The following is a 104,068-nucleotide window of genomic DNA, read 5'->3' as shown; positions in this document are numbered from 1 at the left end:
AGTACTATAAAGTATTTTTAGATGGATTAATAAATCGGTACTTTTTTTTTTTTTTTTTTTTTTTTTGCGGTACGCGGGCCTCTCACTGTTGTGGCCTCTCCCGTTGCGGAGCACAGGCTCGGACGCACAGGCCCAGCGGCCACGGCTCACAGGCCCAGCCGCTCCGCAGCATGTGGGATCTTCCCGGACCAGGGCACGAACCCGTGTCCCCTGCATCGGCAGGCGGAGTCTCAACCACTGCGCCACCAGGGAAGCCCTAAATCGGTACTTCTAAGTGATCTTGTTAGAGGTAAGCAAAAAGAAAAAAACTACACTAAAGACAACCCATCATTTATGAAATCCTTATTTATTTTATATATGTCTATACAATTTTTTTTAAAAAATCTACCTACTTTATAGGGATTTCCATATTTTAAATGGAAAAGTTACAGGGTCATGAAGATGGTAAAACTCTATATTGGTAAAAATAAACAAAATAAACCCCCTACACGTGTATATATGTATGAAGAAGGGTGCAAAAAAGGTTTATTACTCTTGTTCATCTCGGGTGGAAAGATGCTTTGATTTATACATTTTGGTACACGATTCAGCATGAGAAATGTTTATTCCTTATGATTCCTGCGTCAGTATCATCCGTATCACCTGGGTGACTGTTAGAAATGCATATTCTCAGGCCTCACCATAGACCCACAGGATCAGAATCTAAATTTTAACAATACCCGAGTGTTTCACGTGCACTTCAAGTTTGAGAAATACCGCTTAGGTATTCACCACGCCGTAAGGCGTGAGATTACTCAGCTAGCTGCCTTCTTTTTCATTAACTTACATTTCTTTTGACTTGTAATGCTCAGTATAGTCGCTTTAGCACTAGTCACTGCTTCTGTTGTCATCCCTTGATGCCACTACGAAAATCAGAGTAACCTACAAGACCGTTTTGAAGTGAGGTAGCCAAAACCAAAGCAAACCATGGCCATTGCTTCTCCCGAGAACAAGCTATTTCATAAAATTCGTTATGATTTTCTTCCATCAGTGTGTTACAATGTATATCAACTCTGTGTTACAATGTATATCAACTTTGGACCGCTGTCTCACAGGAGATACTGAAAAAGAATTTAACAGCTTCCAGACTAGTGGTTAACATGGAAAATGTAACATCTCCATGTAAGCCAATAGTTTCAGGGAAAAAACCAAACACATTTAAGTAGGGCAAGGGGTAGACAGCTAGAGGTGAAACAGTGAGAGGCAATGTCGGGGGGAATTGTCCACCACAGGGATGGGAACACATGGGCACAGTGTAAAGAGGCAGTAGGCAGAAAACGAGGGGCAGACTGAGTGGTGTAGGGTGGCTGAAAACCACGTAAGGACTAGACAGGCCTCGGGGGTGAACAGCACAGGCCCAGAGGGGCAGGATGACAGAACATTGGGGTGAGACAGGAGAGGGAGACGAGTGTGTCCGGGTGCTGCACATAAGTAATGGGAAAGGAGTCACATTGGAAAGACCAGGTCCACCAGGAACGTGGCACAAGAACAGGCCCATACGGGCAGAACTGGTCATAACCTAGATGTTTAACCAGGAACATACCAACAGTCTGGAGGCACCGTGGATGTGCCATAAGAAACCTACCTTGTCTCAAAGAGCCTCAACTCTTTGACCCTCAGTGATGAATGGTGACTCAGATACTTCAGCCACCTGCAGCCCAGATGGAATGGTGCTCTAAGAACCAACATTTCAGTCCTTAAGTACTGCATTCACAGAATGCAAATGAAGTTGGAAGTAATAAAGCATAACGGCCTTCCTAAAACAGAAAAAAAAAAGCTCTCTGTGGAAACAACTTTCCTGAATCTTCTTATGTTAATACGGAGCTGATCCTAAAGTTACTGAGAAACAAAATTAATCTTTATAGGAATGAGCAAGGGCAGTGTTCTAGAAAACACCTCTGGAAAATCAAAAATAACCTGGGACTTGGTCACTCTTGATTTTCAGACACAGTTATCCCTCGGTATCGTCGGAGGGTATCATCCTGGAACCCCAGGAGCTGCCACGGATACCAAAATCCAAGGATGCTCAAGCGCCATAGTTGGCCCTTCCTATCCATGTTTCCGCAGGCACAGACTCAACCAGCCATGGACAGTAAGTGGACAGTGGTCCACTTACATATAGATTTATTGAAAACAATCTACGTGTAAGTGAACCTGTGCAATTCAAACCCATGTTCAAGGCTCAACTGTAGTTGGGATTTATCACTAAGGTCTATTCAGTGAGGTTTCTCCTTCACATGTCTACTCCATAATGACACAAATGAAACTTTTGTCAGTAAAAACTTATACTTTGTGCTTGGAGTATGTTGTCAGCCTCAGATGTGTAAAGGTCTTACATACATTACCCTTACCTCAGTTATTTTTACATGCCGTTTGCTTTCCAGAATAGGTCCAGCAAAACTGCTAACCAAAGGGAATCATAGTGGTTCCTAGACCAACTTTGCTTTGCAGTTGTACCAAGGAACCAGCATAGATTCTCTAGAAAACAAGATATCTGACCAAAGACAGTAATTATAAGTTTTGAGGATCAAATCTCTTAATTCAGTAAGCTGCATGGGAGGCAAGATACTCCTTTTCCTTTTAATAAAAGGTTCAAATATGTTTAATTTTTTTATTTTAAAAATAAAATTAATTCATAAAGTGCAAGGACAAACTATTTCTGTCCAGTTCTCTATATCCATCTTCAACAAGCTGCTGGAAACAGAAAAGAGAAATAAAAATTAGGAATACATAATGGTTAACTTCAAATTATTCTATTGTTTAGTTAAACTATGAACAAGAAGATCTGGTGTTATAGATAAGAAAACTGAGACCCTGTAAATTTGCAGAGCTCTGATGAAAAAGCCAGGACTAGACTCAAGGTTCCTGACTTTCAAGCCATTGCCAGCCTGCCAAGGACCTAAGAATTTAGACTGGAGATGACAAAACATGAATGCAAAGATGTACTATGGCGCTACCAAGGATATTTTAAAAAATAAATTGATGTGGGGAGGGGGGAAGGGTGTGGCAGGAACACCTCCACGGTCCTTTTTTTCATTTTCTATTCTTTCCAGTATTTTCCATTTTGAAGCTTAATGTTGCCAAGGTGCAACGACTTCGCACGCGGTTAAGACAGTCCCGTTAAACACACGCAGTGAACTGAACTACGATACCAAAATGTGAGTTATTAGGGAAAACAGAACTTCTTCCTCTTTCTGGTGCCTGGGGGTACAAGTCACCTCCTGTGGGCTCTCCAAAGACCCTCCTGTCCCAAGATATCCGGCCGTCCGCGAAGTCTCCCCTTAGAGCGCCGCTGTAAGTACTGCTCACCGACTCCGGCAAGAGCCCGGCACTGCGGGCGGAGAGAGTGAGGCGAGCCTGGCTTCGGCTGGAGCTCCGCGCCGGAGAGGCGAGGTGGCCGCGCGGTGGCCGGCGGGGACCGACAGCGCGGGGATCTCAGGCCAGGTCCAGCTTCTTCTGCGTCGCCGCCAGCTTGTCTTGCAGCCTCTTCTTTTTCCAGTCCAGGTAGCGCCGCCGCAGCCGGTTTGCCTGCCAGCCCACGAGCACTCCGGAGGCGAAGGCCACCAGCACGGACAGCTGCAAAGTCCTCTCGGACACGTTCGCCATCGCGGCTCCCAGGCTTCCAGCGCGGCCTACGGCGCGGCGGCCGGGTCAAAAGGCGCAGCGCGTTTCGGGGCGGGGCGCGGGCCGTGAGAGCCCGGCGCGCCCTGCCGCGCAGCTCTTGCAATTTAAAGATTCGTCGATCTCGCCTGCTGATGAAGACTTGCCCCGCCCTTGGATAGCCCCACAGTTACGTCCTCTGAACCCCTACCGTACTTACTGTTTGGCATTCATCAGATGTTGCCTTGATTTATTATTATTAGCTAACCACGGTGGTGCGTCTTTCCAACCTCATGGTCAGCTCAACCTCTTTGTATTTTCTCTCAGCAGCAGAATGCGAGCCAAATATGTGACTTTAAATTTTCTGGGAACCCATTTAAAAAAATGCAAACAGATGAAATTATTGTTAATAACGTATTTTACTTAGCTTAATATACATAAAGGATGTTATCTTTTCAACATGTAATCAGAAAAGCTATTAATGAGATCTTTTATTCTTTTTTTATACTAAGACTTTGAAATCTGGTGTAGATGTTATAATTAACAGCACATCTCAATTTGAACACTAAATTTTCGGTGGAGAGACTTGATCAGTTTCTAGAATTCACAAAAGTTAGTTGAAAAATTAGATTCACGCACCCACATTGTTTCAAACACATGTAAAAAATTCTCCAATATCTGAGTTGAGTATCTTTTTTAAAATAAATAAATTTATTTATTTATGGCCGCTTTGGGTCTTCATTGCTGCGTGCGGGCTTTCTCTAGTGAGCAGGGGCTACTCTTTGTTGTGGTGTGTGAGCTGCTCATTTCAGTGGCTTCTCTTGTTGGGGAGCATGGGCTCTAGGCACGCGGGCTTCAATAGTTGTGGCACGCGGGCTCCAGAGCGCAGGCTCAGTAGTTGTGGCACATGGGCTTAGTTGCTCCACGGCATGTGGGATCTTCCTGGACCAGGGATCAAACCTGTGTCCCCTGCATTGGCAGGCAGATTCATAGCCACTGTGTCACCAGGGAAGTCCGAGTATTGGTTTTTAAACTAAATTTTATTAAGTTGTTTTTAAAAATTCAGAAATCAGTTCTTCAGTCACACTACTCACATAAGGGGCTAGTGGCTACCATATTGGACAGCAAGGTCTAGAGAGCCATTCTATTCCACAACTAACACTGGGTCAGAGTTGTGGGGATAGAGGGAAAACAAATTCTAATGATGAAATTCATTCTGGTGGACAGACCCTAAGGTAACCCCCAACAATTTCCACTCCTGAAGTTCATGTCTTAACTCCTTCTCCTAGAGTATGGGCTGATCTGTGATTTGCTGGGAGGTCACTCCTTATGTGATATAAAACTTCTTAACAGGCTGAAGACTCCCGTTGTGGGCTTGATGAGGTAAGCAAACATGTTGGAGAAGCTTATATAGTAAAGAAATATGGGTAGCCTCTAGGAACAGCAGCACGCCTCCAACCAACAGCCAGCAAAAAGCTAGAGCCCTCAGTCCTACAACCACAAGGAAATTAACTTTGCCTGTAACATGAATAGGCTTGGAAGCAGATTCTTCCCCAGTGCAGCCTCCAGATGAGATTACAGCTTGGCGGATGCTTTGATTGTAGCCTTGTGAGACCCTAACAGAGGACCCATGTGCCTGGACCCCTAACCCATGGAAAGTTGAGATTATAAATGTGTGTTGTGGTAATTTGTTACACAGCAATAGAAAACAGATACAGTCACGAAAGGGAGACCAGCACGTGGAGCCTGAACTCTTTTAGAGCACGGGCCTGACCTAGCCTCTCTATAGATATCAGCAATTGGACTTTCATACTTGAGATGAAACCTATCTTACTAGGGTGATGATAAAGACAGTATCAGGTCCAATGTGAATTCAAGTCTGCCATACCTAATGATCATTTACTTAGCAAATATTTCTTGAATGTTGCAGTAGGTATTGGGAATGTAGAGGTGAATATGGCACAACAGCTGCCCTCAGACGGCTTAGTGCAGAGTGAAAGAGATGGAAAAAAATAATTATGACACACTCTGATGAATTGGAATATACAGTTAAGTATGTAGCTTAGCCTTTAAAAAAGAAAAAAAACCATCAGAAACCTTCTCTTTCTTTCATATTCCGTTCAACCTATTAGTCAATCCTGTAGGTTCTAGTGGAAGAAATCTTCACATATCGAGGTACAGGGAAGTCATTCTGGCTTATACGTGACGCGGCTTGAACTTTCTGCTAACTAAAACAGCCTGTCTTATGGCCTGCCAAACATACATTGTACATCTGCATTAACCATTAAAGAAATTGCCCACCATCTAGTAATACAAAGGGATAAGTAGCAACCCACTGCAGTTGCCCACCTAGCGTACCCCCTGAGGGAAATTCAGGAAAAAAAAATGGATGGGTCATTCTGTGATTTGAATAGATGGCCCTTAGGTAGTTAAAATGCATACCTCAGCAAGAATTTCAATGACCCCAGATTTTTGCATCTTCTCTTACATAGAAAGGCACTAAAATCATTAAGTTGTGATACGTGTTCTTTGTGATTGGCAGTAACCTTGTACCAAGATGTATGCTTGACTACGTGTATTTCCTAGCCAAAAAAAAAATCATGTATATATACTCCTCCCCTACCCCTTCAGAGCAGTCCCTCAGAGCTACTGAGAGGCTGTTTCCCAGGTTATAGTACTCAGTTTGGCTCAAATAAAACTCTCTTCTATTCTTATTATAGATTGTTTATTGATTATTTGCATCAACATTTCTACTTTCAAAATATGACCAGAATTAAACTTCTTCTCACCTTACTGCTACCTCTGCACCCAAGCTACCATCATCTCTTACCTGAGATACTGCAATAGCCCCTATCAGGTTTCTGTGCTTCCATATCTGTCCACGACATTCTATTCTCAATACAGCAGCCAGAGTGAGCCTTTGAAATCAGAAGGTGGACCATGCAACGCCTCTGCTCCAACTCTGCAGTGCCCAAAGCCCCTGCATGGTCAGCTCTCCTCTACCTCTTACATCTCACTGGCCTGCTCACTGTTTCATTTGTTTTTCGGCTCATTGTTTTTTTTTTTTAAGATTTTTTTTTCGATGTGGACCATTTTTAAAGTTTTTATTGAATTTGTTACATTATTGTTTCTGTTTTATGTTTTTGGTGTTTTGGCCGCGACGCTTTTGGGATCTTAGCTCCCCGACCAGAGATCGAACCGGCAGCCCCTGCATTGGAAGGTGAAGTCTCAACCACTGGACCGCCAGGGAAGTCCCTGCTCATTGTTTCTTGAGCTCACAAGGTTCGGTGCTACCTAAGAACATTTGCGTGTGCAGTTCCCCTGGCTGGCATACTCTTCCCCCAGGTACCTGCATGACTAACTCCTTCACCTCCTTTTTTGATTCTCCTCTCTGAACTTCTGTTTCCTTAACTCTAAAGTGGGGATGGTAACCAATACCTGTTATGGGCCTAATCGTGTCCCCCCCATACCAAATTCATGTGCTGAAGTCCTAACACCCCAGCACCTCAAAACGTGGCCCTATGTGGAGTTACGGTTTTCACAAAGGTAATTAAGTTAAAATGAGGTCATTAGGGTGAATATTTGTCAAGCATCTGATACAGTGTCTGGAAAATAAAAGGTTTCCAATAAGTATTTGTTGAATGGAAATTTCTGGAAGTGGTGTGGAATGGTTTCCATCAATACCTTGCAAGTAACCACTGGTGTCCTTATAAGAAAGGGAAGCTTGGACATGGACATGCACAGAGGGAAACCTATATGAAGACACACGGAGAAGAAGACATCCATCTACAAGCCAAAGGGAGAGGCCTCCGAAGAAACCAACCTGCCAACACCTTGAGCTTGAACTTCTAGCTTCCAGGACTGTGAGAAAACAGATTTCTGTTGTTTAAGCCCCTCAGTCTGTAGCACTTTGTTACGGCCACCCTAGCAAACCAATACAGTACCTCAAAGGGTTGTAATAGGGTGTGCTTTGTGTTAACTGGCCTCTAAAGGTTGTGCTTTCTAAATCGGATTCCTTCTCACCCTGCGGAGGTGTGTTGTCCCCACCAGCAGAGACGCTGCCAGGAACAGGCGTTTTCAGACATAAGGACCAGAGTTGTAATTTTTTCCATTACAGAAAATATTTTTTTCATGAAACAGACAAAATTGCTGATTAAATTCCATCCCACATCCCTGTTGATCTTACCATGTGTGAACACATAAAAGTAAGATAGAAATACAGTGAAAAATGAAACCTTATAGAAAAGTATAAAATAAGAGGAAAAAGTCCCTCTCCCTTCATGTTTCTACCCCTTGTTGTTTCAGCTGTGTGCTCGAAGGTAAACGCTGATTATCCTTCCAGGAAAATATTTTATTTATTTACCAGAAAATATAGGTATGTGCATCCTTTAAAAAATGTATACGAAAGACATCAAACTCCATGCAGGGTACTACTACCATGTACTATGTTGCAGATTTTTTCCTGTCAGCCATACAGATCTACCACATTCTGTCTCCTGAGTCCTATAATATAGCTCACATAATTCTCAGTGCAAAGGTTAGACAGTTCTAAGGATGGAAGTACCAAAAAGCAGCCTCTTCCCAAGGCCCTCAGTGACCTGGATACTTGCATCTCTCTGCTCCGCCGTCCTCAGAATCATCCTTACCCAAGGCTGCTGCAAGATCATTGCCAGGGGCCATTAGGAATACATGTCTTTTGGGTTTTTACATTTATAGGAGAAGGGGAGGGGAGAGAGAAAAAGAAACCTTTCTTCTTAAGTCCATTGCTTCTTTTCAGTCAGGTTGAGCTACCTTAAGTCGCATACTCTCCTTGGTAACTGTTGCCAGGAAAACACCCCGTTTGGATTCGCCTAAACCAGGCAGAATTATCCTCTAGTGAGAGATGGGTGGAGGCCTGGCCTGATTCTGGGTTCCTGGGTAGGAAGGATGTAGATAGAAGGTCAAGGTCAGCAGCGTCTGCAGGGTGGGATGTAATCTCATTTGCACAGAGCTGCATACATGCGTGTTAAAGTGTGAGCAGGTAGAGAGATGTGGAGAAGGATGCTCACCTAAACTCACTGACCACGATTATCTTTGATTAGCTGTTTCTACTCTTTACAATGCACACATTTACACTGCATCAAAGAAAAGCCATTTGAAAAGACCCCACTGTGAAACAACCATTCCGTAAGTCACGACTTTGGATAGAAATAGAATCACTGTCTTTTCTCAAGAACACGCAGAGAGCTTTAGGGTAATCCACACAATAAACAGTTATAAGAAGTAATTATTTCAGACACCCTGTAGACATGGGTCACTGGCTACAAGCTCGTATGAACTCTGCTTTTGGATTTCATGTACCTACCACGTGCTTGCTCTGTGCTAGGAGCTGGGGATTCAAAGATGAAGGTTTCCTGCCTCACCTCTGCCAGGTGCTTGTGGCCCAGTGGAGCAGGACAGCATATATAAATAGAGGAACTGAGGTACCATGTGGTTGTTTTCATGAAGAGTGTGGGGCCACAGAGAGGAAGTGATCCACTGGCTGGGAGAAGTTGAGGAAGGGCCTCCCAGAGGGTGTGATGTTGGAATTGAGAGGGAACAACCAGAGGAGGTGGATGGTGGCAAATGCAATGCCTGGCATGCCTACTAAGGAACTGGGGCCGCCTGACCTTCTCGTTGTAGGCCAGCCTCACTGCAAGAACTTGAATCTGGCATTGAAAGGCCAGTGTCCTGTATTCATTTTCTCTTGCCGTGTAACCAAGTGCCACAAATTTAGGGGCTTAAACGAACATCCATTTAGCTCTGAGTCTATGCTCTGAGTCTCAAACCGCTGAAATAAAGGCACTGTGTTCTCTTCTGGAGGCTCTGGGAAGAATTCCCTTCCAGGCTCATTCAAATTGATGACAGATTCAGTTTGATAGCAGATTCAGTTCCTTGTAGTCCCCCCCCCCCCTCACCGTCTTCAAGGCAGTAGCATTCCCACTAAGCACACTGAGTCCTTCCCGGAGTTTCATCTCTCACCACCCCTTCTGCCTTCCTCTTCTGCTTTTTTAAATTTTATTTTATTTATTTATTTATGGCTGTGTTGCGTCTTCGTCTCTGTGCGAGGGCTTTCTCTAGTTGTGGCAAGCAGGGGCCACTCTTCATCGCGGTGCATGGGCCTCTCACTATCGCGGCCTCTCTTGTTGCAGAGCACAGGCTCCAGATGCACAGGCTCAGTAGTTGTGGCTTACTGGCCCAGTCGCTCCGTGGCATGTAGGGATCTTCCCAGACCAGGGCTCAAACCCGTGTCCCCTGCATTGGCAGGCGGACTCACAACCACTGCGCCACCAGGGAAAGCCTTCCTCATCTGCTTTTAAGGGCTCATGTGATTTCACTGGGTCAATTTAGATCATCCAGGATAATCACTCTTTTAAGGTCAACTGATTAGTAACCTGAATTACAGCTGTAAAGTCTCTGTAGAGGAATAAAGTAGCAGATTCACAATCCTGGGGGTTAGGATGTGGAATTGTTTTTGGGGGGCGGCAGGGGAGATAATTCTGCCTGCCACAGTGCTGGACCTGGACCTTGACATCCAACAGAACAAAGCACAGGGTTCTAATGAACCCAGAGGGACACCATGCCTCCTGTTCGGTGACCAGGGCCAGTCCCGCCCTGCCTGGCCTCTTCGTCCTCTGGGAGGTGTCAGTGAAGCTCGTTGGTACAGGAGCTGAGGACCACCTGCCCTCCAGGCCAAAGCCCATCTGAGAACTGGCTTGCAAGTATTTATTATCATTATTTTAAATTCATGACCAACAGTAATAAAAATCAGGAACATCCTCATGAAAATCTAGATTTCTGCTTTCTTTCAAAAATTCAGCAGCTCTGTAACCCCAAGTTCCTGTCCAGGCTGGGACTGGGGGAAGGGAGGAGGGTTTGCAAGCCCCTCCCCGGAGGCATCTGCCCCAGGTGTATTCACTCTGGGTCCACACCCAGCTCTCCAGGGGGTTCTATTAGGACTGGGAGGAAACCATCATTTACTGGGCACCTGCCAGTGGCAGCCACTAAATATATTAACTCATTTAATTCTCGAAACAACCCTGGGAGGAAGGTCTTGTTCCTATTTTATTGATACAGAAACCCGGGCTCAGTGACACGCCCGGGGCACACGGCTGGGACCCTTTGCCAGCTTGGCCTCTAACCCCCTGCGCCTCGGGCACCCCGGATCCGCGTCCCGCCCCCGACCCCGGCTGGACCAAGTCCCCGCCCCCGGCTCCAGCAAGAACCCGGAGGCCGGGCGGGAAGGGCCCAGAGCCCGGGACCCGCCGCGCCCGCCCCGAGTCCTCGGTCCGCGGGGCCCCACCGCGGTCACGTGAAGGGCCGAGCGGAGCGCGCCGAGCCCGGGCCTGCTGCAGCCCGAGGGCAGAGTCCGCTGCCCGCGGCCCCGACGCTCCCCCATTCCCGCTCCGCGCGCCGCCGCCGCGATGCCCGGGGCCCACCGAGCCGCTGGGCTGCATCGCCCACACCCGTCGTCCCCCGAGGAGCCGCCGGCCCAGGAGGTAAGGGCACCCGGAGGGCTGGTGGCCGCGCGCCGACGGCAGAGTACCCCGGCTCCGCGCCCACCGTCCCCGGGACTCCTGGGTGGAGAGCGACCCCGGGCCCAGCCAGCGCCGGCTGGGGGAACGAGGGGCCCGGGGCGGGGATGCGGGTGCGGAGTCCCTCCGCCCCCGGGCTTCCTCAGTTCTCTGGGTCCTCCCGGTCCTCTGGGCGCTCCGGGTGCGGGTAGCGCACCGCCGCTGGAGCGCAGAGGCGCCCTGCCCCAGGCCGCAACCCCGCACGTTAGGGTCGTTACGGGAGCTGTCAAGCCTGCACCCAGAGGCCCGCCCGGAGCCGCCTCCCCCGGACGGGGGCCAAGCCGGAATCGGGGCCCGGGCTGCGTGTTGGGGGTCTTGTCCCCGTGTGGCGCGCCTCCGGGTCTGGGTGGCCCGTACCCGCCGCACGGCGCTCCATGGCGGCAGGAAAACAAGCGAGGGTCTCGCTGCAGGGAAACGCCCGGGAAGAAGGCTGCAGAATGTGGCGCTGGGAGAGAAGATGCAGCCCTGGCTCTTCCGATCCCTGCGGGCCAAGCAGATGCGCTGCACAAGTCGCTCAGCTCTGCCTTCCCTCTGACAGCCTGAGCTTTGGAAGGCTTGGGGTTTTCAAGAGGCCTTCTTGGGTTGTTCCCTTTCGCTGAATAAGAACTCAGAGAGTGGAGAGGGAGGCAAGGCTCCAATGGAAAGAGCCTCGGCTCTGTTTCAGGAAATTTTAGCTGTGAATTGCAAGACGCTGAAAGCCTCTGGTTTCCCCCTCTGTAAAGTGGCGATGATAAATCACTCCCATCTCGGAGGAGTCTCGAAGACCGTGTCCCTCAGGCCCAGGACACGGTGCCTGGCACACGTAGGCTTTTCATGTGTGCTGCATTTCCTTTGGTTGTGCCAGTGGGTGGGAGCTGAAGGGTGTTTTAGCTCTGTCTTCCTCTCCTTGAGTGGCCCCTTCAGCTCTGGGCTGCTGTGCCAGTATGGCCCCTGCAGCCTGCTCCGGACGGTCTGCAGGGCAGGTGGGGTGTAAAAGCCCTGCCCCGGTCATTGCTGCCTGGCCTGCTGGCATCCCAAAGGGACTTGGCCACTTCCAACAGGTGGATTCTACCATGTCCCTGTCCCTTAAGGGAAAAAGCAGGGCAGAGCAGTTCAAGGAGAGAAGGGAAAGGATTCTTGGTCCCCACCTCTGACCCAACCCAGGTCTTGCTCCCCTCATTCTGCAAAATGATGGAACTGACAGTGATCACCCATCTTGTATGGCAAGAAAATCTTTTTTAGCTTGAGACTGTCCATCTCTCTCTGTGTGTGTACTTAATGCTTCTTTCTCAAAATAAGAGAAGAATGTAAAAAACGAATAATTTGAGACCTCAAGAAATGCGAGGTCTGAAAACAGCCCAGAGTCCAGGCTGAGTCCTGTGTGAGGCGTTGGCTTAATGCATGCCTGCAAGGGCCAGCTATTTATATCTCAGTATCTTTCAAAGACCTCCCCCAGGGGAGCAGGCATAACAGGTGAAGAGCCTGGTACCAACGGGTAGTTCTCAGCAGAACAGTGATAATTGAGTCACTAAACTGAAGCTCTGACCTCAGACACTGGGTAGCCAGTATGACCTGGTTAACCTTTTTAAAAGTTAGTTTGGGGTCACTTCATAAGAAACTGCCTAGTCACCTGAAATGCATTTCCACCCTCTCCTTTCAAGCAGTTTTTTTAGCACCCTTTTCTGCCTGGAGTTTCTTTCGGCTGCTACTAAGATGGACACCCATTCTGGTACTTTGACCAACACTTTCAGCTTTGAAAAAGAAATAATCCAAGGCTAGTGATTCTTAGCCTTACTGTTGGTCAGAATTACCTGCTTTTAGAAATGTAGCTACCCTGAGATTCTGATTTAATCGGTCTGGGTGTGGACCAGGCAACAGCAATTTTAAAGCTACCAAGGATTGAAAGTGCAGCCAGGGCTGAGAGCCGGTGTCCTGTGCTGTTGCTTTGTGACTATATGTGATCACCTCTTGATACTTCCTGTGCTTCTTTTTGAATGTTCTTATCCTTAAACCTGTTCATCCGACTCTTAGATCACCCTGTTTTGGGGCTCTTGGGACTGTGTGACGCACATGGCCAAGATGTGTGAGTGCAGCTGTTCCAGACCATCTAGCCCCAGATGACCATAGAGGCCAGCCAAGTTGGCCTGGACCAGAACGACTTCCCGGCTGACCCACAGAATTAGGGAAAATAATACGCGTTTGCTCAGGAGACTGAGTATCAGGGTGCATTGCAAAAACTTACTGCAGTACAAGCCAGCATGGCCAGATGTTGTGATCTTTTGAAGAGAAACCAGAAGTTCACACTTTTGTGTCTGCTCCAGTTTTTAAAAAATTTGACTCAGTAGCCAGCATCCAGAAAGCACTCTCTGGGCCAAAGAAAACACATGTTCAGGCTGCCCTTGGCCGGGAGGTTGTCGCTTTCTGCACAGAGGGACATGAGGTGCTTATACCCGCACCGAGTGGCGCCCTATTTTCTCACGCTTCCTGCCTCAGCTGCCGTGCCCAGCTTACCCTCAGCCATTTCTTTGTGTGGAATGCTCACCATATACTTCACAAGCTTCCCTTGGCCGTCTTCCCATATGGAAATGGAAGCTGCTGGTATGGGCAGTCCTCGTGGAGAGAGTGAAATTTGAGATGGGTCCCCATGCATGGAAATGGAAAGGATGTTCCTGGTTTTAGGCGAGCAAGGGATCAGGTGTGGGAGTGGGATAGTCAGTCCACCAATCTGGGCCAGAGAAGGGGGTTCCTGCAGGGAAAGTGAGGGATCCAAGACAGGGGAGATTGTGAGGCCCCTAAGTGCTAAGCCAGGGGGTTGACATCTGATTCCGTGGGCACTCCAGGCAAAGAGAAGTCTCCTGAAGCTTTCGAATGGGGGTGCATGGGAAAGCAATAACCTACTGTATTCTGGACATCAGAGTGTCCATAACCTATGGGAGGAAAGAGGGAGGCAGAGACAGACAGACAGACAGAAGGTATAGTGCTTGTAATGACACAGGGAAAAACTGAGACAGGGAAGAGTTTTTTTACTTGAAATTTATGGTAACTTCTCTTTACCTTATGTTAATTTTCTTCTATATCTAAGCGAGTCATATTGGCTTTTTGCAAAGCACTTCTATCAACAACTTCAGCTTTGTCAAGGTTCCTGTTGCCTGATTTAAAGGTATCCTACACTTCATTGCTGTCCGCCAGAGCTTCTGGAATCCATTTTTCCCTCCCTCTAAAATCCCTCTCACCCAGAGGGATTTAAGTTATTCACCTTCCTCAGACTGAAGGCATACAGAGTGGGGAGGGTGGGAGGAGAAAACACAAACATCTTAAGTACGTTTTTAAGTCTTGGGGAGCGGAAAAGAAATGTCACGGCCCTGAGAAAAGGAGAGAAAGAAAATCAGGAGAAGTCAAGTATTGTCAGGGTGCCAAGAAAATACAAAACCTATGAGAAGCAGTTGTAAAATGGCCATACTTAGACCAGCGATGTTTCAATCTTGACTGCACGTTGGAATCACCCGGGAACTTTAAAAATTCAATCCTGGGTCCCACCTCCCAGAGATTCTGATGCAACTGGTCTGGGCAACAGGATCTTTACAAGCAAAACGTCTGAAGGTGATTGTATTCTGCCTCAGAGGTGAGATCTACTGTCCAGGGGGTCAGCAGGGCCTCCCCTAGAGTGGGGCTGCTGTTTTGAAGTACGAAGCCACTTATCCGCTGCATCTGGGGAAACGCCTGATATCCGGTCTTTGCCATTTGCATGGTAGACGTGGGCAGTGGTTCTCATGTAAACTTGAAAAGTATGTGCAGTTTGGGAACGGCATGTCTAACATAAGCCACATTCTTGGGGTGGATGAAAAAAATTCATTTTATGGGAAGATACAAATGGCCTTAATACAAGTGAGAATGCTCATTTACCATAAGTTTGCCTGTTGAGAGTACTTCTTCCCAAGCAAAAATGGGTAGGAGACTTAGAAGTTGTACACAAATGGGATGGAGGGAGGGAAGACAAGAAGAACCAGAAGTTAGAGCAGATGAGATCTTAAAAGGAGACAGACTGTCAGAAACGTAATAGCAGTTAAGAATGGGAACACTTTGAAACGTTACTGTAAAGGTAAATGAGCTATTGTGAAAGTGTCAGCGTATTTAAACATGACAGGCATAAGTTCAGCCGGCAAGCGGGCAATTGGATGGGGTGCCGTGGTGCTTGTAGATTCAATGCCGGGAGTCTGGGTGGGGTCTGAGGGAGGTAACCCCCAGGGCCCGGCTGGCTGAGGAATTGCTGGAGAGCATGTTTTTCCTGTTCGTGTTTGTGGACAAACTGTTTTGCTGGGTCTGTTATACCCATCTTTGGGGGTAGATATTAGTACCATCATATTTTTTTTGCTTGTTTTTTTTGTTTTCTGGCCGCACTGTGCGGCTTATGGGATCTTAGTTCCCCGACCAGTGATCGAACCCGTGTGCCCTCGGCAGTGAAAGCAGGAGTCCTAACCGCTGGACCGCCAGGGAATTCCCTCGTCATCTTTTAAAATTGGGAACAGTAGTGCCTTTGAGACATTTTGCTTTAAATATTCCTTTTAAAAAACTTTGATATCAGAATTCTTTGCTGTCCCAGTATGATCTTTTTGAGGCTTAATGAAACTTTCTTAAAATTAACACGTGTTCATTAAAAAAAGAAATCAACTCTTGCTGATGCTAGGCATTTTATACCTAAAATAGATTTCTAAGCATGTCCTGGGGAACTCTGGTGTTCCTCAATGTTCAAGGTGTTCCATGGAAAAATAATCGATATTAGATTTTCTACTATATTTCTAAAATATTTTTGTAAATATGTAAAAGAAAATGTGTGATAAGTGTTCAGCACATTTACATGATGCTTCTTTGGTTTTAATAACCTGCCCTTAAGAATTGCCCTGAGAATGCACATGAACCAGAGGGTGATGGGTTCTTACAGCAGTTAATTCACCTGAGGGGTTATTGTTCCACATCAGTTTGTAATCCAAACCGTTATCTTTTTTGGAGGGCAATTTTTAAAGCTTTATTAAGCTATAATTGATACGTACTAAACCACACATTTAAAGTCTATAGTTTGATGAGCCTTGGTGTATAAATACACTTGTGATATTAACACGACATTCAAGGTGATGAATGTATCCATCACCCCCAAAAGTTTCTTCATGCCTCATCTCTCTGTCCCAAGTGCCCCATCCCCAGGCAACGGATCTGGTTTCTGGAACTATAGATTGGTTTGCATTTTCTAGAATTTTATATAGATAGACTCATATAGTAGGTACTCTTTTTGAGGGGGAGGGGTTGGCCTCTTTCACTCAGCACAATTATTTTGAGATTCATCCGTTTTGTTATGTTTATCAGTAATTCATTCCTTTTAATTCCTGAGTAATATTCCCTGGTACAGATATATCACATTTTGTTTATCCATTCACCTGTTTGTAGAGCATTATGGTCGTTTCCAGTATTTGGCTATTAAGCTGCTATGAACATTTGTATACCAGTGCAACTTTGGAATGGCATGTCTAACATAAGCTGCATTCTTGGGCTGGATGTAAAAGTCTTTGTGTGGACGTATGCTTTCTTTCTCTTTGGTAAATACTTAGGAGTGGAATGGCCAAGAAAGCACCAAACTGTTTTCCAAAGTAAATGCACTGTTTTCCAGCCCTACCAACAAGAGTTTTAGTTGCTCCACAACCTTGTCAACACTTGGTGTGGTCAGTGTTTATTTTTAGCCATTCCAGTGGGTATGTAGTAGTATCTCATTGTGGCTTAAATTTGCTTTTTCCTAATGACTAAAGATGTTGAGCACCTTTTCATGTGCTTATTTACTATCCTTATATCTTCTTTGGTGAAATGTCTATTAAAAAGACATAATAACGAATGTTTGTGTTTTTAATGCAATAGAACTTATTTTTTAAAGTGTTGCAATATGAAATAAATTTAGGAAACACAGTTCTACTATGTGTACAAATATCTACTATGTGTGTTTGATATGGAAATTAAATATAAAATTTGGAATCTTTTGACCTCTCTGAATACTTCATGCATTTTCAAAATTAACTTTCTTGACCAGTAGGAGATTTCCATACCAGTCCAGGCAGGAAGATGTCCTCTATTTTGAGGAGGTAACTCCAGTAATCAGTTGGATAATCAGGTTGTGTTTACTTCTGAAGTACATAAGGAGGTCTAAATAGCTAGTCTGTTTGTATGTATTCTTTATCTAATTTATATAGAATCTGAAGTGTGAGCCATCACCAACGGGGCTTAGCTGTACAGGTCATGGACAAATTAAACTAAATCTCAAGATGCCCCTTTGGTTGATTGGATGTTATCAACCATTTAAAATCATATTAATGTTCGCGAAAAGTAGGAAAACATGTATATTCATGTGCTTTTTTTTTTTTTTTTTTTTTTTTGCGGTATGTGGGCCTCTCACTGTTGTGGCCTCTCCCGTTGCGGAGCACAGGCTCCGGATGCGCAGGCTCAGTGGCCATGGCTCACGGGCCCAGCCGCTCCACGGCATGTGGGATCCTCCCGGACCGCGGCACGAACCCGTGTCCCCTACATCAGCAGGCGGACTCTCAACCACTGCGCCACCAGGGAAGCCCTCGTGCTATTTTGAAGCATATAAAATGCGTAACTTTGAGGTAGACAATTTGGTCGTACCTATCAAAATAGAAAATGACATACCTTCCATCCACAAGTTATACTGTATCCTACAGAAACACTCCTATGGTATAAAAGTACGTGTGTGTAATAAATATTAAAATATTCAATATAATTGTGTTCAAAATATATTGAAAAAGGGAAACTACCTAAAAGAAGAGGCATTTGTTAAAAAGGATGGGTTCGATCTATAAGTATTGTCATGAAAAAAAAGTCCAGAATATATTGAGTGAAAAAATAAGCTTTGTGTCATATGAAAACAATTTTATTCTTTTGAAATTATGTGTATGTATAGAATGAGGTCATACCTTGAGAAGGAGTTAAGTTCAAAAATTGTCAAGAAAGGCAATAATTTACTTGTCAAAATTAAATTTGAAAATCCCTCTAACCAACTATCAAGTAACCTAAATATAATTTTATGTTTATATATATGTGTGTGTATGTGTATATATATATATATATATATTTGTGTACATAACCCTATATATGTATGTATAAATACACCATTTAAGTACGTGTATATATCCTGTTCAGTGCTTTCTTGTTTTCGTTTCCTCCTCTGAGAACCTACATTTAAATTCAGGAAAGTTAAGCATGCCTGTGCCTCAGCCCCACTGCAGGACTCTCATTGCTCAGGAAAACATCTGGAGGTGAACATACAGTACCATTAATGCTGGTTCTGTCTGGCGAGAGTGGGGACCAGGGGAGAGGTGAAGAGGAGTTTCCTTTTATACTCAATAAATACTTATCAACGAAAAAGCAAAGTATCTTTTCCGACTCTGACTGTTGTTCTCCCCTTACTTTCTCCCAATGAGGACCTTCTCCTGGCAGCTGCCTATGTTTCTGACGCTCAGTACAACAGAAACGTTCCATTTGAAACATCTCCTCAGGCTGTCAGGTAATTAAAGTGTTAAACTATCCCCTAGAATCACCTCTCCTTTAGTGCTTCATATGCTTGAAGTTGAACCCAAACTGAAGGCATTGTTTCCACAAATATTTTGAGAAGTATATAGGGTATGGCACACAGAGTTGGGTAAATCCTATCCTTTTTTTTTTTTTTTAGTTCTAATGGCATGGTACCTCACAGGTAGGGAAGCATTCAACAGATATACTAAGAACAGATAAATGAGTAAATAACACCCAGGACAGGAGATAAAGCATCCAAATTAAAAACATGTCATCATCTTTCCCTCCTAGATATAGTTGTCCACTTAGAGGCGCCTAAATGAAAAGAAGACTTGTCCTTTTCCTTTCTGTTGCCTTTTGATGCGACTTACACGTTTGTTCTTTTCATGGGAATTCCGCTTTTTCTCCCTAACCCCCTAGGGGTTGAACTAAAACCAAAGATATGGCTTAAGATAAGAAAAAAAAAAAATTCTTATCATCAGGACTAAGTGTCAGTGCCTGAAAGGCCGCAGTGAATACCTCACGCCTGGATGCTGGGGGACTGTCGCCCTGATGGGAAGAGACCCATGTGACCGCACGATCTCTCTGAGTCCACCATGCCCTGATAGGCTGACGCACATTAGAAATCGGTTGGGCCCCTGTGGCATGTAATAACAGGTCACTCTAATGCGGGTTTGTTCTGCATCAGTCCTCTAAAAGTACATCCTAGGGTCACCACCTCCCCACGGGGAGGGTGCCGATCCTAGCTGGAGACTGTTAAGAGAATGTGCTTTGAGATATGATCATATCCCTGATTTTTTCTGTTAGCGTTTTATAGTGTGCGCTCAATTGAATGCTACCCCTCACTCTCTAGAATTGAAAGGAAAGGTGGCCAGAGAGGGGACTTTGTGTTTTACCTCCCACTACGCTTCTTCTGATGGGATTTGGGGGTGCTGTTTAACTCCTGCTCGTTGTTTATAACCTTCTTTAATTCTTCTCTGCTCCAGACTTTACCATTTCTATAACCACTGGACAATGCGGGCGGCCACCTACTTCTTCATTTGGGGGGACCTCGCTCTTGCCCTCTTTGAGGAACCGGCCCTGTTCCCGCTGCCTTTCTTGGTAAGCATTCAGCACAGAATGGCTAACCAGACTTTGTGAGAGATGAGTTGGGTCCCATGCCTCTTCCTTTTTTTCCCCTCAAATTTCAATAAGTATGGATTTGGTTTTATTTTTCTTGCTAGGGGGGTTGGAAGAATTCTGCTTACTCGCTGAGCTGATGCTTTCATCGGTAGGCATTGGCAAGGGAGTGGCAGTTTTTTTTTGTTTTTTTTTTTTTTTTTTTTTGTGGTACGCGGGCCTCTCACTGCTGTGGCCTCTCCCGTTGCGGAGCACAGGCTCCGGACGCGCAGGCTCAGCGGCCATGGCTCATGGGCCCAGCCGCTCCGCGGCATGTGGGATCTTCCCGGACCAGGGCACGAACCCGCGTCCCCTGCATCGGCAGGCGGACTCTCAACCACTGCGCCACCAGGGAAGCCCCGGGAGTGGCAGTTTTTGGTCTTCTGTGCCTACAGGGGCAAACTGGACAGACAAACGATGTTTTAAAAGCGTATTTATCTAACGCCGGGTAGACAATGTCATAATATAGTGTAATATATGACTTGTACTTGCCACATTTCCAGCTTTTTTCATAGTCATAAATCATTATTTACAGGTGCTTTTAAGTAATACATGAAATTACCCAGCTACTCCAGATGAGTCTAAGTAATAAGTTGATGACCTGCTCACATTAATTCTTGACACAGCTCTTGCCTCTCAGAGTAGTCGTGTCAGAGACTGTATGACTTGCAGAGCCTAAAATATTACCGTCTGGTCCTTTGACAGAATTCCTTGACCTCTTGCCTTAAAGAACAGCCTTTTATTATCTCCCATGATTCTGCAGGTGACTGGGCTCAACCGGGCAGATTTTCATGTTGGCTAGGGTGGTAGATGTCTGGCTGGCAGCTGGGAGCTCACCTGGCTGGAGCTGTGCTCCCCTCCACATGGCCACTCCGCATGGCCTGGGCTTCTCCCAGTGGGTGGGTGGGGTCCAAGAAAGAGCATCCCAGGGAGCAAGCACCATCCACCTCCTCACACACCACACTTGCTGATGTCCCAAAGCCAAAGCCCATCACATGCCCGAGCCCTGAGTCAACAGGGGAGGACACTGCACGAGGGGGTGAAAACCAGAAGCGTGGTTCTTTGGGGGCTCAGAGTTGGCGGTCTTCCACACATCCGTTTGATGAAGATGTCCCGATTAATGAAGTCTCTGGGTAGAAAACTTTTAGCCCAGTGACTTTTGAAACAAGCACCAAGTCTGCAGAAGCAGAGCTGTGCATTCACAAACCTGGACAGGGTCGGTCCCCCTTACCCCCCTGCCCTCCCCATGGCACTGGCCGGGGTGAGCGGTCCACAGGGTCTCTTCTCAGCCCATTGCCTCCCTCTGAGTCCTCACCTTTCCGTTTGTTATTGGTCACATGCAGCGTGGGCTTGGCTGCCTGAGTTCCAGAGTGTTCCTTCAGCCAGCGTTTGTACTTCAAGCCTCTAAAATCCAATGTATTATGGCGGGGGCGGGGGGGGGGGGGGGGGGAGCTTTGGCCAGATTCAGCATTACCAAGAAAATCTTATCTTGAGCAAGGGTGTCCTGGGATTGCCCCAGGCCCTTTTGCAAGCCTGGCCTTGACAGGGAGTCTTTATAGCCCCTGAAAGGTGAACAGGCTGAGAGCTAGAAAGTTTGAAGGAACTGCAGCCCATATCGGAGCCCAGGCCTCATGAGGGCTGGGGTGGGGATGGGGGAATTGTGCCACCTGCTGCTTTCAGGGCCCAGCCCCAGCCCCTTCCTCCTGTCCCTTAGGAAGTTCATTCCCTCCATCCTCAGCCCAGACCTTTCCATCTTCCTCGCCTGGGCCAAACCGTCCCTTTCCCCATCTTGTCCTACTTTGCCATACTCCTCTCCCCATGAGTGGAGGAAAATGCCCTTGTTCGGGAGGATTTTCTGTCTCCTGGCAATCGCAGGCAAAGCGTGGGCCGCACACACAGCCTGCAAATCTAGCTGCCTGCGGGGAGTTTGGAATTGATGCCCTGAAGCCCACGGAGGAGATGGTCAGGACTTTGCAGTGGGCCCAGGGGCCTCCGTTCTCTCCTCTAACCAACCACAACACAGGCAGTGGCACAGCAGTGGCAGCGATGTCTAAGGAACGACCTGGCATTTCGAAACACATCTTTGGAGCGTTATTATTAGAGAAACTGAACTTCTAGGTGTCTTTTCTGAGCATGAATGTGGGGAATTTGAGAGCATAGTGGTTGCCCCTGCTTCTGCCATCCCTGACCGCCCCCCCTCATTTTCTGAGGAAATGCCTTCTGGGGTTCCTCTGCCTGCTGATTCAGACCCCACCCCAAGGAAGCCTCTGCCAGCTGGGTCATGGGATTTGTGGTTCAAGGGCAGGTTTCCTCTCAAGAAAAAAGAACCATTCCAACCAGCAAGGAATTTTGCTGCAACTTTCAGTAAAATTAAAGGACGTTGCTAATTCTCACAGGGTGGTGTCAGGGGGATCGGAGGTCGGAGTGGTAAGAGAGAATTAAGCCATGCCTCTGAGTGGCAGGGCGCTGGCTCCCTCTGTCTCTTCTGTCACAGGCTACCTCGATAGCAGAAGTACTCTGTCTGACTGCATTCTCTGGGAGACTTGTACACTTTGCGAAAGTCACTCCTCAGATGGTTTTCTGGAAGGATACGAAAAACATCTGCATCGTGGTAACCATAGTGGTGAGTGTTCATGACAGTGCCTTTGAGAGTTTGTGGTCAAAGGTAGAAACTATGAAGAGAAAACTATGAAGAGAAACTCAGTAGGTTTGGGGTGGTTCAAGAAACAATGACAGGGCTTCCCTGGAGGTGCAGTGGTTAAGAATCCGCCTGCCAATGCAGGGGAGACGGGTTCGAGCCCTGGTCTGGGAAGATCCCACATGCCACGGAGCAACTAAGCCTGCGAGCCACAACTACTGAGCCCGCGTGCCACAACTACTGAAGCCCGCGTGCCTAGAGCCCATGCTCTGCAACAAGAGAAGCCACCGTAGTGAGAAGCCCGCGCACCACAACCAAGAGTAGCCCCCGCTTGCCGCATCTAGAGAAAGCTCGCGCACAGCAACAAAGACCCAATGCAGCCAAAAATAAATTAAATAAATTAAAAAAAAAAAGAAATAATGACAATGTTTGTATAGCAAACACCATCAGCACAACTGCCAGCAGATCACAATGACTGAAGCACAAATTAGGCAAAACGTGACAGTGTGACTATTTAACATATCAAGAGCACTTCCAAATTAAAGAAAAAAGAGACAGAAACTGCGATAAAAAATGTGCTCAAAATGAGTGAAAGCATCTCATAAAAGAAGACATAAATAATTGCATATATGAAAATTTTTTTTTTTTTTTTTTTGCAGTACGTGGGCCTCTCACTGCTGTGGCCTCTCCCGTTGCGGAGCACAGGCTCCAGACGCGCAGGCTCAGCGGCCACGGCTCACGGGCCCAGCCGCTCCACGGCACGTGGGATCTTCCCAGACTGGGGCACAAACCTGCGTCCCCTGCATCGGCAGGCGGACTCTCCACCACTGCGCCACCAGGGAAGCCCAGGAAAAAATGTTTAACTTTAAGAACTACATATGAAAGCAGCAATAAAATACCATGTGTTTGCCTATAAAACAATGTTACCAAGATTGACAACAGAACCCGGCACACTCTACTCGAGGGAGGAATAAGCGGTCTTTCTGGAAGGCTGGTTGGCAGTTCTTTTCGAAAAGCCTTAGGTGTGCATGTGCTTGCTCCCAGATTTCCAATCCTGGGACTTGGTCTTTAGGAAAAAAAGGATGTGTTCAAAGATTTAGCCACAAGATGGTCATGGCTGAGTTGTTCATAGTATTGAAAAATTGGAAACAACTGGATTTCCTGACAATAGGAAATAAATAAAACCTGGTACATCCACAATCTGTTAAAATGGCCTTAAATGCACCTACGTGTCTATTCTCAAGGAGACATGCTTATGGTCCATTAAGCCAAAAGAGCAGGTTACAGTACAGTTGGAGCACATCTTTGTTAAAAGAAAAGAGGAAGGAGTGTTAGAGATCCATAGAAAAATCTAGAAGGACATATGCTAAGACGTTATGCCAAGTGAGGCAGGGGTAATGTGCTCTGAAATGCTGCTGTGATGAGAGAGGGGCCCGGGCAGTGATTAGCTGAGGGTACTTTATAATTAGCATCTCAGCACAGCAGGCAGCCAGCCCGAACCACAGTTCTTCCCAGTTAACCCCCCTCAGAGTCCTCGTCTCTGCTCTTTCTACTTGATGTTCTTTCCCTGGAGGGCCATCCATTCTCAGAGCTTCCATGAACAGTTGGTGGGTAGGGGTCCCCAGGCTGTAGCTGATACTGGTTTCCCCTCTGAGTTTCTTCACTCTGTGGCCACCTGCTTCCTGTTTCCCCATCAGTGTTTCAACTCAAACTCAAAGGGACCAAACCCACCCTTTTCATCCCACGACTCCCATAGCTGTTTTTCACTGGTCTGTGGTGCTTTATCTCCCATCACTCACTCCAAGTCCTCCTTGTCAAGATTCGCTCCGTTCTCTCTCATCCCCGTCTTCCCCAAACCCCCTCAGGATGCCTCTGGCACCGTTTCCCCCTCTCCCCACTGGGACCATTGCCGTGGTCTGATGTGGCCACGCGTTATCTCTCTGCTGCACGCCATTCTGTCCTCACAGTGTGGTCCAGAGCCCTGTCTCTCCTTTCAGGAACTGCCATACTCACCTCAACCTCAGATCCCTGATACATGCATTTGAGATGCCACTGCTGGGTTAATTCTCAGAAGCACACCGCAGATCACGACCCTCCCTTGCTCAAAAAAACTCTGTGAGCCCCACAGACTGTTGAGCCCTCCGACCCACCCATCCTGCAAACGTGCCTCACGCGGTCCCCTCCACTCCAGCCGCTGGAGCTGCCTGCTGCCCTGCATGCTCTTCCTCCGTGTGCAGTGTCTCTTGGGCCTAGAATGTCCACTGTCTTTTCTCGCCCTTTCTCTCTTTTTTTTTTCGACTTCCCTTCACACGTCTGCTGAATGCCGAGAATACACAGAGTATCTGTCTGGTCTTATTTTTTAGAAATAGCTTCACTTTCTATTATTAAAAAAACCAATGCAAGAACACTCAATCTGGGATGAGACCTGTGACAACAGCTTGGATTCAGTCCAGAAAACAGTGTTACCTGACACAGGAAGGTGGAGGATGAGATGGGTGGGAAAACTGTAAAAAAAAAAAAAAAAAAAAAGTGAGGGGAGAGGTTATTTTTGGAAGAAAGAGAAATCCAAACAATAGAGTATATAAAATAGAAAAAGGCACCCCTGCTCTTCGTCCAGGGGAGCGGGTACCTCTTTTGTGGCCCTTTTTGCTACACGGCCCCCTCCTAGGACAGGGTCGGAGGTCCCTCCGCACCTCCGAAGACGCCCAGCGTGCAGCCTAGAAGATGATGGGCTCACACGCGCGTTTCAAGCCCGAGTCCTAAGGCCGGTCAGCGTGCTCCCTGCTTCAGATCATTCAGCGACTTCCCATATCCCATCAGAAAAAAGCCCAAGTCCTCGTCGTGGCTGAAGCTCGTGTCCCTCCCCACCCCCAGGTCTCCTTCCTCCCTGTGCTGCTCGGTTGCCCCTCCCCGTATGTCCTCAGCCCCTTGCCTCACCTAGGTTTTCTCCAGAGCAGGTCCCGCCACCTGCCAGAGAGCATACTTAACATCAATGCTGCTCTTTCCTGCTGGAGGACTCACCCCTCGAGGGCAGGCACTCTCTAGCTAGCTCTTTGCTCTCTCTCTGGAGCTAGAACAATACCCTGCACGTAAGAGGCGCTCCGTAAAGGTGTATGGAGTGAACTGGATGAGGAGACACGGGTGCCCTGTCTAGATCTGTCCTGCATCTGTTACCAGGATGGGTCTCACTCCTTTGCCTCCATCACCCTTATTTGAAAGACTTTCTGGATTCCCCAGGCCCTGGGAATAAGACTTAGCTTTTTAGCCTGGCCCTCAAAGCCACCTGCCCTCGGTCTGGGGTCTGGTCACTTTCTGCTCTCTTCTGCCCCCACCCCCAGGACCCTCTGCTTCCCGAGAGTCCCTTTACTGTCTGCCTGCCATGGCTCTTGACTTCTCTGAGTTTTATCCTTTTAAAGTTTCTTCTTTGCTTTAAGATTACGTCAGGGACTGCCTTCTCCAGGAAGCCCCCTCAGATACCATAACCCTTGGTGATCTGTCCATCCATGCTGGCCTGGGACAGTCACCCTGGTTCCCTCCAGTGGGTACGCAGTGCAACAGCCAGCACCAGCATCTTTCTGTGTTTCTGTCCTTTCTCTCCCCTGCGCTGGCTCTCTCTCAATCCTCTATGCCTTGACACCAAAGGGACTGAGCTAACACTTTTGATGACAGTAGATTATTCTTTTTTAACTTATATTTTTCTAAACTGCACTGGGTCCTTCTTCTTTTGCCTGTCCTCAGGATCAGAAACTGACCTTAATAAGGAATGATAAAAGTTTTCTGTAGTCTAGATATTTCTACCCCATTGCTAGGCTAGAAAACCTATCTCATATGCAGAATTGAAGAGAAGTTAACGTCAAGTACAATATAGTGTGGGTGCATGTAGGTAACGATGTGTGGGTAACTGCTGGGGCTCTGACACCAGACTACCTGGGTTCCAGTCCCAGGTCTGCCCCCCGTTTTGGCTGTGTGTCCGGGGCCACGTGATCTCCCTCACTGTGCCTCAAGCATTTCCAGCCAGGAATGGTGCCCACTTTAGGGGTGTGGTGAGATAAACGGAATAATCTATGGAAAGCTTATTAGAGGACATGGCACATAGTAAAGTCTCAAACGACAGCTGCTACTAACGTTCTATTATGAAACCAGATTATGCTGTTCGTGAAATGTGCCTTTTTCCATGACGTATCGTGACCGTCCTTCTGGGTCAGTGAACATGCATCCACACGGTCACTTCCTCTGTCCTCTGGCAGCACCAACACCTCTGTCCCGTGTCTCTCACAGCTGACCTTGATTGATCTGATTACCTATGGGTCCCTGGAGGCTGTTAACATCCACGGAGTTCGATGGTCAAGGGCCTTGAGGCCAGTCTTCCTAATTAATTTCCCTGAAAGTCGTCAGGTAAGGATATGATTTAGGATACCAAAGGGCGTGTTTTTTAAACTTATTTTTTACTGAAGTATAGTTGAATTACAATGTTGTGTTAATTACTGCTGTACAGCAAAGTGACTCAGTTATACACATATATATACACATTCTTTTTCATATTATTTTCCATTGTGGTTTATCCCAGGATATTGAATATAGTTCCCTGTGCTATACGGTAGGACCCTGTGGTTTATCCATTCTCGATATACCCGTTTGCATCTGCTAGGGGTGGGTGTGGTTTTTGTTTTTGCAGAAAATTAGCTGATTGCCCGTAAACGAAATGAGATGTTGTCTTCACAGATCCGAAGGGCTTTTCGAAGCATCCGGAACACTCTGCCTGATATCCTCTACGTCTTCCTCTTGTTCATCTTCAGCATGTTGGTATTCTCCCTCATGGCCTTGAAGCTTTTCGGGGATAGGTGAGCAGGCTGCTCTGCAAGTTTCTGCCTGAGAATTCTCCCACGACTGAGTTCAGCCCGTGCGTGGCAGAATCGGTCACTAGATGCTATCTTCCTCGTTCAGGCACTCCAGGAGGGTTCTCGAAAGGGGAAAAGTGTGTCGGAAACTGCAGCTTCATTTATGTCTGTGGGTTTTTTTCACTCTGTGTTGCTGGTTCCTTTTTAGGGGTCTCAAAACAGTGGAAGGATCGCCCTACTTCACCAACATCCTGGACATAGCATTTGAGCTCTACGTGCTGGTCACTACCGCAAACAGCCCCGATGTCATGTACGTGAGCCCCCAATTCATGTTCACGGGCATCTGTTACCGTAACAGGATTCACTTTCTTAAAAGCAGCTGTAAGAAAAAAAAAAAGTGATTTTCTGTTTATTCATATTCATTGTAAAATGTTTGTGTACTATTTTTTTTCTTTTTTTTTTTTTGGCCACACTGGAGCATGCAGGATCTTAGTTCCCTGGGGTTCCCTGACCAGGGATCGAACCCATGCCCCCTGCAGTGGAAGCACGGAGTCTTAACCACTGGACCGCCAGGGAAATCCCTTGTAAAGTTTTTTTTGTTTTGTTTTTTTTGTGGTACGCGAGCCTCTCACCGTTGTGGCCTCTCCCGTTGCGGAGCACAGGCTCCGGACGCGCAGGCTCAGTGGCCATGGCTCACCGGCGCAGCCGCTCCGCGGCATGTGAGATCTTCTCGGACCAGTGCACGAACCCGCGTCCCCTGCATCGGCAGGCGGACTCCCAACCACTGCGCCACCAGGGAAGCACCCCCTTGTAAAGTTTTTGAAGAGTGCAAAGTGTTGGCACTAACGATAGCCTACCCACTTTATTGAAAACTAAATTTAGATGAATGTTTTAAAAAATGAAAGCAACAGGAGACATCTCTGGAGATACAACTTAAATATTTGAGCCCACTTTCTATTCTGGAATCTTCTTTGAGTCTTGAGTTGAAACGCCTAAGCCATTTTTGTAAAAGAATCATGGCTTGTTCTCCTAAGCATTGAGGTGGTTTTCTGGCTAAATGAAACAGGAAAGAAAATTCTCCACGCATGTGGACATTATTTAGGAGAAAAACATTACGTTTTTTTTCCCCCTAATGTCCTGTATATTATGGATTTGCCTTGTTCATGGAGGTAAGATTATTTACCAGTGCTACCCTGAGTAGGTAGCTCTTGGGGTTCTAGAGTGTAGATAGAATTCTAACTGCAAATGTCAACCCCATCTCCTCCCATACTGCACTGCGGGAGAGGGGCGGGCTTTCTGTTGTCTAGTTGTGTGTAGGATCATCACGTCAACTTGTTCTGGGTTCCTGCTCATTCTTGGGCCTGGCTCTGGCAAAAAGTGAGCAAGGTGAAGTTCCTGGCCCTCCTTGTGTTTTCTTGGATCTTCCCCATAAACATTAGGCTGCCCCCCTCAACATCCCTTCCTGCACAAAATCGAGTTTCCATTAAAGGTGGCGTGAACATGCATCCCCATTTATGCCTTTTGTCCCGGCACCATTATTAACGGTGCGCCTTTCATTCTCATTGTCCCAACGTGGACAGAAAATTATCTGCTCCCCAGCAAGGCAGTCTGGTGTCCCTGAAGAGCCTTGAGTATAACTCCAGGCCATAGTTCAGATTCTTTTTGTAATTCTGGGCAAGTGACTCTCCTTCTGGGCTTTGACTTTCTCATTGTGAAGGGAGGGATGGGGGGATCTCCAAGGTCCTGCCTGCTTTGAAAGTTGACACCTCTCTAAGGCAATAAGAATTTCAGAAGGCAGTCTGGAGCGAGCTCTTTAGCACTGACGATGGTTATGGCTTTGAGGCCCCATAGCACAGTTTGGGGGAGAGTTAGAGTGAGAGAATGTTTTCCTGTGCCTCGAGCATGTGAATTGTCCATGTGGGATGTCACCTACGGTCAGCCTTCTATGCACTGTGGACCCAGGGCACGGGAAACCATGAAAGATAATTATTTCCTTCTAGGATGCCTGCCTATGAGTTCAATTGGTGGTATTCTCTGTACTTTATAACCTACATCATCATCAACACCTACATCTTCATGTCCGTCTTTCTGGCCGTCGTCTACAACAATTATAGGAAGCACTTAAAGGTAACATGCATGAACCGGGGGTCAGGGTGCCTGGCTGGGTGCAGTAGCAGGGAGGCTGGCAAATGCATTTGCTAAATATTTGAATGTGTCCATTTACCTTTGGCTTTGGTGAATTTGAAGGCTCGTTTGGTGCCTTGCTGTCCTCTGCTGGGCCAGGCGGTTCTTTGCCAGTCTGCAATGGGTCTGATGGTGTGTCCCAGCCTCACGTGCAGGAGGAGGTCCTGGCTTTGCTCCTCGCTTTTATTTATTTTTTTAAATTTTTACTGGAGTATAGTTGATTTACAACTTTGTGTTACTTTCTGCTGTACAGCAAAGTGAATCAGTTATACATATACATATATCCACTCTTTTTTAGATTCTTTTCCTACATAGGTCATTATAGAGTATTGAGTAGAGTTCCCTGTGCTATACAGTAGGTTCTTATTGGTTATCTATTTTATATATAGTAGTGTGTATATGTCAATCCCAATCTCCCAATTTATCCCTTCCCCCCTTCCCCCCAGTACCCATAAGATTATTTTCTTCATCTGTAACTTTATTTCTGTTTTATAAATAAGTTCATTTGTACCCTTTTTTTAACATTCCACATATAAGTGATATCATACAATATTTGTCCTGCTCTTTCTGACTTACTTCACTCAGTAGGACAATCTCTAGGTCCATCCATGTTGCTGCAAATGGCATTATTTAGTTCTTTTTTATGGCCGAGTAACATTCCCTTGTATATATGGACCACATCTTCTTTATCCATTCTTCCTCACTCTTAATGCATCTGATAGTTCATGGCTCCTGGAAATGTTTTGTGTATCATTGGGATTGGGGATATTCTCCGAGCTCCTTTCCCCACCTCTAACAGAAGCAAAAATACCTTAAAGCCCATAGTTTCTGCCCTGGTGCCTTCTTCTGTGATTAATGTCTGGAGAATTGCTGGAGGTGTTGCACAAGCAGAGGCTTCTGAGGGCTTGGGGCGCAGCGTGCTTTATTTCTGGAATCTGCCAGGATACCTGGGTCATCTCACCTGCGGGCCCCACTGTCACCCACCTGAGCACGCCTCTCATTGGCTGTTTTCTAGGATTGTAAAACTAATTGCACAGAGATACATTTCATCCAAGGGTCATTTTCTTTAAGGGAAGACATAGCCTTTTGAGTTAGATCCTTTTGGTTCTGTTATGAATTTTTCTTTGCTTAGGGATGTTCCCACCAGGGGGCAAGTAGAAAGCCTGGGAGAACTTAAATGTTCGCAGCTAAGGAGAAGTGGGTGGTAGGCTGAGTCTGAGATTCGGCCAACCTCCCTTTGAAGGTGTCTGGCCTGTCCAGGCTCTGAGAAGTCTGTGCATTGTGGGCACCTCAGCTGCTCCCGACCCCAAGGCCAGGCCTCCCAGTAACCCTCCTCCTCTGACTCCCTCCTCCTGAGCAGGAAGAGGCATTCCCAGAGGGTCTGGTGCGCTGGACACAACTGTGGCTCCCCCTCCCCCAAGAAGTGTTTCTTTTAGTTAACACTTCTCGAAAATTAATTTTCTGCCACATGGATCAGTCAGCAAGCGTATCTTAAATGTGTTTTTTGTGCCCAACACCAAAGTTCTGAGGAGTCAACGGCGATGAAGACACAGCTGTACCATTAAGAATGTGAGGTCTGTAAATAACAAATGCTGGAGGGTGTGGAGAAAAGGGAGCCCTCCTACACTGCTGCTGGGAATGTAAACTGGTGCAGCCACTATGGAAAACAGTATGAAGGTTCCATAAAAAACTAAAAATAGAGTTACCATACGACCCGGCAATCCCTCTCCTGGGCATATACTCAGAGAAAACTCTAATTCAAAAGGACACATGTACCCCATGATCATAGCAGCACTATTTACAATAGCCAAGACATGGAAGCCACCTAAATGTCCATCAACAGATGAATGGGTAAAGACGATGTGGTACATATGTACAATGGAATACCACTCAGCCATAAAAGAGAATGAAATAATGTCATTTTAGCGACGTGGATGGACCTAGAGATGATCGTACTAAGTGAAGTAAGCCAGACAGAGAAAGACAAATATCATATGATATCGCTTATATGTGGAATCTAAAATGTGTTACAGGGCTTCCCTGGTGGCGCAGTGGTTGAACATCCGCCTGCCGATGCAGGGGACGCGGGTTTGTGCCCCGGTCCGGGAAGATCCCACATGCCGCGGGGCGGCTGGGCCCGTGAGCCGTGGCCACTGAGCCTGCGCGTCTGGAGCCTGTGCTCCGCAACGGGAGAGGCCACAGCAATGAGAGGCCCGCGTACTGCAAAAAAAAAAAAAAAAAAAAGTGATACAAATGAACTTACATACAAAACAGAAACAGACTCTCAGACATAGAAAACAAACTTATGATTACTGAAGGAGAAAGGGGGACAGGGATCAATTAGGAGTTTGATATTAGCAGATACAAACTACTATATAAAATAGATAAACGACAAGGTCCTGCTGTATGGCACGGAGGACTTTATTAAATATCTTGTAATAAACTATAATGGAAAAGAATATATATATATATGTAAAACTGAATCACTTTGCTGTACACCTGAAACTAGCACAACATTGTAAGTCAACTCTACTTCAATTTAAAAAAAGAATTTAAGGTCTAGCCATGTAATCAGCTTAAAGGGAGCAGTAGGGGTGGGCATCGACGTGGCCGATTGTAACATGAGGGGGGTTCTCCTTGTCTGGAAGACTCCCTGTGCACAGTCAAGCCGGATGGCAGCTCCTGGCAAACCCTCGCTGACCCTCCTGCCCTGGACCTCTTCCTTCTGACCACTTCTAGCCTCGTTTCACGTCCCTGCATTTCTTCCCCCTCCGCCTCTCTTTCTTGATTGACTTAATGGTAGATCTGTCTTCTCCCTCTCCTGCATCTCCCTGTCTCTCAGCAGCAAACCTGATTTCCTTCTTTTCTGGAATCTTCCTTCCTCCTGGGCAGCACGGAGTTTGGACCTGTCTGCCTCCTGGTGCTCTGTTTCTCACCACACAGGTTATCCTTCCTGGGTTCCCTCATTTGCACTTGGTAAGCTGAGTCCTGTTTCTGCAGGTGGGGGTTAGCTACCCATCCCTGGAGCAGGGGAGGGATTTGGTACCTTGTGAATCAGCAGAACCATGGTGACATCTCTTTGCAATTTCCTCCTGTAGCGTGAATTCCTGAGTCACTCTTACAAGATAGGCTGTTGTAAACCCAGGAGTGGGGGCTTTTAGGACTTTTTGTCAAGCATGGTGAGGCCTTTACACTTGGGTATCTCCTGCTCATCCAGAAGAATGCACATGGTCCCCAGGACACACTCAGATGAACTTTTCCATTGCCTTGAAATGTTTAAGGTGGAAAATCAAGACTTTCTTGAATCTTCCTCTTAAAAAAACACACTTCTGTTTTTTCAAGAATGAGATTCGCACACTGGCATACCTGAAGCGTCACAAAATGATAGAGGCTTTCAACATTTTGAAAGTCAAGGTGGGCACAGAGTTTGTGGTGAAGGAGGCCCAGTGGAGGCAGCTGGCCAAGATCGTGGCGCCAGACATCAGCAGTTCCCACCTGGAGCTCCTTTTGAGGATCTCCGACGAGGGACAGAAGGGTTATGTGGGTAAGAAGCCTTGGCCGCTGAAATTCCTCTTCCCCGTGCATCAAAAAGTGGGGTGGGGGGGCTCCTAAAAGTGATGGGATGCTTGTTCATTTTCTTAAGTTTGCAACTGAGAATGTATATTGGCATTCCCCGCTGGTAGTGTCACAGTGGAATTAGGTTCCTGACGCTGTGTTCTGACAGGGGTGTCGTGGTGTGTGTTGTCAGCATGTGAGGAGGCTTCCAGAAGCCCTTCACCTTGTAACACGCTCATCCCCCTCCCAGGATTCTGCTTTAGGGAGCTCATCTAAAATATGGAAAAGGGCTGTATAAATAAACGTCTAAATTGCGTTTGGCATTTGAAAAGTTGAAAGTCACCTAACTATTCATGTATTAGTGGTTGATAGTTATTATCAATAATGTTTCATATTGGTGGCATGCTTGCCACGCATGAGACACTGTCACGATCGTTGTGTGTATGTGATCTTCCCCAGACTCACCGAGGTGTAGGTCTTGTTATCCTCATCTGTCATTATGGAAACTGAGACTCAAAGAGATTTGGTCGGTTACCCAGAGCCACACAGCTGCAGTGTGGTACAGGCCATCTGACTCCAAGGCCCCTGCTTTTTATCATTACTCTGAGCTGCCCCAGATTCTGAGGGTCACTTAACGGGAAATTTTGGTGACATTAAAAATGACTGTGAAGATGAGGTAACAGTGGGGAAAGATGTGAGATGACTAAAATACACCCCAAACTGTAGGGCACACACATTTCTCTAGTTTCAAGAGAAGTCTAGATGGAAACACACCCAAATGGAGTGGGAGGTCTGAGAGAATGTAAATGTACGTGAGACGAAGACTCTCAAACTAGTCCAGCAGAGACACGGGCTTTTTAGGACTCGGTGCCTGTGTGAGAAGAAGGAAATGACAGTGATTGTCTGGAACTTACATGAGTGTCCAGGGAAAAGAGAACTGTGTGGTAAGACACTGTTAAATGGGTGATGCCAACATCTTCCAATGAGGGTTTTGGATCCAAGATGGAAGGTCAGCAGGGTTTGACAGGTGCCTTCCATTGAGCCCTGGGCATGTCCCTTCAGCCGCCCAGCTCAATGGCTCAGGATCCAGGTTTCTCAGACCCTGAAGAGATGGCTTTGGTGCCCCCATTAGGGATTGGTGGTGATGCACTGTGAGATCCTCATGTCAGGGTTAGGGTTCTGCTAACGGTGGGGGAAGGGCAGCTGGGCAACCCTTGAGCACCGTGCTTCCCAAGCTCTTTGGGAAGTGCAGTGAAGCTTTTAAATTGCTAGCCTGTCATGCAGCTGTACACTTGGGTAAAATACAACAAAAATGAATAACTATAAAAATGAAATCAAAAAAACATGTAAAACGCAAGTCCCAATTTTTCATTATTAGGGTCAACAGACATGAAATGATCCTGTCAATTGTTCTATATGTTTCTAAATTTTCAGGGCTGATCTCATGGGGGTGAGTCGGGGAGCATGAGGACAGGACCAGCCGTGGCCCAGGGACCACACTCCTCCTCCAGGGAGGAGCGCTGCTCTAGGACTTGGAGGAGAGGTCGGGACCTGGGCCCCCTTGGATCTCCCACTCCAAGAACTGGGGTGGGATGGTGGCCCATGTCGGTCCAGGATTCCTAGACCTCAGCCCCTCTGTTTTTGAGAATTCTCTTTTGATCATTTAATACCTCTGCTGCTTCTAGAGAATTGAGACTCTGAAGATGTTGATGAAGCTTTAGGGCTTTATAAACTCTCTGCGATTCCTCCTGTAGCATGAACTCCTGGGTTGCTCTTACAAGATGAGCTGTTGCAAACGCAGGAGCAGGGGCTTTTAGGAGTCTTTGTCGGTCTTGGTGAGGGCTTCATACTTGGGTATCTGCTGCTGATCCAGAAAAGATACACATGGTCCCCAGGACACACTCAGATGAACAGTGTTTCTTTGTTTATAAGGTCAGTCTAACTATTGACACTTGGGTGTCATGAAGAACAAACATATTAACACGTGGGGACATAGCATCTTAATTTCTTTGGAAACTTCTTTGGTAATTTCCTTGTGTCTTTAGGTAAATACAAGTTATTGACTATTTATCTCAATATGCATTAGGCCAATGCCCCGAACTCAATTAGTAATTTTAGAAAATATGTTTAAGAAATCATGGGTAGTTGATTCCCTGTTGACACCAAGGATTTGTCAGAGAAGCGTGAAACTCTGGACACTGTATCCATATAGCTTAAGCGAGTTACCCTATAGGGCCTTTTGGTTTACAGTATCATGTGATTTACACAAGTCAGTTGATAAAGATATGAGTTTTTAAATCACAACACAGTTTGAATCATGCCGCTTGGTTCCGGCCTATGTTTAGGTTTAAAGACACCTAAATGTTAGCTGAGATCATGATACCAATTGACCCATAAGATAAGGGGGGGGGATGTTAGAAGTTCCAACCATTTTAGCCTCTTTAGAAAACAAAGTTTGCATGAACTAAAACTCTATATTTGTACTTTGTATTTACATTGGATAAAATCAGGAAGAAGATGCGAAGCCACATTTTAAACCCTAAATCACAAAACAATTTATTAGTTTTCCTTTCCTGGGAGCATTAAATACATTTGAATTCAAATTTTAAATTATTTTAATTTGATTTATAAAGTAATTTTAGAACATTTTAATTTTTGGTCAGAAGTCCTTAGATTTTAAGTGTGTAACCAGATCTTTAAAATGTATCCTTTTTACCAAAAAAAAAAAAAAAAAGCTTGTTTTTTCCCCCTAATGGCCTTTTTACAACTACTAATTGCGGGTCTATTGCTAATTTGCATATCTTAAATTTTTTTTTTAATTAGGTAAAGACACTAAGAACATTAAATGAAGTTAGAATTCCCTGGTTCCCATCTGATTTTCTTAAGAAATTAGAATATAGAAATACTGTTTAAATGAATATTTGGTTGTTTTACATATTTTATACTTGTGGGGGCCAGACTTTATAAACTGATTTGTTAGTTCAAGTTTTTATCTGGAAGGCACCTGTGTCAAGGAGAAAATCATTTTAAGACCTAGTTTCTTTAGCATTTTAATACGTTTGTGCAAGCCGAGAGTCTGTCAGAGACTTTGTTAAAAGAAAAAAGGTGATCGTTAAGCTTGAAATTCCTTTTTTCCTCCACCCTAGTGAGGCTTTTTGTTTGTTATGTTTGTTTGGTTTATCTATTTTTTTTTTTTTTAGGGGATAGCACATTTAAAGCATAAAGAAGTTTTCCTTGATTTCTTATTCCGGGAGGACCTTTAAGTCTCCATTCAGAATTTAAGGAATGCATAGTGTTCACTTTAAAATAATTCATTTAACAATTCATTGAGAAATCGTTGCTTGTATCGGTTTGCTTGGGCTGCCATAACAAAGTCTCACACACTGGGGGGCTTAGACAACAGAAATCTATTTTCTCACAATTCTGGAGGCAGGAAGTGCAGGATCAAGGTGTTGTCTGGCAGTCCTGTGTCCTTGGCTCCTAAATGATTGTGTTCTGTGTCTTCACACCATCTTCCTTCCTTGCGTGTCTGTGTACAAATCTCCTCTTCTTATGAGGGCACCAGTCATACAGGATTAGGGCCCACCTAATGACCTCCTTTTAGTCTAATTATCTCTTCAGAGGCTCCATCTCCAAAATACAGGCACACTTAGAGGTGCTGGGGGTTAAGCCTTCAACATATGAAATTTCTGGGAACACAGGCCAGCCCGTAACTCCTGTTTTAGGGGTTCTGTCCTTAGACTGTTGCCTTCTCTAGAGCTTTCTTCTATGGTTTACTGTCCCCCCCACACCCCTATACTACTCATCTTCGAAAGTCATATTTATATTATTAGTTTATCAAAATCTCAAACTTTAACATTTACGCCAAATGCACAGAACCGCCATGGTTCTGGTTCAGCTGCTGCCCTTTCCCCTTCACACGATGCGACTCCACCTGGTCTGAGGCTGCAAAGCCACAGCAGGACAACAGTGACAAACCTCACCTGTGCGGTACTCTTACTTTCTAATGCCCTGGGGACATTGAGCCAAAGTAGCTCTTGACCTTCTGAGCAGGTGAAAGGGGGCAAAGGAGGTCAGCAGATGCCCTTGAGACACACCCATGACCTTGGCTGCCATTGGCTGGCTCGTGACTGGAGTCCACAGGTCTGCGTCCCCCGCCCTGAGCCCTGCTCAGTTTTGCCACCTGGGTCGTCATCCTATTTGTAAATTAAATGAGCCCAGGACTCATCTAGTTTGAAAAAAGGAATCCATCCGAGTCACAGATGTGGCAAGAGGGTGCCGTGAACTCATGGCTTAGCAGACTTCCCCAGTATTTTACCTTTTACAGAATAGCGATGTCAATTTAAATACCGTTACCAGGGCAAACACATCTCTAGGGAAGACAGCCAATCAGATTTGTTGGCTTTTAGGGATCACAGGTTATCTTTTATAGGAGATAGCGGTCATTTCTGATGTCTGGGTGTCCAAAGACTCCTTTGTTTAACCAACACTTTCAAAGACAGTTTTAATAACAGAAAGCCAAATGGAATTTCATGCTTCACGACAGTCTCCCCTCAGTACAGGCAGGGAGATCGCTAGTTCTGTGAACATGCTTGCTTTCCCCCTTGATCGGCAGTTATGGGCAGGTGTGGTTTCCAAGACTAAGCACTGGGATTCTATTAGTGCCAAAAGTGTTAAAGACTTAAATCTAGTGTTAAACTGAGAAACATGAAACTTACAGATGTGGAAAGAAAAGGGTTGCATAGAATTATTAACAAAGAATATGGAGAATAATATGTCTACAGCATATTAGGGTTGGTACACAATGGTTCACAGGCTAAATGTGGCCACTGCCTCTTTTTCTAAAGTTTTACTGGAATACAGCCATGCTTATTCATTTGTGTATTGTTTATGGCTGCTTTCATGCTATAATGGCAGAATTGAATAGTTGAAATGGAGACCATATTGTCCACAAAACCTAACTCTCTGGCCCTTACATTAAAAGTTTGCTGACCCCTGATCTCCAACATAAAGTACCAGATGGGTACAAATTCTTTCTTGACACAAAATCACCATACTTTTGATTCTCTTTGTCCTTTCTTGTTCTATAGAATCTTCTGGATGAAAAGATGTGAGCCCTGTGATAGTGATGGATTCTCCGTTGGTTGAGGTTACTTGATGGCTGAAGTTTTGGCTGGATTCTTGTCAGTAGGACCCCCCAAACCCTATTTGTGGTTGTCACATCAGTGTCTCCCTACCTTCTGAGGGTGGAGCTCACGTAGCCCAGGTCCTGGATCCAAGTTATCACATCATCTAATTCTCTAAGGCTGCCCTTCCCCCTCAGCGGGTGCTACATGTCTTGGCTATTAAGACATGTCTGTGCATTTTGCTTCTAACTCTAAAGACCCAGGAACTAAGATATCCTAAGACATATAAGAGTGTTTTTCATCCAACTTGATGGGCTCATGTTCTTTCATGTTCTTAGGACCATCTGACTCTTGAGGAAAATAGCAACGTGAATGTTTAATGTCACTCAGGGTTTTGTCTGATTCAGGCTCCTTACTCAGATGAGGGCACACTTCTGACGAGGCTGAGGCTTTCTCTTTGCCTGGGTGTCTGTTGATGGCAGTTCCCCATCATCTTTCTTGCATAAACCACTCTGGTGGCACCTGTAGAACCACGATTCATTGTTTACTTCTGAAAACTCGAAATGGAGACCTACTCATTTCCAGGCCTCTAAATGAGAAGCATTCTAGGATTGAAAAACTCCACCCTGGGACTTCCCTGGTGGCGCAGTAGTTAAGAATCTGCCTGCCAATGCAGGGGACACGGGTTCGATCCCTGGTCCGGGAAGATCCCACATGCCTTGGAGCAATTAAGCCCGTGCACCGCAACTACTGAGCCTGCGCTCTAGAGCCCGCGAGCCACAACTACTGAGCCCACGAGCCATAGCTACTGAAGCTCGCGCACCTAGAGCCTGTGCTCCGCGACAAGAGAAGCCACCACAATAAGCCCGTGCACCGCAACGAAGCGTAGCACCTGCTCTCTGCAACTAGAGAAAGCCCACGCAGCAACGAAGACCCAAGGCAGCCAAAAATAAATAAATAAATTTAAAAAACAACTGCCTTCAGAAAAAAAAATGCCCAAAAAAACTCCACCCCAGTCTTTAACAGCTGTCTCAGCTATACCTGATTTGTACCTGCAACTTATTGCACACATTTCTTTAAAGTTTGCAAAGCATTCAACTTGGTTTTCAAAGGAGCAGTAACACTCTGTGTACAACCTGATTTCATCCATTGATGTGATCGATATTTCTCTGAGCTGTATGTAACAGGAGGTTCACGCATAAACAGATTTGAGAACCAGCCTAGTGGATGCGTGGTCAGCATCGTGGTGAGGGAGAGGCGCATGGGGTGATGGGGAATAGCCTGCCGGCTCCGGGCATTCAGCAGATCAAGAGCATCACCTCCGCAGTTGGGTGGGTCCAGGCTGTCAAGAAAGTGCCCACTGCACTTTGGCCCGGGGTGATGGGCCAACTTGTATGGAGGCTGTTGTTTTGAGTGAGTCCTTGAGAAGGGGCAGAGAGGGAGGGTAGGCAGAGAAGAACACAGGGTCTCAAGGGGAAGGGTATGGATTATGCCTACCTTGGAGGCTTCGTGAGAAGGAAGAGGAGGTTGGGTTGAGCCTGGAAAGCTAGGTCAGGCAGACACTGAAAGCAGTGATGGCTGAGTGAGGTGGAAGGCAGGGAGTGAGGCAGTGGTGTCTGTGAGCTGGCGAAGTCACATGCTTGGGTTGGCTGCCTTGGGCTGGCTCAGGGTCTGAGTGAGGACAAGCGGGAGGCTGTGCCACTCACTGTCCCCTCGGCCTTGGGCCTTCATCCTTTGAGGCTTCATATCTTCACCTGTGAAACGCAGATCCAAGAGTCTGTGCTGGCTTTGTTTCACCCGTTGAACCCTAGTGTCACAGCAGCCATGTATTTGGGGGTCCTTTTTTCATTGCAGACAAAATGAACTTTCTACGCTTGGCTGACCTCCTCAACATCCAGGTGGTCACCATCAACATCAAGAGACACCCGCTGGAAGCCTGGATGCCTCGGGTATACCAGTCGTCCCCAAGCCTCTTGGTTCAGAAGACGGTTCGGCACAGGCAAGTGAGACGGGGCCGGTTTTCTCCCAAATTGCTTTGAAAATAGAGGAATCTGTCAATGCTGTCTGGACTGCATGTGTTTCATCACTGAAGCTGTAAACCATTCCCCTGCTCACTGCTTCTGGTTTCTTGGGAAGGCATGGAAATGGTTCTGCTATGTTTAACCTTAGCCAGAGGACAGGTTTCTAGATTATGCTTCCTTCTTCGGTGTTTTTTGTTTTTTAATGCTCAAGGGCCACAGACTGGCTGTGCTTTCTGAGCCAGGGAAGCTGACCACTCTCTGATTTCAGGAAGTTCCTGCCCCATCAGAGTCATTAGGAAGTTGATGTCAAATATGGCATTTTGTTAAGTATCTGGTAAGTAGATGTGAGTTAGAGTTACTGGAATGACCGTTAAGAATGCCAGTTAGGGCTTCCCTGGGGGCGCAGTGGTTGAGAGTCCGCCTGCCGATGCAGGGGACACGGGTTCGTGCCCCGGCCTGGGAAGATCCCACATGCCACGGAGCAGCTGGGCCCGTGAGCCATGGCCGCTGAGGCTGTGCGTCTGTAGCCTGTGCTCTGCAACGGGAGAGGCCACGGCAGTGAGGGGCCCGTGTACCGCCAAAAAAAAAAGAAGAATGCCAATTAATTCTTTTATTCCCAAGTAGATGGACTCCAGAAGAGTCCTTTATCCTGGTTGGAGAGTTTATTTTTACTATGTGTGGCCTGGAACACCCCTATCAGCAGAGGCTCCCCTCTTGCCTTCTTTGAATTTAATGTTTCATAAAAGTGAATGGTTCACTTGGGAGATTGGGATTGACATGTACACACTGATGTGTATAAAATGGATGACTAATAAGAACCTGCTGAATAAAAAAATAAATAAAATAACATTCAAAAATTAAAAAAAAAATGTGAATGATATAGAAGTCCTTGAAAGTAGCCCAGCCTATGATGTACGTAAACATCCCTTTTAGCTCCCATATTGTATATTTACGAAGGCCCTTTATGTAGAGGCTCCTTTCCATTCATCTCAATATTGAACTACTGGTGTGTTTCACACAGTGGATGTCTGTGTAACCACATGTGGCATCCAGGGCTGAGACCTAGAGTCTGCAGCTTCCCCAGGACAATAGGGTAGGAGCCCCCGCTCCCCTGCTTCCCATGGTCACGCCCAGGGTTCACTCAGGATTCTCTGGAGCACAGAGCACAGATGCCTGTGAGGGGCAGCCTGCTCTGTAATTAAGAAGTTGAGTCAGAGCCCAACTGTCATATTTTTTTCACCCCTTTTCACCCCAGACTTGGTGAGAAAGTGGGGCACGCCAGTCCCCTGGAAGACTTGTGTGCAATAGGAGTAAAGAGTTTTTCAGAAGCTTTCTGAGTTAAGGATGTTAATTTTCCAGGGTCAAGTAGTCAAGGTGTAATGGTCCTGGGCTAAGCCCTAAACCTTCTCCTTGCCCCCTGATTCTACCCAGCTTTTCATCTGATCCAGGTACCGTGCCCAAAAGGCGAACCTGGGTAAACTAGGCCTCTGTTCTTCCCCCTCACTCTGTCTTCATTTTCTCCTTGGTGGGAAAGGCTATACCAGTGTACCAGTGTCAGTGAGAGGCAGGTGAATTTCAGAGCCCTAACCATGGTGGAACCTTTCCTTCCATGTTGAGTGAGTATGTGTGTGTGTGTGTGTGTGTGTGTGTGTGTGTGTGTGTTGGTGGGATGGGGGGTGGTGAGTATCTCATATTCATCACACTGACAGGAAACACAGTAGTTCCTGCAGGGCTCTGAACCTGCTTTTTTTTTTTTTTTTTTTTTACTGAAATGTATGGTAACAGAATCTTCTTTTTTCCCTCCTGGCAGGATTTTTGTCTGGGTTTATGATGTCATCATTCTAATAAATGCCATATTCATTGCTTTGGATGAGAAAAACCCCTTAATTTCCTACGCAGAATGGCTTTTCCTTTCTCTCTATATTATTGAAATTCTCCTGAAATTGTACACGTACGAACCCAGAGCCTATTTTGGAAGGAAGCAGTTCTGGAACTGGTGAGTCTGTGTTTTGGGGAGGAGGCCGTGGGTGAAGAGAGGGGCTTTCTGTCACACTTTGGGGAATAAAGTTGTGGAGTGTTTCAAGCTCCATCTGCCTAGTTTTGAGACTTCTTTTTTTTTTTTTATAAATTTATTTATTTATTTTTGGCTGTGTTGGGTCTTCGTTGCTGCACGTGGGCTTTCTCTAGCTGTGGCAAGCGGGGGCTACTCTTCGTTGCAGTGCGTGGGCTTCTCATTGCAGTGGCTTCCCTTGTTGCGGAGCACGGGCTCTAGACATGCAGGCTTCAGTAGTTGTGGCACGTGGGCTCAGTAGTTGTGGCTCGTGAGCTCTAGAGCGCAGGCTCAGTAGTTGTGGCGCACAGGCTCAGTTACTCCGCGGCATGTGGGATCTTCCCGGACCAGGGCTCGAACCCGTGTCCCCTGCATTGGCAGGTGGATTCTTAACCACTGCGCCACCAGGGAAGCCCAAGGCTTCTTATAATGAAATCTTGAGGGCAGGGGAACATCTGGTTGTCAAAGCTGTCATTTAGGATGTCAGTTTGAATGACTGGCTAAAATTAGAATCACAGATCACGGCATCTTGAATTTGGAAAGGATCTTAGAATGTTGCACCCAATGAGACAATTCCTTCCATGGTTGCCCGGCCCACTCCCTACTCTTGTTATTGGAAAACTTGGCCTGCGTGGCTGGACGATGAGGACCCTTAGCAAGTTCTTTCCCGGGCTGGATGTTTCTCCTGTGACCTTCTCTGCTCCAGGCTCTGTACCTCCTGGTCTTAAACCATCACCCACATGCTGCAAACCATCTTGAGTACCACTGAATGTCAGCCATCACGGGTAGTGCACAGTTTAGCAGGGTTGGATCTCTGTGGTCACTGCTCCCAGTGCCAAGAAACTCACTCAGGTGTGCGTGTGGCCAGCTGACCAGTGTTATCCAAGGCAGTGGCGCCGTTGTGAGAAAAGTCACGGCATGATGAATTTCCCCTTTAATTAAAAAGTTGCAGGGAATTCCCTGGCACTTCAGCAGTTAGGACTCTGTGCTTTCACTGTCAGGTGTGTGGGTTCAATCCCTGGTAGGGGAACTAAGATCCCCCAAGCCGCATGGCATGGCCAGATAAATAAAAATAAATAAATAAAGTTGCAATGCATTTAGTAAGATGAATACCGAGAAAGATTACACTATGTATTCTGAAAATGTGTCAAAGTATTCTTGCAAGTATATAGTTATGTTGGAAGACAGAGTGATATGAATTAGCTGATTCCTACAAATTTCCTTCGATGGTTCATTGGAACAGCCAGTAAATGATCAAACACAGTGTTTCTTGCTTTGTACCTGCTGTCCTAAAAGTTATGGAAATCAATTTGATGGCTGGATCGTTGCTTTGCATAAGAGATTGGATTCAGAGTTTTCTCGGGATTCACTGTATCCCGAGCTTGACAGGCCTTTTCCGTGACTCCTCACTGACGTTGCTTCTCCACCAAATCTTAGGTTTGATACGCTGATCATCATTGCAGCCCTGGTGGCCACTGTGGCCAACACCACCATTCAGTCAGGTCAGTGTCACCGGCTCTCAGCTTCCCCGCCTCCCGGGAGCGGGTGTTCAATCAGTAAACTTTGTAGAACATCCATGGTGTACCATTAGGGTGTTTGGGGCGAGGCAGTGGGGACACAGGAGAATTAGTAAAACTATTCCGCTTTCTGGAGAGGGACGGTAGCTTTGTCTGTGTCTGGTTATATGGTAGAGATTTCATTTGTAGGTATCACCACACCAAACACTCAGCTGGTCACCTCTCCAAACTGCCCTTGATCTCAGGGCTCATCCTTGACCCTCTGCCCGTGTTGGCCCCCAACCCAGGGTCCAGCTGTAGCAGGAACTCTTCATCAGCCTCCACTCACCACCCTCTCCTTTCTACCCTCCTCTGGCTCCTCTACATGTGCCGCCACTGCCCTGCACACTCCTTCCTGTAGATGGCAGAGGGGATTATTAGAGATAGAGAAGCTTCTTAACATGACTATGAAATGAATGCTGGGGGGAGGAACGGCTTGCTGAAATGCGTCCTGTAGAGCGGGATCCACAGTCAGTTCTTGATTATGGTCTGAAGCCTGTTCCTACACTCACGCTTCTTAGTTTTAGGGCTGGAGGGGATGCTCACCTTGGTGCTGATTTGCGGGGGGAGTTACTGGTTGAAGGCAGTCCTCACTTCCTCATGGCTCAGAGCCATCACCCTGTTCTTGAAGTGAAGTGCATAGTTCCCCAGGACCCACAGAGTCTCAGACCTCACTGCATAAAAGGGACAAGCCAGAGGCGCTCCGAAACCGGAATGTTAGATGGTTGTGTTCTTTTTCCAGCGAGAAAATACAACAGTCAGCAGATACTGGATATTGTCTTGATTTTGAGAATACTCCGGCTCTTACGGATCATTGTCAGCGTTCAGAGGTAAAGATGAAGCCATGGGAAACAGCTGCACCTGGGCAGTTCCCTATATTCGGGCTTGACAGAAACCACCCTGCCTGGGAACTAACTATAAACACACCCAGCTGTGAACCCAGGATATAACCTGTATAGAGGACCTGGGTTCTCTGGGGGCGGTGGGGAGGGGCAGGGAGCTTGAGAAGGTGGTCAAGAGCCCCGAAGTGCAGCTCTCTGAGGGCAGGGATTCTGTCCGTCACTTTCAACCCTGCGACGTGGTCCCTCAACTGTGCCTGCAGCCTGGTGACTGGACAGTGGTCATGATGGCAGCTAATGCTAACGGAGTGTGCTAACCATTGTCTTGTTAAATCCCTCCAACAACCCTTGATGTAGGGGCTTTAATGATCTTTAGTTCCTGGGTGATGACAATGAAGCTCAGAGAGGTTAAGTAGTTCCCCCAGTGGTGCACAGCTAGAAAGAGGCAGAACTAGGATGCAAACCTAGGAGTCTGATCCCTAAACCCAGAAAAACCCACCCTGTTTTGGATAGGCCAGGTTCCTTTCAAGGAGTGTGTGGGGTGCCTCCATCTGAGGACTGGCATGTTCCCCCACAAAATAAGTAGGGGAGCAGGCCGGGTCAGCTAAGTCTCCAGGTCAGCTTTAATACAGGCTGAATTTTTTTTTTTTTTTTTTTGGTACACGGGCCTCTCACTGTTGTGGCCTCTCCCGTTGCGGAGCACAGGCTCCGGACGCGCAGGCTCAGCGGCCATGGCTCACGGGCCCAGCCGCTCCGCCGCATGTGGGATCCTCCCCGGACCGGGGCACGAACCCGTGTCCCCTGCATCGGCAGGCGGACTCTCCACCACTGCGCCAGCAGGGAAGCCCCAGGCTGAACTTTCGATGAAGAAAAAGGTTGGGGGAAGAAAGCAGATGAGGGTGGATGGTTTTTCAGCCTCAATACCCGCCTGTGTCCTGCTAGTGAAACTCTGTGATTACCTTTCTTACGTTTTTAAAAACGGTCTTGCTTTCTTTTGCTTCAGGGGAAACTCAAGTTAACTCCCCCCTCAGTTCAGTAGATGGACTGATGCTGACAAAATTGTAAAGGCAGATTCCTGACAGCATTTACAGCACAGATCCAGGACTGGGGGGAGGGGCATTAAACCAAACATGCTAGTGTGGTGTCAGTTTTACTTACATCTTCCCTTTGCCTTGTGTCCGAAACTTTGTTTTATCCCAGATTCCGGGTGATCGTGACCACCTTAATTAACATCGGCCCCACGATGCTGACGTTTGGCGGTCTGGTCTTGGTGAGTGTTCTGTTCCTGTTCTATGTGAAGCAAGCGATAAGATGTTCATTCTTAACAGGTCTCTGTGAGCCTTATTTTAAGTGAGGGAAAGAAAGGGAGATGAAGTCAATGAGATTCAAGGGGTTTCTAGGAGCTATTTTTAGAAATATCAAGTGTGTAGAAACATGGGGCATATAGCCGTCCAGGTACACTGGCTGCTGTAATAAACCCAACCTCAGTGGGTTAATCTCGTCAAAGTGTGTTCCTTACCCACGGTCCAGGGGGGTATTCCTAGCCAACAGGTGGGTCTCAGGGGTGTAGGCTCCTTCCAGAGCATGGCTCTGCCGCCCTGGCCTCAGATCCTTCTTTGTTCTGCTCAGAAGAAAGCCCACCTGCTCCTCCAGAAGCCCAGTGGTAAGAACGTAGCCACGCAAGGCTGTGAGGGGACTGGGCCCCCCACCGAGGAGTGATTCCATGCTATGGATGAGGAAGCTTGAATATCTGCTACAGGGTACTTATTTTCTATTCTGTTAAAGTGGTAAAAAAAACAAAACAAAACAATTCAATTAGTACAGAAGAATGAAAGATGGACTGCAGGTCACGCATTCTCACCCACCACGTGCCTCTTTCCCAGAGGCAACAATTATTAAGAGTTTCTCGTTACGCTTCCTAAACATTTCCATCCATACAACAGGCATGTCATTTCCAGATGTATGTGTATCCAGTTTATTGTTGTGTCAAATGGGATCATCTGTACCAAACATTGCACAACTTTTTTCTATCCAATGTCTTCCCAATGTCTTTGTCACATGTCCTGGAGGACACATGCACCCATGTGAGTTCTGCTCTGATGAAAAGTGTCCCACTGAGGGACCACTAGAGATTTCACTTCTTTGCCATCACAGATGATGGGGTGAAGCCCATCTTGTGTGTGTCTTTGCTTTCGTGAGTGTTTCTGTTGGGTACATTCCTAGCAGTGGGACTGCTAGGTCACAAGGTAAATATGTCCACAGTTTGGATCAGTGGTGGCGAATTGCCTTCCAAAAGATGTGCTCCCTGTGTATTCCAAATGCCAGTGTGTGCGGCATCTGTTTCTCTGCACCCCTCACAGCTGGGTTTATTAAACATTTCCATACTCTCCAATCTGATGGGTGAGAAGATGGCACTGTGTCCCTTTGATGTGCATTTCTTTAGTTATTCCAGAGGCTGAGTGTGTTTTCCATGTTCTTTGGGCCACTTATGCTTATTTTTTTTTTATAAGCAGCTTAATTCATATCCTTGGTCCATTTTTCTATTAGTTGTATTTTTTTTTTTTTTTTTTTTTTTTTTTTTTTTTTTTTTTTTTTTTTTATGCGTTACGCGGGCCTCTCACTGTTGTGGCCTCTCCCGTTGCGGAGGACAGGCTCCGGACGCGCAGGCTCAGCGGCCATGGCTCACGGGCCCAGCCGCTCCGCGGCATGTGGGATCTTCCCAGACCGGGGCACGAACCCGTGTCCCCTGCATCGGCAGGCGGACTCTCAACCACTGCGCCACCAGGGAAGCCCTGTATTTTTTTTATATGATTTGAAGGGGCGTTTTGCCGATCAGGGAAATAAGCCCTTGGTATGTTGTATACAGAGTAGTTATTTTTCCTCATCCATCACTTGTTTGTTTTTGTTTTTCCTAAATAAAGGCTTTCTGTTGTATTTTTTCGGCTGTCTGAAAGTTTAAATTAATTACGTTGATGTTTTATTTTACAGTTTTATATCATGCTTATAAGGCTTTTCTCTACTTGATTTTTTTTCTAGCTCCTTTATAGTTTGGTTTTTACATTTAACTCTTTGACACCTTTGGAATTTATTTTGATATAAGAAACGAGGTAAACGGGACTTCCCTGGTAGTCCAGTGGTTAAGACTCCACGCTTCCACTGCGGGGGGCACGGGTTTGATCCCTGGTCGGGGCACTAAGATCCTATATGCCACGTGGCACGGCCAAAAAATTCCAAAAAAAACAAAAAACAACAAAACAAATGAGATAAAGATCCAAATTTATTCTTTTTTTCTCTAGAGGCCTAACTATTGATATTATTTATGGAGTATTTAACCCACTAACTTGCTAACAGCATCATTTTGTCTTTGTAAACTGAGACCACAGCAGAGGTCAAGGTGTGGTCCAGCTGGCCGTGCCCCCGTCCCTGAACAGCCCAGTGGCCAGTGGGCTGACCCATCCCACCCTGTTCCTGAGGCTGCTGGAACTTGTGGCCGTGGGGAAAGCCATCCCCAGAATGAGGGTCGCAGCCCTTTCTGCCGGCCGTTGTCGCAGGCTGACCCGTGTCTGCGTCCTCCTGCCTCCCCTCATCCCACCTGCCCACTTGTGCCTGGTGCCGCCCGCCCTAGGTGGTCTACTACGTGTTTGCCATCGTCGGGATGGAAGTGTTCCACGGCAAAGTGCACTTCTTTGACCCCAGTTCCACCAGTCCTGATGCCCTGGTGTGTGGGAACCCAGCCCTAAAAGACTCAGCGTTTGCCCGAAGCAGGTACTGCAGGAACAACTTCAATGACCTGGCTGCTTCTCTCATCCTGCTGACAGAGCTCACCGTGGTTAACCAGTGGCACGATATCCTTTCCGAGGAGGTGGGTGTGGCGGGGGATGCTGAGAGCACCTTCCGGGAGGATTAGGTCTCGGCTCCTTGAACGCTTGTTTCCTTAGCTTCCCACTCCTCGCAGATGGCTTTGCCCTCGTGACTCACCAGGCGTCAAAGCTGTATTTCATCGGCTTCCACGTAGTGGTCGTCATCCTCATTGTTAAGTGAGTTTGCTCCTGCCGGGTGGGCCGTTCCAGATCCCCCCCCCTCAGATCTACAGCTGCTCGCACCTCCCTCCTCCCTGGCGCCACCCTTGAGTACATTGTGGGTGGGTCCCATCTCCCCTGCTAGATGCTAAGGCACCAGAAGGGAGGCATCTTACTTTTGTTCACGTCTGTGTTCTTCAGTGTCAGCCAGCCATGCACGTCAGTATATAGTATACATCTCATAGCCTCGCCAATTGTTTGGGTCAGAAGGGCTCTGGGGTCCTGGCCGGTCTCCCTACCCTTCCCCGGTGGGATAAATCACCTTTAGAACGTCCTTGTGAATTGTGTCCACCCTTTGCTGAAATCTGCACAACTCCTGGGACTCATTAGAACCTATACGAGTGAATTTCCTTGTCATCCAGCTCCGGTCCTCGCCTGTCCTTGCACAGGTAGAATGGAAATGTGCTTACTGGTTAATTTTCTTCATTGGTTCCAGTTCTGTCCTGACTTCTCTTCCGGGGAGAACTCAGGCACCGTTTGAAAGCTGCTATGACATCTCACCGTTCCAGAGGGCTTTCCTTCCTGCTTATCGATCTCTGATTCTAGCTCCCCTGTTCCTTGTGGGACCTGAATTTGAGTCCCTTTATCCCTGTTTTTCTTCCCCCCCCCACCCAGAAATGTTTTCTGGTTGTCGTATCCCTCTTAGAGCCCGGGGCCCACAATTCTTGGGGTGACAGCCCAGGCCCGGGCCTTCCTTGTCACATCAGAGCTGCTTTGGCCACCATCCTGTTGATTTTGGCTCAAGAACGTCCCAGCAGAGGAAGGGGAGGGGAGGAACTGCTCAGGGCTGCTTGTCCTGCACCGTCTGAATGGAATATGTAGTGGGAACGAGAGAGGAATGCTTCTGAGTGATTCTTAGAGAGGTTTCCAGAATGCTGGGATAGGCCGAGGCAATGTGAAAAGCTGTAGGGGTTTTTCAGCTCTTCCCCCCAAAGCATGCGAGTATGGTGACAGCCCTGGGCTGAGGTCAGAAGTGGTGAAGGAACTGGGATTCCCTACTCACAAGTCGCAGGTCAGTGTGCGTGTACGTCATGTGTATATACTGACAAAGTGTGATGCCTTGGGTCCGAGACAAAGATAGTTTATTCCTCATGGCAGAAGCTGCCGCCAGAGCGATACTTGGGGCAGCTCCCTGAGCCCTAATCCCCACTGCACCAGGAGGTGAGGGCCAGTTGGATGGGCTGCATTGCAGGAGGGGAACTCCAAAATGAGGAAAAGGGAAAGACCTTATTTTTACTCTCGAACGTAAGCAAGTCTCCGGGGAGGGCAAAATGAAGTCTTTGCTACCCTAGTGGTCGCTGGGGAGGAGACAGTAAGTAACAGTAAGCTTTACTATTGTGGAGCATATCTGGAGACACACATATCGTGTGGACCAAAAAGTTCGTTTGGGTTTTTCTATGTCACGGACCACCCGAGCGAACTTTTGGGCCAGCCCAATAGATCCCTAAATTGGCTGTCAGTGCCTTTGCTCAGAGGACCTAGACTGTGCAATAACACGAGATATTCATGGAGAATTTTCTACCACCAATTATGTGGCCTAAGCTTCCCCTTAAAATCAACTGTATTTTCGAGCTCACTTTGGTAGCACATACACTAAAACTGTACAGAGAAGATTAATGTGGCCCCTGTACAAGGATGACATGCAAATTGGTGAGGCATTCCATATTTTCGCAATGTAGGGGGAGGGGATTAAGAGGTACAAACTGTTAGGTATAAAATAAGCTGCAAGGATATATGGCACAGCACTGGGAATATAACCAATATTTTACAATAACTATAAATGGAGTAAACCTTTAAAAATTGTGAATCGGAACCCCACCCCCTCTATTTTCTTCTTAATAGTCACTGTTTAAAAACGATGTAGAGGAAGAATGATTTTCCGCATGAAAGAAAGTTGTGCCTGATGCTTGAGAGACATTTTGTTGTTTCTTCCCCATGTTGTGTTTTCTTTGCAAAGATGGGCGGCCTTTTTATTTGGGCTTGAACACTCTTTGGAGCCGTGATTTCCCATCACCTAGACCATGGCTGACTCGATGTAAAACCCTCTGCCTTTTACTTTTTCTCAGTATTTTCATAGCGTTCATCTTGGAAGCGTTTTTTGTGGCATATTCGTTAGAAAAAAGTGAAGTGGAAACTGCCATTGAGAAGAAGATACAAGAGCTTGGAGTTGGGGTCCAAGAGTGAGTAGCATTTCCCGACGCGGCTCATGGACTTTGGAAGCAGGATGTTCATGGCGGGGTGGGTCCTGATCACATTTAACCCCCGAGACCCCATGGCAGCCAGCCTGGTCCTGGGTGCCAGTTCTCAGGGACCCTCGCTGGCTACATGGGTGACATGGGGCCATGGCTGGGAGGACAGAGGGGAACTCAGCTGAGGGACCCGGCTGTGTTCACACCATCTCTTCCTCCCCAAAGGGAAGAAGTGCAGGATGGGAAGCTCATTGACAATGTGGACGCCAAGGACAGTGGCTTCAGTGGGGACGATGGAGACAACAAAAGGAGGGCCTTGAAAGGACTGTACTTTAGAATTGCATCAAAAAGTAAGTTTTAACCCAACTTGAAACTTCCTCCAATCCATCCTCCTCACAGCAGTCAGTGAGATGTTTCCAGGGTGCAAATCCGACCTTCAGGGGCTTCCCGTGTCTCAAGGGCACCTGCCGTGGCCTCTAGGGGCCACATGCATGGTTCCCTCAATACCTCAGCCCGTCTTCCTTCCCCCAGGACCCCCCACGCCTCTGCCCTTTAGCCCTGCTGTCCCTTTAGTTCTTTGGCTCCCCTGCTCCATCCTGCCACAGGGCCTTTGCACATGCTGCTTTCTCCCCTTACTCTCACCTCACCTTGCAAAATCAAGGCTCTTCCTCCTGCAGGTCTCTGCTCAGGCAACATTTCCTCAGGGAAGCCCTCTGGGATCCCTGAGAAGTCAGGTGCTCCTGTGCACCCCCCCCACCCCCCCACCCCCGCCCCCCAGCTCTCCTTCCCTGCCTTTCAGCACCTGTCAGCTGTACATTGATCACTGAGTGACTGTCTGGTCACCGTCTGTCTTCCCTGCAGACTCGAAGCTCCACATGTGCGGGGCCATGTCTTTTTTGTTCTCCATTGTGTTCCCAAGGGCCTCACCATGTGCCCGGGACATGCGGGCCTTAATAACTGTTTAAGTACTTTATTAATTCTCAGTGAATTAACGACTGACTGAGTAAACCCAAACCTGTCTGAATTTCAGCTGGGCCTTTGGTGGGGACACCGTATGGTACACTTAGACACAGCACAGGAGAGATGGTGTGTGTGTGTGTGTGTGTGTGTGTGTGTGTGTGTGTGTGTGTGTGTTGGGGGGGGGTGTGCCACCCCAGAGGCGGCCATCCTCCCCCATCCTTCAAGGAGGACCTTCTCCTTGGTCTCCAGAGCCTGCGGGGTCTGGGGAGCTCAGTGGGGTGGGCTCAGAGACCCTCCTTCAGGAAAGCCGAGCTCTGCGGGGCTGGGTGCTTCCCTCCGACCCACACGGGCAGGTCCCATGTGCCCCTCTCCTTCCTCCCAGGGTACAAGACCGTGGATGCTTTGCTGCAGCAGATGTTTGAGTCTGAAATAGCTCCAGAGGATGAAGGCCCTTCCTTGGAGGAGATTCTGAACTTCTCACCCAGTGACGTACATCCCAAGAATCCCAGTTTTGAAAACAGTGCCTGACGCTGGGCCTGTAAGGGCCACAGGCATCCACAACTGGAAACCAAGGTAAGCTGTCCTCACTGTTTGCAGATGCTACCTAGAGGTTACCTTCCCAGCCCAGGTTCTCTTCTGTGTTCTGATAAGACTGTGAATTGGCCTCCCCTGCCCTGAGTGGTCAGCTCTGTGTGCTCTCCTGAGGTCATGCTTAGGGCTGACCATAGAGGTGAGGAAAGGAAAATCTACAAGGAGACTGTGGAGAGCACTTACAAGTGTTTGTGCGTGTGTAAATCCTCTCAGTGGGTGTATAAAAGCTTTCATTTATTTTTATATGATATTTTGCTACTTTATTAAGTGAATACTGTGCTACAGTGTTACTTAAATGAATTTAAAATATCTTAATATGCTAAAGGAACATGTTCTAGTACGGTAGCTTTTGATGCAGTGTTTATTCGAAATGAAGACAAATATGAATGTGAAGATCAAATTCTGTCACAATTGCTTCTTTTTTGGGGGAGGCTCTCAAAGTTTCTTCTGTTTTATGTTTTGAATTTTTGGCCGTGAGTCATGTGGGATCTTAGCTCCCCGAGCAGGGATCGAACCCACACCCCCTGCCTTGGAAGTGCGGAGTCTTAACCACTGGACCACCTGGGAAGTCCCTCAAAGTTTCTTTAATTAAATTACAAGTATAGCAAGATGTTGAGTAAGTTGCTCCCTGAGGTCACTTTCCCCAGCTGGAAATCTCTCAGTACAGCGACCTACTCCTGGGAAATTAAAGGCATTTATTTCATTTTATTCTATTTTATTTAAAACATTTCATTGTGGTAAAATATACAACATAAAATTTACTACTGTAACTATTTCTAAGTGTACATTTCAGTAGTTTTACGTACAGTCACATTTTAGGTACATTCAACAGACCTCCAGGGCTTTTCATCACCCCAGATGAAGCTCTGTACCATTCAACAGTAACTCCCTAACCCCGCTTCCTTCCAGCTCCTGGCGGCCACCATTCTACTTTCTGTCTGTGAATTTGGCTACTCCTGATCACAGCTGCATTGTGAGCAAGTGAATCCTTTCCAGAGTTGTCAGGGTAGGTAGGACTCCTCCGTCTTCTGCACCTCATCGCAGGCCCTACCCTGAGCAGGGGAATCGGGGGTGGGAACCAAGTCTTCCTGACCTGAGGGCTCTGAGTGCAGTGAGGCCGTCACATGTCATGTCATGTGTCACATGTCAGCGTGGCAACCGAACCTGGCCTGGGAGGGCCCTTCCCTTGGTCTGAGGGCGACCCCTGGTGTCGAAGCAAAGCAAACGCTTCAGGGCTGGGACTCTGGGGCCAGGCTGGTTTCATGCCTGACTCCCCACCTCTGGGCCCTACTTCCTCACCTGGCACCTCCCTCCCAATATCGTGTGGACTGGGGAGGAGGAGGGTGGGGTGGGGGGATGCTGACCGGGCTGTTCCAGATGGTGCTTCCTGGTTTGAAACCTGGAAGGCTGGTGTTTGACGTCAGGGTTTGGGATTCCATTACCACCATGATTCCCAGGAGGTGGGAGCCTTGCTGACCCGTCTCATGGGATTTGTGGAGTCCTGCCATCCGTCCAGACCTCTCTTATTTCTTTGTGTATTTAACATTTATCATTATATAAAGAATTAGGTTAAATATGCTGAGTGACAACTTAATGTTTTTAATTTGAAAATATGGGCATTTTAAAATTAGAAACCATGCGGTCACTGTAAAACATTCAATACAGAAATATAGTAAAAAGTCAAAAGTTGCTCTTTATTATTCCTTCTCCTCACCCCTTCCCCTCTCATTCTTCCACTCACAACCTGACACCCCCTTTCCGGTGGGAACTGCTGAGTTTGTTGTTTTTCCTTCTGGAACTAAATGGATATCATGCATATTAATATATAATCTTTTTTTAATCATAAGTGGGATGTCATGACATTTATCATATATAGCTCAAGAACTTGCTTCTTTCACTTACTAGTAATTGTTTCATATTGAGATATATAGAGACAGATATAGACACACACACACACACACAGTGCTGTCAAGTGTTCCATACCATTGATGTTTCTTGATATGGAAGAATTCACATATTCATGGACCTGTATGTTGTTCCACGTGTTCAGTGTTAAACGACAGTGGAGGAAACTTTGTTGTGTAATTTTTTCTCAAGTGTGAGCCCTTCAGTAGGAAAGTCTCGGGGTCAGACTCTTGGGGACCGGTTACCACTGTCCTGCAGCAGCCCCCGTGGCCACCAGGGGGCGCCAGCACCTCAGCCGCTGCACACAGTCCAAGGGAGGGGACAAGGGGCAGGAGTTGTGGCAGCATTGCCACTTTTCTCCAGGTCTTTCTTCTGCCTTTTAGGGGACTAGTCACCCCGACATTTTGGCCCATGGGCTCCCAGCTGGACACTTCATTCCTCAGTCTCCCTGGCAGGGGGATGGGGCAACATGATTGTGTCTGCCCCGTGGGCTGTGAGCCCAACTGGGGTCCACACCTCGCAGGTCTTGCCCGTGGGAACGATGTCCACCTCTGCTGGGATATGACAGCAATCAAAACATCCTGGAAGCCTTCTGTTGAGGACAGCAGGGTCGGGGCCAGTAAAGGATCGCCCATCCCAGCCTGTAACGTGAGATCAAAATCACTTGTGTCTTCTCTAAGCTGCCCTGTGTGGGTTGTTGCCGGAGCTTAGCCTGCCTGCAGCCTGACCGATGCAGAAACGGGTTCATCTGAGCCGCTCGGAGTGGAACCAACGGGACAGATGGACTCAGTGGAGGGATGAGGTAAAAGGAGGGCCAGGGACACTGACTCCCGGGACCAGTGGCCGGGAAGCAGCTTCGCAGGTGTGTTTGCATACCGTGCTGTTGCCCACACATCTCGGAGCGTTATTTCTGATAGGCCCGGACCACACTTTTGGTGTCTCAGGTGCGTCTCATGAAAAAATACATTTTAGAACCGTTGCCTTAGACACAGATATAATCCAGGGTGAGAAGGCACTGGTAACAGGAGTCTCCGAGTCTCCGGAGTAACCAGCCTTGTTCTTAGCTGGGACTTAGCAGGTGGAGCGGGGCTGCCGAGAATGAATGGGAAAGGCCTTGGCCCGAGGAGGTATTAAATCAGAACCCAGGCTGAATCTAGCTGGTGTTTGGGCACTTAGGATGAGCTGGGCCCTTGCGCAGCTCTGTCCCTGGGGCAACTCCAGTCTCCTTAGTGGGTGAGCTGGATGTTTCTTTGCCTTCCGACTCTGATGTCTGTGGCATCGGTCTCGGTGACCCTGTAGATGCAGAGCTCATTTCCTTGCGCAGATGAACTGGGTGTTTGTGTGTATAATTTATAATGAAATGAAGATGATCACTGTAGTTTGTACCAGGAAATGGACCAAAAAACCCACCTACTTTACTGAAGTGCTTAAAGCAACTTCTTTCATTTGGGTGGAGCCTTCCTCCCTGGGGACAAGGCTGTTGCTTAGGAAATCTGACTGTGAAGTTTATGTAAGCAGAGCCCCTGGCATAGACTGGACACCAGATGGGCAGCAGCAGTGCTGAGATGACGCTGGTCAGGTTGAAGTTGTTGGTGTGAATGGCACAGAAGGTATCTTGGGTGCGATAGGAGCTGAAGATCCAGTAACAGCAAACGGGCTGGCAGGGACGCAGGATATGTTGACAGGGGCTGGAAGCCGAGGCCAAGTGTCCTCTGCCCAAGACTGAAGGCACCACAGCTGCCTTTCATGGATGGACACATTTCGTTATTAGTTTAGTAAAATAGCACCCTTATCTACTTTAGTCTTGTTTCCTTTGAAAACAGACATTTTCAAGAGGAAAAATTTTAAAATCCCACAAATCTGGCTTTATCAATGCTCACTTTTGACACTTTAAGAGTAAATTTAATCTTGGTTTGTGTGATGAGGTCTTGTCCCTGGATCAACTTCCTTCCAATTTCAGTGTATGTGTAATCAATTGCATAGGTTACATTCTTTATTTTCAAAATAAAACATATTTGGTATCCCATTCTATTAATTTATCCTGCAGACACATTTGTACCTGCAGTCACTTTTTTGTAGCAATAAAACTGAAACTAATTGTCTCTAAATAGAGAATTGTTTAACTAAAATATGGTACATTCATATAGGGGAATGGCATATAGCTGGTCCAATACAGATGAAAAGAGGGGCAAGAAAACTGTGAAATAATGTTATGATTCACACTGGTAAAAAGAAACGGATGGATACTTCTTCAACGTGATTAAAAAAGGCTACCTCAGGCCAGCCTCATGAGCTTACTGGATAAACATGGGAGGAGCTCCTTCTAAAGCAGGAGACAGAGATGTCCAGCACCATCCCTGTTTAGCCCTCTTCTCATGGTCATGGGCAATGGCGAAGGGAAGAGAAAAATCACCAGCGAAAAACTGGCAGAGATATAAAATAAGCGGCATTTTCATAGTGATGGTTATTTACTCGGAAACTTCAAAAGAATCAACTGAAAAGCTTTTTATAGAAATCAATAGTCTTCATATAGTCAAAGTACCAGCTAGAAAAAACAAGAAAAAGTGACATCTGATTTAAAACAACCAAAAGTTTAGTCTTAAGTATTTAAATCAGTACTAATATTAAAAACATTAGAAGACTCTCTTCTTATTCTCTCAATCGAAGATGGCATTTTAAGATGCAAAAGCCAAAAAAGCCTTTAAAAAACTTTATAAATCAGAGTACGGAACAAAATTAAAAATCTTCATGTCAACAGAAATCTTAAGTCGAGACAGATGACCAATTGGGAGAAATACAAAGGGGTCCTACAACTTAAACTGAAAAAGAGCAATCCCAAGTGAGAAACTGACAAAGGACAGAGTTCACAGAAAAAGAAAAAAACACATAGCTCTTGAATATATGAATATATTTGGCCTAATTCAGAAGAGAATGCAAATGAAGACCACAAGGAAATACCATTTTGTCACCTGTCAGAGTGGCAAGGGTCAAAAAGCCTGATGTGTCCTGTTGGTGGAGGTGTGGGGAACAGACTCTGATCCCTGCTGGCACAGCCCTACAGGGGGATTATCTGCAATACTGAGACAAAATTTTAAATGCCCTTACCTTTGGCCCAGCAATTTCGCTTCTAGGATTTTACACTACAAGTTATGGCTATATATCATACAACCAAATATTACACAGCCATCACAAGAATGAGACCATTCTATACGTACTTACATTCTCCACCATACATTAGGTGAAAAAAAGCAGAATTATGCTAGCTTTGTCAAAAAACATTATATATATATATATATATATATATTCATGGAATAATTTTTGGAAAGGTCAGAAAACGTGGGCTGAGGTTGTCTCTGGAATGGGGAACCTGGTGGCTGGGAGTGAGGGTGGAAGCGGAAGCCAGTCACTGTGTCTTCTTGAACTGGGTGTCCCCTCACATTTGTCTTCATCACGTGCTAAGGGAAGAGGGAGGGATAGAGGAGGGAAGGTCAATTCAGGTTATAGGACCCTTCCAGCTTTAAGTCAATGAACGCTAAGTTGGCTGCTATAATTTCAGAGCTAATTAATGATGCATGGAGCTTACATGATTATTTTCAAGACCTGAGATATTCTTTTGAATCATGCTTTTAAAAAACAAAGCTTAAGATTTATACCTGCAATATTTCCCATGGGTAGCAATGAAGAACAAGTACAATAAAGGACAGGCACATTCAATTCATAAAAACATTAAGTCTGCTAGATATATTTGGGGAATTTTTATTTTACACAAATATAAACCCCCAAATTTAGAAAAAAACAAACAAACCTGACTTGGCTCTTTGGCTTAAAGTGAACAGGTCGGTGCTTAAAAAGTGCTTTTAGAGAACGTTCACTTGCCGATTACTCTCATGAATGCTCGCATCCCAAGAGCTGCCCAGTCAGCCTGCTACGCAGGGATGTTACCGTGTTGTGTATTTTGTTGAAGTATTTGTAACAACTATGTCCCAGGGATATACTTTGTGGGCTTTATTTTTAAGAAACATTTATATAAACAATAAATGTGGAAACATCAAGGTTCAAAGTGAGCAGGCCAGCATTTACAAAGAGATTTTTAGGGAGTGTCCATGTTTTATTTTCGAGAACGCTTATATTCTAAGAGCAGTACAATTAGCCTATTACGAAGGGTCTTAATCTTGTTTGTATAGTGTTCTTGAAATACTTTCTTCAGCTTCTGCCTTAACAAATCCAAAGATGGAAGATGATGACAATCTGGTATATTCAACATTACGTGAAAAAATTCATTCCACATGTCCAGATGAGGAAGCCTGGAGAGACAAAGCATAAATGAAGGATAAAATGTAGCCTTCAGGGCTTCCCTGGTGGATCAGTGGTTAAGAATCCACCTGCCAATGCAGAGGACACGGGTTCAAGCCCTGGTCTGGGAAGATCCCACATGCCGAGGAGCAACTCAGCCCATGCACCACAACTACTGAGCCTGCGCTCTGGAGCCTGTGAGCCACAGCTACTGAGCCCGCATGCCACAACTACTGAAGCCCGTGGGCCTAGAGCCCATGCTCCGCAAAAAGAGAAGCCACCTCAATAAGAAGCCCGTGCACCACAAATCACAGGAATAGCCCCTGCTTGCTGAAACTAGAGAAAGCCTGTGCGCAGCAACGAAGACCCGATGCAGCCAATAAATAAATTTATTATAAATTTTTTTTTTTTTTTTTTTTTTTTTAAAAAGTAGCCTTCAGCGTGCAGGGCAATCCCACTCTTGCATCTGACTTAACTCTAACCTCAACCCAACCTAATGCATCAAGAATGGATATGCTGGTGGGAATGTAAATTGATACAACCACTATGGAGAACAGTATGGAAGTTCCTTAAAAAACTAAAAATAGAACTACCATATGACCCAGCAATCCCACTACTGGGCATATACCCTGAGAAAACCATAATGCAAAAAGAGTCATGTACCACAGTGTTCATTGCAGCAATATTTACAATAGCCAGGACATGGAACCAACCTAAATGTCCATCGACAGATGAATGGATAAAGAAGATGTGGCACATATATACAATGGAATATTACTCAGCCATAAAAAGAAACAAAATTGAGTTATTTGTAGTGAGGTGGATGGACCTAGAGTCTGTCGTACAGAGTGAAGCAAATCAGAAAGAGAAAAACAAATACCAGATGCTAACGTATATATAAGGACTCTAAAAAAAAAGGTACTGATGAACATAGTTGCAGGGCAGGAATAAAGATATAGACATAGAGAATGGACTTGAGGACATGGGGTGGGAAGGGGAAGCTGGGGCGAAGTGAGAGTAGCATCAACATATATACACTACTAAATGTAAGATAGTTAGCTAGTGGGAAGCAGCCGCATAGCACAGGGAGATCGGCTCGGTGCTTTGCGATGACCTAGAGGGGTGGGATTAGGGAGGGTAGGAGGGAGGCTCAAGAGGGAGGGGATATGGGGACATATGTATGCATATGGCTGATTCGCTTTGTTGTACAACAGAAGCTAACATGGTATTGTGAAGCAATTATACTCCAGTGAAGACCTATTAAAAAATAATAATAAAATTTTAAAAATTCAAAAAAAAATGGATATGTTGAATCTATTATACATAGGAGAAACTGAAGATCCAATGAAATGTCTCCACACAACTTGTTACACAAAAGTTACAAATGGAGACAGAGGCACATAAATAACTTGCTTACTGCACCCAGGGCCCAGGGTTATGCTATTTCACCCTACTTCTCAAGGCATGCGTCTTCTGTGGCAAAGATCCATTTTCCACCAGATGGAACCCAACATGCTACTGTATTTATTCTTTTCACTGTAGCACCAATGCTAATACACACCTTCTAAAAAGACCTTCAGGCTTCCAGACTCCCCCTTCATTTTTCACTTTCATGTAAGTGCCAAAAAGCATGCAGTACACTGTTGCAGCAACTCCAAAGTAATCAATCTATAAAGAAAATATGGGTATAGATGACTAATACAGTATTTTACACTTGAGTATATTCCCATGTCTAAGTTATGCAGCAAATATGATAAATCACAGGAAATAAATAGCCACAGGATTTCACTTTTAAAGAATTCTGGAAGTGTGCGTTAACCCCACACTGACACGTCCTATGAATGCCCATCTAGGCTTTGCTGGAGGCTTCCATGGACAGCAGATCACCCGCCACCTCCCTAGGAAGCATCTTGGGAAGCTCTGCTGTTCCTGAGCTACCGCGTCCTTTGTTTTGTCACACAGAGGTAAACACAACACTAAGCCGCTTGCAAGTCCTCCCAGCTCCTCCCCCCAGGACTGGCTGTGGTCTTTGAACTGTGCTCCAAACCTCCCGAGGTGTGACGTGTCCACAACTGGAAACAACCCTGGAGCATCGTCTGAATCCAGGGCTAGAAGAAGACCAGATCAGCTCGAACTATCTAGATCCCCAAATTCATTTTGAAATTATAGTGAGTGTCATACAGGGAAATGTTTTCAAATCTCTCACTCTAGTTCTCTACCTGGTAGTTCCAGGGCTTGTTACTGAGCATCTCAGTACACTGGAAACCAGATGTTTCACACTTTGCCGTAAATACGGTTCCTTTTGGAAAAAGTTTCATGTCTATACTCTGACCCAGGTCGATCAGTGCCAAGCCAGCAGATAAATCATCTTCTTCACTGTCCTGTTCCAAAAATCTATATTAAACACAAACAAGCGTCAGGCCGCGTGAGCACAGATAATAAAAGGCTGCTGGGGAAACGGTAAGAGAAGGACGTGTTAAGAGGGCAACCTGCCTGTTTCCGAGTATGAAATTGTCTGGCTTGATGTCTCCGTGGATGATCCCGCAGTCGTGGACTTGTTCAATCATGCACAGCACTCTGATAGCAAACGCCAGGACTAGAGCTTGAGGCATCACTTTTTCAGGGGTATTTTTATAGAGGTTAATGGCATTCTAGAAACAATGGAAAGTGGAATCCTGAGTTGGTTGCACAGGATTAATGAAATTTCAAGTCAGGAGCTTTGCCCCCACCCATCTCTCCAATAAAAGCGCCAAGTGCAAAAGGTATGTGCAAGGCATAAGCCAAAAATGTACTTCAGTTCCTGTTTGTCATAAAAGCCATACACTTACTAGTAATGTCCCATAGCTGTAGAGATCTCCTACTAACACACTGCCATTCTGGAACAGGTGGGCAGAATAGAATTTGATAAACATGTGTTGCATGCTTGGCTTTAGTCTCTCCATCAGCTGGGTCCCGATGTAGAATTCCCAGGGGTTGGCGGGCTTCTGGACCTGCAAATCAGGTATGTGACATTCATATCCAGCTCACATTCTGGAAAACGATAGCAAGCCACTTCATCCAAATGTAGGATGTGGGGTAGAAAGTGATGACAAGCTATGAATTGTTGCTGCAGTGTGGGAACTGCTGCAAGGTCATTTTAGTGGCGAGGCAATTCTGAACCCTTGTGGGATAGTTTTGTTTCTTAAGTGCTGACAATAGACCTAAGTGAAACCACCGCTATCTTTTTTTTTTTTTTTTGCAGTACGCAGGCCTCTCACTGTTGTGGCCTCTCCCATCGCGGAGCGCAGGCTCAGCACCCATGGCTCACGGGCCCAGCCGCTCCGCGCGGCATGTGGGATCCTCCCGGACCGGGGCACGAACCCGTGTCCCCTGCATCGGCAGGCGGACTCTCAACCACTGCGCCACCAGGGAAGCCCCACCACCACTATCTTTAAAAAAAAAAAAAAAAAAAAAAAAAAAAAAGGAGGCTGGCAAACTCTAGCCCTAAAATTCATTTTCTATATTGTACAGATCATTTACCTTCAAAACAAATTTCTGCTTATTTTTGCTATCGTTCACATCTCCGTGGGTAACTTCATAGACGTGGGCAAAAGCCCCTTCTCCAAGAAGGTGATCAACATAGACCAGCAAAGAACCTGAGGAGATAGTTAAGTCAAAATGAAAAAAAGGCTCAAAACATTAAAGGCTATCAAAATGAAGTATTTGTAAATTTTTCTTGGTGCTTGAATTGCTTTAATAAATAAAAATGGATATAGCTCCCTTAGGAAATGTTTTTCCAGTCTTACATGAAAGTTAAACAAATACCTGCCACAAAATACCCCCTTTATAACGAGGTGATGGAGGAGCCAGGGCAGCACTGCCGGGACCCAGGCCTGTCACTGAGCAGCAGGGCCTCGGGCAGCCATCCTCTCTTTACCAGTGCTGTCATATTTAAAGGGGGAGTACGTGTGCTGCCTACTTGGCAAGACTGTTGTGATGACAGAAAGAACAAGCGGACATCCTCTACAAAGTGCTAAACAAAGCTCGAACGTGCCTTTGAAAAATGCAAGCGTTTTACATCAGAATAAAAAGGGCAGAGCATAACTGTACCGATATTTCTAACAGATAATTAAAAAATTTTTATTGCAGTAAACTTTCTATTTTAGAACAGTTTTTGATTTATAGAAAAGTTGAGAAGATAGTAGTTTCTGTATGTTCTGCATCCTGTTTCCCCTACTGCTAACGTTTACATAACCAAGTTACACTGGCAACAAACAGGAACCAAAACTGGTATGTTACTGTTAACTAAACTCCACACTTGATTCAGATTTCACTAGTTTTCCCCTAATGTTCTAGGACACATTCATCAAGTCTCCTCAGACTCTGCTAGGCTGTGACAGTTTCTAACTTTTTGTTCTGATGACCATGACAGCTCCAAGGAGCACTGTCCTGGTAAGTTGTAGAATGCCCCTCAGCTGGATTTGTCTTGATATTTTTCAGTTACACTGGGGTTATTTGTTTTGGTAGAAAGATGACAGAGGTAAGGTTGTAACAGATATTTAATTTTTTAAAAAAAGAATTCATGTGTTTAAAATCAAATATAAAAAAGTAGCTTTCTGGTTTCTAGCTGGCATGTAAGGAGTTTGGAAGTCGTCAATCTACCCTCACAGTAAGAAAAAGCTGAACAAATTGAAAATCAACAACTCTTAGATCTGTTAGAGAACTGAGGTCACAGGGAAAACTGCTGCCCCCCAAACTGAGGAGACAGACAGGTGAATACAGAGAATAGCAGAGCCCAGAAGCAGAAACTACCACTGAAGCCAGTACCGAAGCGGGGGTGGGGAGAGGAGGCACCACAGAAAGAACTGATGTCTCAGACCTTATTTAGGAACAAGTCTCTAGGGAAGCCCAAAGACAACAGGGGAGACAAATAAGGACACAAAGGGGAATTTCAGCCTTTGATACCTACAGCCACAGAAAATAGTAAACACAGCCTAAGTCCAAACCAGATAAGCATAAACCTTACACTAAAGGGCTATTTATCTCAGTTCCTTTCAGCAGGATATCAGGACTGACTTCTAACAAAAATTACAAGGCATAATAAAAGACAAAAAACACAGCTTGAAAAGACAGAGCAAGTATCAGAACCAGATACAGATATAGAAAAGATTTTGGAATTATAAGACCAGGAATAAAAAAATTATGATTAATATGCTAAGAGCTGTAATGAAAAAGGTAAACGAAATGCAAGAATACAAGAGTAATGTAAGGAGACAAATACAAACCCCGAGAAAGAATCAAAAGGAAACGCTAGAAATAAAAAAGGACTGTGACAAAATGAAGAATATCTTTGATGGGCTCATCAATAGGCTGTATGTGGCTGGAAAAAGAAACTGTGAGCTTGACAAATATGCCAACAGAAACTTCCAACACTGAAATGCAAAGAGAAAAATAAAATGAAAAAGATAGAATGTTCAAGAACTATGGGACAGCTACAAAAGGGGTAACAAATGTGTAATGGGACACTAGGATGAAGAAGAAAAAGAGAACAGAAGACATAGCTGGGGTAATGATGGCTGAGAAATTTCCAAAATCAATGACAGAAACCAAATCACAGATCCGGGAATTTCAGAGAACGCCAAGCAGGAAGAATACCAAAAAGCTACATCTAGGCATGTCATGTTCAAACTGCAGAAAATCAGACAAGGAGAAAATATTGAAAGAAACCAGAGGAATAAAGCACCTTACCTATAGAGGAGCAAGCATAAGAATCACACTGACTTCCCTTCAGAAACCATACAAGCAAGAAGAGAGCGGAGTAAGTGTTGAAAGAAAAAAAAAAAAAAAAAAAGCCAAAAAACCACAAACCAAGAATTCTTCCCTTTCAAAAGTGAAGAAGAAATAAAGACTTCATTAGACAAACAAAAATTAAGGCAATCTGTCACCAGTAAACCTGCCTTGAAAGAAATGGTAAAAGAAGTTCTGGGGGGTGGGATGAATTGGGAGATTGGGATTGACATATATACACTATTGATACTATGCATAAAATAGATAACTAATGAGAACTTAACATATAGCACAGGGAATTCTACTCAATGCTCTGTGGTGACCTAAATGGGAAGGAAATCCAAAAGAGAGGGGATATATTGGGTTGGCCCAAAAGTTCATTCGTTCTGTAACATCGTATGGAAAATCCCGAACGAACTTTTTGGCCAATCCAATATGTATACGTATAGCTGATTCACTTTGCTGTACAGCAGAAACTAACACAACATTGTAAAGCAACTATACTCCAATAAAAATAATAAAAGAGAAAAAAGAAGTTCTTCAGAGGGAAGGAAGATGGTACAGGTCAGAAACTCAGATCAGAAAAGTATAGGAAAAGGAATAAATGAAGATAAAGTAAAATCTTTTATTTATTTATTTTTTATTCTTAATTCATCTAACAGATAGCTGTTCAAAATAATAATAGCAACAATGTGTTCAGTAAGCACAGCCTGTGGATAAGTGAAATGAGTGAGAGTAATGCCATAAGGGGGAGGAGGGAGGAATTGGTAACATTGTTATAAGGGACTTGTGCTATTTGTGAAGCAGTATAGTGTTATTGGAAGGTGGACATGGACTACTTGTAAATGTACATTGCAAACTCCAGGGCAACCACTAAAAAAAGTAAAGAAAGAAGTATAATTGATATGCTAAGAGAAGAGAGAAAATAGAATCACATAAATAATTAAAACCAGAGAAGGCAGAAAGAGAGTGAAAGACAAAAAGGAAATGAAGAACAAGGGCAATAAATAGAAAACAGTAACAAATATAGTAGATATTAATTCAACTATATCACAATAGATAAAAATACAAGACCCAACTATATGTTGTCTATAAGAAACACACCCTAAATATAAAGACACAGAAATAATAAAAGTAAAGGCATGGAGAAAGATATGTCACGCTAACATTAATCAACAGAAAGCTGGTGTAGCTATATTAATTTTACACAGAACAGACTTAAGAGTAAGGAAAGTTATCAAGGATAAAGAAAGGCATTACATAATGATATAGGGCTCAGTTCTCCAAGACATAACAATCCTTAATGTGTATGAGCCTAAGAACAGAGCATCAAAATAGGCAAAAATTGACAGACTTGCAGGGAGAATAAATCAATTCACTATTACAGTTGGAGATTTCTACATCCCTCTATCAGCAATTGACAGATCCAACAGGCAGAAAATCCTTAAGGGCATGGTTGAACCGAACAGCACCACCACCAATCAACTGGATCTAATAGACATTCATGAAATACTTAATTTAACAACAGTGGAATATACATTCTTTTCAAGCTTACGTGGAACAGTAACCAAGAAAGACCACATTCTAGGCCATAAAACACAACTTCACCAAATTAAAAAAAAAAAAAAGAAATCATATGAAGTATGCACTCAGATCACAGTGGAATTAAGCTGGTAATCAATAACAGAAGGATAGCTGGTAAGTCCCCCAAAACTTGGAGATTAAATAACACACTTTGAAAACATAATTTATTGAAATTATGAGATGTGGAAAATGCAGTATTAGAAATTTATAGCATTCAATGCATATGTTAGAAAAGAAGATCTAAAATCAATAATCTTAGTTTCTACCTTAGAAAACTGGAAAAAGAAGAGCAAATTAAATCCAAAGTAAGCAGACGAAAAGGAAGAATCAGAGTAGAAATCAACAAAATTTAAAACTGAAAATCAGTAGAGGAAATCAATGAAAACAAAAGTTGGTTCTGTGGGAAAAAAAGTTGGTTCTTTGAAAACATCAATGAAATTGATAAGCCTCTGCCAGGCCAACTAAGAAAAATTAGGGAGGACACATATTACTAATACCAGAAATGAAAGAGGGGGCATCACTACAGATCCTATGGACATTAAAAGGATAATAAAGGAATACTATGAACAGTTAGTTCTATGCCACATGTACCAAAAATGAATAAGTGGAATTTGAAATTAAAAACACAATACAATTTACATTAGCAACTCCCCCCCAATGAAATATTTAAGTATAAATGTAACAAAAAATGTACAAGGTCTACATGAGGAAAACTATAAAACTCTGATGAAGCAAATTTAAAAATCTAAATATATGGAGAGATATTCTATATACACAGATAGGAAGACACAGCATTGTGAAGTTCTTCCAAACTTGATCTATAGATTCAATGCAATACCAAGCAAAATTCCACCAAGTCATTTTTGTGGATAATGACAAACTAATTCTAAAGTTTATATGGAAAGGCAAAAGAATCAGACAGCCAACACAGTATTGAAGGAGAACAAATTGGAGGACCGACACTACCCAACATCAAGACTTACTATAAAAGCTACCAAAATCAGGACAGTGTGGTATTGGTGAATAGGCGAATACATTAATGAAACAGAGGAGAGAGCCCAGCAATAGACCCAAACAAATATAGTCAATTGATCACTGACAAAAGAGTAAAGGCTATTCAATGCAGGAAAGATAGTCTTTTCAACAAATGGTGATGGAACAACTGAACATCAACATGCAAAATGAATCTAGACACAGATCTTACACCTTTGACAGAAGTTAATTCAAAATGGTTCATAGATCTGAATATATAACACAAATCTACAAAATTCCTATCAGATAACATAGGAGAATATCTAGGTGACCTTGGGTTTGCTGATGACCTCTTGGATACAACACCCAAAGCATGATCCGTGAAAGGAAAAAAGTGATAAACTGGACTTGATTAAAATTGAAAACTACTCTGCAAAAAACACAGCTAATAGAATGAAAAGACAAGCCAGAGGCTGGGGGAAAATCTTTGTAAAACAACTGATAAAGGACCACTGTATAGTCAAAATATACAATGAACTCTTAATAAGAAAACAAACAACCTGATTGAAAAATGGGCAAACGATCTGAACATAAATCTCAGGAAAGAAGGTATTCAGATGGCAAATAAACACATGAAAAAATGTTCAACATCATACATAATTAAAGAATTGCAAATTAAAGACTATAGTGAAATACCACTGCACATCTACTAGAATGGCTAAAACCCCAAACACTGACAATACCACATGTTGACAAGAATGTGGAGCAACAGAATTCTCATTCATTACTGTGGGAATTCAAAATGGTACAAACCCCGTTGGAAGACAGTTTGGCAGTTTCTTACAAAAGTAAACATAGCCTTAACTATATGATCCAGCAATCACACTCCTTAGTACTTACCCAAATGAACTGAAAACTTACATCCACACAAAAACTGTACAGGAATGTTTACAGCAGCTTTATTCATCATTGCCAAAACTTGGAAGCAACCAAGATATCCTTCAATAGGTGAATGGATAAATAAACTATAGTACCTTCCCACAATGGAATACTCCTCAGAGATGAAAAAGAAAGAGCTATCAAGTCGTGAAAAGTCATGGAGGAAACTTAAATGCATATTGCTAAGCAAAAGAAGCCAATCTGAAAAGTCTATATACTGTAATGATTACAACTATGTGGGGACGGCAGTAGGAGATTAGTGGTTGCTAGGGTTTCAGGTAGAGGGAGGAACGGATGAATAGATTAAGCGCAGGGGTTTAGGGCACTGAAACTGTTCTGTATGATACTGTAATGACAGATGCATGTCATTACACATCTACTGTAATGACAGATGCATGTCATTACACATCTGTCAAACCCCACAGAATGTACAACACAAAGAATGAATCCTAATGTAAACTATGAACTGTTGTTAATAATAATGTATCAATATTGGCTCATCAACTTTAACAAATGTACCACACCGATGCAAGATGTTAATAATAGGGGAATCTGTGTTGTGTGTGCATGTGTGTGGAAAGTACATTATGAGAAGTCTTGCTCCCATTGTTATCCACATCTACCCTGTTTCCCCTCCCACTAACAACTAACCATTTTTATTAGTTTTGAGTACCCTTCAAGTGTTCTCTGGAAATACTATCGAGTATGAAGATATATTATCTTGCCCCTTTTTAAGAAATAAAGAGCAGCATATAACACTAGCCTGCCCTTTCACGTAGAAGCATGTTTTGGAGATCAGTCCCTAGCTGTACAGAGTGAGCTGTAGTTTACTGTAGAGATGTCCCATAATTTATTTAAGCAGTCCCCTTAGATGCCTATGTTGTTTCCAATCTGTTGCTTTTACACACACCTCACTTTAAATATATCCAAGTGTATCTGCAGGAAATTCTTAAAAGTGGATGTCTGGGTCTAAAAGTATATGCATTTAAAATTTTGATAGCTATTGCCAAATTGCCTTTATAAGTTATAGTCCCAACAGCAATCGAAATCCTACAGTCATGGCTTAACAAAATGTTATCATCTTAATACTACAGATAAAACTTTTTACTGGAAGTGGGAGAGGGGGTGGAGGGCTAGGTGTGAGGGTGGTGCCAGGAGGAAAAAACATCAACTTCCCACAGAGAAAAGAAGAGTTTAAAGTTTTATTACCCATATGGTTCTTACCCAGTTGAAATTCAGTCTTCGGTTTGATGGCTGGAAGTTTACATTGCCATTCATAAGTATTTGGATAGGAACTCACTGGTTTAGAAAGCCCGGATAAAAGTTTGACAATCAACTCATCATCCCAGGGATTCTCAACAGTGAAGTCTTAAAGGAACAGGAACAAAAAAGAAAAGGAATTCAGTATCCAAGACTTTTACCAAATAAATCATAGACAAAGCAAGTGGAGACATTCATTAAATAAGCTTTCAAAAGCCTTATCTTTAAAGAGCACTGATTCAAATAATAAAGAACCATTTTCAAAAGTCAAAATGGGTACTTCTGCACAGTTCATTATCTGTCATTTTAGATCTACAAATTTAAATCAATATTCAGTTGGGACAAAGGAAATTAACACCAAGGGCATCTATTCTAGATTTTGCCTTTAACACAATTATGGGTACATGTCTTAATGGCAAACTTGGAGATTAGTTACTTCTAACATGATCATATATGTATTCTTTAAATTGCTTTCCACTTCTATTTATAAAACACGGCTGCCTTTTAACGCATACTACCTACGTGCAATTTGTCTGTATGAGATATACTTTGGGTCCACAAAGACACAAAGAGAAACCGTTTCTAAAGGGAAGAAAAAAGTTTCTGCCCAATTTAGAATGTTATAAAAAATTCTATTAGTGGTAGTTATCAAAGACTAACCCAACATGACTGATATTTACTAGTGCTAAGCAGATGCGGGACACTTTTCTGAGCCCTTGATGTTTACTAACTCACTTGGTCCTAACAGTAAGACCCTAAAGTAGGTACTGCCAACCCCTCCACTTTATAGAAAACAGGGCCATGGAGAATTGAAATAATCTTTGCCAAGATCACAAGACAGCCTAAGAGGGGGAGCTAGGATTAGAATCTAGCTAGTCTATCTCCAGAGTCTGTGCTCTTGTCCACTGTTAAGATTGTTTCTGTGTAACCTTGGGGTAGGGGTGGGGTCCTCTAACCCTGAGCCTGTTTACTTTTCTGTAAAATGGGGATAACAGTATTAAATTAAACGCCTGGCATAATGGGCCCTCCAATTCCAGTTCTCTTTTCCAACAGTAGTTATTTTGATACCTTTTAAAATTAAAACAAATTAATTAGTCCTTCAAGTGTGTTACTGTTGTGTGCACGGTGAAACGGCATGCAAGTTTGTCTGAACTTGCGTTCTTCTCAATGGCATTCAAGGCCCTGCTCTTTGAGCTTCTTTCATGGAACAGCTTTTAACAGGTTATTGTCCTTATTCAGGGAACAATTAAGAAGGAGCATCTGTTCACACCTGGAGCGTCGATATTTCCAAGCAAGCCTGTCTGCATGGGTTCTGCCTGGAACCTGGCATTGGCGTCTGCTGGATCCTCTGCAGGGGCAAAGTCAGGGTCTGTGAGTTTACAGGCCTTGAGGCCCCACTCCGCCTCGCTGGTCAGCACAGCTGCAGCAGGTTGGCTCAGACGGAGCAAGGATGCTGAAGAGACATCTGTGGGGAACGCTGGTTCTGGGCTTTTCTCTTCAATCGGACTGGATGTGTTAAAGGGACAAGATAAACACATATGATTACAAGCTTTATTGGGTTTGTACACATAAAAATCCCACAAAACAGTTTCCTTTTCATTCTAGGAATGAGATTTCAAAACTGCTTTACAAAGAGCTTATTAAGGCATTTTCTTCATACAAACAAATATATGCAGATACACAGCTCATACAATATGAATAGAAATAAAATAAACGTGGTAATATATTAAATAGGTGAGGTGACACATTGGATATTCTTTAGTAGGAGATGTTGGTAGGAAAGGGTTTATTTTCTTAAGTTGTCTTCTAGGCATCACTACTGTAATAGGGACTGAATATTTTATTCCAAAAATGGCTTCTTTTATAACACTGAAACAAACAGAAAATGTCAGCCGTAGTCCAACAGCCTAACATCAGTATATTTCTACACACACACACACACACACACACACACACACACACAATCGATCCTCATTCCTCAAGGATTCCATACCTGTGAATTCACCTACATGAAAATATTTGTTACCCCAAACAACACTCATGGGGCTTTTGCTGTCATCTCAAGACGTGCAGAACAATGAAAAATTTGAGTCACTCAACATTTATGTTCCCAGGTGAGGTCGAGCAAGGTGACGCTCTGCCTTTTCATTTCAGCTCATACTGTAAACAGTGTCCTTTCACAGTATAGTTAGCGATGTGGGGTGTTGCTTTTTCTTGCATTTTTGTGCTTTTAGTTGGTGATTTAGCTGTTTAACTGTTCCCCAAGTGCAGTGCTCAAGTGCTGTCTAGCGTTCCTAAGTGCAAGAAGGCTGTGACGTGTCTCGTGGAGAAATTATGTGTTGGATAAATTTCGTTCAGGCATGGGTTACAGTGCTGTTGGCCACAAGTTCAATGTTAATGAATCAATAGTAATATATTAAATAAGTGTCTTTTTAAAATATAAATTTATTTTATTTATTTCTTTTTGGCTGTGTTGGGTCTCGTTGCTGCACATGGGCTTTCTCCAGTTGTGGTGAGCGGGGGCTACTCTTCGTTTCGGTGCACGGGCTTCTCACTGCGGTGGCTTCTCTTGTTGCGGAGCACGGGCTCTAGGCGCGTGGACTTCAGTAGTTGTGACACGCGGGCTCAGTAGTTGTGGCTCGTGGGCTCAGTAGTTGTGGCTCACGGGCTCTAGATTGCAGGCTCAGTAGTTGTGGTGCACAGGCTTAGTTGCTCCCTGGCATGTGGGATCTTCCCAGACCAGGGCTCGAACCCGTGTCCCCTGCATTGGCAGGCAGATTCTTAACCACTGAGCCACCAGGGAAGCCCTAAATAAGTGTCTTTAAACAAAGTGCTGTGACCACAGGCCTGTAGGATCCTAACTGTGTATTTCCCCTAGAAGCAATGGGTCAGTATTTGCTAATTCAGTGTTTGCAGTGATTTTATAGAAAAGAACCAATGCAAATAACAAGTTTGGACTGTACATACGTCTCCACACACATATTCTCTCTGCACCTTTAGATTCACATATCTACAAACAGATGCACGAGTATGTATTTTTATACAAATGAATTCATGCAACTTCATGTTGCATTTTTTACTGCTTGACACAGGCATTTTTCCTACCATGAATTTTTAAAATAATAAACTAATTTTGGAATTTAGATTTAAAGAAATGTCACAGAAATAAAAGAGAATTCCCATATGTTCCTCACCAATTTCCTCTAGTGTTACCAGGTCACATTAAAGTGGCTCTCTTGTCAAAACCAGTAAACCAACCTTTGTCATATTACTATTGACTAACCTCCAGACCTTGTTTGGATTTCGCCAGGTTTTCCACAAGGCCCCGTGTTTGCTCCAGGATCCAATCGGGGACACCATGCTGCATTAGTTGTCAGCCTCCTTCCTTACTCTCTTCTCCTCTGTGACACTTTCTTAGTCTTTCCTAGTTTCCTAAGACCTTGTCGGTTTTGAGGAGTACTAGCCAGCTATTTTGTAGACCGTCCCTCAATTTGGGTTTCTCTTGCTTTCCTCCTGGCTAGACTATGAGTATTGGTTTGGGGAGAATATCACAGAGGTGATGCGCCCTTCTCCTCCCATGACATCACCATGTGTCATCACGGGTGACGTTAGCCTGATTATTTGGGAAAGGTGGTGTCTGCTGGGTTTCTCCACAGTTCTACTGTGGGTTTTAATGCTGTACACCATTTAATCCAGTGGATGTGTGATGAAGTGTAACAATTCCCTTGTTCTTAGATATTGAACATATTTCCAATATTTTATATTACAACGAAACAGATGTGTTTCCAAACCCATGTACATTGCTACTAGCAACATGAGTGACCAAATTACTGTGGGTGCATAAACGATGAATAAAATCCCTTTCCCTTCTCCACAAAACTGTGAATTTTGTTTAACTTTCTAGCTCTCCCCCTTCTCCACTGAAAACTGAAAAGGTAAGGTATCACTGTCATCAGTGCTTATGATAAAAAATGGCTGTATCTAGACTGGGAGAATTATGAACATGTGCTGGGAATCCATAGATTCAGGCTTCAGGTATAATGATTCTCGTAATGGGCCTGTCCCTGGCGGGGACTCTGGAAACTAAATCTATGGAGTGTTGCAAGAGCCACTGACTCCCTGGGAATAAGGTTTCGAAGCTAAGGAAGCCTCTGTCCCTGGGTGTCTCCCCACATGAGTCTTGTTTCCTTGCAGCTTAACTGTCACATGCAGTCAAAGACAATAGTTTCTTGGACAGTATTACCCTGCTGGCAACAGTGATTTTTGTCCTATATACATCTAAATTAATCTTGTGCCAAGTGTGGTTTATGGTAGTCTTATGAGTCAAAAGTTTAGCTGCACAAAGGAAGATTCCTGGTGGGCAGTAATAGACTATGCCCACTGAGTAAAATTTTAAATTAAAAGGCAAAATCTATTTAATTTGCATTAATTTTATTTCTAGTGAGTTAACCCTTTTCTACATGTTTATTCATTAATTTTTCTTTTGTAAGTTCTGCTCATGTCCTTTAATCCAATCATTTATTTACAGGGGTCTTAGTTCAAGAAGAGGTTTTTGATAATAAGCAGCAGTACAGCATAGTGGTGAGAGCGAGGATTCTGAAATCAGAGATAGGGGTTCAAATCCCGGGGCTGCAAAGTAGAAGCCGTATGGCTTTGGGTCCTTTATTTAGCCCTCTGGATCTGGTTTCCTCATCTATAGTGCTGGAAAAGAAAAGTTCCTACAATTAAAGTTATTATAAGGGTTAGTTAAAGGTGCAGTACATGAAAAGCATTAAGTGCTGTGCAGGAGTATAATAAATACTCAGAAGACTGTAGCTACTTTTAGCGTCTGTGACATTCACCAGACTATTCAAGTGTGGCAGAATTTTGCTTCTGCAAAGCATTAGTGTATGTATGGGAAGTCTGCATTTTGCATCAGAACCTAAGAGGCTTAAACATTCTATCTTCTTCCTCTTAAAAGAAAGTTATAGGACTTCCCTGGTGGTGCAGTGGTTAAGAATCCGCCTGCCAATTCAGGGGACACGCGTTTGATCCCTGGTCTGGGAAGATCTCACATGCCGCGGAGCAACTAAGCCCGAGCACCACAACTACTGAAGCCCCCTCGCCCTAGAGCCCGCGCACCACAACTACTGAGCCCACGTGCTGCAACTACTGGAGCCCGTGTGCTCCAACTACTGACGCACCTATAGCCCGTGCTCCGCAATAAGAGAAGCCACCGCAATGAGAAGCCCACGCACCACAACGAAGAGTAGCCCCTGCTCGTCACAACTAGAGAAAGCCTGTGAGCAGCAATGAAGACCCAACACAGCCAAAAAGAAGAAAAAAAAAAGAAAGTTATTGATTTTCTCAATTATAATGGGTATACAGAAGCAGTTAGGTGTTTGCTCAGTTCTGCAATAGTCTTTATATGTCACAGTCTTTGGCTGGCAAGAGCATCTGCAGTTCTGCTCCCCAAATCAGTGGAAGTCAGTCACAGGAACAGTCTCCCCAGGGATTCTCTGATACCCCAGCTGCTTCTCTCACTGCCCTGACGTACCAAGTGTCATTGTATTTATATGTACAGACAGTACCTTCTGACTTAAAGCTCTGAGTTGATAAAAACTCTGGCAGCCCTTAAAGAAGGGCTGGAATGAGGTATTCTATTACAGCTTAAGAAGCAAGCTAGAATGAAAAGGGAGACAGACAGGACCACATGCACCCACACAATACCTGAACTTTCTCTCTTTCAAGGGTTCCATCTTGTTTCTTTCACAAGAATTCAAAGTCACATGGGTGTACTGTTCTGCTACCACATTTTCTGAAATATACAGAAAAGTAGAGATGGGCATTATACACACACATATGATTTTATATGGTTATAAAGTCCAGGATTCCTTTTTACACTGACTTTCATTATAATTTCAAAATAGTATTCCATGGTAAAATGTACTATGTTTAAAAAATGGGGAAAAAAATCACTTAAAAAATTCTACCGTTATATGTGAGCGTTTCAACCTTATACATCTAATCCATACAATCCTTCAAGAGAAAAGAGTCCAGAGGGCAGCAGGTTCACCGTGGGAGGATGATCAGACCACGGGAAGTTACGGGTGGCAGTGTGCACACCCTGTTTGAGGAGAAGCCGATGCCAAGGCCATGGAGAATAAAAGGCTGAAATGCTTGTGGAGGGCGGAGATTTTGGTGTCTTTCAGTCTAACTTGCCTTATTTAGTCAGCGTTTAGTTGACTGAACTGACTCAGAGGTTCACACCAGAAAGCAACCTGGCAATACTTACTATCACTCCCTTTAATTAAAAAAAGAAATCTATCTATGGAGAGACAAACTAGATAGGGCAGAAATACAGAGCATACTTCTACCAAGTGATGCTAATATAATATAGAGCCAACTATTACACTAGATGAAATTTTATCAGATACTGCTTCACTGAACAGGTGCTACCACTTTTTAGTACTAGAACATTAGCTTCTATTTATACAATCAAAGTGGCAAATACACTAAGAAAGGTCAATATTGACTTTATGAAAGACTCTTGACTGTTAAACAGATTAGGTTTTCCAAATTGAAATAGCTTTAAATTTTTAGAATTAATGTAGCAAGTCTGTGATAGCACTTGGCAATTGTCCAAGTTTCAACTAAATCCTCCTTTAAAATTCAGGAAAGAAATATATTTGGTTAGTACAGTAAGAAAAAATGTTTACTCCTTAGTTAAAAACTTTTAGGCCTATAGGCTCAGACTTCACATTACAATAAGCTTTCATCCAGGGGAATGAAATTCTTCTGCAGTTCTTTCACTATTCCTTCAGTGAACAACTGCTATTAAAAAAAAAAAAAAATGCCAGCAGTGATAGTGCTTGGCTAGTAAATTAGCAGAAAAAGGTAAAGCGGTCCCAGATCTCATAGCACAGGCATACTTAGAGATATTGTGGGTTTGTATCCAGACCACTGCAATAAAGAGGACATCACAATAAAGCGAGTCACACAAATTTTTTGGTTTCCCAGTACATATAGATGTTTTTTGTTTTTGTTTTTGCGGTACGCGGGCCTCTCACTGTTGTGGCCTCTCCTGTTGCGGAGCACAGGCTCCGGACGCGCAGGCTCAGCGGCCATGGCTCACGGGTCCAGCCGCTCCGCAGCATGTGGGATCCTCCCGGACAGGGGCACGAACCCAAGTCCCTTGCATCAGCAGGCGGACTCTCAACCACTGCGCCACCGGGGAAGCCCAGAAGTTATGTTTACACTGTACTGAAGTCTTAAGTGTGCAATAGCATTATGTCTAAAAAAAAACAGTGTGCATACCTCAATTAAAAAACAGTTAATTGCTAAAAAATGCGAACCATCATCTGAGCCTTTAGGGAGTTGTAATCTTTTACAACTGGTGGAGGGTCTTGCCTCGATGTTGGTGGCTGCTGACTAATCAGGCTGGTGGCTGCTGAAGGCTGGGGTCATCGTGGCAGTTTCTTAAAATAAGACAACAGTGAAGTTTGCCACATCGATTGACTCTTCCTTTCATGAACGATTTCTCTGTAGCATGCAATGCTGTTTGATAGCATTTTACCCGCGGTAGAACTTCTTTCAAAATTGGAGTCAATCCTCTCAAACTCTGCCGCTGCTTTATCAACTCAGTTTATGTAGTATTTTATATCCTTTGTTGTCATTTCGACAATTTTCACGTAAAGCAACTATACTCCAACAAAAACTAATAAAAAATAAAAAAAAATAAAAAACAAAACAAAATAATCTTCACAGCATCTGCACTAGGAGTAGATTCCATCTCAGGAAACCACTTTCTTTGCTCATCCATGAGAAGCAACTCCTCGTCCATTAATCTTATCATGAAATTGCAGCAATTCAGTCACACCTTCTCTCCACTTCTAATTCTAGTTCTCTTGCTATTTCCACCACATCTGCAGTTACTTCCTCCACTGAAGTCTTGAACCCCTCAAAGTCATCCATGAGGGTTGGCATCAACTTCTTCCAAACTCCTGATAATGTTTTGACCTCTTCCTATGAATCAGAAATGTTTTTAATGGCATCTAGAATGGTGAATCCTTTCCAGAAGGTTTTCAATTGACTGCCCAGATTCATCAGAGGAACTGTCTATGGCAGCTATAGCCTTATGAAATGTGTTTCCTTTTTTTTTTTGTATTTAGGCTGCATCAGGTCTTCGTTGTGGCAGGCAGGATCTTTGCCGTGGCACATGGGCATCTCTCTAGTTGAGGCGCGTGGGCTTGGTTGCCCCACAGCACGTGGTATCTTAGTTCCCTGACCAGGGATCGAACCTGCGTCCCCTGCATTGGAAGGCAGATTCTTTACCACTGGACCACCAGGAAAGTCCCTGAAATGTATTTCTTAAATAATAAAACTTGAAAGTCTAAATTACTCCTTGATCCATGGGCTGCAGAATGGATGTTGTGTTAGCAGGCATGAAAATAATCTCATTGTACATCACCATCGGAGCTCTTGGATGACCAGGTCCATTGTCAATGAGCAGTACTATTTTGGAAGGAATCTTCTGAGCAGTATGCCTTAACAGTGGACTTAACATATTCAGTAAAGCATGTTGTAAACAGATTTGCTGCCATCTGGTTTTGCTGCTCCATTTATAGAGAATAGCCAGAATAGATGAAGCATAGCTCTTAAAGGCCCTAGGACTTCTGGAATGGTAAACAGCATTGGCTTCAACTTAAAATCATCAGCTGCATTAGCCCCAACAGGAGAGTCAGCCTGTCCTTTGGAGCTTTAAAGCCAGACCTTGACTTCTCCTCTCTGGCTCTGGAAGTCCTAGATGGCATCTTCTTCCAATATAAGGCTGTTTCATCTACATTGAAAACCTGCTGTCTAGTGTAGCCACCTTCATTAATGATCTTAGCTAGCTTTTCTGGACAACTTGCTGCAGTTTCTGCGTCAGCACTTGCCGCTTCACCTCGCGCTTTTGATAAGGAGATGCCTTCTTTCCTTAAACCTCACGAACCAACCTCTGCTACCTTCACACTTTTCTTCCGCAGCTTCCTCACCTCTCAGCCTTCAGAGAACTGAAGAGAGTTAGGGCCTTGCTCTGGATTAGGCTCTGGCTTCAGGGGATGTTGTGGCTGCTTTGATCTTCTATCCAGGTCACTCAAACTTTCTCCCTATCAGCAATATGGCTGTTTTGCTTTCTTATCATTTATATGTTCACTGGAGTGGCACATTTAATTTCCTTCAAGAACTTTTCCTTTGCATCCACATGGTGAAAGAGGCCTACCTGGGCTTTCGACACGCCTTCCTCACTAAGCTTAATCATCTCTAGCTTTGGATTGGAAGTGAGAGACGTGCAACTCTTCCTTTCACTTGAACACTTAGAGGCCACTGTAGGGTTATTAACTGGCCTAAATTTCACTATTTTTGTGTCTCAGGGGAGAGGCCCGAGGAGAGTGAGGAAGACAGGGAATGACCAGCGGGGGGAGCAATCAGGGAACACACACAACAGCCATTCACTAAGTTCACCATCTGCCGTGGGTGAGGTTCGTGGCACCCCAAAACAGTCACAATAGTAACATCAAAGACCACTGACAACAGATCACCATAACAAATATAACAATAAGGAAAAGTTTGAAATATTGCAAGAATTACCAAAATGTGACTCAGACACAAAGTGAGTAAATGCTGCTGGAAAATGGTGCCAGTGGGCCGCTTGACACAGGGCTGCCACACACCTTCAATTTGTTAAAAAAAAATCCAGTATCTGCAAAGTGCAATGAAGTGCAGTAAACAAGGTATGCCTGTATTTATTTTGCAGGATCGTATTTAATAGGTAATAATTATCTGTATTCAATAACTGTGTCATTTGTTAAGCTTCAGTTCATATGTATAAAGATCTTTGATATGAGAATGTTATGTTTGGGGAAAATAAGGACCATCTGTGAGTTTTATCAGATCACTAAAAAATTTTTAAATATGATTTTCCGAGTATAGTACTTGGCTACATCTCTAAAGTAATAAAATTTGTAGATACATATCAAGGATTAAAATTTGCTGTTTGTTACTCTTACCAAATTAGAAAATAAAATGTTCATATTTTTAACATTCAAGTCTGTCTGTAGGGGCTATTTTGTTTGTTGTAAAACATGAAATAAAGCTATAATCCCATACAAATGGGTTGGACTTTGTATCTTTGCCTTTAAATGCTTCTATAGATTTTTCTCCCGTTCTACCTAAAATCTAAGTTATCAAACTTTTAAAATGCACATACACTTTAGAAAGACATTATGCCAAAACCAAAAACCGTATATGTAATAATACAGTGAATGGATTTTAAGTTTCCTCTTTATGATTTTCAAATCTTCCAGAAGAAAACTACAATAGTAAAAGAACTGAAGTTGGCAGAAGACACTAAGATAGTGTAAGGCACACCTTTATCTTCTAGAGGGTGCACTGAATCCACTGGAAGCCTGTGGAAGGGCGTAGATGCCAGCTGTGCAGCAGACGTAAAGTCTCCCGGGCTCTTGGGACTGGGAGCCAGGGTTTTGTTGCAGCGGACACCCCACACGGTTGAATCATCCAAAAACTCGTCAGTGTGAGGTACTTCCTACAACGAAAGATGAACGGAAAAAAAGTAGCAATCTCCTTGTTTCATAGATGAAATTTAACACATTAATACTTTTTAAGATTCAAAAAAATGAGGAATTTTAATTTTTTCGAAGAAATGGATGTAACCCCTGGCTAACACAGAGCCAAGGACATCGTGGGTCTGTTCTTTTCCCCAGAACTGGGACACTTCATCTTTAACACACTCCAGCGGAGTTATATCACATGCAAGAGTCACGTTTCGTTTACCAATTTTTACTTTTTTTTTTTTTAAAAGATTTATCATTCATTTTATTATTTATTTTTGGTTGCATCAGGTCTTAGCTGCGGCACACGGGATCTTCATTGCGGCACACAGGCTTCTCTCTAGTTGTGGCACAAGGGTTTTCTCTTCTCTAGTTGTGGCGCGCAGGCTCCAGGGCACGTGCGCTCTGTAGTTTGCGGCACGCAGGCTGTCTAGTTGAGGCCTGCGAGCTCAGTTGCCCTGTGGCATGTGGGATCTTAGTTCCCTGACCAGGGATCGAACCCGTGTCCCCTGCCTTGTAAGGTGGATTCTTTACCACGGACCACCAGGCAAGTCCCTACTTCTTTTTTTTTTTAATTTGAAAAGTCTAGATTTACAGAGGAATTACAAAGATAATACAGAGTTCCCATATAGCCTGTATTAAACTTCTTAGGTCTAGGAAAAATATATATGCCCCCAGTGGTTCCTCCTGTCTAAAGGGGAGGCTCTCAGAGAGTAAGGATCATTATCAAACTTATTTTTCAGTTTCTATATCTCTCTTAATGTGTGGTGCATAATAGATTTGCAAATAATTCTAGAATAATGTTCTATAAAACTTAATTTTCACATAATACTTTATTTTTTCAGCACAGTTTTTTAAATACACCACCTCATTTGACTGGCACAAGCATTTGGTAAAATTAAAAGAAAAGGGTTGCGGGACCCATTTCATGGATGAAGCAGAGATTTACTTACATTTGGTTTTGAAGTGCACCTCCACATTGAGCGTTCTCCAAAGGTCCTGGCTCCCGTGGGCTTATTTTTAGGCTGTGGTAATCTAAGGAAAGATTTGCAAAATTACAAACAGCAAAATATGCTAAGGAAATAAATTCTACCACTTAAGTTAGTGTTAAAAACATTCTCCCCTTTTCCTATTTAGTTAATATTTATACACATATTTCTTACTTTTACAGCAAAACTGAGTGCAGGTTGAATTAACTTGACGATGTGTATAAAAGTAGATCTACAGTTACTTAAGCGAGGGTGGAAAATACAGAACTTTCTATTGCACTTTTAAGTTTTTTTTTTATTATTATTTTATTTTTATTTTTTTTGAGTTTTAAGTTTTAAGGACAAAAAAATAGTTAGGGCCGTGGCCAACAGAATGGCATGGATGCCATACGTTTTATTTCTTATTCCCAGTGCTTGGTCTAGCTACAGAACATGAACCTCTTCTACACCATGATACCTTTAGTTCACACCTCTCTTTCACGGTTTAAATTATTAATGGTGAAACTTCCTCGTGCTACCCTACTCTACCCTGATGGGGCTCAGCCTTAAAACAAATGTTCTCTGCAGTGTGACCCAATATAAGCCACTTCCTTTTCTACTTTATCAATCCTGCAAATATATACAGAGCACGTATGGATACCTGTACTGGTGAATTCATTTACAGCGAATACAATTTCAAACCTATAGGATTCCTTGGTTCTCTGATGATTTATCACCATACGGTTTCCTTTTGTAACAAATACTTTTGTTATGGAAGGACTACTTTCTTGTAACCCCCCCGGAACTCTGCAGATCTGGAAAAGAACTTCAGCAACAATCTCCAAGCCATGTGGTCAAAAGGCTCATCTGTGGCAGAGCTGGGGCTGGGGCCCAGGCCATTTGATCGGCAGGTCCTGTTCTCTCACCAGCTCACCACCTGGACTCCTGAGGGGTTCTCGGCACTGTCCCTGTCACTATGGCAACATGCATCTCCCCCAGTGTTATCTTAACCAGATATTTCTTTACCCATAATTTTCTTTGTTTCCATCTTCGAACACAGGAAAAGCAGAGGACAGAGAAGAGATAATCTTATTGACTCCCCACGCCCCAGAAGACGTTGCATTTTCTGCAAGGGTAAAAAATTGGAGTTAATTATTAAAATAGGCCCAAAACACTATCCTTTAGGTGCAGCTTCAACTACAAATAAGAAAATGGAATAAGAGCTACAGAAAACAACTGATGTCAGTTTTTGAAATACTAAGCAATGAGGTAAGTCACTCTGCAGTGACATGAAGGGACTAACTATGGTCACAAGGGTTAGCACGCGAGCCTCCGATCTCGAGTTTCTGCCACGCATAAAGCAGCGTTCGCCGTTCTCCTAACACACTGCTATGGTCACTGACACTGAATAAAGCTCTCCATGTCTTTGCTTTCCTACAATGAGGAACTAAGCTCTTAGCTCTATATTTATCTTCATCGTGATCTCTCTCTGGCTTCCAGCATAAATCCTGACTCTAGACAAAGGTGGGCTAGTCCTGGCTCCCAACACTCCAGCCTGAACATTCCTCTACTGGGCAAAGCTCAAGTATCCCTCAACTACTCAGCCCTTCCTGGCCATTCCTACCCATGCAGATTTTGTCCTTCTTTAGCACTATTTATTATTTTTTAAGAAACAAACCAAGTCTAGGGCACATACTGAATACCTTGCCAAACAACATTGTATTTTTTTATTTCACAAACTCCATGCCCTTATGTGACAAGCTAACCAGGGCCAGGACTACTTCTTGTATAAGCCCTGCTATTTCTGTGGGCAACCACCCACAACGCTATCCACTTAGTAGCTATTAAACAATCTGTTATTACTCTGAAACTGGGCTTCAAATGCATCTTCATTTTGACCTAGAGATGGCCATTCATCTTTGTCATCAGAAACATCAGGAAGTGTAGGAGCCTGAAACATATTCATGATGAAACCTTAAAAGAATAGAAAGAATAATGGTAAACATGGCTGCAAAAGAGCTTTCATTAATTTGTCGTCAGATGCTACACATTCAAACAAAAGGCCTTACATACCTAATGCTTCTTTTGTGTGCACGGTGGGTGACGGCTGCACTTTGGATGGCGTTGCCTGAACCAGTCCCAGTGATGTGTTAGGAGTTGTGTGAAAAGAACTTGTGTTAACAACCTTCTGTGTTTCACACCCTATTAAAGAAATGGGGACAAAATGCAGCATCAGTAGAGAAACCAGAATAGTTTAGAAGGCACAATTTAAGAAACTTATTATACTTATTGTACATTTTTATTATTCTTGATAATCCTCACTAAGGACTTCCATTACTATAATGCTTCCATATCTTTCATTTTTCTCTTTATAATAGTCCCACGAGGTAGGTAAGGCAAGAAGTATCCGTTTACAGAAAAGGAAATAAAAGCTCAAAGAGATTAAGTGGCTTGATCTAAGATCATATCAAATTAGCAGACTGGTCATAAATAGCCCTCTTTGCTCCACTATACCCCAGAAGTAGTTAATAGTGACATTGTATATCTTAGGATTGACTTTCCATCTCCCTCAGCCGGGCCCAAACCATGGCGAACACGGCCCTGCACAGCCTGAGCCTCTCGGCTCCCACCTCACCTTCCTCCTCCTCCCCTGCTGCCTGTGGCCACTGGCCGCTCTGCTGTGCTCCAAACAGTTCAGGGATATTCCTGCCTGAGGGCTCTGCCCTTGCTGCTCCCTCCACCTGAACCAGGTTTCCAAGGGCTGCGTGGGATGCTTCCCCCGTCAGGTCTCTACCCAGATATCACCTTCTTTATGAGGGTCTTTCCCAGTTGCCCCTGAGATTTCAACCCCTGCCCACCCCCCACGCCCCAGCCACACTTCCTTTCCCCCTCTTCGCGGGTGGGGATTTCTGTCCTTTCTGTTCGCGACTGCATCTCTCACTACCTAGGACAGTGCCTGGCTTCTACTAGTGCTCAGTTAGGTGCTGGTCAAATGTAGGTGTCACTGCTTTTTTCAAGTAGCTCTGCTCCCACTAAACTGTCATTGGAAAGGATGGCACAGTACATGAAGGAGTGGGGGGAATGAAGACCCAATCCAGGTGTCTTATTTTATTTATAAAACTTACTTTTATGCAAACACCTCTAACAAAGTAGTACCAAACGGAAGTATAACACTCCTAATTAAACTTTTAATCACCTTTCCGTCTTCACAACATATTAAAGATGACTCTGGTTTTAGATTAAATCTGCTGAGAAATTTAATAGGAAAGTTTTCACAAATCAAGTTTCCAAAGGATTCCAACTAAGATGTGACTGTCAAGTGAATTTCTACCTTTATTTGAAATGGTCTGGGGTTTAACTAACCCCTGCCTTCTAAGAACGGGAAAGCTGACACCCAGGTTCATTAAGGCCTGAAGCCTTCATGAACTGCAGCCACCAAACAGACCCTTGAGCGACCTGGACGAGTCTGGGCAAACAGCTTAGACAGCAATGTATTATATCAATAGTTAAACATTACCTTCTTTTATCTCTGCTCCACTCTGTGGCTTGAATTCATGAGTACTTTTATTCATACACCTGGAAGAGAAAACTCTTGAGACACAATCACTCTCAAGAAAGAACAGTAAAAAATGTCAGCAATTACGAGCCTGTTGTTAAAACACAGATGGGACTGCCTAGGTCTACAGTGTAAGTGAATAAGATGTTTTATGTTTTCTTTCATTTCCTTTTGAGGACAATAATTCTTACAGATAAAGGCCAGGTATGCACGTTTGCTTGACATAGTGATTCTGTACTTTAACACCCGATAATCATTCATACACGAGGTTCGAACGATCCCATTTATTACACAGGCTAAAGGGCTAACCCCCAGCTCCGGGCCTGCTGTCCGGCACCACCCTCCTGCTCTGTGACGTGGGGAAGCGCTGGCGCCTTCACCACAGGGGCCACCTCTCTCGTGATGGGCAGGTAGCCACAGTGCATTGTCCTTTAGACTTCAGCAGTTATCAAGAGGGGAAAAAATGGTACGTGAGACACTTACATCACAGTTTATTTTAAGTACAGTTGTGATAGTGGACCTCATCTGTCTATTTAACACTGCTTCCCTTAATGGACCCTGTGAGGGTATAAAGTAAAAAGTGCAAAGCACTTTTAATCTTACAAATCCCCATTAAACTGTCATAAAAACATGAGTTTTATAGAGATACCAGAGAAAGGTGCCCTTTCTCTGTCGTGGTCAGCCGTCTAGGCCACTGAGAGCGTGAGGGGGGTACTTTCAGTCCCTTGCCTAGGCTAAGGTCAGGGTCAGTTTGAAAGGCTTCTGAATGATCTGAATGTTCATTAGGTTAGAGAGTTTCATAATTTTATAAGGTTCAGCTGGACACGCTGAACTGTGTCTCCGGGGGCCTGTCATTGCTGCTGTTGTGACCATCTTATTGTTGTGTAAATTAACTACTAAGAACTAATGAAGTCACAGCCCCACACAACAGTCCTCTTTTTACATACATGGTTTGATACAGGACACAGGTCTGAATTATTGTCCTAATGTGGCTGAAAAAGCATGATCACTTTAAATCTTATTTCCAGGAGAAATCATTGGTAAAAGTTAACCTTGGACATTGAGGAGAACCAGTACTTAAGAACCATAATCTGTGCCAAGGGGTTTAGCCCAAGGGGAGGGTGTGAGTTACATTGTAGCTTTTATCTTTTCCAATAGATCAATAAAATTTTTATGTTTAAAAAAGAGAGAGCACCAAAGTGACTGAAGAGGAAAATATAAACAAGCGATGCGACAATAATTGTAATTTCTATAATCTAGGAAAATCCCTCAAAATTGGAGAAAAAACCTCCACAGCAGTGTATAGACATATTTTGGCATATTGTGTAACAGACATTAATCCCAAACTGCTCCCGGTGCAAAGACAGAAGGAATATGAGAAGAATATATGTCAAGGAACTATCTGGATTGTAATGAACGCCTACATATGTTCAGTCAAAGCCAGTAAGCAAAGGCAATTTCAGTTTAACAGCTGTATATTCTTCAGTTACAAAAAGATTGTTAAGTTTGAGTGTATCGAAAAATTATAATTCAAGAGGGAAGTATGAAGTAAAACAAATACTCTAAAAGAAACAATAAGTGAGGCTGAAGATTTGGGGCTAATGTTTTGGTAACTTGTTTCTTCCACTACATGCCCATCTAAAAATTATTTTGAAAAACAAGACTCATCCATCATATTTACACATTGCTCTTGATATTGCAGGTCACGTAAAGACACCATTCACATCACTATCATCTCTAGGGCTACCTTTGGCTTACCTGGCATCTTTGCTGGCCACCGTAAACATGGCATCTGTCACTGGCTGGGCTGTCAAAGGAAGCTGGGGAGTTATACTCTGGGTGACGGCTGGGGACACCAAAGCAGCGGTGACAGTATTTGCCATAAGTGGAACAACAGATGCCTCTTCGGGTGTCTCTCCTGCATTCTTTGAGGTCTGCTGATGGACAGCTGGAAGACTCGGAGCTCTCAGTTCCTGCGGGGAGCCTGTGTGTGGCCCCATACATGCTGGGCTGACCTTTCATGGTAAGCAAACAAACAAAAACAAAGCCATGAGGTCCAGACTGCTAATTAGGTATTACAGCTTTTCAAAGAATGGCACCTGTCTTCTTCAGTAGATTCCTTTCCTCCTGAGCCAGCTCCTTACCCCTCCAGGTATTCTGAAATGAACAGTCAACAACAAAGGCCACTCTACGCGGTGGATGCTTCCGTAGCTTCTTAACCACACACTCAACTGGCAGCTCATACTTCTAACCACTAAAATACCAGCCCTGGGGCTTCCTTGGTGGCACAGTGGTTAAGAATCCACCTGCCAGTGCAGGGGATGCGGGTTTGAGCCGTGGTCCGGGAGGATCCCACATGCCACGGAGCAACAAAGCCCATGTGCCACAACTACTGAAGCCTGCGCACCTAGAGCTCACGTGCCACAACTACTGAAGCCTGCACAACTAGAGCCTGTGCTCTGCAACAAGAGAAGCCACTGCAATGAGAAGCCCACGAAGCCCTCGCACTGCAGCGAAGAGTAGCCCCCGCTTGCCACAACTAGAGAAAGCACGGGCGTGACACCAAAGACCCAGTGCAGCCAAAAATAAATAAATAAAATTTTAAAAAATTAAAAAAAAATTTTTAAAATAAAATAAAATAAAATAAAATAAAATAAAATACCAGCCCTGACCATTCATTAGTATTTAAGAACTGGCACATTTCTGCTTACTTAATTTTGGGAAAAGACTAACAGTCAATGTTACCAAATGCTCATAATGGTGTTCCTTCTATTAAAATACCCTTAGCAACCATCTTCTCTTTAATGAGTAGGAAACATGAATATAAACTGCACTGACTGCCACAAAAGCACGGCTCACAGTGGGAAGGACACGGGCCCTTAACTTAAAGTCTTTGCTTTTCTACTCACACGTACTTAGACTGTACATGTACACTCCTATGTTACCAAGTTAAAAGACAAAGAGCGGGATTTCCCTGGGGGTCCAGTGGTAAAGAATCTACCTTGCAAGCAGGGGATGTGGGTTCGATCCCTGGTCAGGGAACTAAGATCCCACATGCTGCGGGGCAACTAAGCCCGTGCGCCACAACTACTGAGCTTGCACACCTCAACTAGAGCCTGCGTGCCACAAACTAGAGCCCAGGTGCCCTGGAGCTTGCGAGCCGCAACTAGAGAGGAGAAAAACCAGCACACCACAACTAGGGAGAAGCCCATGCGCCACAAGGAAAGATCCCGCGTGCCGCGACTAAGACCCAACGCAGCCCAAAATAAATAAAATAAATAATAAATAAATCTTAAAAAAAAAGACAGTTAATTTCCCACCATAGAAAAGTATTCTCACAAATTGTTAAGAAAAGCACCAAGGGCTTCCCTGGTGGCGCAGTGGTTGAGAGTCCACCTGCCGATTCAGGGGATGTGCCCCAGTCTGGTAAGATCCCACGTGCTGCGGAGCGGCTGGGCCCGTGAGCCATGGCCGCTGAGCCTGCGCGTCCGGAGCCTGTGCTCCGCAACGGGAGAGGCCACAACAGTGAGAGGCCCGCGTACTGCACCAAATATCTAGGGCAAGAATAGTTATTTCACAGACAAATGGACAAAATATAAAAAGTTTATTCTCACTGGTCATCAAAAAAGATAATTAAAAATGACCTATAACATTTTCTCACCTACCAAATTAGTAAAGATTAAAAATAAACATAATATTCATTTCTGAAGAAATACATTAAAAAAATAATAATCAGACTTTCTCCACCAGATATCAAAACATACAACAATGCTATAGTAAACACACAATATGGAATGATCAAGAAGAAACCTATTGACTAAAACAAAGAGACAGCTATTTTAGAAATGGATCTTATACCTTAAAAATTTAGTATATGATTACAAAGCAACAGTAATCTAGACAGTATGGTACTGGCACAAAAACAGAAAGATAGATCAGTGGAACAGGATAGAAAGCCCAGAGATAAACCCACGCACATATGGACACCTTATCTTTGATAAAGGAGGCAGGAATGTACAGTGGAGAAAGGACAGCCTCTTCAATAAATGGTGCTGGGAAAACTGGACAGGTACATGTAAAAGTATGAGATTAGATCACTCCCTAACACCATACACAAAAATAAGCTCAAAATGGATTAAAGACCTAAATGTAAGGCCAGAAACTATCAAACTCTTAGAAGAAAACATAGGAAGAACACTCTATGACATAAATCACAGCAAGATCCTTTCTGACCCACCTCCTAGAGAAATGGAAATAAAAACAAAAATAAACAAATGGGACCTAATGAAACTTCAAAGCTTTTGCACAGCAAAGGAAACCATAACCAAGACCAAAAGACAACCCTCAGAATGGGAGAAAACATTTGCAAATGAAGCAACTGACAAAGGATTAATCTCCAAAATTTACAAGCAGCTCATGCAGCTCAATAACAAAAAAACAAACAACCCCATCCAAAAATGGGCAGAAGACCTAAATAGACATTTCTCCAAAGAAGATATACAGAATGCCAACAAACACATGAAAGAATGCTCAACATCATTAATCATTAGAGAAATGCAAATCAAAACTACAATGAGATATCATCTCACACCAGTCAGAATGGCCATCATCAAAAAATCTATAAACAATAAATGCTGGAGAGGGTGTGGAGAAAAGGGGACACTCTTGCACTGCTGGTGGGAATGTGAATTGGTTCAGCCACTATGGAGAACAGTATGGAGGTTCTTTAAAAAACTACAAATAGAATTACCATATGACCCAGCAATCCCACTACTGGGCATATACCCTGAGAAAACCAAAATTCAAAAAGAGTCATGTACCAAAATGTTCATTGCAGCTCTATTTACAATAGCCCGGAGATGGGAAGAACCTAAGCGCCCATCATCGGATGAATGGATAAAGAAGATGTGGCACATATACACAATAGAATATTACTCAGCCTTAAAAAGAAATGAAATTGAGCTATTTGTAATGAGATGGATAGACCTAGAGTCTGTCATACAGAGTGAAGTAAGTCAGAAAGAAAAAGACAAATACCGTATGCTAACACATATATATGGAATTTAAGGGGAAAAAATGTCATGAAGAACCTAGGGGTAAGACAGGAATAAAGACGCAGACCTACTGGAGAACGGACTTGAGGATATGGGGAGGGGGAAGGGTGAGTTTTGACAGGGCGAGAGAGAGTCATGGACATATACACACTAACAAACATAGTAAGGTAGATAGCTGGGGGGAAGCAGCTGCAAGGCACAGGGATATTAGCTCGGTGCTTTGTGACAGCCTGGAAGGGTGGGATGGGGAGAGTGGGAGGGAGGGAGACGCAAGAGGGAAGACATATGGGAACATATGTATATGTATAGCTGATTCACTTTGTTATAAAGCAGAAACTAACACACCATTGTAAAGCAATTATACCCCAATAAAGATGTTTAAAAAAAAAAAAATTTAGTATATGGTAAGATATTTTAAACCAATAGGGAAAGGCTGAGCTGGTAAATAAACGATTTAGGGACAAATGGAGATCCATTTGGCAAATATATCCTTATACCACTCATATACAGAAATAAGTTCATAAACAGAGGCTTCTGGTTAAAGACAGTAGCTTAAAAATGTGCTTTATCATCCACGTCCTCCCGAAACCTCACCAAAATGACAGTAAAGGAATCCTAACCCCTAAAACAGCAGCTGGAGGAGGCTGATCTCCAGAGTTGTTCAGAAATTTGAACACATCTCAGGATGGACGTGAAGGTGGAGCTGAAAACAGGAATGTGGCCACAGTAAGTCTGTAGAAAAAACAGGTCCTGAGACCCATTCTTGCAGGTGTGCGCTGGCTTCTCAACACAAACTAAAGAAATCATTATATTTGAATTTTCATTAAATAAGTCATTGTACACCCCCCAAAATCAGAAAAAGGATTATATACGCTAATAATTAAGTATATAAGTATGTGCCTACACACACACACACACGCACACACACGTGCATGCGTGCGCACACACACACACACACACACACACACACACACACACACACACACACTACACGTTCTGTCCTGTAACTTCCTTTCTCATTCTACATTTTGAAGATCTTTCTGGGTTGGTGCTGAGAAGCCCAGCGTTATTCTGATTCTTGGCTCTTTAAGTGTGACCTCTTCGTCACTGGAAGTGTGTTGGATTGCCTTTTCCCTCATTGTTGGGGGGAAAATAATTCAGAAAGCTAGTAACTAAATTAACATCAGAATTAACTCTAAAAATAGAGCACACAGAGGACAAATAGAAACAGAAATCCCTGTACTGGGCGTGGGAAGCATCAGCAAGGAGCACACACACCTCAGACCTCCCCTGGGAAGAGGGCAGGTTCTCATGTGATGTCTCCACCACTTGGTGCAACTTCTTATGAAGCTCATCCATTTTCTGTTTTAATAGTTGTTCTTCAAAAGCATTTGCTTCTTTCCTTTTCATATAATGCCTGTCTTCATTAACTTTAGGAAAGAGAAAATATGGTTTGCATGTGAAATTTAAATTCAGGTCATCAGAGGAATCCATGCAAAATCAGTAAAAGGTTATTTTTAAGACAGCAAAGTTTTTACTAGTCTTTTCCATGTGTATTAGATTATGAGAACTGAAATATGTATTACTTTTCAGTCATAATTTTTACCTTTCTGTAGCACAGTTATTTTTAAGTTCAGGGCATGTAAGTTATAAAAATTTACATGATGAGCAACAAAAATACTTGGTAATAGCACGGTATGATACTAAGCACCACTTGTAGAACCATCACGACTGTGCAAATCAACTGAAAATGGAACAGTTTTTAAAAGATTTAAACCTCTAGGTGCTTTCTAAGAAGGAATAAGAGTAAAGTGCACCGAATGGTCAGTGTCTCAAGTACACTGCTCTTGGTCCCATTTCCAGTAACTGGTTAACATAACCACATCACGTACAAATCTAACCGTCCAGCTCAGACTTTAGCATCTGTGCAAGGCACAAAAGAGTCCTCCACGATCGTCAACTGACTGTCCTCTCAGTTGTCAACCAAAAGAGAAATAATGAATGAACAAAAAGTGGCCTACAGAGTGGGCACAGCACAAATACTTAGATGGGGTAAAAGCCCTGAGTAGGACAGAGGTTCATTTTCCTCTGAGGTCCACATTGTTACAGCAAAGCCAAGTGCCAACACTGGTGTTAACATTCAGTTTTCCCTGGGGAACAAAGCTTGATCCACTGTACAGCACAGCCATGAATAACATGGCACTTTCATCAGAGGACTCCTGAATGTCTTATTTACAGTAGTTGCAGATCTTGAAAAATCTCAACTCCAGTTCCTAACCTAATCCTTTCACAGTCCAAATAACAGACCCAGAGGTTTAGAATAGCTAGATAAAGAAATTCAAATCCGTACAGATATTATTTGAAAGGTTAAAAATATCTACTTCGGGGCTTCCCTGGTGGCGCAGTGGTTGAGAGTCCGCCTGCCGATGCAGGGGACACGGGTTCGTGCCCAGGTCCGGGAGGATCCCACATGCCGCGGAGCAGCTGGGCCCGTGAGCCATGGCCGCTGAGCCTGCGCGTCCGGAGCCTGTGCTCCGCAACGGGATAGGCCACAACGGTGAGAGGCCCGCATACCGCAAAAAAAAAAAAATCTACTTCACTAAAAGCTAAGGCAACACTGGTGTGGATATCTATCTCCTTTACTGCTGTTTCAACCCTGAGTTTTGCTGTCAAAAGACACCAATTTAGCCTTTGGACAAATGTGGTTGCTACACTAGTATTAAAGATTTTTAGGCTCCTGACAGAATGACCTAGAGACGTTTTTCTTGCAGATTCTTTCAGTATAGTCAATTATCTGCTAAAATGTAATTACTCAGAGATGAGAATTATATTAAGTGACCTAAGATAGCTCAGACTGTAAGACTGCAAGTACCCCATTGTTCATGCTTTCTCCGTTGATTGTATTTCTGGGCTCTCAGCTCTTCAAAGGAAAACTCTGACTCTCCACGAATAAGCTTCTCCTTGCAATACATGACAACCTGCTGCACATCAGCTTTGGCTGCCACAGGTGGGTGTGCAGAATATCCTGATTTAGAAATCATGATCACCCTTTGTTCCCTAAAATGGGGAAAATACATTATTTACAACAGTGTACTGAAGCAGCTCTTGAAGGAAACTAAGTAATAGATGAATGCACTGATTGTACTTGCATATTCGACTCTTTATCACAAGCTGAAGATGTTACTCCAGAAAGTTCTGAACCCTAGAAAGACAGAAAAGAAACACAAGCACTCACTTATCTGGAAAGAATCTATCATCCAAATTACTTCACAAAACAATATGAAAACACTTGAGGGGGGTCTCTGAATCATCGAGTAGATTTGTATATGTTCTTTCAAGTTACAATTAATATCTGAAGCCTAGGTTTGCATTATTACTTTTATGATAACTTTTGCAACTAGAGTCCGATAAGAAAGCGATTTTAAAATATCTGCTTGGTAGTCGAGAAGGGCACTTACTTCCCTTTGATACATAGTCCAGGAGCTGAGCTACATCACCTACGTGTAATGAGTTTAACATTCCAAATAGCTACATTAAAAAAAAAAAAATCATTAAAATTTTCTCCTGGTACTATTCTATGTTGAGGAGTCTCCAATGCTAGCATTCATTCACTAGACAAGTATTTACTGAACATCTCATACGTGACATGTCCTGAGCTAGGTCCTGGGAAGTGACTGTAAGCAAGACCCAACTCTGCTGCCTAGAAAGTTACAGTCGGGACAACAGGAAGCAATGAGACTGGCAAACATGAGTAGGATGTAAATTGGGATCATCTGAGTATCTGTTGAAGTTGGAAATTCATATTCTACATCAGGAATGTGCTACATTAATAAAACCTGCACATGTGTACTATGAACAGAGGCATTTCCATGGGATTTAGCTTAAAGGAGGTCCTTAGCAAACTTTGAAAGAGCAACAGTACTATGAAGAGGAAAGATGCTGGGAAGCAAGGAAAGAGCGTTTTCACACGCTAATAAGCCATCAGGGCAGAAGAGCCACCTTGCCCCACTGCAATGGCAGGGAAAGGTGAAGTTATTTATTGGTTGGTGGCAGAAATGGACAGACATCATCTGATGGCGTCTGTTGTTTCACTGAAATAGTATTTTTGCCAGTTCCTGAGGAAGGGGTTGGAGGTAGTCAGGTCCCAAGTTTGAGGAGAGTAAAAAGAAGTGTAAAATCATTATAATTTGGCATTAGAGAGCAAAATGGGAAATATAAGTGATATGTAAAACATAAAAAGTGAACTGGGAAATTGGAAGCATAATTGCTGGGGAGTAGTAAAGCCCTGGCTGAGGTTATAGTTCGAAGCCAGGAGTGTTTTAGGTGGACTCAGGTGCCTCCACGTGGGTGTGACCCACGGTAGGGAATCCTGGGCCTGTGCAAGGGAGCCCCGCAGAACAAAGGAGGAGAGGCTGCTGGGAGGAGGCGAAGACAGGAGGTCGTGGAGCCTGGTTCCCTAGGTCAGACAATGCAGGAAGTTATGATCAGTGAGTTATTTTACATTTAATATTTGAGGTGAGCCGTGGTGGATGATGACAGGCCCGGAAATGTGCCACAGGCACAGGTGGCTGACATGGAGGTTAGAGTCTTGGGAGACAAGGTCAAAGAAATGAGATGCCCAAGGAAGGCAGCTGGATGACCGTTCCGTACCCTTCCCAGTTCCCACACGAACTACAATCATTATTATTACCTGATTCTTAGAAATGCAGGCTGAGTTATATCCTGGATTGGATTTTAATGTTACCAGTTGGTTTAAAATCTGAGCATTATTCAGAGGTTCTGAGGTTCTTGCTATGAGGTGAAAAAGATGAAATAAAAAGAAATAAGGGTAAAACCATATTAAATAAAATTATTACAAATACATTCCCTTGATCTTTCAATAAGTAGCATTAAAAAATAAACTCATTTACACTGTCTCAGAAAATGCAACTAAAATACTTTATAAATAAGAGAAATATGGTAGAGATAGCTTTCTAATCAATTCAAAATGCCCAAGAAAGTCCCTGAGAGACATGTAAACTCTAGTTATTTTAAACAATAGTATAGTCAATGCTTAATGCTAGAACGTAATCTATTATTTCTAAAAAAAAAAAAAAAAACAAACTACATTTCTTTAAAAGTTGCATTAAACACATTTGATTCAATTCAGAACAGATTCACTTCAGAGTAGGTATTGTCCTCTATGTGGGGCAATTTTTATTTTTATTTTTTAAAAATCCTAAAAATACAATGAAATCACCAAGCTTTGTGTGTGTGTGTGTGTGTCTGTGTGTGTGTGTGTGTGTGTGTGTGTGTTGGAGGGGGGTTTCTTTTAAAGTGCTATGACAGAGCCCCTGCTCTGCTATTTATCAGGCATTATTATTATCATAGCACCACCCCTGTTATCTAAGATAATACAATCAAGAAATAGTGGATGGATTTGTTTTTTAAGGAAAACAAAAAAAAGCTAGTGAAAATCAGACTAAATTACCAACGTCTTGGACATTTTAGAAAGCATTATTTACCTTGAGTTGGCAAATGGGTTTCGGTGAGGCGTGTCTGAAACAACCTAAAAGACAACAATAAAGGCATCAGTATAGATTATAAATTACAGTTCAATATATATTATATTAAAGTGAAAACTAGGGACTTCCCTGGTGGTACAGTGGTTAAGAATCTGCCTACCAATGCAGGGGACATGGGTTCGAGCCCTGGTCCGGGAAGATCCCACATGCCATGGAGCAACTAAGCCCGTGCGCCACAACTACTGAGCCCACGTGCCACAACTACGAAGCTCGTGCGCCTAGAGCCTGTGTTCCACAACAAGAGAAGCCACCGCAACGAAGAGTAGCCCCTGCTCGCCGCAACTAGAGAAAGCCTGCGCACAGCAATGAAGACCCAAAGCAGCCGAAAAAAAATAATTAATTAAAAAAAAAAGTGAAAACTAAACATGATAGACAGCTTACTATAAGCTAGTAAAGACTGAGGTTAAGAGAGAATGTAAAGCTCAATTTTAGAGTTGCTTCAAAATTAAAAAAAAAAAATTCTGGGATTGTCTTCATACCCAATACACTTAATATTAGAAAAATTCCTCTTTTTGCCTTGTTTATATTAGTATTTCTTAAATTCATATAACAAACATACCCTCCTTCTGAGGGTATCAAGTATGTACATGTTACAACATGGGGTGTTTGAACTCTCTATTTTAGGCATTCTCTACATCTGGAACATATGAAAAGTATAATGGTTTGAAGAAAGATGTTAAAGTACAAAACTATTTTAAAAAGCAGATATATTACTGTTCATGCTGTGAGGACTTCTTAAACATGTCATTTCATGCATCTTTGCATGTTAATCAACCTATCAAGTAATATGCAACCTCCAAGCTTGACATTTTTGGGTGATATGAGGAGGGGTGTATAGTATGAAGAGACTGAGAGATGTACAACCAAATGCAGACAAATGCCAATGTTGTTTGACTCAATTCAAACAAACCAATGGTTTAAAAAAAAGGCAAAAAACAAAAACATTTTACATAATGAAGAATACCTGAAAATTAGATGATATTAAGGAATTACTATTCATTTTGTTAGGTATGAAAATGATGTGAGGTTCTGTAAGAAATCACCTTTTTGAGATGTTTATGGAAGTGTTTAGGGTAAAAAATTTTGCTGTTTTGGATCTGCTTTAAATCCTTCAGCACAGGGACTTCTCTGGTGGCGCAGTGGTTAGCAGGTGATGCAGGTTCGAGCCCTGGTCCGGGAAGATTCCACATGCCACGGAGCAACTAAGCCCATGCGCCACAACTACTGAGCCTGCGCTCTAGAGCCTGCGTGCCTAGAGCCTGTGTTCCGCAACAAGAGAAGCTACCGCAATGAGAAGCCTGCACACCGCAACAAATAGAAAGCTGGCGTGCAGCAACAAAGACCCAACGCAGCAAAAAGTATATAAATAAATAAATTAATTAAAAAAAATCCTTCAGCACAGTGTGATCAAATATTAATAATAATTAAAAGCAAGTGATACGTAAATGCAGGTTCATTATATTAACTTTTCTTTTTTTAACGCATACTTGAAAATTCTCATGATAAAGTTTAAAAAGAGCATGCGCACTGGAGCAAAGTTGAAAACAATGAGTGTATTAAGAGCCAGCAAGGGGTGCAGAGAGACAAGCTGTCTCTATGCTGCTAGACAGAGACAGCAGAAACCTGTACCACCTTTTGAGAAGGGAATTTGGTTACATGTACCACAAGCCTGAACACTCTTCATACACCCTTTGACTCCACAGTCTCAATTCTGAGAATCTATCAGAAGGAACTAGATAATAATAGGAAATACATTAGGAAATACTTTTATGATGAAGAAAAAAGACCTTGACACAGGGCTGCATATGTACATAAAAAACACCTGCAATCCTATTACAAGTGGAGAAAAAAATGCGAATTAAAATTGATGGGTTTCCTCTGCTTCTTTAGTTTTCTGTATTAGGGTATATATAAATAACACTCTAAATGAGGTATATTTAATCACTGAAAAAGTCAAAAATTGTGAAAAACAAAGTTATTCATTAAACTATTCATTATGTTGTTATTTATAAAAATCAAAATGTTGGAAACAACTTTAATGTTCCATTGGAGAACAATTAAATTATGACATAGCTCTGCGACAGACTTCACAACCACTTTATAAGTAGTATAAAAGTGCATAATTTCTTAAGAGCAGTATAAAGCTCAGTACATACAATCAGACATACAGTACGGTCTACTGTAAAAATACACAGACACTAAGGCACACACATAGGCATCGGAAAAGATATTGGAAGGAAGTGCACAAAAATGTTAACAGTAATATTTCTGGGCAGCTTTTCTACTATTCTATACATCCACATTTTCCCCAATGAGAAGGATTTCCCTGTACAAACAGATAACAATAAAAATCTTTTAAGAGCAAACATTGCATTTCAAGGTAGGAGACACTGCATGGAGTTTTATTTTCAAACTACCTGTACTGTTGCTGCAGCAGCTCTCTAGGTTCGGCCTCGTTCTGAATTCCTCTCCGAAAAACGGCACTGGCGTGCTGCCGCTCCCCCTGGCCTTCCAGATGCCCAGCCCAGGCTACGTATAGAGGAGCTGACAGGGTCCCAATCCCATGGTTGTACAGAAACTCAAAAAACTGAGGAAGGTCACTGTTGTACTCAGCCTGCAGAAATCCAAAGCAGACAGACATGAGAACGAAGGCACTGCCAGTCTCAGTGTGGCCGAGTCCAGCCAGCCCTCACCGTTCGTCTTCCTGGAGGCTTCAGGATGTACTGTGCAGGGGAAGGCCTGTGTGGTCCTCTGATGGCAAGCCTCAAAGTTAAGCTCGTTCCTTTCCTTGACATTCAATGTCCCCAGATAACCCACATTATTTCACAAGACAGCAGGTTCTGTAACGTAGCATATAAAGTTATACTTGCTCAAGCTCCACAGGCTTCCTCTAATCCTCATATTTTGAAACTTAGTGAACAAGTCCCTGTTTACTTTATCTATTCCATTCATGATTTTATTACTAGAAATCACGCCCCCAAGCCTTTATTTCAAGATTGAAGAGACCCAGCCTAACCTGAGGCGGCCTTCTCCTTTTAGTACTAAATTTCATTTCTGAGAGTTAATATTTTCTTAATTATTCACAATGAATTTAATTTACTCCCAGGAACCCACTGGGAGTTCCTGCTTATCTCCCCTTCCCCAAGCATGCTTCTCATCCAATGAACCTTCTTTTAATCTAATGGTTTCTACCTCGTGTTGTCACATTTCAGACTTGATACACGGAGAAGAAGGATTTTAAAATTAAATCACTGATTCCACAGTACAGAAGCCAAAAGGTTGTAAAATACATGTCTCTGGCCATACAACTTAAAAAAAATTTATGAAACGTAAGGTATCAGAATAAAAGACAGTCTAAAATGATCTTCAAATCTGGGGTAAAAAACAAAAGGACAACACGACTAGAGATGTGATTATACATCTGAAAGTATACTTACAAATTTTAAACAATAATTGATGAACCTTGGGTCATTGTGGTATCTCTTCTTATCTAAAAATTCCTTCATTAGATGCTCTAATAAAGTTGTCAAATATTCTTTATTCTCAGGAAAATTCTCTTCTACCCATCGCATGTAACTAGAAAAAATACGGATAACATTAATTTTTCAGGGCAGCACACATAGTTTGTTTACAGAAAAAATAAATAAACGAAATGCTAACCTTTCCCATTCACCAAGTGGGTCATCGCCCTTGTAGCTCTGCATATGGGCTTCAAACATTCTAGAGCAGAGAAAAACATGTAAATGGGATTATTAGGAATACCTCCTAAAAGATATATTTTATATTTATCACTTATACACCTTAAAATAGAAATCTTAAATATCAATTCAAATGCTATAATAAAAACGAAAACAGCATTCCCTCAGAAGTCAGAACACTCAGAAGCAGTCAGTGTTTCTTCAGAAGAAAGTAAGATGCAAGGCCCCTGAGGTAGCCTTATAAAGAAGCAGCTAAAAGAAGGTCCCCAGGTCTGTCCCCAGGAGTCTCCTTCTCCTCTCACTGATTCCCGATGTCACTACCACCACCATGAGGGGCAGCACCCAGAAGTTTGCTGCCCCTCCTCCTAATGTTGGGACCCAGGCATGGCACTGCCTCAGACCCCTCCCCTTGCTGCTCAGGAGCTTGGCTGGAAGACATGAAGAGGGCTTGGGAAGGGTGTGCGACAGCCCAGGGTCCCACCGATCAGGGCTTCCAGATCCAGTTTGCTTTCTGGGCCTCAGTGGAACACAACGTCCCTGAGGAAGAACACACAATGGCAATGCTCAGAAGTCAGTGGCTATGGCTCCCTGAGAACTCTGCTTGGCCCGATCTCCGTGTACCCAACCACAGCTTAAAAAAAACACAACCAAGCACAGCAAAGTTCTCCAGGGGCCCCCAGGTGCTAGTGCGGTAAACAAACAAACCAAAACTGTAAAGTATTGTCAGGTGACGTGAAGCACATAGGAAAAAACCCTCAAAAGATGGGAGAAGGGGTAAGAATGTGACGGGACTTACTGTTTTTAGGTAGAGTGGTCAGGGAAAGAAAGCCTGCCTCTCTGAGGGGGTGACACTTGATCGGTGCCAGGGATCCAAGCAGCTATGTAAGTACGCGGAGCTAGGAGAAGGGTGGGGATGACAAGATCTAATTTGCATTTTAAAATGTGCATCTGTCTCTCCAAGTGAAGAAGCGGGTGGGGGATGAGAACAGAAGCCAGAAACCAGTTAGGAAGCTACTGCAGAGCCCCAGTGACAGGGTGGACCATGGTGGGAACAGTGTGGAATTTGGGTGTTTTGGAGAAAGAAACAATGAGACTTGCTGATGGGATTGCACACTGGGTAAGGGACAGTCAAGCTAAGGAACACTCCTAGGTTTCTATCAGAGACGCTACATGACATTTGTTACATGACTTTTTTCGGGGGTAGGGAAAAAAGGGTTGAAAGTAAAACTTTCTTCTAGCTCTTGTACCTCAAGATACAGATGAAATCAATGTTTCTTATGACTCAAAATCCATAAGCCACAAAAGAAAAGCTAGATGAAGTCAACTATATATAAATTAAAAGCTTCTATATGTCAAATAAAACAAAACACGAAGCAGAGTCAAAAGAGAAATGATAAACTGGGATAACCAAACAGAGCTTCTAGAAGTTGGGGGGAAAAACCAAACCCAACCCAATTTAAGAAATGAACAAAAGGTATTCCACAGAAAAATACTCAACCTCTCTCATAAGAGAAATTCACCTCATTGAGATACAACTTCTCACCCACCAGATTGCAACAATGTGACAGGTGTAGAGGAGAAGCAAAGGAAACAGGCACTCTTACAATTTGCTTGCAGGTGGGAGTGTACACAGTCCCTGCCACCACAATTGGTAATAAGATCTACCAAAATTCCACATGGATTTACTTTTGATCTAGCAAACCCACTTCTGGGAATCTAGAGGACAGATATATGCAAAATGTCACGTGTACAAGATTTTTCACTGCGGCACTATTTGTAATAGCAAAATATTGTCCACAACCCAAGTCTCCATCCACGGGGGACTTTTTAGATCAATTGTGGTACATGAAATATCATGTAGTTGTAAAAAAAGAAGGAGAAAAGAATCTCTGGATTGATAGAGTGAAATCTCCAAGGATAGTGTTAAGCAAAAAAAGCAGTGTGTACACTCTGTTACATTTTATGTGCAATAAAGGCAGGAATTGTACACACGTGTACATATATGAATATAGATATGTTCATATGTTATTATAATATAAATATTTATATTTGCAAAATAAATATAAAAATAAACTAGAAACATGGTTACATATGAGGGAGTGGGAGAGGAGTCAAGTATAGAGCGCAGTGAACAGTTTTCTAAATCTTTTTTTAACCATGTAAATGTAGTACTTATTTTTAAAAGCTAAAAAGTCATAATCAGGTCGGAAATACCTGATTTCTTTTTTAAAATGGGGGAAAACGAGCCTCTAATATCAAAATCCTTTGCAGGCTGGGCTAAAGAAAAAGTCTTAAGGCAAACAAATTTTTGTTTTGACAGCACTTAACCACCTGAGTCTTCGGATCCCCAGAGAGTTAAGATTACCTTGGTGCTGATAAAACTAACCAGTTTTACTTCCTGTCGCATATGGTTTAAGTGTTTTAAATACTTTTGAAACAGTCTGGATAAATCACCTAAGTCATACAAATAAAAAGCAAAGGCGTAGGAGTTTTAAAAATTGTTAGCAGGTTGACATAAATGATGATAAACATAAGGGAACATTTTTCCCCTTAAAGTGAGCGTTATTCAAAGACTTTAAAAAACTGACTGTGGGATTAGGGGTTAAAGCAATTTTAAGTTCTCTCTCTTTCGCAGGATTTTAAAATGAGTGGCTTTGAAAGTTTCTCATGAAACCTAAAGGTAAGTTTTAGTTTTTTGTTGGGTTAGACGTTTTACTTCCACAGCGGCAATCTGCCCAGAGCGGATTCCTTACAAAGAATCAAGGAGCGCTGAGGGCCTCAGGAACCGTCCAAATCCCCCCAAACTGCCACTCCGGCCGCAGCTCGGCCTCAGGGCCCGGGTCTCGGCAGAGAGTCCCGGCTGCACGGTGCGCGGTCCTTTCCACGCCTCCCTAGTGGCCCACAGCCCAGCTGGGATGGAGTAGGGGTGGGTGGCGTGACGGTGGGAGGGGACAAACTCCGGAGCCAAGGAAAGGGGTTGGGAAGGGCAAAGGGAGGCAGGTCTGGGATGGCGGGCCGGGGACCTGCAGACCACTAGGCCCGAACCCAGATACCCAAGCCCCCTGGCTGCCGGCAGCTGGGGATCACGCCCCCGCCCCTCCCCACCCACAGACCCACACTTACTGAAAAACATTTTCCGGGTTATCCATGGCTAGAGGACGCGAGCCAGCAGCAGCCCCACCTGCGCCGCCAGCGAGGAGCCGCCGCCGATTCGAATCTCCCGCGCAGCCGCAGTCACCACGCCGAGCGTTTGCAAGGCGCCTGACCATTGGCCTCAGCTGCAGATCGGCTGGCCAATCGCCGGGGCCGTTGCCAGGAGACCAAGCCCCGCCTCCATCCCGCGCGCCGGCCTCTCCTTTCACTTCCCGCAGCCATGTTGAACCGAAAGCTCGCGGGGTCTTGAGCGGGGGCTGGGATTCCGGGCACGGCGTGGTGAGGGCGCCCTAGGTTGGCTCAGGAGTAGGGAATGGGTTTTTTTTCCTTAGCTGTCCAAGCTGCAACTGGCTTACATGGTTTCACGGTTAAAGCATCATCCCAGGGAAGGTATCGTAGGAGAAAAAAAACTAACTTGAGGTTCCTGAGGTGGAAAAAATTGTGCCTCGGCCCTTGGGTCCGGAGAGTCGTGTCTCTTCCATCCTTTACTTAAATAACTAAACCAGAATCGTTATGTCTGGTTTATGGAAAAAAGAAAATTAATCCCGTTTGTAGAGCCGAGACTTGTTTGAGGTCGCAGAGTCCTGGGGGAAATGCCTGTTTCTGGCTTAAGAGGTAGGCAGGTGGGGTGAAAACGGAACCCCGCCGAGTGGCACACTTCCCGGTTTCCCGCAGTTTTCTGTTCCGCGTCCTTGCTGTAAGGAAAGAACCTAGATGCTGAAACCCGTGAAATTTTGGTTCCAGACCCTAAAATGCTGTGGCAGAGAGCTAGGGAGTGAGTCATCAAAAGCCCAGGGAAGAGCCTAAGTGGGTTTTAGCTTAGTGCCTATAGCGTGAGGGCACGTCGGTAGGCACTTCAGGGTTAGTTATGTAAATTATATTGATACATGGCAAATGAAAGCGATGGGTTGGTACCCTTGGAGACCTCCAGGCTTGATTTAACTGATCTGAAAGGCTGTGTGGACAGAGTAAATGAGGGCTCAAGGGACTGGGAGTTGTTCCTGCATCCAACTGGTAATTAAAGAACGGAAGTTTGGATAGCGTATAGAATGGCGACCGGAAAGTTTTCATCATCTTCCACGGAACTAGAAGCTCTGGAGACCGAGGACTTACGGATTCGAAAACCAAAAATGAAGAGACCTCTTTGTCACGGAGTCCAGATGTCTAAGAAGACATATGTAATACGCTGATGCTTCCTACCTGAGAGTGAGTTGGAAAACAGTCAGCCTAACCTTCTCTGCCCCTTGGTCTTTTAGTAACTTCCCATTCTACTTCTCAAGGTTCTTTCAAGAGCCACTTGACAATGCAAGTAAAATATAAAGAGCTATTCATGTGATTACCTTCCTTTTAGAGAAGCTGTGTGGATATTTTGCTCCCTTAGGGGCCTTAAGTTAAATACCTTCTAAAAAAAGAATTAGCTGCTTTTGGAAATCCTGATGCCCTCTGAGTCCAGAATTTCTTTCAGGGCATTGATTAATTAATTTGGATCTACACAAGTATCCAGTTTGTGGGGTTGTTAACTCAGAGGGTGCTCACTCTGGGGTCTTGAGGCAAGTTTAGGTTCTGCTAACCATTGTAGGAATTAACACATTTTTAGGTCTTCAGCTTGTCTGATAGCACCTCAATCAGTCAACAATCAGGAAACGTTGATTGGGCATCCACTGCTATTGGATTTATACCTAATTACAACCTTATCTTACTGAAACAGATCCTGTCCTTAAGAAACTAGTGGTATTATCTGGGAGATGGAGATACAGACATAGAAAATATTAATTGCTAAATTAATGTGTATTAAGTGCTAAATTAATACACATGATTTAGCCTATCTGTTAGGGTAGTCCATAGGAGGGAGGGGATGTGAGGCCTGTCTGCTGTCTGTCAGAGAAAGCTTCATGGGGCAAGGGGGGCTTAACTTTTGACTTGGGCCTTAACAGGGGGTGCAGGGGTGCTGGTGGATCTGGATTGGGGAGAGCCTGGGGAGGACATTCCTGATGTAAATCAGGGTTACTGAAGAAACTCACCCTTGAGGACTCCTGCTAATGAGCAGTGGAGATTCTTTTTGAAAGACTGGTTTAATAGTTTGATATCTAATCTTAAATGTTAGATTAAGGAGTTTGTATTTGATCTTGATAATAAAATGGGCCTTTTGGGAACAAATAGCACCGTGGTTATAGGACCTTACATTAATTATACTTACCTCTACC

At 44.1% G+C, this 104,068-nt stretch overlaps 3 protein-coding genes and 1 pseudogene across 3 annotated transcripts; 2 read left to right on the top strand and 2 right to left on the bottom strand.

Annotated features, from left to right (window-relative positions):
* Nucleotides 1–2,743: 2,743 nt before the first annotated feature.
* On the bottom strand, nucleotides 2,744–6,527 carry MTLN (mitoregulin). Its single transcript, XM_032652265.1, is given in 3 exon segments — nucleotides 2,744–3,654; nucleotides 3,656–3,759; nucleotides 6,470–6,527. Coding segments are annotated over 3 exon segments (342 nt in total). The 3' UTR covers nucleotides 2,744–3,474.
* Nucleotides 6,528–11,057: 4,530 nt separating this feature from the next.
* LOC116764375 (two pore calcium channel protein 2-like) lies at nucleotides 11,058–54,240 on the top strand. Its single transcript, XM_032652957.1, has 20 exons — nucleotides 11,058–11,156; nucleotides 18,689–18,771; nucleotides 19,766–19,880; nucleotides 22,432–22,560; nucleotides 26,854–26,970; nucleotides 27,298–27,416; nucleotides 27,622–27,723; nucleotides 29,414–29,540; nucleotides 32,940–33,141; nucleotides 40,133–40,277; nucleotides 42,110–42,295; nucleotides 43,787–43,851; nucleotides 44,648–44,735; nucleotides 45,945–46,014; nucleotides 48,370–48,589; nucleotides 48,691–48,781; nucleotides 50,890–51,003; nucleotides 51,238–51,362; nucleotides 52,355–52,545; nucleotides 53,473–54,240. The coding sequence occupies exons 1-19, from the start codon at nucleotides 11,082–11,084 to the stop codon at nucleotides 52,498–52,500; spliced, it is 2,319 nt and encodes a 772-aa protein (XP_032508848.1). The 5' UTR covers nucleotides 11,058–11,081; the 3' UTR covers nucleotides 52,501–52,545; nucleotides 53,473–54,240.
* On the top strand, nucleotides 50,393–50,493 carry LOC116764855 (annotated as a pseudogene).
* Nucleotides 54,241–58,199: 3,959 nt separating the features above from the next.
* On the bottom strand, nucleotides 58,200–101,937 carry BUB1 (BUB1 mitotic checkpoint serine/threonine kinase). The gene is made up of 25 exons (XM_032653482.1): nucleotides 101,835–101,937; nucleotides 98,674–98,733; nucleotides 98,451–98,589; nucleotides 97,431–97,627; nucleotides 94,954–94,997; nucleotides 94,140–94,240; nucleotides 92,599–92,651; nucleotides 92,322–92,506; nucleotides 90,728–90,879; nucleotides 86,154–86,410; nucleotides 84,357–84,415; nucleotides 82,913–83,041; nucleotides 82,703–82,813; nucleotides 81,866–81,965; nucleotides 80,825–80,906; nucleotides 79,672–79,846; nucleotides 74,992–75,079; nucleotides 70,553–70,788; nucleotides 69,247–69,390; nucleotides 62,281–62,396; nucleotides 61,590–61,751; nucleotides 61,255–61,412; nucleotides 60,981–61,155; nucleotides 60,323–60,429; nucleotides 58,200–58,772 (listed from the first exon to the last, which is right to left on the bottom strand). Exons 1-25 carry the CDS (start codon nucleotides 101,858–101,860, stop codon nucleotides 58,577–58,579), a joined length of 3,252 nt encoding a protein of 1,083 aa, XP_032509373.1. The 5' UTR covers nucleotides 101,861–101,937; the 3' UTR covers nucleotides 58,200–58,576.
* Between the last annotated feature and the right edge of the window lie 2,131 nt (nucleotides 101,938–104,068).

The sequence above is a fragment of the Phocoena sinus genome, chromosome 13 (genome assembly GCF_008692025.1).
Source record: "Phocoena sinus isolate mPhoSin1 chromosome 13, mPhoSin1.pri, whole genome shotgun sequence".
NCBI classification, from domain to species: Eukaryota; Metazoa; Chordata; class Mammalia; order Artiodactyla; family Phocoenidae; genus Phocoena; species Phocoena sinus.
The sequence above is the reverse complement of the archived record's forward strand: the minus strand, read 5'-3'. Positions and strand labels throughout refer to the sequence as shown.

Excerpts from the sequence above, each read along its gene's own strand:
- LOC116764375 (XM_032652957.1), top strand. The coding sequence starts at position 11,082 with ATGCCCGGGGCCCACCGAGCCGCTGGGCTGCATCGCCCACACCCGTCG. Across the intron at positions 29,541-32,939 it reads ATTATAGGAAGCACTTAAAG|AATGAGATTCGCACACTGGC; the intron begins GTAACATGCATG and ends TGTTTTTTCAAG. Across the intron at positions 51,004-51,237 it reads CTTGGAGTTGGGGTCCAAGA|GGAAGAAGTGCAGGATGGGA; the intron begins GTGAGTAGCATT and ends TCCTCCCCAAAG.
- BUB1 (XM_032653482.1), bottom strand. The coding sequence starts at position 101,860 with ATGGATAACCCGGAAAATGTTTTTCA. Across the intron at positions 82,814-82,912 it reads GCACACAAAAGAAGCATTAG|GTTTCATCATGAATATGTTT; the intron begins GTATGTAAGGCC and ends TATTCTTTTAAG. Across the intron at positions 62,397-69,246 it reads GAAGACTGAATTTCAACTGG|GTTCTTTGCTGGTCTATGTT; the intron begins GTAAGAACCATA and ends CTATCTCCTCAG.